Source organism: Falco cherrug, chromosome 8, assembly GCF_023634085.1.
Source record: "Falco cherrug isolate bFalChe1 chromosome 8, bFalChe1.pri, whole genome shotgun sequence".
NCBI lineage: Eukaryota > Metazoa > Chordata > Aves > Falconiformes > Falconidae > Falco > Falco cherrug.
The window spans coordinates 64,140,668-64,248,531 of record NC_073704.1 but is presented as its reverse complement, the minus strand read 5'-3'; the positions used below and the strand labels follow the sequence as shown (position 1 = coordinate 64,248,531).

At 43.4% G+C, this 107,864-nt stretch overlaps 2 protein-coding genes and 1 long non-coding RNA gene across 3 annotated transcripts; 1 reads left to right on the top strand and 2 right to left on the bottom strand.

Annotated features, from left to right (window-relative positions):
• Positions 1–18,206: 18,206 nt before the first annotated feature.
• On the bottom strand, positions 18,207–80,852 carry JAKMIP2 (janus kinase and microtubule interacting protein 2). Its single transcript, XM_055719309.1, has 22 exons — positions 80,723–80,852; positions 53,991–54,260; positions 50,084–50,581; positions 47,911–48,120; positions 46,921–47,019; positions 44,857–45,003; positions 42,969–43,109; positions 42,022–42,078; positions 40,054–40,173; positions 39,519–39,650; positions 38,440–38,523; positions 38,182–38,244; positions 36,533–36,631; positions 33,816–33,914; positions 33,426–33,479; positions 32,510–32,575; positions 31,633–31,701; positions 30,503–30,580; positions 29,422–29,625; positions 27,790–27,855; positions 26,162–26,234; positions 18,207–22,447 (listed from the first exon to the last, which is right to left on the bottom strand). Exons 2-21 carry the CDS (start codon positions 54,117–54,119, stop codon positions 26,184–26,186), a joined length of 2,466 nt encoding a protein of 821 aa, XP_055575284.1. The 5' UTR covers positions 54,120–54,260; positions 80,723–80,852; the 3' UTR covers positions 18,207–22,447; positions 26,162–26,183.
• Positions 80,853–87,421: 6,569 nt separating this feature from the next.
• On the bottom strand, positions 87,422–96,154 carry CDC23 (cell division cycle 23). The gene is made up of 16 exons (XM_055718995.1): positions 95,989–96,154; positions 95,847–95,919; positions 94,810–94,947; positions 94,513–94,555; positions 94,077–94,182; positions 93,855–93,987; positions 92,544–92,721; positions 92,345–92,442; positions 92,028–92,109; positions 91,278–91,431; positions 91,006–91,125; positions 90,566–90,641; positions 90,182–90,243; positions 89,232–89,310; positions 89,012–89,131; positions 87,422–88,254 (listed from the first exon to the last, which is right to left on the bottom strand). The coding sequence occupies exons 1-16, from the start codon at positions 96,108–96,110 to the stop codon at positions 88,084–88,086; spliced, it is 1,755 nt and encodes a 584-aa protein (XP_055574970.1). The 5' UTR covers positions 96,111–96,154; the 3' UTR covers positions 87,422–88,083.
• A 190-nt stretch (positions 96,155–96,344) lies between these two features.
• LOC114016260 (uncharacterized) lies at positions 96,345–107,258 on the top strand. The gene is made up of 4 exons (XR_008733757.1): positions 96,345–96,753; positions 96,796–97,062; positions 105,619–105,707; positions 106,936–107,258. It is a non-coding gene; the product is annotated as an uncharacterized LOC114016260 (long non-coding RNA).
• Positions 107,259–107,864: the final 606 nt, after the last annotated feature.

The window sequence follows — 107,864 nt, the reverse complement described above, 5'->3', positions numbered from 1 at the left end:
GTCATGCTGGGAGCTGATGTTCAGCTGATTTAAAATCAGTTTTCCAGAACAGTTTGCAGTGCTGAAGGTATGTCTTTGTTCCCAGACGTACGGGTCTATGTGGGACCCTGTGAATGTGCCGTTTTGTGGGACTGGCCCCAGCCTTCCGCGGTATAGCCGGTGTGCCGCCCTGCCCAGCTGGATATGCTGTACTGGGTGGGAGAAGTTACAGGTGAGACTGGAAGGACATACCGTGCGTTGTCATAAACTCGAAAGGATGGGAACAGGATGGTTGTCTAACACAGAAGCAATGGTGGGGGGAAACACCCCTTTATACAGGGAAACGTTTCACCACAGGCACAGTCGTCATCTGGCGGACTGCTGTGCAGCGGCGTGGTGTCCTCCCTGAAATCCTTTGGCAAAGTCAAACCACTGCAGAGTTAGAAAGAAAAAACATCTGACCCTGTCAAAAGCCTGCTCAGTATTTCATGTCAAAGCCACAAGGAAAGTGGATTCATACCCTCTTAATTTCTGTTGCAAAATGCTGTTGTATTGTTGGAGGGTATAACTTCCAGCAACACTTACAGACGGCCTTCAGCATGCTGTCAGTCTGTCATGCTATCAAACATCACAACTCTGATGAGCAGTTGGAAGTTATAATCTTCTGTGATGGGTTATTCCAAGAATATTTCTGAAATGGAGTAATGCCTTTTGCTCCCAGATTGACTTAGTGCTGAGCAAAATCTATGGGAAGTTCCAACATTTTAGCATGTGGGTTTTTTCCTCCTGAAATGAGCTGATAGTCAAAATGTTAACAAATAATAATTGTGGAACAGGAGTTCTGAAAAGTTTTCTGTGGGGAATCTGTCCCCTCCTTCCTTCTCCCTTTCCTTGTCCTCCAAGAAGGGACTACTACTTCTCCTTCCATGCCCAAGGACCCTTGTGGTGCTGCAGGCATCACTATCAGGTGCAAACTGAGTCACTGAGTCATGAAGTTGTTGGAGACAAAATGTGCCAGAGATAAAGCTCTCAAAAGGCAACAGAAGTAGCATTTTGAAGAGGTTCAGAAGTACAGGTTTAGCACTAGTACAAAACCCCAAATATTCCAATCTAGGTAGAGTCTACACAGCTAGCTGGACCCACTCAAACTAACGAGGAGGAACATGTTCTGGGTTCATGCTCTGTCTCTCAAAATAATCTCTTTCCAGCCACCCTGTTTGTTCCCTGCTTCCTGGGTGACATCATCCAGCATCTTCTCCCAAGCTGTGAAGCTGGATCAAGATCTCTGTCACAAAGGCCTGCGCTGTGACACCAAATGCTGATTTGCTTCCAAATGTCAGTCTGCTGTTGTGACTCCCTCTCACTCCAGCCAGTCCCAGGGACCACCAGCTGCTCCTCCCTGTGCTTGCTTTTATTCCTGGATGGGACTTTGAGGACTAAGCTGAGATTTCCTTGTTTCCGTGGGGTTGCACTTGACCTAATCAACCACTGCAGACCTAAAGTGGCCTTGCCTTCAGCCTCCCTGCCCACAGCTTCAGCACTGATGCCCTACAGCAAAACCAGGTGGTGTATCTAGAGATAATTACTGATTACATGCCTGTGATTACATGCTTATCACCAGTAATTAGACGTCAACAGGGTAGAATTATAGTGGATTTAAAGGTACTGTGTTTTTTTGTTTATATGGTGCCTTGTGACTGTGAGGAAGCAAGCAGTGAAATGTATTTTGGCCAGGCTGGTGACACAGGCAAGGCTGCTGTGTGTGCACATTTTCCCTCATGGCTGTCTAACCTCTGGTGTAACCCAGGACATAAGCACCTTAGCTGTGTAAATACCGCAGGAGCCAGGCTGCCACCGAAAGCTCCCCCTCTGCTTCCCTGTCAGTCCGTCTGCTAACACTTCAGAGGAAAAACCATATTCTCTGAACTGGAGTGCTGATGTCTTGCAGGAACTAGAACCTGTGCTTGCCATGGCCAGGACTGCTGCTCAATTTTCATTACTTCAGCTGAAAAGAAACTGGGTTGGGAAAAGGTTGTTATCTAATGATGTGTAAAGCTAAACTGTGCTAACCTGGTCCCGCGGTCCTTATCGTTCTGAGAAAGATGAATCCACTGCTCGCTGTCTAGCAGTGGTCCTGGCTCAGCGTTGGCTGCAGGTGAGTCAGGAGCAATAGCTGAGCAAAGTCTTACTATCTAAGAGAAAGGAAAAGTTGGCTCTAGCACTGCTTTAGGACTTGGCTTTTTCCTGGTGAGTCATGAATTCACTAGGATAAACTGTATTTGGAGACACAAATGGCTGCCAGCGATGTGCAGAGCAGGAGCAGGAGGCAGCCTTACCTGGCAGCTCATTCCGGTGTGATCAGCAGCTGAGAACCAGGCACTGATGAGTGGGTGATGGGCTCCTGGATGCTGACACGGCTTCTCCCTCCCATGCTGCAGAAGGAGCTGGTGGCATCAGGGCAGTGCGTGTGACATCGAGGACAGGGATCACCCAGGTGGCGTGGTCCTGCTCGGGGAGTGCCCAGGCAGCAGACTGGGGACTGGGGCGTGCATGGGACATGGCAAGGCAGACCAAGAGCTGAAAGCTCTGTCCTGTCACGGTAGATTAGCTGAAGAGAACTTAAATGTGCTGTGGTGATGGATACAGAGCAAGGACGCAGCTACAAAGGTCAGAACGCTGCTGGTCCAGAAGAAAGTCTGCAAGTACTGGTCTCCTCCCAAGCCAGGCAGCCAGCCCTGTGCTAACCGCTGAGCTTGTGTCTCCCATCTGTTGGAAAGCAAGGGTGGGGGAGGAATCACGGGAGAGAGATTTATCAGTGTTGGCCAGAGGATGAACCTAAGTCCTGGCTGAAATCTCTGTTTGTTGAAGGAAGACACTGCAGCAGAGAGTTATCTCAATGAAAAGAGATGTTTTGTGGATTTTATTTAAACAAAACCAGTGTCTTTCAAAGTTTTATGCATCAAAGAGAACTCCAAAAAGGCCCAAATGCAAAGATCCTTGTTAGATCCTCAAACATCAGACAAGTCACCTTCTGACCAGCTGAAGGTACTCTAGACATTTTCCAAAGCCTGTTTTTGCAGGTAAACTGACAGCTCTGAGGAATGACAATAAGCTCCATTTGCTTTCAGCTTTAATATACTTATGCAATTCTAACCAGGTTAGTAACAGCCAAAACATATCATGAAAATAATTTGCATTCATTTAATTAGCATAGTTCATCTGACAGTTGCAAAGTTTCAGGAGACCGATAAGTACCACCAGTACAGCCAGGAGTCAGTGACGGCAGCACAAGAAAACCTTGCTGGAGCCTCCTTGCCCTGTGCCCCTGCTGCTCCCTCCTCGGCATGGGGGTCCCAAGGGCACTGCGGTGCAACGCGGGAGCCGTCGATAGGCGACGCTTGGATTAGTCACTCGCCGGTGTGTAGTTTGCATTGGTTTGGTTTTCCAGTGCAGTGTACATCACACGCCTGTGCTGTGCCAGGGCAGAGGTGCGGTGGGGTGGGGGTCTTGGGGCTTTCTGCAGTGGCTCCCAGCCGAGCACTGCAGCCTTTGTCCTGTGGCTGGTGGGCACACTGATGTCAGGGCAGTGACGGTGCATCCGAGAGAGCTGTCGTCCCCCACCGGCACTCAGCCAGCGGTCGGGGTTGTCTGGCAGATGCTGTGCCTGCCATCAGGCACGGGCAGCAAAGGAGAAGTGCCGGGTCTAACTGACCAAACTGTGGCACCACCGTGGCAAAAGGGGCTGTTGGCAAGACCCCCAACAGCCAGTTGGTGTTTTCCTTGTGGCGAAGCCAAGATGAAAGGGGATGCTGACATTTCTGGTAGGGACTGACTTGCCAAGGTCATTTGGACTAAAATTTACCCATCCAAATTTTACTTCCATACCTACTTACTACTGCTTGCTGTCAAAAGTATCCAAAATAATGCTGGTTTCATCTCGCTGTGTTCCGCCTGGCTAGGAGAGTTGGTTTTATCACGTTCTTATTTTAACATTCCTGCTGTAAATCTGGGTTAACTGGAGTGTAGCTCAGTGGAGACACATTTGTGCAAAACTGGCTCACGAGGGAGCAGAATGAGGCTTGCTGTGTTTCGTAACAAAGCTAGACGGTGTTGGCAAATGAAAGATATCTGACTCCAGCAGCCAAGCATAGCAACTGAAGCTCTGAGATGCAGTGGGAAGAGAGAGGAAGGAAATGCATGAGCTCAAGGAACTTCAGGAAACTCCTCAGTGGGCAAAAAATGGTCAGGTTTCATCGGGTATAAAGAGCAAAGGAAGCAGGGCAGTGAAGACAGGCATCTTTCAGCAGACCCAGCGGCAGCAAGCCACACCTCCAGCTTATCTAGTGATATTAGTAATTTTGTTTAGTCTGGATTCACTGTCTCACCAAATTGCCCTTTGAAATCACTGCCAAGTTAGCCCACCCTTAAGGACTGGTGAGCAATCCCTTCAACACAGATGTTAAAATTGATAAACATAGATAACGTCCATCTATGTTGCTTGCTAAATATGTCCTAGGGAAAGGCGAGCACAGCTTATGGACACCCCTTTTCAGGGAACAGTAGAAAAAGGCTTCCGTACTGCTGCGATCTGTCAAATGCATCCTGCCCTTCACTCCTTTGCAAGCAGTCTTGGAAGAGGTTGTTCTGTAAACTCATCTTCAGCTGCTCACACGAAACCCAAGACTCTGTCAGAAGGCCAGAACCCAAGCTCAGATACATCTGAAAAAGGGGGACTTAGCCCAGGGTAAATCCTGCCACATCAAGGTCAGCGTCAGGCCCGTGGTGTACCCAGGAGGTGGGGGAGCAGAGCAGGTTGTGCCAGTTTCAGATCACCCGGTGGATTCCTGTTTCCCAGGGAAATCCTCACCTTCCCGACTGGGTGAGCTCCCTGGCTGGACCGCGATGTGCCCAGCTGCTGAGGGTCTGGGCCATGGGGCTGTAGATGAAGGTCTCTGCAGGAGACCCCAAAACAAGTGGGATGTGCATGGGATACACATGCAGCATTATGTTCCTAGGGCCAAATGTTAAAGTTCTTAGTAACTTTTGCTTTAGGGGGCCAAAAAAGAGGCGATATACTATTCCAAAAAATGCTTTAAATTTTGCTGTTTTCTACATGATGTATTATTGTTCTGTCCTTTCTCTGTGGCAACTGATGGCAACAGGCACTTCAGTATCAAATTGCCCCTGCATGGTTGCACACCCGAGGTTAAATTTGTGACCCCACACCAGGGGCTCGAAGTGGAAGCCACAGGTATCTCCTACTCCTTTCAGGATGCTGTGATGTCTCTGGGCATGGTTCCGCATTGTTTTCCTCTGCAAAAGGGGATGTAAAGTGTTAGCAGGGGAGGAGGACACTCCGTTCCACCCTCAGCCCACGTACCAGTGCCAGCTGAAAGGGTGAGACAATAAAAATGTCGCCACCTAATCCCCAACAGTTTTGGAAGACTAGTTTAGAAGGGGTAGGGATTATCTGTCTTTATGGGATTACCGTGTTGCACAGACACTATATTAACATCAATATTTTGTCTTTATAAAATGAGTTCATACCCACCTTTGCTGAGGCTGAAGGGGCTTTGCCTAACTTCTGGCTTGGTTCTTTCATCTCAGCTGCTTTTATTTCTAGACCAACGGCTTGTCAGTGCCACACCAGAGCAGGCGGCGGTGAGAGCAATTAGACTGACTCATCACACCGCAGGCTGGTTCCTGTTTAATAGGGAACTGTGCACCACAAAATACCATTGTGCTGACTGTCACCACTCCATGAATTTTACCAAGTATGAAAAAACAGAGACCAGAGAGAGAGACACCGATGAACAGATAAAAAGCCAAATGCTTTTGTGCGGGAGAGGCTGGAACCCGGGGTCCAAGCTGCAGCATTTTGGTGTGGGCACTTTGCAGAGCACAGGTGAGTTGTGAATGTCAGTGGCTGTGAACTTTCAAAACACAGTGAAACGTTTTGGACTGGGAAGCTGTGAAAGGCAGCACATTAGTCACTTCCCTAGGAAAGCATATGAATGTTGTATCTGTTCATGATAAACTTCCAGTGTCTGGGTTTGAAATCAGTCTGCACCCCAGATGTGCTAATGCCTTAACTGCAATATAGCTTTCTCATAAAACATACAGTATTTGAAGAATTTCAGACCCATAACCGCCAAATGAACCACTCTCAGTCTGTGAAGCTAAAATCCTTTTCCTTGTCCCTACATTTGCCCATTACTACAGATTTGTCTTCGTAGAAAATGGAGAAGGACATGGCAGGTTATTTTTGCAGTGTGGGCCTTCTGCTTCACTGTGTTCGCCTCCTACCATTGCACTATTTCTGAGGTATTCATCGTGATATGGAAGTGAGGACTTGCCTGTGTCACACACAGATATGTGCAGGTGGTCAAACAGTTTTATGTACAATATCCATGGTATGTTCTTACAGGCTCAGACTAAGTGACTGCCCATCATTAGGGTATTCAAATCCTTCACTCAGTGCCTGGGCTAGCTGATAAAAAACCCAGTAATGGATACCAAGGTGACCTCTGGAAGTTTCTGTGCAGAGAATATACAAACAGAGGCTTGTCTTTCCTGCCAAGCTGGAATGCTGAATTCTTCTCACAGCCCCTATCAGTTAAGCAACTGCAACTGTACCCGCGGGTTTACCTGGGGCTTAAAGGGAGCACTTTGAGGTGCTGGCCATGTTAAAAGTTCCCTGTTTCATATATGAAGGAATCCAAACTGCTGTAGGTTGTTGTCATTTTATTATAATACTCAGTGGATATTGCCACCCTAACCTCATTCAGTGTCTTCATTCTCTGGAGTTACATAACACCAGTGCTTCCAGCTACGCCTAAACCCAGCAGCCTTGCCTGGTTCAGGATGAAGAGCTGTATGCAGGGTGCTTCCTGAGCATCACCTCTGCAACTCGTGACAGCTCAGGGGCACGGGAACTCCAGCTCACATAGCTGCCCATTGCTTTTCTCTGGCTTTCCTTATAAATGTGTAAAATGTTTGCCTTAACCCTGTGAAGGAGTGTGTACTTCTTCTGTCCTTCCCTTTGAAGCTCCAGTTTATTTACTTAGGCTTGCACAGTAACAGTTCCTAACTCATTAGCATTTTTCCTTTGAGGATTGCAAAGCACTTTCAGTGATGATGAGAAAAGGACCAGAGAGGTCCAGATTTTCTCCGCAGAGCTTCAACCAGGAGAAGTGGGGTGCTGGGGGCGGTGCGGGCATCAGCAGGGTATACTGCAGCTGAGGAAACATGTTGTTGGGATCATGGCAAGGAAAGCCCTAAAACATGCTGACTGAGAGAATTACAAGATACTATGGTTCTCATCCTGGAAAAATGTTTCACAGGTTCTACACTATTTATTAATGCTATTTATGTAGTTTAGAATGTTTACATGCTTTTAAGTTAAAGATAGTATCACAGCTTGCAAACTCAGGACCTACAAGACAGTTGCAGCCAGTGCTACCTGTCAGTGCAACCTGTTGCTTGGGTTTCATCCAAAAAAATATTTTTAGGTACCTAATGAAAACAGACTGATTTTCCTGTGTGCCAAGTACTTCCAAATCTGCCTCCATTTGCCCTCCTCCTTTTTCAGTGCTAACACTCTCCTTTAATCCTACAAACCATTCAGTTGTACTCTCTTCATGCCTGAACAGGAGCTCAGGTCCCTGACTTGGAAAATGCTGTTGAAAAACAGCGAAGTTTTTTTGCCAGCAAAATTTCTGGAAGGGCAGTGAATTCCCCACTGAGGGAGAAAGGCAGTGCTTTCAGACCTCCTTTATCTATCTCCAGGAAGTGAAGCTTATTATGTTTCCCCTGGACCATGCAAAGCAGAATAATAATCTTGTTTTGTAAAGTATGTTTTGTGTCAGGTTAATGTTACTGAACTTCTGGGATGGTTGAAAACATACAAAGAACGTACAAACAAAAGGCTGCCAATTCCAGAAGCTTTTCCATTCAAAACTCGGAATGCACATAACCTAATTAGGGCTATTATAAAGAAATAAAAATTAATGAGCCATTATTATGTGACTCTTACTGCATTTATATGGCAGTTTGTTCATAAAGGAAACAGACTGCTCAAGACCTGAGCCTTGAAAGCAACTGGGAGCCAGCAGCCGCTAACAAGCCGACGTGTAGCTCAGCCTCCGAGATGCTCTGACCTGTGAGAGTGTTTTCAGCAGAGCCTGAATCAAGACCACAGCAAGAAAGCACACCAGGAGTTTCTGCTGCGTCTTTAGCAGCGGGGAGAAGCACCTTCCCCTCCAAGCAGTACTGACAGGCAGCCTCAGGCAGCTTTGGGTGTAGCTGCTGGGCACTCAGGCGAAGTTTCAGAGCAAGGTTAGCTCATGAGAAGGATTGCACGTCCTCCCAGCACAGCAACTTCCCTGCAACAGATGTCTCCTGTGGGTGGGTACGGGCTGCGCATCTGCAGCGCAGAGGCATTCTGGAGCCGTGAGATCACCGCTGCGCGGCTGGCTGCGGGGAGGAAGCTGGTGGCCACCGTGGTCATGAACTCGCTCCCGCTGTGCTGGCGGATCCCGATGTCACCCACAGAGCAGACCACAGTTAATGTGCTGCCAGTGCAAAAAGCAGCGAGCAGGCACAGCCCTGCGTGTCACTGCCACGGACCTGGTCTGCCCCCTGCACTGCTCAGGCCCCCACCTTTACCTGGTGTCTTGTTTCTGCTGAACGGAGAGGGCTTTTCTTTAACTGCTTTTACTACTCACAGTGTCTCAGTTCTTTATGATACGAATTGAGCTATACATTCAGACAATTGTTAGGAAACCAATTCCAGAACAATTTTTAGTGGCTTTCTTCCAGTTTCCAACGCAATGTCAGATTCCTAGCACTTCAGTCATTTTACAGTTGCTAAGGCCAAGCAATGCCAAGTTTTGCCTTTCACAGTTTTGGCAGTCAGTCTTTGTTTTTCTGCTATAATTTTCATTAAAAAGTTTTTGGTCTGATTTTTATGAGAGTAGCTCATGATTTCTTTGGGTCTTGTGGTCATATTTTAAAATGGGTACCAGAGGTGAGAATATTTTTTGTCTAAATTTGTAAAACCACAGCTTCCCTGTCACATATTTCACACTCAAATACTAAAATGATGGACACGGACACTTCCCACCCCAGGCTTCACCCCGGCTTCAGGGACCACCAACGTGCCACCGCAGGGTTCCAGCAGGAAGGCTTTGCTGCCAGTTTCCTAACCACCTCCCCTGGACCCTTGGCTGGGCGGTTATCTCTGTGGCACCTCCGTAAATCGGGAGCATCAACTCATCCAAGCTGTTGCTGCTGCTCTCAGCAAGATCAAAGCGCATCCTTGTTGGTGCCTTGTTCTGCTGAAACCCAGCCACAGCGCAGTACTGAGCCAGCGTCCAGCTTCAAACCCGCCCAGGGAGAGGTAAATCGCTGGATAATGGTCTTGTTGTGGGAAATCCTGCAGCGCAGGCTGCCAGTAAGGGCTTGTGCCGGTCCAGTTATGCCCTGCTGGAGCGTATGCCGACACCTCTCACCTGCTCACTGTCTGCCCGGCTCTCGCACCATTCCAGTCTCCTTTCTCCTCCACAGTCCCAGGCTTTCGGGCACTTGAAGACTCGTTGCCCAAGAGCAGCTTAAACTGCCCATGAGTAAGGGGAGGATGCCCCGTGCCGTGGGGGGGCTGGGGAGGGGGTGCCCGGTCGGAACCAGCCGGTCCCTGGAGGTTGCAAGGCTGCTGGTGGCCGTTGCTGTGGCAGTGGGGAAATGGTAACAGTCAGCTGTGCCTCTGCACTTAATAATGCAATTTCATGTCCGACATCAGACAGGAATGCAATAACTCAGCAACTCTGCTTCAGGAAGCTAAAGGAAACCAGATGAAGCTATGCAATTTTTTTACAATATCCAAATTCTTTCTGCAAGTCACCTTGTTTTATAAGAATTAATTCTCCTCGAGTCCTCTGAGGATCAGAATCTAATAAAAGTGCATATTTGTGTGATTTTTATTTTTGGCTTGGCATGAGACCTCTGGACGCTCTTTATTTGCAGAACAACACTGTCTTATGAACCGAGTGAGATTCACTCACTAAGTCTCAGCTTTTAACCCAGCTTGCCAAGATTCTTCCCAGTAGCTATGGCATGCAGTGATCACCCATTTACACAGTGAAACACACACCTCAAACACTGCACTCTTAGAGATCCCAATCTCATGATTGCCGGCCTCCACTCCAGCAGATTAGTTGCTAGACCTCAAAACCCCATTTCGTACAGTCTGGCTAATGCTGTAATACATTTATTTGAATACTTAAATGCTTATCCTAGTTTGTGATTACTTGCTTTTAATACCATGTTCTTTTTTCTTTGCTTTTCTCAAAAATCAGGGAGAATGTGTACTAATATACAGTGAATTATAAGCCTGAATGGCCTAAGATTTTCACCTGAATCATTTTTAGAGTCGATACCCATGTGAATTTTAATCTGTGAACAGATAAGTATAACGTAACAGTCATTTACAGAGTCTGAAATTTGTACATTCTTTTGGCTTGCTATATATGTTCCCATGTAGATAAAAAGTATGTATGATCTATGTAATAGAATTTATAATTACCACGCAGGTTCATATTCTGTTTTTCCATAAATATTTCAGGAGCAAGCTCCAAGTCAGGATTATTTGGTGAAGATACTCATGGACCTATTGAATAGCAAAGACAGGCAGCCGCCTGCAGAAAATCCATCCATAGGAAACATGGTGGCACTTGTCAGTTGAAGTGGTATTTACAAATCACCCTATAGTCACCTGTAGTGAGGGAGGAATACGGCACATCCTTCCAACAGCCAGATGGTTACGCTGTGTATTATCAGTCAGGATGAGATATGCATTCACGTCAGCAGTGAGTACCATTTCATGATTCCTCAGGTGAGAGAATATTTTAAATCTAAACCAAATGCTGCCATCTTGCCAGGGCAGAGTGCAGAGCCCTTCTAACACCAAGCCTGGTGTTGGTCCGGAGACAGAAGGACTCTTCCCCTCCCAGCCCCCTGCAGTATTTGGCGCAGAAGACGCACCCCGCGCATGCTGCCACCCACGAGCCGTGCCAGACCGGCTTCAGGCTGGGCACGGCGCTGCGGGCATCGCGCCTGGCAGGCGGCAGAGCCACTGGCGAGCAGCGGGGCAGAGGTGCCGCAGGTGGCGGCTGAGGGCCGGTGGGTCCTACCTGGCCACCGGTGGTCCTGAGCTGGCAGCGAGTGGCCCCAGCACGTGCGGCCGGGGTTTGGCTGGCAGGGACCAGGACACGGTGGCAGGATGACTGGCGTGCACAGGAGCCACCAGCTTCCCAGCAGTCTGGAGCTCATATAGGCAATTAAGTCAGGCTTATTGTTGAAGTCAGCATTTTTGACTGGAGGCACTGAAAACCTATTTGACAACTGCATCTTGCCACATCCCCGGTTTTTGTTATTAATCTCTGCAATTGCCTTACCTTTACTCCTGTGGGTAAGAGATGTCCCCAAGGCATGAGTATAGATGGTGTACCGGAGTATGAAGTTGAAGAGCTTGAACTACCTGCTCCTACCAGGCTCTTGTGGCTCCAGTATGGGTGTTTCTCCTGTGTCGGAGGCAGCTGAGGAATTCAGACAACATATAGCATTAGGGTCCAGGCTCTGGTTGGTGTTCAGTTCAGTGATGGCTGTGGAGCTCAATCGGTTTCTGCATTTTACCAGATAGACTGGTATAGGATAAGGCTAGAAGTAAACAAATGAATTTTCATTAATTTGGGTAAGATGGGAAGTGGAGCAGATGCCTGCATCTTGGTCAGGACTGCTGATTTAAAGCACTGCTCATTCTAGGTAAGAGCTCCAGTGTCACCTCTGCTGGAGCTGCTTTGTCTCCTGGCCATTATCGTGTGGCTAAACCTGGAAATAAACAGCACAGGGACATGCTGACAGCATGGATTAGGATTGTTCTTAAGGTTAGTGATCTGCAATAAAGAACTGATGGCCTTAGTTAACAGATGACCCTTGTTTGGCCCATGCCAATGGAGTCACCACTTGGTTGCTGATTGCTTTAGTTCAGGGGTCCTCAGACTTTTTAAGCAGGGGGCCGGTGCGCGGATGAAGTGGCAGGCAGCCATCTGCGGCTGCTTGGTTTCCCCCCACAACCCCCAGCAGGGGAGCGGGGGGGGTCTGTAATACCAGGGGCCAGACTGTATCCGGCCCGCAGGCTGTAGTTTGAGGACCCCTGCTATAGTTCTTGTATCCCAGGGCATAGCATATGAAGGCACAGGCCCCAGGTGAGATCCCTCACTGCATACCTAAGTGCTGGTTATATACCATCACTTATCCACCCAAGTTCTGCCCTAGAATGTGCCCATGTGCAGCAAAGCAGCTTTGCAGCCAGCTCACACTCCACCGAGCTGTTTGCTCCCTCCAGGCTCACCTGAGAAGGTCCCTTCTTCCCCGATACTTAAGTGGTGGGAGGCTCTGGGCACACCCCTTGTTGCAGAAAGGTGTGCACAGGGTTGGTTTGAGGTGAGCTCAGAGCATCATCGCTCAGCAGCCTGGCACCCAGACCATGGACAAAGCCTTTCTCAGGAAGGGCCCTTACCACAGGGCTCAAGGAGACCAGCTGAGCGTGGGGCTGGAGTGAATATCAGGGTCCGGCTTTGTGGGATCTGTAGGTCTCAGTGTATGATTTGTTATACGACTGACTGGGACAGAATTAGGCACAAAGCTGCAGGAATAATGAGTTTTCATCTGCTCCAAGACCAGGAGTCGGTAAGATAGGACCATACCGGGATGAGTATTATGGTTCATGTTGAGGTTGGTGTTGGAAGGTGCTGAAGAGCTGACTGTGTTACTGATTCTGACAGGCTTCCCTGTTTGTGTTGAGAAATGTGTGGCTGACTGACAGCTCATCCTTGAGGGAGAGTGCCTGTTGCTGAGGAGCCTGCTTGGGTGAGGCTGTGGTCCACGTCCATGCCAGATTCTTCTGGGCCTTTTCCAGCACTGCTGTCAAGATCTGCAGTGGACCAGAACTCCACGCAGCATTCCGAGACACGAATGAGCGAGAGGTTGGTACAGTTACATTTTCCAAACTCTGTTCCTCCCCTTAGTTACCCCTAACATGGTGCTCGGTTCTCAAGCACTGCTCTGCAAGATCCCTGCCTCCCTCGGCTGGTAGTGCCTCTCAGAAATGGTAAGTGTCAGTCTATAATTAGGGAGTCTGTAATCTGTAGATTAGTGGCTCCATGCTCCAGAGTCTCCATCTGCTGTACACACTGAAATCATTTTATCTCTAGTCTCAGTCCTGTTCCAGGCTTCTGAAATGGTTTTCACAGGATTTTCTTTGTTGTGCAAAGCAGCTTGTTCATGGCTGTCATTGGGTGGCTGGGCACTAGAGCAGACATCGCACAATGGCCTCTTGTCAGCGTGGCACAAGCTGCAGGATGCTCCTCTGTCCAAGCAGGAACAGGGCTTTGGAATGTATTTTTCTGCTGTGTTCAGAGAATCAGCCCCCCTCGACAGAGAGCAGATGGCACGTTGCCAGTTATTAGGGTGTTTACTGTGTTTAGACGATCGCCCAAACAATGGAAATCTACTGCCATCCTAATGGGCTGCAGAGACCGCACATAGGAACCTTCACCGTACAGCCATACAACACACGAACCTTCACTTACAGCCATACAACACACGAACATTCACTGTACAGCCATACCTCCTTCTCACACACCACGAGCCCAGGCCGTGCCTGCCGCTGTGCAGGCGGTAACACAGCTCAGGGCTTCACCCACCAAAGCCCTGTATAATGGTAACAGGCTGGGCAAAACGGGCATGCCCCGAGGTCAGCCCTGAGCTGCAGCCTGGCTCTGGCTGCCATCACACCGGGGTACCCGCACCTAGGGGCGGCTGATGTGCCGCCATGTATCCAGGACAGCCTCACGCCCGGCTTGGCCGCTCACAACCATAGCACGGATGGGACCCCCTTGCATTGTCCCCTCTTTGCTATTGTCTCGTAGCTGGAGATGCCTTGCAGCTGTCCCAGAGAGACACCCAGAGTTCTTGACCCAAAATCTGGTGTCAGAATTCTTGTTATTATCATAAAAATGATCTCCTGGATGGCCGTGCTTCCATGCATAGCAGATGGCAAAATCAGACGTAACAGTTGTTGACACCCAGGCTTACCATTGAGTTGTATCAGTTCAGGATGCTGGCGTCATTGTGCTGTATCTTCATTCCTTCAGCAAAGCACTCCTGCTTTACACCAGCAGAAGTTCAGGCTCAGAGATTACACAGTAGCTTTCCTATACCCTTACTGATCTGGGTCCAATAAGGAGCACCCTGCCTGAAATACATTTCTAATTGTATTGCAGATTTGTAAAAGAGTAAATGAATCTCCTTGTCTGATAGCTGGGTAGCTGCAAGCAATAGCCTTATTGTGCTTTGTTTGGTAGAGGGACTATTCCATACTGGCACACGAGCTGCACTCCACCGCCTTATCTGGAAAGGACCTGCAAAGTCTTTCTGAGCCAGCCACACTGCTTCTGTCACCTCACAGCAGGATGCTGCTGACAGATATCTGGGGGAAATACGGTTTGCAGAATTTCTGCAGCATCCATGACCAGCTAGCACACTTCTGGTATTTTAAATGAAAATGTCCAGTGGAGCAAAGCAGCCTTTCTCAGGCAGGCAGTGTGACACTCATGGAATCTGTGGAAATTCTGGGGTACAGAGCTACCTTCCCAGCCCTCCAACACCACACTTGCTACACTAATGAGTTCCCACTGTGAGCTCAAGGGGCCAATTGAAAAGCTACAAATGAATTCATTTTCTACATAGGTTCAATCACTAACTTATACACAGCTGTCAGAACTGTAGGTGAAGACAGTGGTAGTGATGAGGATCTTTGTCGTACGTGTATACGCATTAGGAACAGCACAGACCGAGTAGCCCATACCCAGGCAACTAGTCGGGACACATCTGCTCTCACTGACATCGGAGCATCTGCGTTCTAGTGGATGAAATGGCGTTCCTCTTGTGCATGAGCAGCAGAACATTGAATATGGCCCATTCTTTCCCAAATGCATCACAGTTCATTTCAGTAACGACATTCTGGGCACAGGAGAGTCTCCAGAGAAGCGACTGCTAGAGCAACACTTGCACCTTAGACAAAGAGTGAGCATTTCCCTGATTTTCAGTCCTACGACTCACAGCACCCCTTGGAAGACTCCCCAGGATCTTACTTCACTAGCTAAAGTAGTGCATTAGAACAGTACAGCCAGGAAATTTTCTCCAATTCCTAACAAACCACAGCTAGCTGGGATGCATTCTTCCTTCTGTCAGCTTTGTCCTTTAGCTAAGAAGTCCCTCTGGCTGTCAGTGTTTAACTACCTTGATATATTTGCAGGGCAGACCCATGCCCTCACTGTGTTGGTTTCACTAGGTAAAACAAGCTAAGCCTATTCCACAAGTCCTGTAGCGCACATCAATTTTATATGCATATATATTCCCTTTGATTTAATTCTGAATTAGTGCATTTTAATATTAAATGCCCCTTCCATTTTTTCTAGCCAAAGGAAATGAGACTGCTTGGCTCAAGTTCTTGGCTTCATTCGTTATTTGAAGATCATTGTGCAAGGGGGATGGAGATGAATATTTTTGAACTCTGTAATAGTACAGATTTAAATTTAGACCCAAATTTCAGTGTCTTGGATGCATTTAATGTGTTTCAGTCTCGTAAGAACACTTTCAAGATATGAGGTGCGGTGGATCTTGGGAAAGATAATGGGTTTGGGTTTTTTTAAATAAAGTATACATTCACATACTGGGCTATTCTGCTGCAATATAATGCTCTTTAGCTTAGATTTTAGCTTAGATTAGCGGGGATTTGAGTGTAAAAAATGGGATAGGCGTAAATACCTGGCTACAACTTTGCACTTCCAAAATGTGCTTTCCATTTCCTCCCTAACATTTTCCTCAGCAATTTCCTTCCAAAAGGGTTGTTGGTTTTTTTGCAGTGCACACAGCTTCCAGGAGCTGTGCTGCCTTTCACCTCTGGGATTATGGGCTCTCCAAGCAGCGCTGCATAATATTTTGTCTCTCTGACAACAAATGCAATAAAAGCACCGCTGTTCACTGCTGCCCCAATTCCGATCATGAAGACTCTTCAAAATGAAAACCCCAGCAGAAGTGGGAAAAGTCCAGTCTGTTCTCCTGAACAAGAGAAGGCTGTGAAAACCCACGAGCGTGCTGCACCCAGGAGTTACCCTTAAATATCCTCCTGCTTATCCCTGCTCCTGGTGTGTGCTGGCATGGCAGCACAGTGCCCAGCTGCAGGACACCTCCAGCACAGCGGTTCAGCCCCTTACCTGCTGGTGGGCCAGCAGCACTTGCAAGAAGGGATGCTTCAGGGGAAGTTAGCCTTGGACACCTTGGGTGGCCTGTGTCCAGAGCAGCTAAATGGCTGCAGTGATGTGTGGCAGGGGCACGCCTGCCCTAAGGCACTGCAGTCTTTACAATGCCCATCTCTGGTGAAGCCAACAGGCTTAGGCACTGAGGTGAAGTCCCCACATGCTGAAAAGGTACCAAGACAGTCGTTCAGAACAGGGCTGCTGTAAAAGTAAGGACCTGGTAGGAGCTGGGAATGGTGGGTGCTAGAGGGGGCCCCAGTGTGGCCATGTAAACCTGGGGTTCCCAGTGCTTGCCGTAGCCTGGGCTCTTACCGCTCCTCTTTTCCTTGATGTTCCTGCTGGCAAAGATGAAGTGAAACTGTCTAGGAATTTTTTTTAATTATTTTTTTTTTTGCTTGCTGAGTTGCCTGGTCTGATTTTGCAGACTGGGTTTTAAAACCAGCAGATGTTTGCCCTGAAGAGGACAACACACTGCTCAGAGATGGCAGCGAAGCTGTCCCTGCTCCTGTTGTGTGAACGTGCAGCCAGGTCAGGCGAGGTTTCGGGAGCTCCCAGGAGTTCAGCAGCTGCAGCTGATTTGTCTCCCCTGGAAGTCAAGTGCTCATGAGAAATCATAAACCTCATTTCCAAAATCATAACCCTTATAAGGGTTAAAATTTAATGAGAAAAAAAATAAATCGTTTTCAGCTCTGCGGTTCTTCTGTCTTCCAAAGAAGGTCGCTTTGCCTGACCGCTAACAACACAGCACAGCTCGGTGTAGACATTTTAGCAGTTTTACTCTATCAGCCAGCCCAGGCCTTTGCAGTGATAACCCACAAGGCAGGGCGCAAACCTGAATTTCGGGGTCGTTACCCCCCCATCCAGACACACCCGGCAGCTGGTCCAAGCACCTGGCCGCCTGGGCCGGGCCGGGCTGCAGCCAACGGGGCCGTTTGAAGTCCGTCCCGGGGTGAGGGCTGGCCCGAGTGAAGGCTTTGGCACAGCGTGGCCCGGAGCGGAGCTCGGCCGCGCCCGGCACCGGCACCGGCACCGGCACTGGCACTCGCTGCTGCTCGCCCCCACGCCCGTTCCTGCGGCGGTTCCGCTTCGCTTGAAATGAACGGGACCCGCCGCAGCGGCGGGTCTGCGTCGGTAACGGCCGGGGCTCCGCGCTGCGGCTGCCCCTGCGGCAGGGGAGGGCCGGGCCGGGAAGGGCCAGGCTGAACAACAGCCCGGGCGCCCGCAGGGCCGGTGGCGGGCCCGGGCCGGCCGGCGGAGGCCCCTGGTGCGGCGCGTTAGCTGCGGGCGGAGCGGCGCGGCGGCCGTGGCAGAGGGCAGCACTGCCCCCTGGCGGCTCCGCCCGGCCGGGGCGCGGGGAGGCGGCTCTGTGGACCCGCCCCGCCCCGGCAGAGCCCGCCCCCGGCCCGGTGCCGGTGCCGGTGCCGCTGCCGGTGCCGGTGCCCCAGCCCGGCGAGACCCGCGCTGCCCCGCACGCCCCGCCGAAGAGCCGGGGAGGCCGCGGGTGCGGCAGGGCAGGCCCGAGCCGGCGGCTGGCTCCGAACCCTTGGCCTCGCTGCGCTGGCCCAAACGGCAAATGGCCCAGGATGGGTTTGCTGGGCAAAACCCCTGTAAGGTCAAATGTGGCGCCATGCTGGGCAAGCTGGCTGCCCCCGCTGCCCACTCCTTGCCTTGGGCTGCCCACTCTGTCCCCCCGCTGCCTGCTCTGTCCCCCCTGCTGCCGGAGGGGCGAGCGGGCAAGGCGGGCATGTGCCTGGCTCAGCCTTAACACCATTCCTTGAACAGATTCCAGACAGATCTTGAATAGCTCCATGAATGCGAGATTATTTTTTAAAAAACACTGCTGTTTTATTTTTATACAAACTAAAACACCAGAGGTCATTGAATCCTATATTAAATACATAAATTAAAAAATAACCATTCATAAAACTTTACATACAATAAGGATTCTCTTCTACACGTTAATACATATAGTACAGATACATGTCCAGTGTTTATCAAAGGGTCATTCTGCCAAGTCATTTACAATGGTGTTCTGCAACAGACACCAAAAAAATTGGGAACAAAAGTGTAAATATACATAAAACCACACAGGTGCTGATGTGAGGGGGGCAGGGGAAAACAAAAAACCCTTTGAATCACCAGCAACCGTGTGGCTGCCCGCTGATCCTCACCCTAGTAAGAAGGATTGCCTGGCATGTTCAGTCCTCGTGGGCTGCCACGGAATGGAGAGTCTTGGGGTTCAGAGGGTGTTTCCTGCTGAGATGAGGGCAGGGAGCTGGAAAATGAAGAACATCTACAAAAAAAAGTCTCCACGGTTCTCCAGGCACATCAGTAAGAGAGGATGGAGCTGTGAGCCAGGCTGATAATACTGCAAGACGCCCTATTTCCTTCTGCAACCCCAACTACCCAAACCTTTCTCACCCAACTAGGCCCCCCACTGAAGAGCTTAAATTGACAGAATAGTCTTCAAAATCTCCCAGCTGGCCAGTGGAGAAAAAGCAGCAAGTCACGTTTTGGTCAAGCTGGCTTGCGCTGCGTCACACGGCTCACCTGCTGCTCTGACAGTACGGGTAGCCTGCAGCGTCATCACTCCTGCCACAGCGGGGACCGACGGAGGGGAGGAATCCAGGGCTACACTGGCTGTCCTCAAAGGCTGTAATAAATAGATTTTTTGCTGGTTCATTTTGGGGAGGTGAGGTTGGCTGCAGTGACTAATTTGAGGGAGGATTCTCAATACTTTGCCTCAGTGAGTGTCAGGAACAGCAGAAAAGCCCTGGATAAACAGCTTAAGCTTCAGGACAGAGAAGGCAGGAGACCCCAGAAAAACAGATCCAAAATCCAGTTGCCCATGAGATGTAAAACCATGAGGAGTGTACCAGCTGCGGCAGCTAAACAAGTCTAGATTTAGTTCCCCGTTCCTAGATTGGAATTTACTTTCATAAGCTATAGCAACAATTTACTATATACAATAGGGAATAGATAGATATATCCATATACATGTATATATATGTACATATACATATATGCTATATATAGATACATGTATATATATATACACAAACATCAAACTCAATTTGATCTGGCTGATAGAAAGTGTGTATTACTCAGCAAGTGTGTTTTAGGCATGGCATATGTTATGCTGCAAGGAGAGCAAAGCGGCTGTCATTCAGCTCTCTGGAGGGAATCCAGCAATCTTTCAAAGACTGCAGACCAAGATAAGCTGTGGACTGTCCACCACCACCACCACCACCCACACCACCACCCCCCTGAGCCCTTGGAAGTGGAGCACCTGCATGCATATGTATACATAAGAGCAAGGGAGGGGAAACTAGGCAAAAAAGAGAAGTGAAGGAAGATGTGTAGAACACGGCTCAGAGGGCCTAAATGATGAAGCCTGCCGCAAGATCAGTCGTATGTTCTGAAGCTAGGGACTTCCATGTGCCATGACCCTTCCCCACGATTGCCTGAAACAAATGTTTCTAGTCCTCCTTTATTTTTTTAACCAACAGTCCTCCTTTTTCTTTTAACCAAAGCGGAGGCGGGAGTTATTGTACCATCACAGAAAATGAGTGCTGCTCATTCTTCTGCAAGAAGAGCTGAGTTTCAGTTGCCGGCCCTAATGCTAGGGTGAACAGTTTCCAGCCTGTAGTTACTTGCAGGACACTGCAGCCAAGTGTCCTTGTGAAATGTGTCCAAGTGAAATGAACTGGTGCTGTAACAGGGGGGGAAAAAGAGAGGAGGAAAAGGGAATAGAGAGGAAAGCCCCCTTTTTGTAGCTAGCAAGATGTGGTAAAGTTGCTTAGTGATCTAAAGGTGTCACAGGTGTGGGATGAGAGTCTCAAAGGGCCTGACTCCAGAACTTCAGGACTTAACTGCTAGCAGCACTCTTGGAAAGCACGTGTACGTTTGGGACAACCTTATCTGCAGATTCTTGTGCAGGGGAAAAGGAATTTGAACAAACAGCATGCAACGTACCTGTATTCATTTAACATACCTGCCTACAAGCCTGTTTTTTTAAAAATGAACCAACAAACATACAGCTGGTGCAGAATTCAGTAAACCCCTTGACTAAAACAGACTGCTTCAAGAAGATGTGGTCATTCTGTAATATAAAGTAATTTTAAAGAGCAGGGGGAAAAATACTTGCTAATAGCTTCTAACCTTTGATGGAAGGCTTAACACAATCTCAGGGCATGCAAGAAATGAGTACATTAGGAGTCTTTGTGGAGAAATGGAGCCCAGCACTGCAATCCAGTTGGGTGAATGGACACTAATTATTAAAAGCTATTCTGGCCAAAAAAAATCCATGAGGGGCAGGCATCGTCGATGCTAGAGGAACTTCATCCCTGCTACGGCTGAGGAACTGCTTTTGACCTGCTGAGCTGCTGTGGTAAGTTACTTCACTGCTTTGTGCCTCAGTTGCTTCATCTGTAAAAAGAAGCACGCAAACAAAAGAGAGACACTTTTAAAGCTTCTGATGGGCAGAGTCTGTGTGCGTAAGATCTTGGTACGTGTGAGCCCCATTTTGAAGGTTTAAGTAATGCACAGGCTGTATTCTGGCCCTTGGTTTTCTATTTTTAATACAGACATCCATTTCTCCCAGTTAAGGCTCCATCGTGAAAGACAGAGCACAAATAAGGAGCCTTGCCACAGGAACCTGAAGTCTAAACAGGCAGGACTCCATTTCCAGGGAAATAAAAGCAGAGGCACGAAGTGCATTATCAAGCCTGGTTCATACAGTACATCAGTGAGAAAAGGGAAAAGATGGGTGCAGCTGGTTGTGTTGCTCCCAGCAGGCACAGGAGAGTCACAACACTTGCTGCAGGTGTGACACTCCCCAGCATTCGTTTCTTGCTGACTACAGGGGGGCACGGACCCGTGAGCCTCAGGAAGACACCAGGACTGGGTTCCAGACTTTGTGATTAGAGATCAGTAATGCTTTGAAATGCAAACTACTTCTAGTTACTCTTAAGTGTGGAAAAATCTAAACAGACTAGTGATATTTCTTACTTCTAATAAGGATGTGTTCACAGATTTTTCCCCCATTTTTGGTTTATGTATCATTGATCAGGAAGCCAGCTAACAAAGTCAGTTTGACAAGCCAAACCAAAACATTTATTCCAAGCTGGGACAAAACAGTTGGAAGCTGACACTTTCTGGATCGTAGTCCATAGACAAGGGGGTTGGCTTTTTTGCCCTCTGTCCTCCAACATACTACTTCTCTTTCTCAGAAGCTACTCTGTAGGTCAAATCCAGTGTTCCTCAGTGTATTATTCAAATAGTAAACCCAAGTATAGTCATTATTATCTCAGTGGCCGTCTTTAAAGATTATGAAAAGTATCTGACAATAGACAGACTGTTCTTCATGGAGGGAGGGTGAAGAGAGATAAGGCTACAACTCCATCAGAAATCCTCCTTACACCAGACACCCTCTTCTTCCCTTCCTTTGCAGAGTAGGGTGGTGCTTCATTATGACCTCAAGCGCAAAAGGTGGTGCCCTGTCCTGCCCATCCTGCAATAAAACAGACCGCATTTTTCCTTTCTTCCCTCCACGTTGCAGCTGTCATTTGTTCCTGAGGTTAAAACCAAAGGAAGGAGAGGAGGAGTCCCCGCAGTGAGAAAGCCAGACAGTTCAAACTGAAAGCTTTGTTGTCAGCATCTGTCCACAGCTCGTGTGTTTCTCCTGCTCTGTCCTGTTAACTTCAGATCCATTCGTGGGATGACAGTGTCACGTTTAAATGACTGCCCTGCACAGCAGGGATAGATTTTTCTGTTGTAACTTTGGTTACACTGACTTGATCAGCTGAAAGTGGTTCCTTCCCTTTAAGTTCTTCCTAAGTGATGTAGGTTCAGAGTTTATTTTTTTTCTCCTTTTGTAATTTCAACATACAGAATTTCATTAGATGCAGCATATACCATAGCTTTAAGTAACAAATCTTGAGTGATGGCTTTAAAATACAAGGTGGTTGCAGTCTTGGCTATAGGTTGCTCATTTTTATACTTTTTAAGATAGGTGTAAACAATGTTCTCTTCATCAGGGGGGTGGAAGCATTTGCCTTTATAAGGATTTATCTGTGTGGTCGGGCACTCTAAAAATAATACAAAAAAAACCCCAAAAACAGCTGTATCAGATAAATGGTAAGTTCCTCTGCCTACCTATCCCAGCTGACAAGATGCAGTCTTATCAGTCAGAAAGTTGATCAGGTCTGTTCTTACAGTTATCAGTATTAAACTGTTCATTTGTATGAAAGACATTTGTGAAAATTCTGGGTATTTTGCTAAGTCTATTCATTTAACCCTACGCAGTACTAGGAGTGGCACCACACACCAGCAGGCTCTCAGGGGTTGTAAACCACATTTCAGCACTCTCTGATGCTCCTTGTCCTCTCTATGAGGAGCAGAGACAAGCCATTTGGACTAGACCCTCACCCCCTCCCCAGGCCAGCCTCTATGCAGCAGTGATTCAACAACTCTTCTTGTGTTGGTACTGTGTTACAGCAGCCTTCCTGGGCTCCATGAAGTCCTACTCGATAAATGTGTGAGTGCATCAAATTAGTGCAGAGCTTGTGCTAGATGTGACCCAGCAGCCACATACAGGTAGAAGAGACTGCAAACAAGTAATAATAAATCTGCTAGAATTTTGGAAGGAATGTAGCAGCCAATATCTGCCCTTAAAATAGGCCAAAAGTAATTGTTATCAGCAAATGTGGAGGTTTTGTTGTATTTTTTTTTGATGGTCCTGATTCTTCTTTTATATGTGTGGTTCTCCCCTTCCTGCTTTGAGAAGAGGGAAGGAATGGCTCCTCTGCAACAAAGAATTCTGTCTGCCTTTAAATACATTGCAGAGCTAATTGTAAGGCTGTTAAAACACACATTTTTTTCTTAGTATGCAGACACAGAAATGTTACAGGCACCTCAGACACAGGCTCCAACACAGAGAGTTAATCAGCACTGCTGGAATTCCAGTGTCAGAATAATAGGGTATTTTTTTTTCTATTTCGGGAAATGCTTATTTCAAAAGATACTGGTATATACCGGCTATTCCTGAAAAGCCAAGTGACTCATTCATGTTATGTCTGTAATTCTCCTCGCCCTCCTTTCTTTTCTGTGCTGGCATACCAAAACCACGCATACAGCCTCAGGAAGCATCCGCTGACATTTTTGCCCTGGCACTCAGGATTTCCTATTCTAAGTTCAATTACAGGTGGATTAAATTTGACATGTGAATGATCTTTTTCTTTCTAATGAAAAACGTCATATCTATGAACAAAAATTGTTATGCACTTTTTGGATATTTTTGGCATTTCCATCTACCACTGAGGGTTTTTTAAAAAACTTCTGAAAAAAAAATATTTTCAAAACTAAAAAGTTTAAAAAAAAAATCAGAAAGACACCATTTCCTCATGAGTTCTAATATTAATGAAAATTTTAATTTGTATTTCTCAGATGTATGCTCTACTGAAAAGACTTCACTGGGTGCATCACCTTAAAAGAGACAGGATTAAAAAAACTGTTCAGTAGTTTAATGTCATAAATGCATTTTTAATCAAGGTGATCTAAACTGAGCAAGGAATGTCTTTTGAAGCATATTTTCAAAGTAGTAAGAACCCCCTTGGCTTCTTATTTTTCTTCTACCATAGCTGATACCAGCATTGGTAAAAACTAGGATGTAGCAGCTTCTTACCAATTCTGTAGCTGTACCAGAAGCAGCAAATAGTCAATAGAAAACCAATTCCACACCCATACAGGTGGAAAATATAGGCGCCAACTGTATATACAGAAAATTCTGAACCTCTTACTGCCCCAGTTTTTCTCATGTGCTTTACAAGGGCTTTATCATAGCTGTGAAAAAACTGAAAAAAGGACAACAGTATAGGCAAATGGGAAAAACTCATGCAAACAGCTTCTTGCAAATATCACTATTGGTTCCTGTGAGTTTTCAGGGTGCACCTTAAATCCAAGATTTTTTTTAGGTTTTTTTTCACTTTCCTTCTAGGCTGGCACTTGTTCTGGACTCATGATTCTGTGGTATAGCAAAGGGACACAGTCATAAAAAATTATTTGCTACTACTGTGTACTGTGAAAACTTTGGCTTCTTAAAATTAGCCTATACATAATTTGGCTGTTTCAGAAGACTCTGATATTTTTCCCCACTAGGAATAAGCAAGAAACTGTAAAATCAAATTTTCACCAGTCATGGCCACTCAAAACATCTCACAGCTGCTGTGCTATGTCATGGTTTCCAGAAATCCTGCAGCAGGAACATTAGTAAGTATGCAGTCATAACTTAGTCTGTTTAATGCTTACAGGATCAAGGCAGTATGTTTTAAATAGCAGCAACTCTATAATGATATTGGCTACTGTTTACAAGAGCCTTGATCACTGATCTGTCCACATTCCTCTGATTCTTTCCCATGGTTCATTCCCCATTCAGTCCAACCTCCGTGTATATTGCTGCCTCAGCCCATGAAAACATTCATTTTGAGGTCTGGCCAGCCAAGGAGGCAGTGGATTGCAGTTGATGTGGCTAATTCCGAAAGTTGTTTCTGCATCAGCACAAAACTGCAAGAAATCATTGATCTAGCTGAAATGAAGCACAAGACTGGGGGCTCTCCCTTAGAGAGAAAGGAAAACCCACCAAACTGGACCCATGCCACTTAGTTATGATCAATACCTTGAATTGCACCTGGAAACAAAGGCTGAGCTAGTACAAATGGTGGGAGGGCATGGCAAAACATCTCATGCAATTGTATTCTCAGCTTGCCTCAAGTGCAGGGCAGAAGAATTTATTCACTAACAAAGCTCAAGCCAGAGCCAAGAGATACAATGAGAAATTTAATGGTATGGGTCTGTCCCCAAATCAGAAAATTTTTATCTGTCATTACATCTCTTATTCTATTATTCTACTTCTGTTATCCTGGATCAGAAGAAAGATCCTCCTAGTCCAGCATCCTGATGGTTCTGAAAGTGGCTAGTCACAGAAAGAAAAATGTGAAGGCCATGTACATTACAGTTCCCTGATTTATTTCCCCATCTTCACATCACTTTTTGAACTCTGAACTTTCAGCTGCTAAGCATGCTGTGGCAAAGACTTCTTTACATCCTACATCATTAACTATCATTTTTTGTTTAAACTTATTACGTGATAATTGCTTGTACTGGAGGAGACAGTGAACGATAGCAAACTATCCGTCCACCCATTCTATAACAAATTTTCTAGACCTCACCTGTACCTCCTTTTAACAGTGTCTCACTTTCTGAGCCAGAAAACCCCTTCCACCTCTCTGCCTCCCTCTTCCTGTCTCTCAGCAGCCGATCATTCTTTCTTGTCCTTTGTATCTCTCCTGCTTCTGGGCAGTGAGCTCTACATGTTATAACCTCCCAAACTATTTCCTGAGTGTCAGTTCAGAGCCCATCACAGTATCTATATGGTTGAGATTTGTAACTGTTTTCCACCTGCATCACTTTGCAAACATTGAGTTTCACCTGCAATTCTCTTAGCTATTTGATACTGTGAAATCCTTGTTAGCTTTCATTTTTACAATTCTGGATAGCTCAGTATCACCAGCAAGCTTTGGCAATTTCCTTACAAGTACACTGGATGGTGTTGGTGTGACTGCAACTCCCTCAACTCCCTGTAGAAACAGCTGTGTGACTACCCTCCTTATGAACTATTACAGACTAACAACGACCTGCTGAATTCTCTGACTCCAGACATACACAAGAACATACAAGGATGTGATGTGATCCTCAGCTCTGTGCAAGAAGCGTTAGCTTTGAGGAAACAAATAAAATAGTCTTACCTTTCCAAGAGGCACATTGACATCAAGGCCAAAGAATAAAGGCAAGAGAGAAGAACAAGAAGAGAAATAGAAACTGCAGAAGAAAAAGAGGATTGTGTAAAAACTAGAGGTCTTAGCAATGTAAGCATCAGAATTATTTTTGCTCTCTGTAGGACAACTAGAATAACTATGCCTTTAGAAAACACTGTATTTCCCTAGCTATTTCTCTATGTACCATACCACCTCCCAGGCTTAGAAAATAGATAGCATTAATTTTGGTGATAATTACAATTGGCACCATATTGAAAGCCTGAGGTATAACTGTCACTATGAACCACCATGGGCTGACTGAAGTCACAAAGCTGGACATCAAAAACAGCACAGGTAATATTTTTAAGTGCATTAAAAAACAGTGCCTGCAATCCATGCTGCAAATAGTCTGGGAATATATATATACACACATACATACACGCAGAGTATCAAACCCTAACCATTAAATGTTTAATAATATGTTCTTGGAGGTCTCATTTTAATCATGAATATATTGTTTTCTGAGATGTAAATTTTTGTGAGTTTAAAGCTCTTCTGAAAACTGACACTAAAAAAAGTCTCCTGTTCAAGGTCTCCAGTTGATCAATAGCATAAGTTTTGCTTTCTTTATTTTCATCACAAATTATCGTCTGTTATTTTCCCAAGTTATATATATTACAAAGAAAGACACTGAGTCCTTGTATCATAAAAATACTGTCAGAAAAGCAGAAAGAATTATGTGTATCAAGTTTTGCATTACGCCCACCTGTTTCACTTTAGGGACATACATATAAACTTGAAAGGGCTCATTAGCACTACTGTCATTATATTAACATAGCCATCATTCCATATTACAGTTTACACATGGATGTTAATATTCACTGGTGTAAGTACACCAGCACGGCTACCACTGGAAATGCACCTTACACTGGGCTGGCATTTCTAGAAAAGACATCATGGGTAGCAGCATGCTGTACCCATGCCATCATCTTTCTTCAACAATCTAACCTATCTGCAAGTAGCAAAACTCAGTGTGACAGAGTTGGCCTTACTCACCAACAAAAATGCAGTGCTTATTTGAGAGAGAGAGAAAGTATGTGTATGTATATATATATAGTATATATAAGAATGTGCACATATAGTTCTTTTGACAGTTCAGTTTAAGGGCAAGATTCTGGTACCATATTTACGTTGCAGTCCATTACAAGCTTCAATAAAGAGGACAGTGTCAGAACCTAAGCTCCCTAGTCCTGCCAGATAAGGACAACCTTCAAATCTTCAATCAATTTCATTCAGTCCTTCCTGCTTGCCAGTCTCACCTTGCCTGTATACCAACATGACATTTAACAGCCAAATAAAGGCTTCATCATTTGGTACAGTTATCATTCACCATAATTAAAAGTGTTTGGCATGTATTTTATAAAATGAAAGGTTGTGGAGGAGACTCTAAGATTAAAGTCTCTATATACTGAAACACAAACTGAAAGGAAAGCATAGTAGGACACCACCAACAGGTCCAACTGATGCAGCTAAACAAAAAGGTTTTGTAGTTCAAGAGAACTAGGTCATTACTTTCAAAAAAGTTGATCAGCATGCTTCAGAAGCATAACAGAACCAACCTTTTCCTCCAGATCCTTAATTTGTCTCTTTTGGATGTCAGTTTTATCTTCTAAATCTCGAATCCTCTGAAAATCAGAAAAGAAAGCATCTAGACTAAATTCTCAGTAAATCTGCTCTGCTGAACAAGTTAGTTAATGTTCCAAGTGCCAAAAGCCTAGAAATTAACAAGTCCGTTTCTTTGGCAGGGATAATCTTGTGTAGTACTGCAACTCCATCCACTAACCCTGCCTAACCACAACTTTACTGTGTGCACAACTGTTCAAAATATGCTACTGCATATATATGTGTCAAATGCTGGAAATCAATATCAATAGTGGAACTGCTTCATATTACCTATTTTATCTTAATTCTGTGTTAAATAGATGGAAAGCATAAGGTCACGTTTATACTCTTTAGAATTATATCATGATTCGTTAAAATTTCTCAGTTTGATGTGTTGGAAGAGGATAAAAGTGTTATTAGATCTGAAATTATTAATGTATACATTTATACATTCATTCTGTGGTAAGTGGGATATATGTAACTTATAGACAAGGTGTATTTTTTTAGTAGAGCTAGGAACTTCTAGAAAAAAACCCACCATGTAACATGAGTTAAACTTTTGGCCCCTTGGGCCAAAACAGAACAGGTAACAGATCTGCTAAGTATGAAAATGATGTCTTGAATCTCAGTATCTATTCAGTCAGGGCCTAAGACAGCTGGACAGCAAAGAGCAGAGATCCAAAGAGGCAAACCTGGAGACACCCAGAGAGCAGATGGCACTCCTGTGACCAGCTTTCTAATTGTCCGGAAGTGAGATGACTAGCTGATGAAACTCTTCCCTTCCTTGCCTTTCAGCCTTTCCCAACCCATCTGCAACTGAGGCTGGCTAAGTTGTTCAGAGAAGCCAGAACTGCTGTGGCAGTATTAATCAGGGCAGCAGTCATGGCTGAAATCAAGAAGCTCCTCACTCTGCGAAGGCCTGGTAAGAAGTAAGGGTGGACCCAGTCCTGAGACTCCGACTCAGGATCTGGCAGCACTGTGAAAACGAAGTCCTGTGAACCAGAAACCCTAACCACTGGGTGTATGTTCTCTCTTACTCTCATAAACATTTCAGTAAGTTTTGTTTCATTGTGCAACTGTCACGTTAATCAGCATGCTGTGACTGCTGTTTTGCTCTGGAATGTCACAGCTTGCAAAGTAGCAAACACTGGTCTTTGAAGGTGAAATGTAGGACTGTATCTCAGCAGTGAAACATAAAAACCGCCCACTTTGCAGGGGACAGAGCAGCAGTGTCTGGAAAAACAGATAGCTCCTCCTGTGTAACACAAGCCAGAAGCATTCATACAGTTCCTCTTGTGCCCAGTCCAGTAACCAGGGATGATCATTCTTATTACAAAGCCAGATTCACGTGGACAGAATTCTGCATGAAAACTTTGGTTTGGAATTTTAAAACTCAAAATACACCAAAACAATCCTCCACAAGCTAATATCACATGTGTTTGTGTACACAGTAAAGACATAAAATATGAAACAAAAAACTAGATGCCAGGTGCTCTCATGACCTGGAGCTTGTCTAAATTTGATCTCAGCTGATGTTCCCATACAGCAAAGCTGAGTAGATATACATGTGTGTGGTTCCTTTTTCTTACCTGATGAGCCTGCTGGAGTAGCTCCATCCTCTCCTGAAGAATCTGGCAATCATATTCTCTGCTTTTCCTCAGCATCTGACGTCTTAGTTTTTCTACTGCTGTTCTCAGCTCTTCCTGCTGTTTTTCAGTGAGTAGCTCCCCAAACTTTATCACCGTTTCTTGCTGCAAAGCATTGTACAAGGTGGCTTCAAGTTCCTGGATCCTCTGGTTGATGCAATACCAAAAGCCAGTTAGAGATGAAACATTGTTTAAAACACAGTGGGAACTGGGGGTTGGTGGCAGATTCAGGCGCCTGCATGAGAGGTGGTCCCTGTGCTCAAGTGCGCAAAAATGTGAAAAACAGAACTCACAAAATAGTTCAGCATTTTGACAAAAGGACACGAACTTTTATTTTTAAAATATTTTAATATTAATTTTCACGGAAATCCCTCACACTTTTTTTAAGCAGTTACAGAGATGATTAGGAGCTGGATAAATTTTCATACCTATTTTATAAGTGTAAAGATGAGTATTTCACCAATTCTAACATATTGACCCATTGTACTAAAAAACAAAAGAGGAAAAGTTGAAGGTCACTGTCAGGCTACTTTACTCTTAAACCTGCTAATCAACGAGCATCCTCATTAACTTGACAAACCAATCATGATGAACTTGCACAGCCAGTTATCAGACCTATGTATCAGAATTTGATATAGCAGTGTTTAGAGCAGGAACTCTTGCTTTTTGTGGCATACTGTCTTCTTGCTATAACATATGCAAAACAGCCAAGATTCCAGATCAGAGTTCCAGTTGGTTGCACTGACTCTAGTTCCACAAGGTGACATTAACGAGTAGGATCTGCCTTTAACTGACAAAAGAGTTTCACACTTCAGGAGACCTGCCTTTTTGTGACATGAAAAAACTAGGTGTCATGTTGAAGCTGTGCAGATTGCATGGTAGTGCATTAAAGGAATGGGGAAAAACCAAATAAATCTAGAAAGATACTACAGAAAAGCAAGAACCTCTCTTCCTGATCCGACAGGAGCCTGTGTCCTGTCACAGTGCTGGCCAATATGTGCTGTAGAACCTCCTTTGTACATACCATGTATGCTTGGTCAAGAGCTTGCTTCCTGTAGTCCAATTCTTCCTCCAAATAACCTTTTATTTTGCAAAATTGCTCCTACAATGAAGGGTCATTTGGACAGAAAAATGAATTAGTTACTCAAAGTATTTCACCAAGTTTTATTAAAGCAACTACAGATATCTGACTCAGGAGTAAAAGTCTTCAACTGACACTCTGCAGAGTTAATATCTGACTCAGCTAGAAAAGGCGGAAGGGAAAATAGCTGCGGATTGCTTTTTATGATAATACATCTGATCTACATGGAAATAAATCTATCATCTCGTTGCTGACTTCAGTGATATCGCCTAGCATTTCAGTAGTGTAATTCAGGGGTTTGTGTGTGATTTTTCTAAAGACACCTCCTCTGGTGTCATGGACAACTCCTTTTATGCTTTCTATTTTAGAAGTGTGGAAGTGCAATAAACAGGAACTAAATGGGCATATTCACATTATTTGGGCAAAGCTGCTGTGCTTTAACTTCTCAGCCTACCTTAAGCTGAACTGACCTAAGCATGGACATATTATAGGAACAGAACGTAAACCACTATAGCTACCCAACTCTTCTAGTTATGCTTGTTCATCTTGTAGGTTACTTCCATTGACTAGCATAAGAATAGGGTAAGGTACTAACTTTACTGGTGCTACAGGAAATTCAGTTCACCTGTGAATGTTCTGCCCTTCTGGATGATATTGGCTTAAAATGTAATGAAAGAAAACAGTGTGATAGTTCATTAGTTTCCCACGTACTGGTACTGAATAAAATGTGATACAACAGCTGATGTTTAGACTGTGAATCTTACAAGGCAAAAAGCGCAGTCATTTGCATCGCTGAAAATCACTGAGCAATGTTTGAGCCCTCTGTACTTATTAATACAGTCATCCTCATGGAAAAAGAAAGTTTTCAAATCTTCAGTATTTCTGTTTCTATGTTAGTCTGCTGTTGCATGTGAACCAAACAAGTAACAATTTTTTAGATCCACCAATAATCAGAGAAAGCCTACATACTTGTTTTGCCAAAAGGCTTTTTCAGTTATCTTTCGGCACACCAAGTAAATGTGACACAGTCAGTGTCTTGCCCCTAAAATGTGTATTAAGGAAAGTTCACTTACCATATCACTTTCCAGTTCCATCATCTTCTGATGCAGAGCAGCTTCAGCTCCCTCAATCTGCTGGATCCACTGGAAGGAAGACAATGAGAGCTGTGACCTGCTGTGTTTTCTAGGCACATGGGCAGTGGCAAGTGGGAGCTCTACAGCATATTGTTAATCTATTTTTAGTAACCTACTTCTGGGCCCATGTTGATTAGGTAGTGCTTCACAGAGAAGCAGTAAGAGGATCACCATTACTGGATCATGGGAAGATGGAAAAGCATACTTTCTTGGATAGACAGGGAACCTATTTCATCCCATGGATAAGGGCCCATGATGGGGCTCTAGCATCTCAAAAACAGCTTAGCTGTGTAGATGGCAATTTACTTTGCAGAGGAGAAATTGCTAAGTAGAATCCTTGGAAGCTGTCATGTTGACAAAATTGTGTGCTGCATTTGAGCCACAGAAAGCAATTTTAATCTGCCCTAATTTTCTTTTTAATTTTCAAAATAAGAAACTTTGACACATTATTTCAGCGGGAATTATGCATACATATTCCTTCAGAAGTTTTGAAAATCTCAGGACCAGAAATCCCACACTCCAGCTAATTATGGTTTAAATGTCTGATGGTTTCTCATTCCATTTACAATAACAAGTTTCATTTGACATTATTTCTGTATTTGCAGTTGTTTTGAGTTCACAGCTTAAGCCAGCTGAGTCTGATATTTTTGCTGCTTTAGCAAGGTGTTTGGGACTGTGCTGGCAGTTGGCTTTACCTGGAGAATCGCTTCCTACACTAGAAAAGTTTGACAATATTGACAACAATAACAGAGCAGAAAATATCCAGTCTTAGATGAGGCCTTAGATAACACACGAGAAAAGCAAGCACACAATTTACCTTCTCTGCCAAGGACAATACAGTGGAAGCCTGAATTATGGCCACTTGTTCTTCATTTCTTAAATTCTGTGAAGAGAGAGAGGGAAGAAGAAAATTGGCAGCACCTTCCTGCATGAATAAAGATAATTCCGGCTACAGACTAGGTCTACAGTTTTCAGGGGATCCCTGTAGTACCAAGTATCCTATTCCCATCAAAACAGCCTGTTAACATATTAAAAAGAACACTGCTTTTGCCTTCCTCCATGATATGGACTATATGTTTTCATCCCATTGCATCTTATGAGAAACAAACTAAAATTAGACCCATGTATCTGTTTTCATGCTAGTTTTACAAAGCTGACTTTCCATTAAAGTTTTTGTAAAAATAATGCTGATTTACACCAGCATGTGAAGAGATAATCACGATCCTTCGTTTTTATTTCTTATACATTTTCTTAAAGCACATCTAACATTGGCCAGATACAGGATGATCTCTTTTACATGACTAAAGTAGGCAGCAATGCCCACTTCGAAAGCCACAGGGAATTTGACAATTCTTGCCTATTAATGAAACTGTTTGCAGAGGAATCCAAGTCCTGATGAAGAGCAGTTGGCTCAGACTGCCAAGTTAATTCATGTGCTTTCCTGAATGACTGGAGTGCAGTCAGGCCCAGTTCCAAATATGAGTGACCTTTGGACACTCTTCCCAGTCTGCTAAACCAGACATTAAGGCTGCTACTTCATTACTAGTTCTCTGACTATTGAAATCTCACAAATCCTTAACTTAGAGAAACAAATACTCCTTAAATTAATTGTTCTGATATTACATAATTTAACAAGTATCTTAGAAAACAGTCATGATATAATTATAGATTTCACTTACTCTACTGTACAAAATGCAGCTTCTAAAGGGAAAACACCTCCCACTTTAACTTACCCCATTATCACCTAGGATGTCTAACTGCTTTATGAGGTCTGGGATGCTGACATCCTGCAAAGACAGAATAAGGTAAAGGCATGGCATGCACATTTTATTACAGCTGCAATATTCATCCCTTCTATGAACCACGTTGAAATCAACCATATTGTTTTATCCCATGGAAATGCACCACACACTGATTTCAGTTGCCTTTGAGCCAGGTTTTATCATTACGTTGAAAATTATGAGTCCAATTCAATTGTGTCAGTCATCACACACCCTTACATTAGACTGAGTTTAAGTGCTTAAAGTTTAGTGTAGTTATTAGCAGAGATGAATGTAATGGGTTATAAGGGCAGCACCATCCACTCCTGTAGTTAGAAGTGCTGCCTTATAAAACTGACCTACCTTAACTCCTTCCTTCATGCAGTAGATCTGTAGAGCACTCACACCATCTGAGAATGGGTGAATCTGGAGATTAAATGGTGGGGAGCGTCTCTCTCTTTCCTGGAAGTAAATTGAAAAGATGCCAGAGAACATATTAGAATGAAGGAGATGCACACAGAACTCATTAAATGCCATAGCTACTGTTTATATCATTCTTCACAAATCCAAGCTCTTCATTTTACAAGTCAAAGAAACAAACATTTAGTCTTAGTCTGAAAAACAGTGTGCCAAGTGGGATAGGATCCTGAACCCAAGCTAACTATTTTACAGGAGACTATTTATTTGATCAGTTATTTTCCTTTGCAAATTGTCTGTGAAAAGGCTAAGAGACTCAAGTGCTTTGCTTAATGAAGTGCTGAACAACTACTTCTTGTAAATACACCCTTTAGAAACAGGTATTTGACTTAAGACTGCTAGGATACTCAGATTACACATTTGCTCATCCTGGTATGCTGCATGTTCTGATATCTGTGAAAGGTAGCAAGTTCAAAAAGGTTGATCAACTTAGCTATTTATACACCTTCATTGCATAAAATCTACAAATATTTGTCCAGTTTTAAAGTACCAAAGACAAAAATAAGAATGTGAAGATGTTATTTCCCTTTCAGGTATTCAGGCAAGCACAGAAGTGAAAATCAAATTTCACTTTCAAATATATTTTTTGTTTATGAACATGTAACTCACTTGATCAGTCCAGTTCCATGTCATATGAAAACACAGCTGTCACATAAAACTGTAGGAAAGTTCTATAAATATGGGACACATCTGTCCCAGCACTGACTCAGGAGAGCCAGGAAAGGCTCTGTGTTACCTACAAGCTCTGAATGACAAGTATATAAGGCCTTGGACAGCAACTGAAAAGAACAACTGAGAAATAAACCAGCTTATACTGGAAAAAAGACCAGGTGGAAGCAGGCACGCCTAAGAATCTATAACTAGGGGCCGTCTGGGAAGAGGGACACTGAGGTTCAACCCAGTCCTCTGGCTGCCTGCAGGGGCTTCTGGAGCTCCTCCATCACCCTACAGTGTCACCTGAGGGACCTTTCTTACCTAACACAGCTCACAAGAGAGCTCCTCAAGAGGGAACATGTCCAGTGCCTGCAAAAGTGACAGTGCTTGCAAGCGGGCAGACAAGCTGTCTCTATTCACTGTGCAAGGGCCTACAGCCTCCAGATGCAAATTAAGACAACTCCAGACCAAGCACTATATGCAACACAGGTGGGTGCTGTTGGCTTTTCACACATGCCAGCACTGTCAAGCATGATGATAAAAGGCTGCAGGAGCAAGACCACATTCACCTATATAAAATGTCTCTTACCCCTACCACAGTGGCAGGAAACTAAGGCACAGAGAGATTACATCTAAAAGGGCCTCAGCAATCAATAGTACAGAAGCTGTTGCAAACCACTGTGCAGGGAGCCTGTGCTCCTTGGGCACCTTGGCTCTGTAGCCCAGCTGTCCTCAGGTGCTCACAGCAGGGCAGAAGCCCCCAGCACAGCACAGCCCACAGCTGCAGCCCCAGGGAGCCCCAGCCATCCCCCAGCAGGGCTGGAGTGCCTGCGGGCTCTCAGAGACCTGGCTTCAGCTCCCTCCACCACACGAGCCGACGTGCACAGTCCTCTTCTGCAACAAGGAGAGCTCTAACCACCCAGTACAGATTGGTTTGAGTAAGACAGCTCCCATCTCCTCTCACAGCCCAGTGCCCACAGAGAAAAGAATTCAAGATTCACTGGCTCAGAGAGGACGAGGTACAACAACCCTTTTACCCCCATGGGTACGGTACTAGAATACAACAGCCCTGGGTCCAATACTTTCTTACAAATGCTTATGCAATTTCATCGATCATTGCTGATTCAAACTTCAAAGAGTTCCAGTCCTTCAAGCACAGGGCTAGAGAGGTGCACTTCTCACAGCAGCACTCTCAATGAAATTTGAACTCTTGTCTCATCACCCTTGCTGAAAGAGGGGAAAAGAACAAAGCCATTGTACATCAGCATTAAGGTTTTCTCAGGGGGAAACAGGGCTTTGAAGACCCTGAAGAGGGAACTGTACCTGCATCTCTGACTTCTTAGAGGAACACTCTACTCTTCAGCTATTAGAGATAAAAGCACGCTCAACATTTCTTTCTCCTCCAAGACCTGTTCAGGTTCATAAAAAAACCAAACAAAACAACAACAAAAAAACCTGGATGCCTATTCTCAGGAGGGATCTTAGCTGTGAACCAGGATGCAGCCCTGAGCAAGGTACATGAGGATGGGGTTTAAGCCTTGCTTATTCAGTTAATTTAAATGTAATTAATTTCTGTCCATTTTAGTAGACTCCAGGCCAGCAATAAGAACAAAGCATGTTCACAACAGACTGCTCCAAAGTACTGGAAAAACCATATCCACAGGTGGGGTAACCAAGAGCCGTACTGACACTAGTCAGTTAAGCTCATTTATGCACACTGGGCACCTAACCCAGAGAGAGGTGAACCAGTCAGGTATGGAACTTAGTATTTCCAGGACTTTGGAGCTGACATACTTCAGCTCACAATCAAAAATTCTGGGCCTTATTAACAAATAACTCTGTTCTATCACTACAATGTTTGCGTAAACATTTGATTAAAGTTGGTGTCCAGTACAAGTGCACTAGTTTAATTTGCTACCAGCTCTACTGTAACTGAGCTCATCCATCACCTCCAGCTCAAGGTTGCGGAACTCCAGCAGCTCATTCTGGTCTCGGGCATCCTGTAGCTCCTGTTGTAGACGGTTGTTTTCTGCTTCCAGTTTCTCTATCTAATAGAAATACGTAAATTCAGGATCTGTGTGACTGTTACAAGAAACACTGAATATCTGGTGAGTAACAGTTGAGGTAGCATAGGCAGAGCGAAATCCAAACTCTAGAGATGGTTCACTACTTGCTGTTTTACCTCAGTGAGTCTTTGGTTTACAGGTGAACTTCTTGTCAAAATCCTAAACTCATAAAATGCTTAGGCTGGAAGTTTTCCTAAAAAAATCCAATACTAGGGGAGATCAGCAGGGAAGTTAACTCTACAGAGGTGTCAGGTTTGCCAACAGATTAGTCTGCACTAACTATTAAACACACTATTCTTACGGAAAAACACTGGAATAGATTGTCTGGGGAGGGATGCGGAGACATCATTGTTGGAACAGTTTGGATAAATGCCTGTCAGGAATGACACAGAAACAGCTGCCCCTGCCTTGGAGAAGAGCTTGGGCTAGGTCAGAGATTCCCAGTACACGAAGCACAGATGCCAATGGAGGGAGAGCTGTCTTTGTGGAGAGTTACCTGAGCAGCCATTCCACCCATGCAAGCACCTGTGTGAACTGCATGTCAAGCATCTCCACATGAGTAGTTCTGTCAGTTAGCAGGTAAGATTTAAATACCACCACAGCTGTCCCTAGCTTGCTTGTTGTGGACAACCCCACCACTAGCTCTTCAGCCTGCTCTCTTCTGCAAGTCTCTAGCCGGTGCCAGGACATGTATTTTGCAGTCAGGTTGTCCAAGGAGGGCCCAGACAAGGACAGCTAAGGAGCATGGTAAGCCTGAGGTCAAATGAGCCCCCATGGGTCAGTCTGTCTGGATGGGGAAGGATGGCACAGGACTGGAGACTTGTTAGGGGCATTTACGGAAGGAGAGAAACACAGACTAAGAAACCTCATCTGGGGAGGTGAAAGACAGCAGGAGACATGGTGCTGGTAGTTATCACCTCTTGCTGATGGCAGTCATATGTATGACCAGTGCTGTTACTGTTGGCAATACACAAGCAATGTTGAAGTCCTTCATATCCTTATATTCCATGATTAAAAATACATACATAAAAATATATATACACACACAAACAGGTGATATTCCTAAATGCATCAAGGGACTGAACAGTGCAAGTTCTGCTGGACCTAGGGATGACTTTAAGCCCTTAACAGAACAGGGACTAGGAGTGTGAAAGGGTTAGAGGGTGACTGCATTTCTACTGCTATTTCATTTCAAGAAGCTAAGCTCAGACACCTTGCCAGTGCAGCAGCAGCAGCAGCAGACCCTTCAGTGCAATTCTACTGGAACACAAAGGTCTGCGCCAGAACGACGAGCAGAGCTTCCAGCTCTACTGGAGCTTATCAGCCAAGCTGCTGCACCAGCAACTGCCAGCAACAACAGTGCCTAATCAGAGCTGGAGAGGGCTTGTCTTTCCGTATGTTATCCTGTCTGTATTAATCTGTGCTGTTCTATCCTTATACTATCCCTATAAGCACCAGACTGCATGTCCAAAAAGTACATTGCAGAATCCAGATTACCCTTCAGAGTGACCATGCAAAACTTGGGAACTTACCTTGTCTAAAAGCTCTTGGTTCCTCTTAATGAATAGCTGTTTGTCTTCCACCCAGTGTGAGTCCTGTTGGATGAACAAGTACTATTACAGAATAATCAAACTCTGTGAGATTGGGCGCATTTATTGAAAATTGGAGCCTGTTTACTGAACAGTGACATTACATCTCATGGAAGTCCATATTGAAATTGTGCTAGGTATTCTGCAAACAGAGCAGATAAGAACCAAAACAGAAAAGGAAAATACACAAAAAGTGCTTACCTGCCCTTTCTGTGCCAAAGTTTTCTCCAGATCTTCTATTTTGGCTTTATATCTCTGGACTTCAGCTTGGAGCTGCTCCTGAGCCTGTTGAAGTCAGGCACAGCATGAAATAGTAAAAAAAGCAGCAATGTGACCAGTATTAAAAGAAAATCAAACACAGCAGAGTCTGGGTTTATGCTGTTGCTTCCAATGAGTGAGTAACCTTTATGAAGACTCTGGCTCAGCGATGTTTTGTGCCACTCCTCAGATTGGCATACAGATGACCCAAGGGAACAGAGAGGTAACAGATCAGTCCCCTCTCCCCACTCAAGCCTATTATTACCATGTATTGCATTAGAGTAGCAAAACACAAGCTCAGGTATTCAGGGTGACAGGCTTTGCTCAAAGATCCTTGTAAGGGGCAGTCTCTGAATTGAAAAAAAAGTCCTTAGTAGATGAGAGTGCCAGAAGCTAGCAGAAAGAAGCAAGTAAAACTGCCTGGGGGGCTCTTCAAGAGCCAACTCAACAAGCTGTGATCTCACAGCTGACACTGTTTTAAGCAGGAATTTGGGCTGGAGACCATTTGAGGTCCCTTCCAGCCTGAACAATTCTACAATTTAATCAGAGGGACAACATTTTTAGCCTTGGAAGATTTACTGTAGTCTGCACCACACTTAAATTTGAATGTAATTTGCATTTCTCTGTTTGACACATCCAGGTGAACATTCCTGAAGCTGGCACATATGTGTGCCTTTGTGAAAACCCACAGGCCTCTATTTTCCTTTAAACCCTAAACTCTCACACCTGGACAAAAGATGAGAAACCCCATGTGATTCTGCACTGAATTGCAGAATTGCCTGCTTTGGCATTCCTGCTCAGCTGTAGTTCTCAGGTTCAGGCAGAGGACAGCCCCTTGTAAACTGAGTGATCGCATCCATTCTTAATTGTCACTCTCTTTAAATGTACCCAGCAAATGAGTGAAGCAGACATCTCTCAGTTGTATGGATGCTGTATGTAACTCCATTACCTTGTACGTCACTTTGAGGGGTTTGTACGTCTTGATAGCAATGAAATGCTTTCACCCTCAAACAAATACTAACCTTGGCTTCTCTTTCAGCATCTATGATGCCTCCTGTCTGCTCCTGCAGCAGTGCATATGCTCTCTGCAGGGCCTGGTACTCCTTTGTCAGCTGTCGAAACCGCAGCTCTGATTCTTCCGCTGCTAAACCGCACTGCCAAAGCAAAGAATGTAAGTGTGATTTGTTAAGCACAACAGTTGGTTTACAGGTCTTGATTTGGTGAGCTTGCTGTGATATGAAGTAACAAGAATGTGGAATTTATACAGCGTTTATAGATCTTGTAGGTTAAAGAAATGTGATGTTTATTTTCTTGAAGGGGGAAAGGAAAAAAATAATCTCAGATTGCGATGACGTCATAGCTGTAGACTCTATAGATTATGTTTTGAAGGAACCTCTCAGCGTTTCAGTAACCAAAATTGAGGCCAAACTTAATGAAGAACTTACCACTCAATATGCACTACAAAAACCTAACTTTTTTTAAGAGTCTGGCCACTTGTTTTGGAACTCAAAGTCTCTTGAAAACCTGTCCATGCCTATGGAAACAGTCAGATCTTACCTCATCCAGATCATCATCTGGAGTTGCTGGTGTTCTGTCTGTTCTGTATGAGGCCACAGAGGATGTTTCAGAGTCCATGGAATCATCATCGTACCCAAAAACTGTATCTACCACATGTCTCTAAAGAAGGGAAAACATGATTTCTGAATCTCCTTGGTAACAGGTAGCATGAGTTTCTGATGCGGGGGAAAGGTTCGTTCAAAATCACACTGCTAGTTACTTAAAAAAGGCAATATGAAAAAAGAGCAACGGGCTACCCCTGCAATTACTATCTCCAAACAAATCCAAAAGGAACTATGTTGAAGATTAGGTCTTGTGCTGGTGACGAATGAGTGTGCCAAGTAATTCTGAGCAGAGGATCTGGCTCAGTCTAAAACTTGGAAAGCATAATGGCAGCAGCAACACGCTGAAGTCTCTGCCATTGCAGGAAGGCAGGAGCATTGTCTGTTAACCCCAAAGCTGTTCAGAAGACATCTACCAACATGCAGACTGGTGGCAAACCATATGGTGTGTAACACCAGAAAGAGCTGGAAATGTGTGCAGACTAGTGAACCCTCCTCCTTCTCTCACAAACACCACTGGTATTTTTAATATCACAGTGCTTTTCTCACCGATATTGCTGTTGGAGTAAGTGAGTGAAAGCTATGCTAATACAAAACCAGCGTGAAGGAACTTTTCTCTCACACATCTTTCCAGTACTATAGTAACTGCCACGTTGTAAGAGATTGCTCGTGCTACACATTTTGGTTGTATGTCTGACACCTCACTATCTCCCATCTCAGTAATGGAATTAAATCAAATTAAAACTGTGAGTCATGTTCTATGAAGGTACAGAAGCTTGACCCTGCAGGCTTGGTTTCAGGGTACAGATCTGGGCATTTAAATACTTAGCTTATGAATAATTCTACAAACTGATTGACAAGCATTTCAGATGCACTTCTGCTTTGCAACACTTTTCACTTTTGCTGACAGGTTACAACCTTCTAAACATGGAATTTAAATCACACAAAAAACATGTACCAAAGATGCCAATAACCTTTTGCATATATTATCTTTTTCTGTTCATTATTTTTTTCAAGTGAAGACAATAGCCATGTTCTCCCATATTATAATCTCTGGCTTTGAAATAAAGTTGACTGATAAAAATACTTTTTAGTCCTTGTCTCCTTACGTCTGCTGTACATTGTTTCAAAACCCATACAGAACAATGTGATGACACATCTAGGATTTACTGGTCTGAAATTCTCTGTGTGTAGGATAGCACTGCATTACTTTCACAGAACATGGCTGACATACTAAAGGATGTCCTCGGAGGACAAAGAACAACCAAGCTCTGTTTTCTACACAGTATTTCCACTTTCTGGATCTGAGACGTGGCTGTTGCAAAATCATTCTTCACACTTAGATGATAAAGGATCTACTTGAACCACTACTGACTACTTGGCTCTAAAATTGTAAATTATACCAGCTTCTGACTTGACCCAATTCCAAGTAATAAAACAGGTAACCAAAGGCCTGTGGATCTGAGCAGGACAGAATAACACTCAATTTCTCAGGGAGAAACCTCCGCTTCAAGAATAAAAATGCACAAGAACTTTGTTTTAGCCCATATGTGCTGTGAAAAATAGACAGCAAAAGATAGATGGGAAGATCTCTGGAAATGTAAATACATCTCAGCATAATAGACCTTGAGAACAATATTTATAGAAACCAGATGGAAGGAAAATTGTTACTATTTCAAGGGGAAAAAAAGTACCATTTTTCTGAAAATAAAATAGCTATGCACCCTTAACTGAATTTCCAAGTGGACTTAAAAAGCTCTCCCAAAGTAACTAAGGTGTTTATAAACCTGATCACTAAAGCAGACTGTTATAATCACAAAGCTCTCTTTAATCAGATTGGTAAAAGTATGCTTTCCTCAGAGCCTACTAGCTCTGTATATAAGCTGAAAACAATTTTTCCTCTTACCTTAATTGGCTTTGAGCTCCTTTTATGTTTTCTGCGACGAATGAGTTTCTCTCTGTCCTAGAAAATAAGATTTAAAAGTTACTCTCTCCTCTTTTGTTTGCAGCTGTAAAAGGACAAATCTACAGAGGAAATAAAACACTTGGCTTCTATCAAGTCTCCATTCATACATTCAAATAGGAATCTGATTCCAGGTGGAACAGAGGATTCATATCCAAATCTGTACATGTGTTGGCCGAAAACTACTTGAAGAAGGGAAGATGGGATATCTGAAAAAAAAAAACCCACCACCCTCTCGTTTGACAAGACACTGATGGATTTCCTGTTAAAATCACTGGGAGGCCTGTTGCAGGCTTGGGCTTTGTGTAAGAGGCTGTCTACCTTCCCTGCAGAAGGGATGCTGCTTCTGTCTCAAAGTCATCAAATGTTGGTAGTGATGATCTCACCAGTCCTAGCAATGATGTCTTAGAAGAGGGAAAAGCCTGTTTTGGAGTCTCTCTCCTTCCTCTCGACATCATAATGCAAAGTCAGGTGAAAAAGAAATTGTCAGTATTAAGTGACAGAAGAACTACTCAATCACCCTCTAGCAGCTCACACTTCTCCAGCACATGATATCGTACTGTGTGCCTGCCTCTTGTTAAGGAAACTTTTTAATGGTAGCTTAGTTATACCCTGCCTTGTGAACATGTAGCTATCTTCCCAAGCTCCACTGTTCTTAGTCTGTGTTCATTTCTAGAGCTCAATTCACACACAAGAGTTATGCTTTTGAGTTGTAGGGGCTGATGCCCCACTAGAAATTCAGTTAAACTGCACCCATGCATACCTACATCTAAAAATTTGCAGGTGTTAAAAATAAGATATTAACCCTCACACCTCTAGTTAGAAGACATACTATCAGTGGTAAACTGTGCACAGGAATCCTCCCTAGTTTCCCAGTGCTCTGGACATACCCTTGTTAACTCATCAATTATGTTCTGTTGTTCTATGACTTGAAGCTTTAAGAATTCAGTTTCTTGTTCCTCATTAGCCTGATCCAGGTCATTGAGAGATCTTAATTTCTTTAGAGGAGGATGTGATGTCATTTTTTCTCTCTGTGGCAAGAAGAAGAAAGAAATAAAGTAAGATCCACCAATCAGAAGACAAAAAGACCACCTTTCAGTCAAAAATCAGGCATTATCTTTCATTTAAGTTGTACAGCCCTTTAAATATACTTCAGCTACGCCATTTTTATAATTTTATTAATACTTGTCAGCACTTCTTAACAATAAAGCAGCACAGAAAGGCTGAGTTCTTCAACCAGAACAACAAAGCTTTATCTATTTACTTATTGCGTGGCATACAACCTCTACAGCAGCACTTAAAGGTCATATACCATAGCTCTTCCTTTGCCATGCATCAAGATGCCTCAACACATGGCAAATACAGTAGAACTCCCTATCTTTCCAGTGGGTATGCAAATAGTATCTACACCCATGACCCCATGCCCTTACTGATACCCATCGTATCACCACATACAGTGAGGAAATGGACATGCTTTAATCATGTGAAATACATGCATCCAGTCAGAACAGGAGAAAAGGCAAAAGATGTGGTACCAGATCTATTTTAACTGGAAGTCCACATCCCGCCTGCTCCTGAGCATATGTGGGAGAAAAGACGACTACAGCCCGTAAGAATCACTCTAGCCACCCACATCTTGCTAACTTACATAATCTGGGCATTTACAGAGTAAAGAGCAGATGTCAGGGACCTAAGATGTGCTATGCCTGCATATATTCACCAGTGGTGCGGCTCACTGATGCCTAATGCATGCAGATCCAAAGTCCCTTCTCTTTGCTGTGGGAGAGCCCAGGGGGCTGTGATCTGTACTACCACAGCTGTGGAAGAAGAATTCTGACCCGTGACACCCACAGTAAGTTTATTGGTCTTCTGGGCATGGGTGAATTGCAGAGTCTTAAAGTGGATTAACCTTGTAACACTAAAGCCTTTTTTCTTTAAGACAAAAAAGTGAATCTGACCATCTCATCCTCACTGGCAGGAAAGCTGCGTTCATTGCAGAACAGTCAGCCTGCTCAAGATGAGAACAGTGGCTACTGCAATCCAGAGACAAGGCATGCAAACACACTTAGCACAGGAAGTCATCTCAGCCTGCCAGCTTACATCAGAACTTCCGCCTCCTTTTTCTATTAATGCCAAAGCAACAACAGCGCCTGCATAGGGACTGCATTCTGACTGATACTCAGGACAATTCCATTTGAAGGATACACTGGCATAACTGCTTTGACCCTGCTTCATGAAAGTGATAACCCTAGCCAAACTTGTAACACCATCACTCTCCCTGTCCCATATCCATCTACCATGCATATGCTTTATGGAAAGATTGTACATGCTCAGTGCCAGAACAGAATGTTACTTTGCCATCATCAGCTCTAAAAAGAACAGGTACATTCAAAGACAAACACCATGCTGGCTGAAAACATCACTCTTAAGCTTCCTTTTTGAGTTCCAGATGCAAAACAGCACGGTGGGATATGACTGAATGATTTGACTTTTTTTTCCTTTTTCTTTTTTAAAAATTTGAAACTCAATATTCTAATTTTTGAGGATTGTTAATTATGCATTCACTTAAATATATTGCACACGTATGCATAATACACAATGCTACACTATGCAAGTCCAGTATATACAGACTTAAGCACGGTTATATCTTATCAATAGTATTACACACTATATACAACACGTTTTCTCTATGTATATATATGCATACACTATGCAGATGTGGCCACCGTAACAGACATAGATCATACAGTGATCCTCATTTTGCTCTTAAGTACCAACCATTTCTATATTTTCTTTAGTGACTGCTTTCAGTTTATCTTCCATGCGCTGCAAAGACTGCATAAGTTCATCATTTCTCTTCGTGAGGCACTTGTTCTTTTCCAGAAGAGGTTTACACTGTTTCTCAGCTTCTCGGACACGCTTCAACTGGGTTGATAATAACAATTAATGATTGTAAATTATCCAAATAAAAGGTATATTTTCCTCCCTCCTTTCTTAAAAGTACTTTCGTTAGTTCCCTGTTGGACTACTGTCCGAGTAAAATGCCAAAGTGATCTAATGGAACTGATGCTTACAGCTTCCATAACTAGTTTTACCTGTAAATCTCAAAGCACAATTCTGCATATCTGTTTCCAAAAGACGGCTTTATCTATAGGAAAATTCAGACATACAGATAAAGCAACCTTTTTTTTTTTTTTTTGGCAGTTTACCTGCAAGAAACTCACTGATTTTCTCATTGAAAGACAGATTTGCAAAGGTACCTACTCAGTCTGGATCACAGCAATACCAACATAGTTTTAAGTGTGGTTCTTAATGCCCCCCAGTGAAATACTTGTGCACATGCACAAGCACAATGAACTTTGGTTTAAATAAACAAATTACATAACATTTAAACAACAGATCCCATAAGATAGGAAGGTATCTTAGGGCATGCTTGGAAGTTCCAGTATTGGTACAACTAGAGTTTTAACCAAGATCTCTTCCTCTGAAAAATTAGTTCCAAGCAGTAATACTGAGCGTTTTATTGATGTTTCTTTTTCTAAGAGCGCCCAAGGAAGATGGCATGTGGCTGTGGAAAGACATCATCTTTGTGTCCAGATCATCTATCAAAGGCACTGTCCCAGTTCTCTATTACTGTTTGTCACTGGGAGGTTGCAGTTCTGCTGAGGAAAAGACCAAGAGTTTTCTGTAGCTATCAAGCACAGTTAACCACATCTGCTTACATCATCGTAGCATCTCACATTAAACTAACCCAATGATTTTGTCTGAAGCAGGTAAGCAAGTACTGGGAGACCCCTCCTGCTAACAGAAAAAGGGGGAGCAGCTAGGAAGCAGTTACATCTTTGACCAGCACAGCTGTGGGCAAAACAGCCATCTGTTCTACCCTAAGAATGAAGTTATCTGTTGCTAGTCTGAATGTTTCTTAAAGTGTATGGTATTTCCAGCAGTACTCCTGGTCACATTTAACAAAATGTGTTCACTGTAGTCACATTGTGCTAGATACAGCTCAGAAGCCTTTTAAAATTATTTTTTTTCCTTGTGAAAAAATAGGCTGAATATTTAATGAAAAGCAACAGGTAATCAAGCTGACTCAGACTCCAAGCTATTCAGTATCACAGAAATTTGGGGATTGAGAGCTTTTCATAACTGAAAAGAGACACATGAATATATGTCTAATTTGCAATCTTGATATGACATTATTTTGCAAATATTACATTAAGAACATTGAGGAGACTGAAGCCAGCTAAAGTGATACGAAAGGAGTGCATTAGGACTCCTAGCTCAGGATAAAAAAAGTAAATTAAAAAAAAAGTAATCAAGAGCTGAATTTCAGCACCGTCATCTTTAATCACAGATGTAGAAACATGGACAAGTTAAAAAGCCAGGGTGCTGACTCCAACACACAGGTACCACCACCTAGGAGTAAATCAGATGAAGGGATCAATTCACCATTGCCCATCCTCCCTTGATCCAATACTTAACTGTTCTCAACCCGGTCAAATACTGGACTACAGACATTATTTAATTTACAAGATAAGTCTCACCATACACTGTTGTATGCTCAAAAGGTCAAGGAGGGAACATAAGTGTTCATAATACAAACCTACAAGCCTCTCTCCTCAACTTTCATTATGATTTTATACCACATAACTTCAGTGAAATTACTGTTTAGTTCTAGGATTAAGAAAAAAAAAAAAAAAAATCACCCTCAGCCTCCTGAGTGACTAGACTGAGAGATGGAAAAGGCATATTCATCACTGGCTATCATCCTTGGATCCTCCCCTCTTTGCCTTTCCCTGTGGCTACCGACCTCCTCTGTCTGATAGTGCAAAGCTCACACACCAGTTCGTTTCGTTCATCAACAAGCAACGTGTTCCTGTCTTCCAGCTTCCGGATTGTGGCATTCAGCTCTGCTATCCTCTTCTGGTTTCTGCGCAAGTCCTGTTCATTGGCAACAACATAATACAGTTACTGATTTTTTTTCAAAATGCATGCTTGGGAAAAAGAATCCTCAAAAACCACACACCGGTCAACTTAAGCTGTCATCAAGAAATTACATTTATGGATTTTTACAGCATTGAACATGCTGGCAAAAATACACATATTTTTGGAAGAATGTATCTGGTTTGGTGGATAATTTAATTGAAAATTTTTACCTCCTTAAAAAAATAAAGAGAAAATAACCAAACAGATATCAATAATTTTTTTTTATGATGGGGAAGAAAAAGCAAAAAGCTAAAAATTCTAATTTTTATTGCCTTTTCCTATACATCTGCTGAGCTGCTATGTCAGGTGAAAAAGTAAGGACATTCCTTTCAGTATCAATTGCATTTACTTTTTTATTCCTCATTTGTATATGTGTATATACATGTATATATACACATCTGTGGTGTAAACATATATTCAGTCACAGAACCAGTGAGTTGCATGCTTTGTGAATGACAGCAAGGGCTGTATATGTGGAGAATAAGACAGAGAAAGAGGAGGACCTCCTAAAAGTCTCCTGGATGCCACCCCCACCCCTTCTCCCTGCCCATCTTCCCAATTCTATCTGTTTTTGAGCATGTATGCTAACGAGGTAGTTATGATCATGGAACAATTCTTTCAAATGGGCACTAATTATTTAAGATGTTTTATATCTGTAAAAAGAGCAACTGAGGGAACAGCCTTACAAAGCTTTGTTGTCCCACTAGCATTCTCTCTGAAGAATCTATAGACACAACAACTCTGTAGTGACTAAGAGTTGGAATGTTTTCCCAGGGCCTGAAAAAATCTGAGCACAAGAAACACAGCCATGTTTCTGTTTTGCAGGGGCCAGTAAAACCTGCGTACAGGGCTGCTGCAGTGCTCTGAACCATCTCCGGCCCTTCCTGGGATCTCTCTCTTGGGACTGCTCATGTTACACTCTGCCTCCTTCACCAAGAAGAGCTGTTCATCCAGAGCTTCCTTCTGCAGCTGCAGCTTCTGCACATAGCCTGTCTGTGTCTCCAGCTCTTTCTCCAAGGAGAAGATGATCCTGTCTTTAGCCTTGATCTCATCCATCTGAATAAGAGAAACACCGGAACGATATTACTGGGTAAAGGCAACAGCATTCTTCAATCTAGCAGTATATAATTTACTTAATAGCAGTGTTCACCACTTAAATCTGCTATATCATACTGCATCAGGCTTGTAAAACAATACACTTTGAGGTTTCAGCCATAACCGTACATTGGCACAGCAGCAGATTCACCAGCCTCACACAGAGTAAAGCCCAGGAACTGAGCATGATACGACGTGTTAACAAAAAGTTGGACGAAGAGTTCAGGCTTTCACTTGGATTTTGGTCAGTTATTTATACTAGTAAAAAATAAGTACAGACTGACAAACTCAAAAAAGTTTAGACTAGCTCCTGCTCATGTAAACAGAGCTACAATAGCTGAGGCAGTAGAAGTTATGGTCCCATTCTCACAAACAAAAGACCTGTGCAGACCCAGTATTTCTTAAATCTGATTGTCATGTTATTAATCTTCTGCTGAGTGCAAACTCAAGGCTATCCATTTTATTGTTACTTCATTTCTGCCTAATAGCCCAGGGCTATCCAATACAAAAAGTAAGTCTAATTTCACCTCATAGCAACTTTTTAGAACAATGGCTTATAGGAAAATTTGAGATTAAAACTTTAGAATAAGATTAGCCCATGCAAGCCTTGCAACCATAAAAATTGATACAAAACCACTAACATCATTGAGCTCAAGAAAATTTGGTGAACCAGAACTTGCGCATGCTCGAGCGAAATAAAGCTGCTGTTGTCTGGAAATTGCATGAATTGCTCCCTGAAAACAAAAATGCTATCTATGCTAAATTTTGCCTGAAGCTGCCAAAGATACTTTCTGGTCTTGCAGCTTTCTAGGCTTGCTGAAATCCTACCCAAAGTATTTTTCAATGACCAGGGCTAAATTCTGATGTCCATTAACTAGATGTCACTCTGAGGTAATCTCCTCCACTCTGATAGCAATACAATGGAGGTGGAAAATATTTGTCTAAGTCAGATAAAAGTAATTCTGGACTTGTTCAAGGCTCTTATGCAAGTAAATAGCCTTCAAAAAGCTTTTCATCAGCTGCTAAAGACAAAATCACACAATACATAGGTGGAACCTGAGTTGATCTTAATGTTACTAAATGGCTCAGTTTTATCCTGAATTTCACTATAGTTTCTTTTTATATTAAAACTCTAAAAATGGATCCTCAATTTCAGATGAGAAAAAAAAGTTACTTGTCCTCATGGTTAGAAGGGTCAAAATTCAGAATACAGATATGAAAAATCCCCCACTATTAGTCTGTACTACATTACTGAGCATTTTGGCAACATACGAACATACCTCCAGTACATGGACTTTGAATTGGGGGTGAGGGGGGAATCAAGGCAGGGGGGAGAATATCTTTCTGGACAGTTTAAATTACCATTTCTTTTACTTAACTGTCAAATCTTGAATCCCAGTTTTCAAGCCAAACTGTCCACCACTGCATGCAGGTCCAGCTCCCCAGATGATAGGGAAACATGGCAACTTGCACCATTGCTGATGTGGGCCTCATGTTGCCCATTTTCCCCAGTAATTACTGAAGACTATGCCAAGACCAAAACAAAAGACATCTCCCCTTCTGCCATGGTTTAATGTGTTCAAGATACCATCACAAGGGCTACAGAAACTAGCAAACTGCAAGTGCAGATGCAAACGCTTTTTCTAACACTTTGCACTGCACATGTATTAGCATCTCAGCAAGCCAAATCCTCATGGACTAGGCCCATCACTCTCTTACTTTAAGGTGTTAGCTACCATCACGGTGGTTGCTCTAGCTGACTCACCATGATCTACTTACTGCTGAGGAATGACAGTGAGAAGTTTGTAATACTTTTGCAAACTAAGGTGCATTGCAATGTTCTGTTTTTCAGAAAAAGTTAAGAGGCACAAGAGGCAAACTCACTACAGCCTAAGAGAACACATGAATTGTTTCGGTTACTGACCAGGCGACGAATATCCCTTTCGCTCTCCCATTTGATCTTGGAAATGGCTTCCTGGTGTGACTGATGCTCACTCCGAAGATCCCCTGCCTTGATCTTATCAGCTTGGATCATATTGTTAAGGGCCTCATCTACCTGCTTTTTGGCAGACTTCAGTTCAGTAATTTCCTGCAGAAGCTTAAGGCGCTCCGAGTCAAACTGTTTTCTGGCCTCTTCACGAGCCTCAATAGTCAGCGCTGTCCTTACTTTATCACTGCTCCCATCCCGCAGCGCGCACAGCGCTGACTTGAGGCGCTGGATTTCGCTGTCTCGGACTTTGACCATCCGCGTCATCTCCTGCTCGTGCTGTTTGATGAGGTTCTCCCTCACAGCCTGCAGCTCCTTCATTTTCTCCTCATGGAGTTTGGCTTTTAGCTCCGTGATCTGCACAGTCTGCTTGCGCTGCTCCACCTCACGGATACGCTTAGTTTCTTGAGTCTTCTCTCTTTCAAGTTTAGCAACCTACATTGAGATAAAATGAAAGTCACCTGCTACCAACGTGTTATCAAAACAAGCCCACCCAGACACAGAGCCATGCCAAACGGAGGAAGACCTTGCTGCAGACCCTAACCAATCCTCCACCCTCCTACATCAAAATATGGGCCAACTCCTAGGGCACTGACCTAGATTTTACACTGTCTTTACTCAAGCCAAAACAAGCCTTCTCCAGGTGTCTTGCCTCATGCAGTGACACTACATGTACTTCCAATAGTTCCTTAGGAAATAAGACTCAATGATATGGGTGCATTTGCCTAACAACTTTTTAACTCATTAGTCAACATCAGTCAAATTCACCAGAAAATTAGAGGGCTCAGAAACAGCAAGGTTCCTACAACTTTCATGACCATGGACAGTCAATCAGATGAGAGAGAAGTGCTTGCCTCTGTATGATCCCAACAGGGGTAAGGTGCAAGTGTGAAAGTCCAGGAAACATTTCATCTTTTACAGATGTTCTTATCCATACAGAGAGCTTTATTGGGCATCTGTAGTCACTTCTTAGACACATATCTACAGAAAAGCATGCTTCATTGTTTATTATGCTTATGGAACAGCTAGCTTTACTTGAAATACGCCCTTTGCTACTCTTCATTAATGACAATTTTTAAAAGTTCTTTGTCCATAGCTTTGGAGTCAAAGTTACAGAGCAACCAACCAGTCCTCAGTACTGAATCTCTAGGTGTAACTTCACACCTCTGAGCAATTCCACAAAAGAAACCTACGCCAAAGAAAAGTAATGGATAAAGAATGATGTCAGTTCAAATCAAACTCGGGTTTGTCATTTACAGTGAAAAAGAATGTGGTTTCAAAGATTGTATGAACTTCCTTGTTAATTCCTTTTTAAATAAAGACCAAAAAGAACAAAGAAGAGTGAGCAAACCTTTCAGAAAGAAAAAACAGTGGAAAACCCATTCAATATGAATAAGCATAGTAGCAGGCCACCTGAAAGCCCTCCAAGAAACACTGGTGGTTTAGCCTGCAGGCCTACTAGATTACTTAAGAGAAGATTTAGCTAAGGTAGGAAGTGCTTTCAGCTATTTGCAGAGCTGATTGACTTTTGGGTTTTTTCTCCCACGCTATCTCCATCTTATTTCAGATACACCTTTCCCAAAATAAGCCACTAGAAGAGTTTGAAAGCATAGTTTTCAGTTTCAATCACCAAAGTCATCCTGACAAGTAACAGACTCTACAAATGAGAGGAATCTTCCTCAGAAGGCTCCTTGGAAAACAAATCTGAAAGATTTTCCTAGAACTCCCTTCACAGGGCTCTGTGAAGGCCCCTTTCCAGTGTTACTCGAGCACATAAAACATATTTCAGATAAACTTGTTTTGATTTTGTTTTCAAGACTTTTCTACTCTTGTAACTCTCATTATTTTGGACCATCCCTGAACTGATGTCTAGTAACAAAAATCTGCACTGGCAGCTTCCATATTGGAATTCCATAGCTGCAGTGATAATAAAAGCAGCAAGACTCAGAACGTAGTGGAAAGCATTACAGAAACTCCCTGGGCCATCAGTTTTCTGGCAGCCAGCCTGTGGCTCCTTAAGAGAGTAAGTTAAGCCTTGCCTGTGTGCACCACATGAAAGCCAAAGCCTGCAAGGCAAATGAAAGAATCAAAAACCATTTTTGCCTTCAAGACTGTCATTGACCATTTGACAAAGAAAAGGATGCAGAATGCGTTTGAAAGAGTGACGATATCCGCTTTGTTGCCATTTTCAAATCTTGTCCATTTTAAAAGGCTGCAAAATAACAGCTATAAATCTGACTGGTAGGTGAAGGGAGAATGCCCCCAGAGATTCTTAGAACATCAGGTAACACAGAACTGGCTATTCTTGCTTTCATTTAGCTTCTCCTAAACTACAGAAACCAACTTCCGCTATACTGGCTAACACGTGTCAGAGATTACCAGTATGATTAACCTTGATATATTGGCATGAACATCTGTTCCTAAAAGAAATAAATTATCAAAAAGACCTTACAGGCTGAAGGATTTGTGGTTATTCAGGTTTGGAAGCTAGAGGCAAGTCATTCTGGGTTTATTTGCCCAACATATATGCTTATCTGTGAAGGAATCAAAGAGGCAGGTTGATGGATTTCAATTATATTCCATTTGGAAAAACAATATATCACTAGGCATCATCCTTTGATAATGTGGCTGCCACCAGGCTGCAGGTGGGGGTTGCCCAGGTGCAGTTAGTACTGCTTCCAGTCCCCTTCATGAAAACTCACTAGGAGTAATTAAGCAGAGATTTGTTATCTTTACTGCTTATAAAGAACACACTACTAAACCTGAAGACTGCCTTAATCACCACCCATGTGCAGGGAACTTTAGCACTTACCGCAAAAGGGTTTATTGCACAAAAGCCATACTCTGACTATAAAACATACAGTGCTTGCCACTAGAAGCATCTCTAAATGAAGAGGGAGAAACACTGTGGAGAGCAAAAAGTACACTTCCTTGCAAAGCCACTTTGGCATCAGCTGCGGGAAAATTGGTGCCACTTGCAAGGATTTTAACAGAATGCGGGCAGGGTATGTGCAGAGTAGGTGTAAAACAACAGCTAGTATTTTATACTTGGATAACACCCAGCCCATTACCTTTTCACAGTTTACAAAACTAGTAGTGTAAACAGGTGATATGTGTTTCGCAAGGGTGGCCCCAGCACAGACAACGTAGGAAAAGAGAGTGAAAAGTTAAGCAGAAGATGAAGGCAAGAGCTGAAGCCACAGCACACAGCCCTGAGGTGGTACCAAAGGCTTCTGAAGTATATGGGAGGCACCTCAAACCTTCACAGGAACATCTGTCCCCTGCATGCATTATACTCAGCTGGCTTTAGCCTAACTCTACACATCTGAGACTGTAACTCCAGCATACTGTTAGCACCTGAACAAGCTTTAAATAATGCATACATATGCTAGCATATACAATACAGTTTGGCTGCACTGGAGATGGATTGCAAGGGTTGACATGGATTGTCATGCTATACACTTAGGGAATACTTAACTTCAAAATAAGGGCATGCCTTGCTGAAATATCAGCCATTCAAAAAACAGCAACAGTACCCAGTTTCTAAACACCAAGAGGGCAGGATGAAACCCACTAACTGGAATATGGCCAAAGATGTTACAAAAGACATATCACTCCCATTTGAGGGCCAAAGATTCTTAATCTTGTACCTCAGTAAAAAAGAGGCTGTTCCACAGAAGCAACAGGACATCCACCAAAGAAAATGTTATATGGGGGGAAATTATCATACCACTGTTCTAGGAAAGAGTTGCATTGCATATGTTAATTTCTGTGATATTATTTTTTCCATGTGTTTCCCTCTTTCAGTGCAGACACTGTTATTTAAAACCAAACCCTCACTCACCTTGGATTTCTCCTGATGCAGCTCAATTTGAATGTCTGTTAGCTTGGTCCTGAGTTCCTCATTGGCAGCCTGTAGGGCAACAATCAGCGCCTCAGGCTTTTCGCCCTTGCTACGTCCTTTCTTTGACATGGTTTCTTATCAGCAGAAGTCCACGTGTTTAATTATTTCAAATATGGTCTGCCATCTTTTTCTGTTCCTTTCAGTGCCAGTTAGTTCAGCACCTACTGCGTGACATTCCTTAAGGTCCTGGACTCAGCTGCTTTGGAAGCCCTGCGAGAAGTAAGACATACTATTATTTGTCAGTGGACACTGCAGCATGACAGCTCACATGGTTACAGAACACAAGAGATAGCTCACTTCTCCAAACACTGCAATCTCTGTCTGAAAACCTGCAAGGGAGATCCCACACAATCAGGCTTCTGTATGCAAGTTTGGCATACTAGTGGAGATTCCACATATGTCCTTTTTCTGTTCTCAGAAGGGACGCCATGCAAGGAAGATAGGAGTTTGTTTACCATAAAGATTAGTGCTGTTAAGAGTACAGGACTGGAAAGGGCTGGCCACTTAATCCAAGACTTGCAGTCAGAGGTAACCACAAAGCAGGCACTTCAGTCTCAAGCATCTACCAACAGTATCTTCCTCTTACCCTTCCCAACCCTTGATCCCCCACAAGACCCCGTGCCAAACTCAGACTTCCCACAAGACACCTACAATCTCCCACAGGAAGAAAAGGAAAGTGCTGAAGTACTCACCAGTGTTCTGGATCTCCATAGAATCAGAGAACTAATAGCATGCAAAAGCCTGTATCAGACTAGAAAATGTCCCCTTTGCCATTTCCAAGAGAAATTTAAAAAAAAATAAAAATCCACCAACGGTTTCCATTTTTGGGGTAAAACTCTGTCCTAAGCCAAAGTGATGCAGTAAGCTTAAACCCATCAGCAAGGTATGCAGATCAGGAAGCCAAGGGTTTTTTCCACATCACTATGAATATGGGTATCCCTCTGTCCCGTATACCTATTAGGGTTTTGGTTGGTTTGATTTTGTGGGTTTTTTTTGGGAGGGGGACAGGTAGCATTTGTCTTGGTTACTGGCATTGACTGACAGCTTTGGATAAAGAGGTATTCTGTTGATATGGAGAAATAGTGTGAAATGGGGACAATGGACACCGACTGATTGTATATGTCTGCTCAAGGAATGTGGGTACGGTGACTAGTCATGGGTGCGGTTGAGGAGACGCCTGCCCTTCTTCCTCTAACAAAGGGGAGACGGGGAGACGCTGCCCTTCTTCCTCTAACAAAGGGGATATTTAAAAAAGAATGAGAAAAGGATGAGAGACATTCCAAGGCTATCTAGAGGGAGGGAGTGCTAAGTCTCCTTGCTGGAGAAGATCGGATGGTCACAAGGACATGAATCACCGCTCCTTGCTGGAAGACCGGATGGTCACGGATGGTCACAAGAACATGAATCACCTACAAACATGCAAGACCACCGCATTCCAGGCAAAGGACTGATAAGCTAATTAACATACGAAGCGGGGTTTAGGTAACGAATATGTACAGGCGTCAATTGAATATTCATTTGTTTTATTGTATAAATGTGAGATGGTTCGTCACTTCGGGCATGCACGCTTGTGGAGGAGCGATCCCCCGTGTATCTGCGCGCAATAAACATACCTACTTTATAACTTTCGAGTTATAGAGTCTAATTCTGCACGTCACTAATTGTGGATTTAATAAGCTCCCTAGAAAGTTCTGTGCCCATGTGTCTCAGCACTAAACAGGAACTGAGACAGTGCCATGCTCATGTTCAGTCACACTGACATTCCTATCACATCAACAAAACCTGCAGAAATGACACATAGCCTTTGAGACAACAGCAGAATCCTCAGTAAAGAATGTCATTGTAAACTGAACAAAGCAGATTCACTTCTTGCCACACTGATCCTGCTACCCTGAAAACACTGTCCTGTATCACCCAGGGCTTCCCACGCTGCTCCCAGTTACAGTAACTCTGAAATCCTGACATTGCATTGCACATGTACAACTACAAATGAGAGCAGGATCTGATCCATATTTCCCACAGTGCCTCATATTCAATACTGGTAATAAAGGATCTAATCATGCTAGTTACACGAAGACTTTTTCACCAGGAGAGCTGAAACAATAGAGATTTCAGTACAGCTGAAACAGAGCTGAGCCTGCTGTAGGTGCAGACGATTGAGAAAGAAAATGGGCTTTAGAAAGCAGTTAATAAATATGGCTTGTTCTTGTCACGTATCATATGACACAGCACATACAGATCTGATTTAGTGCTGGCTTGGAAAACAACCAGGTCAGATGGGACAGAAATAGTCAAGAAAGCAGAAATCTTTGGCTGTCAATACCAAATGAATAATAATAATACATGAAGACTTGTTGGGTTTGAGCAATGGATGACACTTTAGCCAGATTAGGCATGCAAAGGATGGCTTTCAATAAAGAAAACAGTACATAAACAAAGCAGTAAGGATAATAGATTTGAAAAATCACAGAAGATTATCTCCTGCATAGGGGAAATGCTTCTTTGCTGTGTCGTTTATGATCCTCAACCACCCTGAAAGCAGAAAGCACTTTCAGATGCTCCTCCAGCCCAGAGGCCTCTTCAGCAGACAGCACGAGAGACTGTGAGTACACGTGGCAGCTCCTGCTGGCTGAGGCTGCCCCCACAACGGGCACATTTCAATAACTGCTGCCACACAACACCAAGGGCAGTCCTACAGTCGCAGGCACCACACCACGTCATGCAACGAGCTGCTGGCAGGTCTGCCTCCCAGAGACCAGCAGCAGTTCATACCAGATGAATGTTTCCATGCAGGGATAAGATACCTTGTAAGTTTACGCTTGACAGAATAAAGACATGCAATTACAGATACCATCACCCTGCAGATGGAACGCTGCGGTGCTACCCAGTCACTGCATATGGACAGTACAGACTGGAACAGCAGCAAAAAAGCTCAAGTCAAACAGCAACAGAGCATACACACTTCAGTTCGGAAAAGAACACAATAAAGAGAAAATCCAGAATGAGGTGCAAAAACCACAATCTCAGTCTTCTACAAAAGGGTAATTTACTCTCTAACAGCTAATCAAACAGGCTTTGATATTTTTTTCTCTGCAGATGTAAAACACAAGTTTAGCATTTGTAGAGAAAGCCATTCTAGAGGCAATGGTGACATGCTACAGGCTGAGATAACAGAAACTTCTACTAATGTACCAGGGCCACACAGCCCAAATGTGGCTTGGATGGTGTTTACTGGGGAGCTCTTGTGATCACTTCTGCTGCCTCTTTCTAGGCATGGAGTCAGCAGACACAGCTCTAGTGCTGCCAGGCTTTTCCAGTTTTCCCTGAGAGAAATTTAGAAAGGTAATCAATTAGAGATGGATTAGGGGGAAAAATATCCACTGAAAAAAGAAAAAGAAACTGAGGCAAAATTTGTTACCTGCAAGATGGTCTCCAAGAGACATTCCTGACAGTGGAAAATGCTTTAATAAAAACAGAGAAGTGTTTCAGAGCCTAAGACAGCCAGTACTACAGAGGAAAAAAGAACTGAGAGGGACCTAACTGGTCACTTCCATCTTGCAGTCCTGTTCTTCATTGATTAATGAAATCAAGTAACTACCTCCCAGGATGTCAGAGTGATGCTGTTAGGCCTACAATACATTAACAGAGCTGAGGTTACAGCAGGTACAACATACATATGAAGCTACACTGGAACAGGCTTCCTGGAGAGGCGGTCGATGCCCCGTGCCTATCAGCGTTTAAAAGTCATTTGGACAATGCCCTCAGCACGCTTTAGCTTTTGGCCAGCCATGATGGGTCAGCAGTTGGACTAGGTGATTGTTGGAAGGGACCTACAACTAAAATATTCTGTTTTAACAGACCAGATCAACCTTACAAATTTAGTCTATTGATCTGGCTAAGTATCCCATTGAAGACACGGGGAGATCCATAATTGTGAAGCTATGTTATTACTCTATGTGGAGCAGCTCTAAATAGGTAAAGGTCAGTCAAAAAATGTACCCCAAAACTGCTTTTTCACTGAAACTTCCATTTGAGTAAATTAATATTTTTGGCAAGAATTATCTTCTTTCTGTGGAATTATTTTTCCCTGAAAGAGCACTACAATATTCAGATGCCTACAGTTGTATCTTTTCACTTGTCAGGGCGGCCTACCATTCCTTCAGAGGGAAGGCCCAATGAGTTTGTCAGTTCTCCATCATACTGCTTTTAATGCATAAAGCTTGAATTCTATGCCAAAGCATTTCTAAATATCTGCTTTACCAGTGCTGGCTCACAGACCTTCGCAGACTGCACTGAGGGAATAGCCCTTCATAAAAAACCCTGGTATCTTGCAATACCACACACTCCGCACAGGGTGCTAATTATATTACTGAAGAGCACTGCACCTGCAGTCTGCTGTGGTAATCTAGGCAAGTTAGGAGGCTAATTTCACTGACTGCCATGTCCTTGCTACACTGAGCACTCTCAGTTCCAAAGGAGGTAAGGCAGCCAACAAGATGTACTGGTTCTCAGCAGTACACATTACCAAATCTTTGATTTGAAGAAGAAACAGGTTAGTTCCTTAGATAAATTCCCTTGTTTTCAATGGGACACAGCCTTCAGTATATAGACCTCTATGAAGTACACAGGGCACTGTGTGGACACCATTAGATACATCAACTCAACAAAATTACACCACAATAGTATTCCCAGATTGTGGGAATAACACGACCCTAATAACTGTTTCAAAACCTGGTAGTCTATTTGGCAATGCAACTATTCAGAGATTGCAAGAAGCATCTGTCAGATGTCTCTAAGCAAAAAGACTGGCAGAATTATTTACGATGAATGACTGCCAAGTACAATAGCAGCTGGAGTGTCTCCTATCAGCTTTGCCCTCTACCAGCATGTGTCAGTATAATCTGTAGGAATTATTGTTGGAGCCCTTGGAGCCATGAAGACCTCTGGTTATGCAAAAGAGGGCTTAAAAAAAAAATTAAGAAATCCTATGTACAAATTTCCATCCAAGATGGCAGGATAAAACCCATTCCTAAAACATAATAAATTCAGTCAGGAGCTCATCAGGAAAGATTCCATTTTGCCCCTCAGAAAATCCACCCAGTAAATTCTGAAGTAACCGCTGCACACATTTCTTTTGTGACGCATCTTGAATGAGAATCTAAATGAAGTAATGAATAATTTGCCACCTTTTTTTTTTATGAGAAACAGCAACACATTGCTACAGGCTGTGAAGCGTTTATCAGCAAGAGATATTGGCTACACTTGAACTTAATTGGAATTGGTACAGCATGAAACAGCACATTTGAACCGCAAGGTTTGCTTGTTGGTTGGTTTGGGGTTTTGTTGTGGAGTTGTTTGGTTTAAGATCAGTTCAAGCTTAGCTGCATGATATAAGCAGGGAGAAAAAGTATTCACACTCCCAGAGGTCTGAAGCAAATATTAGTCTCATAGTTGGGACTTTGAATGTGTGGATACCGGTGTACTGCTTCCCATGGCAGAACGAGCCATTAAAAAAAAGGGGGAAAAAAAAAAAAAGTCTCAAAGAAAGCACTCCATAATCTTTAAGACTGAATGTAAACAGGCAAGTACAACTAGTGGGATAAGCAATCCCACTAGAAGCGTTTTTCTACCTAGTCTCTTTAATCTTCCATTTTCCTTCCTACAAATCTCACCCATTCCTATTACTATTCTTTTGGCTTACATGCTTTTAAAATTATTTTTCTCCTTTATTTGCTGTTTGCTCTCTAGTCCTTTCTTTTCCATGGCAGTCTAGGTTACGTTCTTGTTAATACCTGGGTTTGGTAATATGCTAGCAAAAGCACAGAGGAAAACTATACCTATGCATACTCCCAGATAACACTATTAGCCTTTACCTGAAGTGGCCAGGGGATCTACTCTGAACATTGCTTCTACTGATAATCTATGGTTAGTCCATTTTACTTCCTTTCTTTGCTAGTCATTGGTCACTTTGTTTTCCCTAAGACAATTAACAGCTTATTTACAAAAACAGGCTTTGCATATTATAGAAGTGCCTTTACAAGGGACACCTAGGGATAGAAACACCTCAGAAAGAAGAAATGAGCAATTTGCCACCACAGCCTCTACCCTACTGAATCACAGTGTTCTGAGCCCTCAGGCTGGTGCAGATACAAGCATTTCAAAGCCCTGTGCCCCTGCTCCAGGGATGTTTGGGATCATAGAATCATCAGGGTTAGAAGGGACCTTGGAGATCATCTAGTCCAAACCCCTGTTAAAGCAGGTCCCCCTAGAGCAGGCTGAACAGAATTGCATCCAAGTGGGTTTTTTATGTCTCCAGAGCAGGAAATTCCAGAACCTCTCTGGGCAGCCAGAGATCTGACCCCAGACTTGCCTCTGCAAGTCTGAGCAGGACCTGGATATACCCCAGGCTGCTTCCCCCAAGGTCACACTGAAAGGTTAGCATGATCCTAGGCTAAACAGTCTTCAGCCTCTGAGACGGTGAGGCCAACCAGGACATATTAGTAGGGCAGGATTCATCTGTAACATAGGTTTCCTACCTGGGCTTGTCCCCTGAAGCTGCCTTTGCAGTCAGTTCAGAGACATGCTTGCTTGTTCACATTAGGATAAGGTTAAGTCATACCCCTCTCATCTAAAAGGATCCAGGACAAAAGAATCCCACTGAAGATATCTGAAAGTCTGGGGCAGGGTGGAGTTTAGCAGCCTGTATGAAAGCCTTCCCACCATATTTTTCAAGGCTAGAAGCTCATGCAAACTGCACTCAGACACGTTTCACTGGATACCCTTATTAGCATAAGCACCAGGAAGGCTCAGCCCCAAGCAGAAGCGCTGAACAAGTCTTACATCCAAGGCAGTCCAGAGGTGAATGCAGGGGAAGTGCTCCGCGTTTGTATTGTGGTTCTATAGTTATGTGGAAGACGCTTTCTAAAGAAATTATCAGCAGAAAGCCCTCTTGCTGCCTGCCTTCCCTGTAAATATGTAAAAATCACTATTATCATACGGAATGTTAATTTGATAAGTTGGGGTCAGACTTCTTCAAAACAATGTGTCTTTAGGGAAAGCCTTTGTCATGAGAGCTGAAGGTTCAAATTGGCTCTTTTCTCTGTTTTGGTTTGCAATGAACGAGGCAAGTTGCAGAAAATGCCTTCCCAGTCTCACTGGAATAACAGCATAAGCACAAGAGAAACAATACACTCTTTGCAGGGGAAGTTCAGCTGAGTATGAAGAGGCTCAAGCACGTACCAATCAAACAGCCACAGGCATGCTCCAGTTCGCACATCTGACAGGCGAGCCTATATTTATGTTACAGGAATTGCCTGGGGCCTTGTCAGGAAAATAGCCGAGGCCATCGTTCTCTTACAGCATTGCAATAGCTCCCTGTTTGACTCTACCCACTTGTGCTAAGAATCTTAGCCATTTTATCTTGTTTTACTATAATAAAGTGCATTAGTGGAATCTAGCCAGACAATTTTTGTCTTCTGAACCATGGGTTTGCTTTTCCCATGAATTACGTACAAGATCCACTTGAAACGTGATGCCCAAATTGTGCATTGCAAAATGAAATTAACATAGGGGACAAACATACTACACACGGTGGATGTAACTCGACTGTGGGTGCAGAAGGTCAAGGTCACACACTTAGAAAATAATATGCATAAAGTGAATTTTGCTTGTGCCCCAGTAAACACACTATGTTACACATCTTTTATGTGTGGCTAGACATACAGGCCTATGTTCAAGTGCATATACCTAATGACATAACTTCAGACTATGCATGCCTTTTCCACATAGTAGTTACTTGGTAGTTTGTCTATGAATTTCAAAACAGTGCAAACCTACGAAGCCTTTAAAACACAAGTCCCAAGCTCCTTCTAGCCACAGATAAGTGATCCTGGGCACGTTAGGACATATTTTACCCTCTCTTCACCTCAGGTTTAAATTGCCACATCCATGGGTGACACAGGAGGGTTTCACTGGCAAGTAGTGACTCAGAAAAACTGCACCAGCCTGATAAGCCATTAAAAAAAAAAAAAAAAAAAAAAAAAAAATTATGTTGTGCTCCCATCACTCTATCACTCTTGCCTACAGCTGTTGTGAAAAACAAGAGAAAAACAGTCCCCAAAACATGATCCCAGGGAAGCTAAAAATCAGAACAACGGGAGAACACAACGAATCCCAGTTTATTTCTCATCTCAGTTGAAAGAGACTTGCTGTTTTATTTTGGGAGTTCCTTGGGAGGAAAACTTACGTTTTTTCTTATGGGGAATCAGTTTCAAATAACAATTGGAAGAGATACCAGGCCCCCAGAAATCTGCCTGCCCCAACCACTTCTACACCCTCACATGCTCCTCTCCCTCAGTGCTCCGGGGGAGCTGGGGGGGGGGGGGGGCAGGATGATGGGGATGACATACGCAGATAATTAACAGGTAATCACATACACCCAGGCAACATCTAGCCACGAGAACATGGGCTCTGGCATTCAGCATTCCCAAAACAAGACCCATGTAGCCTGCCCACGCAGCCAAGGGAAGGCAGCTATCTGGCCCACACACAGGCCTCTGGGCACCTAGGCCCCTTTGCCTTGTCTCTCTCTCAGCCATCCACATCACTACCTTCTTTAATCGACTCTCCAAAGTACTGGGCCTGGACAGCCATGCAGTGCCCGATGACCCGTGCAGTGAGGGAGCCCTACCTTCTGTCACTGCAGCCTGAGAGAGGCGGCCAGCCATGGCTGTCCCCTAGGCCACCGACAGCACAGGGCTGCAGCACGTGGTTAGAAGTGACCGTGGTGAGCTTGGCCACAAGGGCCAGGTTCCAAAACGTACTTACCAAAGTAACAGGTGATTTTGTCTAAAACTGCTGTCACCTCTCCAGGTGAGCATGCCGGGGCACGGAGGCTCGCAGGCCGCAGCCCTCCTGCGGCCCAGCTGGTTACACAGTGCTGAGGCGAGTTGGCTTCTTGCTGCTGTGTGCACTTCCTAGGGCACCTCCACACACACAGCCAGAGCAGAAACACGGCTTCAGCACACTCAGAAAAAGCCAGCAAATTGGAATTGATCTGGGTGATGGGGGAACAGTCGAAGGCTCTGGATGCAGGAGAGCCGGGCGAGCCCTGCAGGGCGCGTTCCCCAGGCCCCTGTCTTTGCTTTGGTCACTCTGAAGTTCCTGCTTAGAACCAGGACTGTAGCAGCGCACTCCCCTGAAACCCAGCTGGAATTCTTACTGAAAGGTCAACAAGCGCAGGGTTTTACACCTACATTTAGCAAGGGCAGAGAAATCAGCTCATCCCAATGATTCTTTCATCATCTGGCCTTCAAACACATAACAGAAGTGGACCCAAAAAAGAGACTAAGAATGCCTCCTCCTGCGTATTTTGTGCCAAAATACTCAGTGGAATTTGGGCCCATAACTCTTTAAGCTTTGTGAAAATTCCAGCTGTAATATTTTCCTTTAAACAAATAAAATCAACAGTGGTTGAACAAACCTTTTTTCTCTTTAGTGGTGGGAAAATTGAAAGCATTTAAACTCCCATCCATCAGAGCTCGGCTTGCTCTGACAAGCAGCACCTCGGTACAACCCACTGTTCAGTATATATTTTGTTTTCCCCTCTGTGCCTGATCCAGAGAACAGAACTCTCCCAAAGCTACCATCTGTGGGAATGCACGACCAGATTTATAAAGGTAATAAAGCACCAAAACATTCACAAGGGGTTCTCAGCAGTGCCTGGGCTCTAACTTAACTCCCATGTGAAGTGGGGACACTTACCTCATGTCTTTCAAAAATACCACCAGTCTCGTCTTCACTCTTAATGGTCTAAGTAGCTTTAAAATAAATAGTCAGGTCCTGCGTCCTTAGGTTTACACTTTAACATCTCAAGTTTCAGAACCTGAAACCTCCAATTCAGGTCCTAGCAATAACTAAGAGAGCATCCTCTTGTTTGGCAGCTTCTTTTTTTCCAGTCCACACCTGAGCTTTAACAGCTGATGTCTCAGTAATGAGCCAGATGCTCAAGTAACAAAAATTCATTGCTTTTGATGATCTGGTCCCATCCATCCTGCCAGCTTCTGCCCCTGGGAAGGATTATGCCTGACGCCAGCACAAACTGGGAGAGGAGTGGCTGGAGAGCAGCCCTGCAGCAAGGGACCTGTGGGTGCTGGTGGGCAGCAGCTCAAGAGGAGCCAGCAGCGAGCCCTGGCACCAAGAGGGCAAACCGCATCCCGGGGGCATCAGCCACAGCTCAGCCCGCCGGTCAGGAGGGGACTGTCCCACTGTGCCCAGCGCTGCTGCGGCCTCACTTAGAGCGCTGCCTGCGCCGCTGGGCCCCACCATTTGAGAAGGATGTGAAGGTCCTCGAATGTGTCCAGAGAGGGCAACGGAGCTGGTGAGGGGCTGGAAGGCACATCCCGCCAGCAGCCGCCCAGGACTCTGGGTTTGCCTAGTTTGGGGCAGAGGCTGAGGGGCGACCCCGTTGCTCTCTGCAGCTCTGAGGAGGGGACGTGGAGAGGGAGGTGATCTCTGCTCCCTCAGATCCAGGGACAGGATGCGTGGGGACGGGGACGGCTCAAAGCTGTGCCAGGGGAGGTTCAGGCTGGACAAAAGGGAACGGACACATTTCTTTACCGAGAGGGTGGTCAGACACTGCAACAGGCTTCCTGGAGAGGCAGTCGATGCCCCGCGCTTGTCAGTGTTTAAAGAGGCGTTTGGACAATGCCCTTAATAACACGCTTTAGCTTTTGGTCAGCCCTGAAGCGGTCAGCAGTTGGACTAGACTATCATTATAGGTCCCTTCCAACTGAACTATTCTATTTATAATTCCAGAAAGCCTCTGAGCGTGTTGAGCTTCCAAATAATTTGTGCTTTCTAGCTACAGAATAAGGCAAGATACTGGCCACTAAATCTAAGGCACAGGCAATGCAAGATGTTAATCACAAGGATTTATTTTCAGCGTGTAGTATCTTACAATGTGCCACAGGGTGAGAAATGAGTGCCTGTATCTTTAGGAGGATAAGATCCTAGCTTAAAAATGACACAAGGAATGGCAATATCACACCATAATATAACCACAGAAGTTTTAACATCTGGTTGTTAACCACACAAAATAAAATACTGGACATTAGGCAAACATCATCATCATCCCTGTGTTCACTTTCATTTGATAGCATTATTATTCCCACTTGCAGATGCAGACAGGGAACGTTTGGAGATCTGGTTTGCAATGTTGGAAAAGATCGGTTTATCTGTTTGGAGAAGGGCAAAGTGCTGAAAAATGAAGCCTGCAAAGACAGGGTAGTGCATACTGCAGCGACAGTGGTAAAGCTTTGTAGGAGCAACAAATCGGCACTCTGATGCTACATTCCAGGCAAGCTTTCTTGCATTATTGTCAGGCTGCACATTAATTTTCATTTTCTACTTACTTCAAGTACAAAACAAACAGATCATAATCACCTGTATTCAAAAGAAGTAGAGAGGCCTCAAAGTATAAAAGTCTGCTTAGCTCCACAAAAACCTGCATGCACCAGTGGGAGGAAGGGAAAGAAAGTAACTTCATTTCCCTGTGTTTTTAACCCAAGAGGGAATTTTGAGGCTGTTTCAGTGAACCTGATCAAACCCTCATCTGAAGGTACAGCATTTCTTGTGGCTCTTTACTCATCCCTGTTCTTCTCTGGAGTGCTACAATGACAGCATCAGGACATTATGACAGCAGCTTAATACTAAGGCTGATAGGAGAAGGTCACTTGCAAACTGTGGACCACGTTCCCTAGCACGCTGCAGCTATGGAGTGCTGTTTGCAAAACCAAAAGCAACCACAGACCTTGTTTAGCCAGAAAATCAAATGGGATTTACCATCAGTATCAGAAAGCAAAGCAGACAAAATACAGTAACATATCTCCTTTTAATGTACGGAGACTGATATGATGTACAAAATTCGAACCTGTATTTCAGAACAAAGGGTCCCGGTTCAGCAATACTATTTCAGTTAAAACCACAGCAGCAATCTCACACACTAATGAATCCTTAGAATTAAGTCTTCCTCAGTTATTACGTAGCATAGCGACAGACAGAGGAAAAATTAAGATGTAGTCACTGACCCAGTGGTCTTAACAACTTGTTCAAAAATCCTATTGCAATTACTGTGATGAAAGCACTTTCCAAAAGACAGAAAAACCTACCCCTTTTCTAACCCTGGGTGCTGCTGTCCACTTTGTACACCATGCACAGCATGCACCTGTGTAACAGTCATCACAGTCACTTAAGTCTGTCACTACTGCATCTCCCAGTAGGCCTCATTACAGAAGAATATGCATATAGATGTACATTTATAGCAAAAAGGAAGACTCTGCTAATTATGCAACAGCTGCCTAATGAGGGCCACCAAATACAAGGGGTATCTGAAACTGCAGAACTCAGAGAAACACTTGTGTGAAATAACTTCACAGATAAACACTGAAAAACTGTTGTACTGAGCTCTCCGTTTCCCTCCCCCTAACAAGAAGTTCCAATCAAGTATTTATCTACTCGGCTACCAAACTGCAGTTAAAAAAACCCAAACTTACTTGAAATATGAAAAAGTGCCTTCAGTTGAAAACTACTTTACCAGTATGCCTGAACAGTGCTAAAGTAAAAGGGAACTTTGTGACTGACTGCAACAGGAGCATAAAGTAGAAGACCAGGATGTCTCCCAGGGTAAGTGAATTTGTAAGATGTACAGCTGAGCCTGGGGACTTAGGGAAAAAATAATGAAACAGAATTCTATTTACTCTTAGAATCTTAATCAGCCATGCTGCCTTTCATCTTGATGAACGAATAAATTAATGTACTAATATTTTTTCTTGCTCTTTGAAAAATGCCACACGCGTACTAGAGTGCTGTAGTGATGCGTTGGCGGTGAGAGGCTGAGAACTCATAGCTCTGGTTTGACTAACAACACTTCAGCTGCGTTAAACAGAATTCAGATTATTCATAATGACATGTCTTAATTTCCTCTCCCCAATGAGATCCACAGAAGCATCATTTAGCCCAATTAAAGTTTAAATACAAAATAAGGTTTAAAGTAAAACATAATCAAACAGTCCCCTTTGCTGTACAGCTATTGTCTGCCCTAGATGTATATTGAAGATGGGCACAAGTACCCAGCTCGCACCTCCGCTGAGTAACCTCTCCAGTGGATGCTTGGGCTCTTTTCAGTGTCACTCCAGCTTTTCATACCACAAACATGAATGCTAGAAGACATATACTGTAATCATAGATGTGTTTTGACACACCAGATTGAGATTCAAATAAAATAACTTGGAACAAACTACACAAAACTCTGGCAGTGCAAGCTGCAGAGAACAGAAAATATTCACTAACAGGTGTTGCATTCTTGAAGGGAGATGAATATAATGGTACCACAATTCAAAGCAGTGATTTATCCGATCCAGCCACAGGAGTCCTAAAACATCTTGGGTTATTGTGAAAGATAAGTACAGACTCAGCAGTCTCCTCTCAAAATAGAAAATCCTTTTTCCACACAGAAAAAAAAAAAGTATTTTAGCTGAGGGATCTATGAAGTATCTTTGGATTCAAAGCAAAATAAGCAAAATAAATCAACTTATGAAGTTAAGTGTGGCTTTGGCTGAATAGCTAGCATAGGCTATAGCTGGTACACAGTGGCTGAACTCTACTTTTGAGAAATCCAGTTTTGTTTGTGTGATACAAGTTTGTCAAGGAAAAAAATGACAACCAATCATGATTATAATTTTCATTTCAAAGAAGTGTTTGTTTTAAATCCAAGCATATATCTACACATAAAATATATAGTGAAGTATTTTGGATAATTGTATCACCCCAGGTTTCTGTTTTATGAGGCATATCACGCTGCTTTTTAGGCGTATTACTGATTTCTGGAGTTCGATGTGGTACACACAACACTTTGCTTTATCAAGAAGCATCAGGTCAAAACATTGCAGAATACAATAAATTCTGCTCAGGCATAGTTTTACGATCTCATTCCACATGGTGGAATTTCAAACATTTAACACATTTTCTGCCTTTCCAATGCAGGAGGTAAATAATACCAATTATTTTACCACTTCTGTAACAAAATAAAGTGTTAGCTGTATTTCCAACTATGGTATTTGCTCCCAGTTACTAACAGGATAAAACAAAGTGTATGCATAACTGTGAGAAAGTGTTATTCATGGACTTTAAGCCCCACATAGGGATATGCCCCATGTAATTTTATCACATCCCACAACAATAAGATGCAAGTGCAATAATAAGATGGGAAAGGTATATGGTTTTAAACTGAAAGAGGACAGATTTAGATTAGGTAGTAGGAAGGAATTCTTCACTCTGAAGATGATGAGGCACTGCAACAGGTTGCCCAGAGAATCTGTGGATGCTCCATCCCTGGGAGTGTTCATGGTCAGGTAGAATGGAGCTTTAAGCAGCTTGATCTAGTGAAAGATGTCCTAAATGATCTTTAAAGATCCCTTCCAACCAAAACCATCCTATGGTTCTATGACCTGAAGACAGTGATGTTTTCCTGGCTAGGTGTTGAGAGATTTCCTGAACTTCTGTGTTTCCTAGACCGCTCTTCAGTAGTGCTACATTTTCAACTTGTAGAATCACAGTTTGCAGACTTCTAATTTGGGCAGTAGTTTGGCAACTCCCATATAGACATAGGGAATTTGATGCTGTTTTTCTTGAGCACTGCACAGATTATTTCTGTCAAGTCTTAAGTGACAGAGGACAGTGTTTTACTAGAACTGGATCAGATGTTTCAGTTACTTGCTAATACATTGACTGTTCCCTGACATCCATACCTTTTTCCAGGTCCTTGAAAACAGTTATTTTAACAACAAACACATTAAAAACCATTATTCTACTTTCTGTCTCTCCTACCTGCAAAGGAGATGATAGAAGATTCCCCCCACCCTCAAATGGCATCTCCATCTTAAGCCTATGCACATCCCTAACGTATTATTCTGGCATAGCAAAGGTCTGTATAAAAATTTGAAGTTCTTCTTAGTGATCAAAATCTTTACCAAAAAATACGAAACTACACTTCATGGAGGAAATTTTCATTATTAGCCATCTAGGAGACTTACTGGGCATCCCGTATGTACTGTTCATACAGTTGTGAAATAGATATATGGCCTTTTGCCAGTAAACATTCTCTTCAGGCATCCAATTTTAAAGACCCAAAGGAAAATGTATTGCCGTTTTGACAGGCTATGCCCACCAGGAGGTTTAAGTGTATACGGTGTTTTTGAAAACACATTTGCTTGTATAGAAATCAAAAACTAGTAGTTTCAGCAGCCACTAACTGTTATTCCTCGGCATCTCTCAATGGTTAATGTATCTCAAACATGAGCCTTACATAAATTACTTGATGGCAAATGCCCCTCTTCTAGGACTTCTCAGAGGCCCATGTGTCCATGGGAGGGGAGATAGAAATGTATTCCCAATTGATGAGACAGTGCACCCCACTACCACAAGGGCAAAAGAGGATCAGACACCTGTGCATCTTCGCACATACAAAAAAATTGCACAGTTCTTCAATAGATGATAGCTCCTTTTAGACAGGAGGTATCCTTCATCACTTTTGGAAGCAATAGTTTAGATACAGGCAGTGGCACAGATACAATAAACAAAGAGACAAATCATGCTAAACATAGATTAGGCTAGGATTAGGAATACAAAATGTTGACCAAGAGACAAGCATGTATTTATGCATTAAAAAGCCACATGGAAGTCCACTGTCATAACAGTATTTACTAATACGCAGCACAAAAAGCATAATATTTTGTCATATCGCTAAAAGTAATGAGAAACATTAGGCTTGTGGTTTTGTTTCCAAACCTAGCAGTGTTATGCTTTATTTTCTTGGTCAACATCATTTACTTCTTTGTCCCCCCAAAGACCCCAGCATCATCAATAAAGAAAATAATTATCTGCACAACGCATCTTCACAGATCCAAATAAGTTCACAATATGACCCTATTAATCATCTGGCTGCATCTGTCCCTAAAATTGTACTGACCCTGTTGAGTCTGAAGGCATGGAATTCTAGACCAGATCATGATTAATACTGTAAGACAAATCCGCTCTGTGTAATTTCTAAATCTCTTCCCTTCTCAGCATTAAAAAAATTAGAAAGTCCTGCAGGATGAGGGGGAGGGAGGAAAAGGGGTCAAATCTAAGTAGGTTTCAATATAGTCTCAAAATCTAGAGTTGGTTTAAAAAAAAATATCATAATTTATGTAGTGTGGGAAGTCCTGAAAATTAAGAATTTCCCTGCTGAACAGAAAAGAAATGGAAACTTTGATATTTCTTTTTTGGAAATACTGAAACAGTCTTATTAAATTGCCCTGCTATTGTGAAATCAATGCATCATTGTTGAGAATACTACTTTGATTTATAAACTGTCACACTTAAAAATGAAACAGCTGTGTCAAAACCAAGCAACTCCATCAAACCAAGCACTAATTAAATGTTGTTGAAAACTGTAGCAAACGGGATGCTTCAGTTCACACCACCTGTGAGTTCTGTAAAGATTTATTTACCAAATCTGACATCAACTAGTTGGCAGAGCAGTTTTTACAGCATAAAGAAAAAAAATCTTAATAGATAGCAACTACTTTTCACCAGTTTCCACTCTTGCGCTGATCTATAGAGTTGCCAGAAAGACTTGCTTCCTTCATGAATAAGGAAAGCAGACTGAAGAAGCTGTAAACCCTTGTCCGGTTGGATTCCAACGTGCAGTATCACCAAACATACACTTCAAATCAAATCAACATTGCATGCTAACTCTGGAAAAAACTCTGCCTCCATGTAAGTTATTGTCAGGCCAGCCCCTTGCCAAGTTTGGATTTTGTGGTCTCACTGAACCTAGGCTGCAGTTCAGAACCTCATCAGCATTTCTATAAGTGCTAATGCTCCCCTTGTAGCAGCAGAGTAAGGTGTTTAATGCACATATGCTCGCTATCCGTACTAGTATACTTGACTCTGTGAGGCTTACCAAAAAAGAAAACTTATCAATGGACTCACGATCTCCAGAGTGGGAGGTCAGTTTCAGCTCCTCCGTGCATGGGAGGACAGCAGAAATGCAAGTAAACACTGAGCAGTTCAGCACAACTGACACTGACAATCACTACTCAACAGTATTTAAAAGTTAATAGCTCAGTGAACTGTTAGTATTAACCTGTTCCACCAACAATGAGAAACATGGCACATGTGACCAAGTATTCTTCCTTACTCCCAGCAATATTCAGTGATACCCAGTGTGACATTCACCTTTCTCAGAAGTCACCACCACAAAGAAAAAAATACTTCAGAAAGGATGTTGGTGCAAGCATCAGCTCTTATCTTCTGTCCTCAAGAGATCAACTGGTCACCTGTAACAGAGCAGACTAATCTGCTTTTCATTCTCTGACTGAATCCTCCAAAATCTGCAAAGTCCGGGAGGAAGTTTCTGGGGATAACACAGCACCTAAAATATTAGGGAAGGCCTATCACAAATTCTTGAACTGTCTCGTTTGTCTAATCACCTATGTTCTACTAAAGAGGAACCTGTCACGTGGGCAAGTCATTTTATCACCACTGAACAAGTTGCTTGTATCTGAAATTGCACTTAAAGGAAGAAGCTTTTTTTTTTTTCTTGCCCACAGAATGGTCTCATGCCACCTGATCTCATGCTAAGGGTCATATTTCTATTTTACTTATATTTAAATTTTCTGCTTTCTGAGGGCATGAGCAGACAGGGACCACAAGTCATACACATGTGCCTTCCCAAAGCCCTGCTACCAGACACACAGCTCTGCTCAAGGAGAGGGTGACATTCATTCCACTGTGAAGTGGATTTAGCTATGTGAACAAACAGAAACTCTAACCTAAACTTGTTTTCCTCAGGGCCCAGAGCCAGCACTTCAACTCTTGCCATGGTAAGGATTAACATGCTAATTTCAGAACTCCGCTGACCCAACTCTCCTCCAGAAAAGGGTGCTGGGATTCAGGTGAGGTAATCCTAACATCAGGGGATTTTCCAAATAGAGACTGTAGATCCAAGCACCCTGGCTCTAGACCCCAACACTGATTCTAGAACCAGAAGTTCAGAACACAGCAACTCAGAACACCAAATCAAGCTGTTACGCCTTTCCATCAATTACAGAAGCCTGAGGGCAGTTCAGGGATAAACACTAACACCCACCCCTATGTCAGACAAAAAGACAACTTCTTCTGCAAGCTTTAGACAAATAAAACTCTGCGGCCTTTAGTAGTTCTTCCCTGGGTTTGCAGGTTCTTAATGCAAATTAAGAAAACTAATGCAAATACCACTGTGAAGGTTTTTTATCCTCAGCAAATCCTTGTGGCCCTGCTTTATTTCACCATCTCTGCCAATGATCTGGAACAATTTTGAGAGACATTTTCCACTCCCACAAAATGGTGACACTCTCTTGGAACTGGAGTAGTAGTTCCAGTGCTTACCTGCTGGAAATTTCATTCCAGTAGCCAGACTGGATCCATGCTTGTTCATTGATCTGGTCTTAATATTTTAAGGAAATAACATTTCCACGTAAGCCAATTCCCATCACTGCAACAATTCTGTTAGCTACAAGGGGAACACTGGCCATACACAATTCCCTAGCTCCCCAAAACCTGTCTCGTTTTGCTAGTGGGATTCAAACAAATCCAAAATTAAGGTTTTGTTTTGTTTTTTATTTACCAGGTTTCACCTATGCTTTGCGTTATTTCAGAATAAAATTCAAGCCCTAGTTATCGCATTCCACACTGCGTGTGTTATACCACATAACAGAATACATGATTCATGAAAACCATGGTTAAAAACCCAATTATTTCAGTACAAAATTATAATTCAACATCCCAATAACAACCCAAAAACTCAGCTCAGAGTTGCTGCAAATATTTGCAGCATTTACACAATTCTGTTCTGTATTTCATCTTTTATTCCACCAAATGGTGATAAACAGCACTTCAGAACAGATCCTAACCTAACCACCCCCTGCTTTTGACTGCACAAAAATCACAGTACTGTAGTAGATTTTTAATCAATACCACAACAATTTTCAGGAATATTAAAATACCTTCAGAATGGAACTGGCAATATCCCTTAGATTCAGGGCTCTCTCTGCACAAGGAATGCAGGATGAACCTGATGCTGCCAGGCCGCTCACGCTAAAATTGCCATTGGCCCTCACTCTAAAACATGAACCAAAAAACCCTATCCAAGTTGCTGGCAGCTCCATGGAAACAGTCAAAAGGGGACAGAAGCATTATTGTTATCCGCAGCAAAGCTGAGGAGATTTGTTAAACCAATATTCTAGTATTCTGTGGCTAAAATACCATCTGTCTCTTTTTCATACAATTATTTCCCTAGAAGTTCCCATAAACAGGATGCACACTGAGAAGAACACTACCAGTGAAAACACACAATCTTGCCCTGTCCTAAAAGAAAATGGAAATTTTCCGGAATTGATATTTTTCAGCATGAGATGTACATGGACACAGATTAGACACACTTTAAGAATGGTGGGATTGTCCAGAAAAGGATGGACTCTACCAACCTGCCCAGCTCCTTGCTAGACGAGGGCCTAAGAAAACATGTCAGTGGTTTTGTTCTCTGAGCATTATTCAAGGCCTGTTCTTAGTTTACTGAAAAGATGCTTTTGTAAATGTATTTTACGCAAGTAGGGTCGCACAGCCACTGCCAGAGACAACATGTACAGCCAGAAACAGAAACACTGCGGTTCCTGAAGTTTATAGTAGCAGGCTCTCCTTTCTTTGATTTTGATTGTAACAAGCCAGCAAAACCACATTTTAACTGAAATGCATATAAACAAGAAAAAACCAAACAATGACAGAAAGTTCATGTCCCATATCTTTCTCCTGGAAATGCTTCCTTTTCTTTCTAAGGCCATAACCATGATTACCTATTGTCTTACAGGTATCACAGGAGGATATTTTACGTCCAGTACTAAAGATCATCAGATATTAAAGAGGATTAACTTGTGAAAGTTTTTGCCGTTTTATCTCAGGTCTTGCTAAAGCAAATAAAACTAGAGAAATATGTCAAAATAAATCAGAAAAAATCTGCATTCTGGCCTCCTGCATTCACTTGTAACAACTTAGATCTCTACAATGAAGTGTTCTAGACACCTTACTTCCAACCAGATTACTACCATCTCACAGTTTCTTATCAGCTTGCAGTTCAATATAACTTCAAAACATGTATTCTCTTTTCCCACCATATCACCATCAATGCCTTGCAGAACCTTGTGTCCATGTTGCTCTAATTTCCCACGTCCTGTATCCCTCTTGTCCTTTCTGTTTTCTGGGAAAAGAATCTGAACATTCAACCCATCACCTGGGAAGTTTGGCAAAAACTAAGCCAACATGAATTACAGTTTGTGTGTTCACATCAGCTTTTCAGCAGAAACATGCATGTAAACATCCCATTAGCCATTTCTATCCATCTTCCAGAGTCAAAATACCTTTAAAAATATAAACATTACAAGCAACGTTCACTAGAAAGATTCAAGAGTTGTTCTTTTTCATTCTGAATTGTTGTGGTTCTCACCCTTCTATCATATGTTGAAAGGTTGGTTCCTTCAACATCCCTAAGGTCTGTAAGCTCTTTAACAATGGTCCAAAACAAGACTTTCACCAGGTAACATCAGAAATCTTCTTTTTCATCAATGACATTGATCAGCTGAGGGATTATAGTAGTAGTAACTGTCACTCCCTGCTCTCTCAACAAATCAAATCAAAGCATACCAAGTAACACCATACACGCTCACTTAAGTAGCTCTACTTGTAATGGGAAGAACAGGAATCGACAAATAAACAACCAGGAAAAAGTGAAACTCACGTTAAATGTAGAAGTTATCCTTATAGTCTACTATTTGAAAACTACCCATGAAATTTACAGGATGATTTTTACCTGAACTGCACTGCTTTAAAAATGGAAGCATCAGCTAGTATAGATCAGGGGAGCAGCATTCTCCTCCCATGTAAGCTGGGATGGGTCAGATTCTCAACTGGCAAAGGTGTACGCATGAAACAGCACCCATTAAACCCAGCTGAGATGCTGGTTCATACGTGACAAAGTACAAAAAAACCTAAAATATTTCACCTGTAAGACATTCAGGATACTGTCCTGAACACACAGATTTCCATTAAGGCTACATCTGAAACCAGAATTCACGGTAATTTCAGAGAGATTAAGCTATTGTATGTAATTTCAAATCAATTTCCAAGGGCAATTCATTGAGTTCACCTAACAGGCTACCACGCAGATCACTGACTGCATATTCCAAAAAAATGGTAACATGTAGGTCATTCTGTGACCCACAAAAACATGTGACACAATTCAAAAGGGATCTGCTCACACTGAACCTTGCGAACATGGGCTGAACACCACTAGGTCAGTAATACTGCTGGATATGCACGGATGTTTATTAGCTATCAGTTGTGCCTCTGAAACACTTAGGAGACACCCTCTAAACCTACAGGTTTATTCCTGAAAGCACTTCCAAATTAATTAATGCAAACTTTTGCTTAGTTATAAGCCACCAAATAGTCACCAACACAGCTGCTCTTTCAGCTGTAAATAATTCCACATTCTTCAAGTCAACAGTCCACATATACTCTTTCTTCATCTAAAACGGATTATAATTTCCCATCAGAGAGGGAAGATGAGAAGGGGATATCACTAAGGGTTGCATTAAATCAAAGCAGATTCTCCTCGCCAATTCTCAAAACCCGACTACATCTCATTTTGTTCTTTGCCAATGCACAGAGACAGAATACAGAAGTTTGCAGAACCTTAAATATTAAGTACAAATAAATACAGTGTAAAAAACCCCAAGGACTTATCCATGAATAACAGAACTTCAGGAACAAAAATAGCATTCATATTCATGAAAATATAAGTGTCTATTATGTATTAATACAATTTAAGGCTTTATAAAATTCATCACTAACATATCTGTACACCAGGCCTACCCCAAATACATATAAAACAGTACAGTATTGATTCTAATTAATTTTTATCACCGGTACTATTAAGAGTTATAAAGATTTTGCATACACCATAGAAATTAATAAAGAAAAATTTCTGCATCCATTTAAAAAAATAGGAGGGGGGCAGGAAATCAATTTTAGCAAACCAGCACACACACAGGGGGGAAAAAACCCTATATCCAGAAGCCCTGACTCCACCATTTCTCCCAACTTTATTTGCTCATTCATTACTGATTACTCCAAACCACCTGGGACCTCAATGCAATTTCCAACAGCTGTTTCTTCTTCTCAGTTTTAATTTCCATGTTACTTAGACCTTTTGTTTACAGTCTATGCAATGTAAGGTTTAACAAGTCTTTCCCTTAAACACTTAAGAATAATACAATAAACAATTTCAAAAAAATTCAACAACTGTCTTGACAAATGGAGCACAGGTGTTAAACGGTAACTGTGAGGTATTACTGGTGGAGATGGAAGGAATGCATAAAGTGAAAATGGGAGACAACATGCATTTCAGCATCAATTAATTCAAATAATTCATTTTTTTATTTTTTATAAATAAAAAACTCTGAGATAATGTTATGCTTTGCATTATAATTTTTAACATAAAAGATGACCTGGCATGCCATAGCAGATATTCTATCTAAACAATTTTTTCAAGTACATCACTTTGCTTTATTATTCATCATAGAGAGATATTTCATCCAAAGTTAGAAATGGAATTGTGCTCTATCCAGCCTTCATTTGTATTCCTTATTTTTTGGTGTTTGTTAAACTGTTAACTAAGAGGATTTCATTATGCAGCTGTGAAATAAAAGGTTTGCTGCATTCAGTTGCCTCTTTCTCAACTATGCTATGTAGATGGTCACGTACATCAGTTCACTTTGCTTCTCTTCTGACAATAGCTGATTTAGACTATTTAACATAGAAAACTGGCTGTGATGTCTAAATGCAATATTCCAGATAAAACACAGGTCCTAAAGTTTCCAGGATGCCTGACAGTGTCTCAGCTACGCAACAGCGACCCAAACGCATGGCAAGCAAATCGTACAGCACCATCAATTTTGGTGAGATAAGCTGAAAGCCTGCATTCCTGTAAGTGCTTACATGCAATTATTTTTCCTTTAAAGTTCACTGGATGTTTTAGAATCCAGACTGCAGAACATGACCCACGCTGTTTTTCTGTCATTTACAAAGAAGCTGTATTTATGCTCATTTAACTTGACAGCATTCAGTGTGGCTAGACCGTAGAGCTTTTTAATGACATTTCCAACATGCTGTTGAATTTTCTATATAGAGCCCCACCTCCTGAGGCAAAGATTGCTAGTCCTCATATTTTAAAGGAGAAATTCAAATAGATCTATAAAAACTTGAAGTACGACAAAAACTACATTTTTCTGCCCTCATGGATTCTGGATATTGAGTGCTGACAACACAGAGAATTGCGCAGATGCTTTGCACAGATGTAGACAATTACTAAAGAGATAGCAGCAGAGAATCCATCTCTGAGAATGGGAAGCTAAATTTCTTCTCATCTGGTGAAGATCAGATCTTCAAGTGATACAGATTTATAGCGGAACTTTGAAGCAGTTACCTGCGGGGAATCTGAGCAAGCTATTGATTTAGAAACACATTAACACAAACATGTCATTGTAAATTCAAGTAAAATAATTGGGCAAAAACATTTGTTCTGTAGTCTTGTAAATGCAAATATCACATTTCCATGCACAAAGATTAAAAAGAAATCTGATGGAACCCAGAAGATACAAACAATGACTGACTAGAAAGTCACAGGTATCTAGTAAGGACTATTTTGCTGCCTTACAATTTCACAAACCAAACAGAAAGCACAACTATCAACCACAATGAAAACCAATCACGACTCAGTAGTGAAAGTCAAAAAGCATCTTCAGTCTCCCACAGTTTGGTTAAAAAGAAGGGACAGGGGGGAAGATGCTATAATTAACAAACTATTTGGATTTCAGTTGCTCACAGTTACACCTGGGTTATACCAGCCTTATGACAGTAGAATCCATCACCATACCTTTTTTACAGTTGGAGGACTTTTTAAACCACAGTATCAACGGTCTATCAAATGGATGAATAGAAATAAAAATTAAAAATTATTCTGGGATCATTTTGCCAGTTACATTTCACAATATTTTCCTGACTTGAATACCCTGAGGTCACTTATCCTTTGTAATGACAAAGAAACTATGCAGCATCTTTCCAGCTACATTAATTAAGGTCCTGATACTAAAATGTCTACCAGAACCCAGCACACATTTACAAATTACAATAGCCGATCACTTCCTTAACACACAGCCATCCTTTAGCTGTACCTTAGGTTCAATTCCTAATAAGCAGGGTACAAAAGTTCTTATTCAGAAGATTATTTAGCTGGGAATGGCCTCTGGAAGCAGAGGCATTATCAGAAGCCCTCAAAGGTTACAGGGAGGAGGTTTTCAAAAGGGAGGCTGAGGCAATGCATTAGCACTTGCAGTATCACAGAGCCTGAAGTTAGGCTTGGGGGTGGATGCTGTGGAAGTACCTGGCTCGAAAGGGCCATGTTCCTCTACCTTAGACGCTAGTAGTCAGTCCAAGATTAGCAAGTCAAAAAGGCGGCAGCATCTGCCACTGGCAGCCTGGTCCTCTCAGCTAGGAGCTCTGCTGACAACCAGAGAATCCTAGCAGTCTGCCACACTGCCACAGCTCTGGGAAAGGGATAAGGCCAAAGAGGCAATCACATCCACAGCTCCTGGCAGCCAGGCAACTCCGATGGAAATCCCAACAGCAGCTTTCCAGCTTTTCCCCCAAGGCTCCTCCTCGGGACTGTGCTCACTGTGGAAGCAAGGGTGGAACTGGCTGCAACCCAATTAACTTGATTAGAATCACAGGCTATCTCAAGTTGAAAAGTACCCATAAGGATCATTAAGTCCAACTCCCTGCACCTTGCAGGACCAGGTAAAACTAAACCATACAAAACTAAGACTGCCATCCAGACTCTCCTTGAACTCTGACAGATTTGGTGCCATGATGACTTCCCTGGAGAGCCTGTTCCAGCAACCGACCACCCTCTCCACAAAGAGCCTGATGTCCATCCAACCTGAACTTCCCCTGGCACAGCCTCACCCCATTCCCCCATGTCCTGTCACTGCTCACCTCAGAGGAGGTCAGCACCCCCCTCTCGCTGCCCTCCTTGAGGAAGCTGCAGGATGTGATGAAGCCACCCTTCGGTCTTCTCTTCTTCAAGCTGAAGAAGCCAAGTGACCTCAACCACTCCTCGTAAGGCTTGTTCTCAAGGCTTTCACCAGCTTGGCCACCCTCCTCTGGACACACCAGCAGCCTGATGTCCTACTGAGGCACCCATGGTGTCTCTCCATTGCTGCAGAATTACTTATAGACCACTCATGTCTTACGTCCTCCTCGACAATTACCAGCTAACCACTCTCAGACTCCACCAATATTGTAACCATTCCCAGAGAACCTCTTCAAATCACCAGATATCCACCTCACTCAAGCACCAATCTGAAACTGGTTGGGTGCCAGCAAAGCTAGTGTTCACAGTACAGCAGGCCTGGAACAGAAATCTGTATGTCGAGCAGCAGGCCAGATCAACAGAAGCAAAACCTGAGTCAGAGCAGAAGCAATAAATCTTGTATTATTGTTTGAAAAGGGACAAGCCAGTCTCCTGATGGGCTACCCACGCCCGAGATGAGCACTAGTGCAGAATTTGACCCAGTAAACGGGAGACACTGAGAACGGGACTCCAAGTGGCACCTTATAGCGATGCACAGGACAGCATCAGAATGCAAATGTTTGAAAAAAAAAATACATCTCATTCATGTTTTCCTCACAAGAGCTCAAATTAAACTTTTAAAATATATACCTATGTCCTCAGCATCTTTTATATACTTGCATTCACAGCACAAAAAATAGAAGCGGACTGCAAAGGAGTATTCAGCGCCATACGCCAGCCCAAACGCCCATCTCTGGCAGTCCAAAGTAGCCATAAGGAAACCGAGGGATGGCAATCCGGTCATGCAAGGATAAATCGCACACCAGCCCAAGAGGCACGTTTCAGCAGCTAATGGCTGGGGACGAAGGCATGTGCTACACGTACAAAGGGATTCATCTTGCAGGGTCTGCGCTTGCACACACCCGCCGGGGGAAACACCCGCCCGGCACCCCCCGACACGCACGGGCGCGTTGCTAAAAAGACACGCCGGGCACGACCCCCGGGGCGACACCGCGTGTGTAAATGGCACCGGCGAAGATGCGCCGCGAGCCAAGATGCCCGCGGGGCGCGTGCCCCGAGAGCCGCCCCGGCCACGCCGCGCCCAGGCCTGGCCCAGCCGCCCGCCGCCCCCGCCGGGCACGGCCGCTCCTTTGTGGCCGCGGCCCCTCGGCAGCGGCGGGGCCGACAATGCCCGGCCCGCCGCAGTGGTGCGGGGCCGGTAGCGGCTGGGCGGCTTCGTGCGGCGCTGCGGGCTGCGTCCTGCCGCACCTCTCCCTCCGCCCCGTCACCGGCCCCGGCTCCCTCCATCGCCCCCGCACCGCCCCCCCGCTCCCGCCACCGCCCTCGCCCCGGCCCGCCGCTGCCGGCCGGGGTCATTGTTCCGCCGCCGCGGGGCCCGGCCGCCGCTCACCGTGCCGCGGCCAGGAGAGGATGCCGAGCGGCGATGGACGAGCGCGGCGCATCCATCTTCCAGCCGCCGCGGCGGCTCCAGCGCCAAGCACCGGGTCCTCCTGCGCGCCGACGCTGAGGGCGGCAGCCCGCCCGCCCCGCCGCCTCCCCGCGGCGGAGGCCTGCGCTGCCGGGCCGGGGTCTGCGGCAGGCCCCGCCCCGCGCCGCAGCGCGCGCGGCCGCCATGGCAACGCCGCGGCGCTGAGGGGAGCCGCAGGCCCGGCGGATGCAGCGCCCGCCCAGGCCGCCCGCGGCCCCCTCGGGCCGACCCCCGGCGTGGGGCTGACCCGGCTGTCAGGCACCGGGCGGGGCGGCCGGAGACCCGCAGGGGCCGGGCCTGGCGGTGCCCACCCGACGGCGGCTGAGGGCGGCGGCCCCGGCCCTCGGAGGGCAACACGAAGACGCCACAGCCCCCGGGGCCCGCGGCCGTTGTGTAGGCCGGACCGAGGGGGGGTCCCGCCACCCCCCACCCGTGGCCGCGCCTCGGGCCCGGAGACGCCCGCCCGAAGAAGGAGCCGTCGAGGAGACGGGTGCTGGACAGTGCTCCACGGGGCCTCGGTACATGGCATCTCGCAGCACTCTGGGGAGCGCCCCAGCCCGGGCCGAGCGAACCAGAGCTGGAACCTGAATAAACTGCAGCAGCGGCCCTGCGGCCTGCGCGCCACCCAGACACCCGTGAGCAGCAGGCCCAGCGCTGGCCGAGGGGCCCCGCACCTCGAGTTCGTCAGAAGCTGCCTCATCTCCATCCTTCTGAAGGATGACCCTGGAAGAGGTCGGTAGGCAGACAGTAATGAACGCATCAGGAATTCCAATCGTTATCCTTTTGGCACTTTATGGATAAGTACCGCTATCAGACCTGGTCAGATAAGTTCTGCAAAAATAGTCACTTCTTTTGTGGCCAAAGTGAAGACAAACGCAGTATTCTGGTCTTTTTTTTCCTAACCACAGCAACATGCAAGAAAAAACATTTTTGGAAACTAAAGGGTAGTTTGGTTGGGTACTGGGTTTGCAGCTTATCTCCATTCTATAAAGTTGTTCCCTGGTCGGTGGCAAAATCACAACAAAACCAGTGAAAAGCCTGACATTTGAGTCCTCCACCCTGAACACCAAATTCCGTCAGAGTTCCTCTTAACACCTGCTTGTTAGGCCTCACTTTTAAGTGCCAGTGTGTCAAACCTTTGCCATGAAATCTTTCAGAAAAGGAGAAGAAAACCCAGCACTAGAAGCAGAGGTCTCAGAGTAAAGAGTCTGGCACCATATACCTGACTCATGGCTGACCAGCTTCCTCACCTGTAAAGTGGAGGCATTTAGTGTTTCTCAGAGCGATGTAAGAGATTGAGTGAATGGGGTGTTTTGAAATGTTGTTCAGCAGGATCTGTAACATGATACCAAGGGATCCACTTGAGCATTAGATGTATGTAGTACAGTCTAACACTTACCAAGGGGTGCAATAGGTTCGTTCCTCTGTTCAAGCCCATGTGAGCTCTGTCCTTACACACCTGAACTTGCCTAAAAGGAAAAGCACTTGCCATTTGTGTAACAAGCCCCAAAAGCCTGAAGTGGAAGACACTATAAATGGGCTTTATAAAATTACAGTGTTTTCATAATAAATATCCCACGAAAAGTTAACACATTCAGTGATTGAAAAAAGCTTCAATGCCCAAAATAAACCCAAGTTCTGTATTTTAAAAGTTGCTGTCTGTACATGTCTAGCTTTATTTTTCATGTCTTGGCTGATTGCACAGCTCTGGAAATGGCCTTATGAAAGACCAGTGCAGTGGCTGTACAAGACAAATGGAAGGTCTGAAGTATATAAAAAAGGGAAAGAACAACTGTAAAGAGCATGATTCCTCTGGAACTGCAGGTACAAAGAGACTGTAAAATTAGCCTAGCAGGTTCTGGCAGTCAGTTCAGTGTCGTAGGGGATCCTATGGCAAAGAGTCAGCAAAATACCTTGTAGGCCCCTTCCTCTGTCTGCAGGCTCCTTGGGAGGCAAGACTGCAGTGTCATAGAATCATCAAATGGTTTGGTTGGAAGGGACCTTAAAGATCACATAGCCCAGCATGCTGCCACAGGCAAGGACACCAGCCACCAGCCCAGGTTGCCCCCAGCCCCATCCAGCCTGGCCTTGGGCCCTGCCAGGGATGGGGCACCCACAGCTGCTCTGGGCAGCCCGTGCCAGCGCCTCACCGCCCTCACAGGGAAGGATTTCTTCCTAATATCTAATATAAGTTTACCCTCTTTCAATTTAAAACTGTTACCCCTCATCCTATCACGGATGCTAATGTCCCTGACACGTGTGAGCCCTATGGAGTTCATGAGATAGTGCGCGCCTGCACTTAGCTTAAACTTAAAAGTTTACATACACTAAGGTGCATAAACTATTTTTGTTTTTCACCGAGTATAAAGGCAGGCAAGCTTTGGGACTGGGCAGAAGCTTCACCCACAGGCGGACACACTGCGCAGGAATTTCCCAGTTCCCAGAGACTCCTGGCACTGGCTGCAATGGGGCTCCCAGCCCAAGTGCGGGCCTGGGTGATGTTAAGGCAGTAATTGGTGATGGATCCTTTCCCTAGTCTCTAAAGCTTTGCAGGAATTATTTGCTGCTTCACTCCTATTGCTCTTTTATCATATTGTGCATAATATCTAGTGCTGTTTCCTTTTATCATATTGCATGCTATTTTCCTTTATTATATTGTAATATAATAATCTGGATTTATTCTTATATTTGGAATTCATTTTTGCTTGGTAACCAGTCAATCAGGAAAACCCTATCTCTACCTGCAAGTAAGAGCACTTGCAGCCTCTAGTAAGAGGGGCAAAACTCCATGGTCTCTATAATGACTGAATTATCCAGTTAGTTGACCAGAGTGTGTCAGGGAGCAGCAAGGGTTTGCTGCTGTGCGAGGGAAGGTGAGCCAGGAGCAAAGTGTGACAACAATTTTACAGTCTCATTCATATCCTCAGGCTTGCGTGGAGTAAGAGTGCTTGCAAAATACATCCAGATCCAGTTTTGCTGCTTAAACCTATCTGATGTAGAAATGCTGGTTCAGTAAGTGCTAAGGAACATAAAACAAGACATAGTAATTTCTAGGGATGCCTAGAACTAGGAAAAGGGATCCCTCTGTTATATGCACACAGTGTAAATGCATTGTATGGAGAACAATGGTGTGATGGTGCTGCTTTACCTTGCCTGCAGGTTTCCTGGTATGCCCACCTGTACGATCAGTCTCACAAAGCACAGGAAGCTATGGATAAATAGGAAAGGTCTTATTTAAAAAAAAAAAAAAGGTCTTTTTCCTTGAATAAAATCATGCCACAGCCATAGGGATAAGGCTGTAATAAATTTATAGGGGGGAATCAGGACACTAATTCTGAAACAAGGGCATAGTTACATCTTTGCCTATGCTGCTGCAGCTTTAATTACAAGGCTGACACCAGTGGTACGTCAACTAGTGCTTCCAGCCATCTCTCCCCAGATAAGGAGTCACTGACACCATCTTACAAGAGAATGGTATGGCCAGAGCATGCTATACCACTGTTACCATCATAGCTTGGGGTTCACTCCTGTCCCTCACCCAGGGGATGCTCCCTCCACCAGCTGTGGGAGCATGGTGGGCAGCACTGGTGCAAGAGGGGCCGCACTAGGCAGCACCTGCACATGTAGTTCAGCACATGCAGCCTTCAACCCCTTGTCAACATCCTTCAAACATATTGCATGGTCTTCTGCTCACCACTCTAGTAAGGGAGAACTTCCAGTATTCAGCAGCCTCAGAAGTAAATGTACCTGAGCTGCAAGCACTATACCAGCAGCAAGGATGATAGGGGCCAGGAGGTCTCCCAGGAGGTGGGTCATGTAATGAGAGGTGTGCAAACAGCCCAGCACACTCAGTACTCTGGCCTGTATTAGCAGGTGTGCACAGGAGTCCTGGTGGAAGAAGTGAGGGATCATCCCTCCTCACTGAGAAACATCACAGCATTTCCAAAGAAGGAATGTTTGTGATGCTCCTCCACACTCCCCTGCTGGTTTAGACTGTTGGCAAAAGTTTGTTTTCCACTATACAGGCATTTGCCATAGCACAGGTAATTTTTGCCCCCCTCATTATTACTGGTTAGTTTCAAAGAAAATCTAGCATGTCTTTATTAAGATGTAAATATCAGTGGTTTTACCACACAAAGCTCAGCACCAGAATAATTGTAAAAATACCTCAAGTGCATATGGGTTTTCCCCTGTTATTTTTAAAGATGAAAAGGAAATAAATGCATAGGGGCCACAGTAACACAATGTTACACCAAACATCTGACCTGAATAAGCACAGAGATCTTATACAGTCCCGTAACAAGACAGGAGGCACAGTTAACATACTATATGGCAGGACTCATGTTCATGTCACTGGGATGGGTCTCTGTCTATAACCAGAAAGTAAGTACCCAGAAGCAGCAAAAACAGGGCACTGGCTTACAACCAGGAATATTGGCATGTAGGAAAAAGCGCCTAAATAACTGTCAAATTTTGGTTACTATGGTACTCAAGCAGAAGACAAGAGCGGAGTTGTCAACATAACATTCAAAAGTTGACAGCTGAAAGATCTTGCCCCAGATCCTGCATATTCCAAGGTCATTGTCTGATCTGTTCCTTCATTGCCATCTGTCTCCTCGTGACACTAATCACAGGCTGAGGAACAAGAACACATTAGCAATGGTGGACTGAAACCTGAATGGTAGCAAAAAGTACAAACTGATCACTGGCTACATATGCTAATAAAATAAACATCAGAGATAGCTATCCAACTAGGCCACAACATCAGAACAGTAGAAGATTTAGAAAGCTCCCAAACAGCAAAGAATGGAATGCAGAAAATGACATAATGTATCAAGGTATCAGTGAACCCCCACGTAGATACCTCAGAAAATGGCCAGTTGTAATTCTGGAAACAGAAATACTACAAGAAAGACTAAAACAATCTTGGAATAAGCCATTCCACTAATTGCAGTTAAAGCTTTGGAAGTGTTGCAAAAATGTAATGATCAAATTTTTGTTTTGTTTTACAAGGTGATCGTCCAAAGGGCAGTAACTTGAAGAGAAGTAGCTAGACTTACCAGCATTCTTGATTTCAGTAACATCCTTGTAAGCAAGTGTGGCAAGTACAGAAAGACTCTAGGAAAGATTAACAGTGAACAGCAGAGTACTATGACTGTACCAGGGTGAAAATAGACTGAACCAGCACAGAGGTAAGGCTGTGTCAGTCAGTACCAGAGGACACATATCTGTCTAGGAATCAGTTTGTTTCCAAAATGTGACCCTATAACACACAGTTTTAACTGGTAAATGTGACTGATGTAAAAACCAGTATCTCCTTTACAGAGATCTGTCAATATAGTAATAAAATAGAACATTTGGAAGTTTTTTTCCCCACAAACTCTCACAAAGTATTAAGAAGCCAATGTTAATAGTTCTCTAGAAGACTGATTGCTTCTAGAAAACATGAAGCGTTTGAAAGTTTTCTCCAATGCCTCAGGTATTAAGAGTGCTGTCATAGGTGTAATGATTATTTATCCTATATCTCAAGTTTGTGTTTTACCATAAGGGAAAGACAGAACTAATAGATTTGTTTTGCTGCAAAAATTGTTTCATTTACATTGTAAGAACTTGCTGTTTATATGGCATAAGAATCAATCAAATGTAATCAAAAACTACTGGGTTTTATAGGTCACTGATGTTTGTAACAAGATGTGACACGTTATTTATGTATTGTAAGATATTAGAAAGCCAGTAGACTGGCTTGTTATTTTAAATATACTAATATGCCATATTAAAAAAAACCAGGAGGCGGTCCCATTACATCTTCAGTTGTAAGATAGGTAACCTCTACTTACATGTAGTTTTCTCCTTATTATTTACAAATCCCTCCCACCTTGTGCAACAGATGTCATTACCCACAGGGATTGTCAGTTTCAGAGCAGGCGTGTCAATGAGCATACTTTCATCAAACACAAGTTTCTGAACTTGGCATTCAGTGCCATTATCTAAGCTAAAATACACTTTTATTAATCAAACAGTATTGTTGCCCATTTTCTGTATCGCTGTGCTCCTTACCCTGTTCATGTACATGTTTGTTTATGTTCCAATAGCAACCCCAACTGGGACTAGCCAGCAAACAGAAACCCAAAATCTGTAGTCCAGGGTCAAGCCTCAACAAGATACCCAAGGTCTAGACATGGATACAAAAGACTTTAAGGTCATGCGCAGAAACTGCAGAGACCAGAGAATGTGAACATGTACTTAAGTCACTGAAAGCATATACATATGTTCCACTGGCAAATATAAGCAAGTAGGAACAGGATCAGGCCACTTCTACAGTTTCTGTTTTAAGTAAGTGCATCCAAGGCACTGGCCTCTTGTTTATGTTAGTATGGCCATCTGTGGTCATGGCTGTAGTAGGTGGGCATACACATGCATCTTTGAAATTCACACCGAGCCTTACTATTGGCTGGCAGTGTGAACAGCGACAAGCAGCAGCTCTGCAGGGGAAGAATCCCCTGCACTATACTGTCCATGAGACGCGGCAATCCTTAACAGAACGATCCATTATGGTTCATCCAATTTCCTTTGGTACAGTATGCATGAAAACTGCACCATAAAGAAGCCCAAGGACAGTAATTTAACCATTAAGTTTTTTAATTGTGCTATCCCACTGGCTGCCTTTCTACTGAAAGCCAAAGTATCTGTCAGATCCACAGACAGAATGTCAAACAGCTGTCACCTGCAGCTACCTGGAGTTCCTGTGACACTTCTCAGTCCTTCAACAGAGACATGGCACCTATATGTAACTGTTGGTATCCGCTGCTTTAGTGGAACATCTTCTGTGTAGTTCAAGACAAGCAAAAGTCCTTAAGTAGCCAGGCAGGTAACAGTTTTCGATATAGACAGCAATGATACCACTAAGACGTCATCCAAAGAAGTTCAGTAGAGACCAGAGGTAATGGGGCAGAATTAAATTTCATATGCTTTAACTCAAGCAGACAAGCTCTTCCCAATCCCTCAATTAGGAGTAGTCCTGTGTATTGGAACACATCTGCCCTCTGACTGGAATGACTTGGTGAGAAGTACAACAGGTTCTCACATCTCAGCATAGGCACTTTCGCATAGGCTGCACCTTTGTCTGCTGGGGCACATCCATCTTCAGCTGTGGGCTCTGGTAACGCCTACCCTTCACATGAAGGCAACAACGCATGTAGAAATTTCACTGGAAAGAAGTAAGTGGTTGCAAGCCCCATCCTCAATGTCACATTCAATGCGCAGGCTAGAAGTATTGGCATTATTCATGGTGTTACAGAGGACAGATTGAGTGGGGAGACACGACGTGTAGGAGTGTTGTTGGCTGACAATGATGCAGGGAGGAAAAAGGGAGCAGCAATATCTGTGGATGATGTTTCTCCTTGATTGCGAAGCTGTAAGATCTGCCGCAGCAGGGCCTTTCCTTCTTCCCTAGTCTGAAAACAATTTGGAAAAAACAATACATGAATGGGTGGGTGGCTCCTGGGTCAAATTCAGTATGTCAGCAGCATAAGTTATGGTGGTTCATAATTTTGTAAGGCTGCAAGCTATAAAGAACATCCTCATTTCTTTTTTCTTCTGCTATTTACAAATGTTAAGGTATGTCACTTTTTTCTGTATTTTATCTTCCCTCCTTTTATTCACCTGATTTGCACCTTACCTGGGTATTTCAGAAAGTGGTACCATCAACCACTGAGTCTAAATATTCCAGAAAAAAGTACATAGGAGAAGCTTCAAATAAGCACCCACTTGACATCTCAGAATACAGTGTCACATACAAACGCCAAGTACTGTTACATCCCCTGCACTGTCTACACACAGAAGATGAGAAAAAATGCAGTTATGTGAGTACCATCACTACACACACAGTGTGCGAGTCTGTGACCATTTAACCACATCCACACCTCCAAGATTTTCAGCCTTCCTAAGGCTGCTATGTGGAGCCCCAGATTCTTTCATTTAGTGAACACCAATGAGACACGGTTCAGTTTTACTATCTACACCATATTCCATGCTTTCAGTCAATCAGCAGCAGCATTAGTGATCAGATATACAGCACCACCACTCAGGATGTGGCCTGCATAGCAGACAGCCTTCATTCCTCCAATAAAGGATTCCTTCTGTTCCAAAGGGAGCTAAGATCAAGGTCATAGATCCCCTAAGAAAGAAACACCAGACTGTGCAACTACTCACATCATTGAACGTACAGCACTTCTGAGCACATGCTGAGGCTTCATCCCAGAGCTTGCACTTGAAGTAGTACTGGGCCAAGTAACGGAAGGCAGTGCTGACTTCTAGGTGCTCCACTATCTCCTACAGAGAGAGCGGTAAAAACCATGATCATCTGTGAGCACCTTCCAAGATCATTCTACACCATGCTTACTTCTCCTTTTATTCCCGAGATTCATCTTACCCCACAGGAATAGATATCCTGGATGTATTTGATATAGCACTGAGCTGCCTGTTCAGATTCATTCAGCTGTTCGTGCAGCCTAGAAAAGCAGAAAAATGCCACTGGAACAAGACTACACTGTTGAAGACCTTCTGGGTCTACGAGAAAGTACCTACTCGGCCTCACCCAGACTAAAGCCAGGTCTTTTCCTTCAGAATTTGCAAGACATGCACCATGTACTGCCCCTCATGGAAAGACCAGGAAGGGAGCCAGTCAGATACTAACTGCTAGAAGCCATGACAACCAAAGCAGGGACCTTTGCTTATTCTGTTACATTTTAAAGCTTTTAACAGACCTTTGCCATCCTATTTACTGGCTATTTCCTCCAGTGCTCCTTGCTCTTCCGCTACATCCCAAAAGTCTTTGTACAGCAGCTTCACCTTTGACTTGCCCTTTTCCTTCCACTTCACTTATTCCACTTTAAATTACTTTATCCCCGCCAAAATTAGTGCTGATGTGACAGTGTTCACAGTTACTTCACATTAGACCCTTTCCCAGTGTCATAATCTATATACTGGGAGGGGGGAAGCAGAAAAAAAAATTTAAAAAAGTAATAAATCAATCTACAATTTTGTACAACATCCTTCATCATGGATTTCTCTGAGTTTCAATACAATAAACATAATTGCTAGCACTGCCTGCTCAAATCACCTCTGGATTCAGAGGTCCCGTGCAACTCACATTATGGTATGATTCCCCTCTAGTTGTCCTGAGGGAAACCTAAAGCTAAAACTGGACACGAGAATTTGCAGTCACTACAGACCTAAAGATACCAGTTATTACACAGCTCCAAAAGTAATACTACCTAACAGCAATTCCACTTGTTCTACATTTAGTATTTTATCATTAGGTATTACAGTGCTAGTTGCATTCAACACAACATTTACTGTTCAGTGGTAATACATACTCACTTTGCTAGTTTCACCAGTGCCATTTTCTCCACATCTCCCACTGCATAAGCTCTCCAATAGCACTGTCAAGGAAGAAAAGTCAGTCAAGTACACCACAGAAACAACGCCAGCTCATGACTCATGCAAGCAAGTCAGAAACAGAAAACTACAAGGCTTTCTAGCAAAGGGGCACGTATCATCTGCAGACTACTCTTTGTCAGCTGCTCTAATTACATGGCAGCAGAACTTTCACAATTGTAATAATCACAGAAATGGTTTCAGTTAGCTCCTAACAACATGCCATATGCACTTCCAGTAGTGCTAGCTACACAATTTTGCTGCAACTCCACCCAGTGCCCAGGGAGACATCCCAATGTCCCATTCTGCACATCAGGTCTCACCTACCTTTTTAGCTTCCACCAACTGATTGAGTTTCTCATAGCATTCTCCTAGAGCAACCAGCATACGAGAATCATTTGGTCTGTAAAAGAACAATTCCTAAATGTAGTTTAATGGACAGCCAGCTGATCTTAGGGTGGGGTAAAAAAAATAGGGAGGAAGGTGGGGGGCAGAGGGGGAAGATAAAAAAAAAAATCTACACCTGGCAGCGTCTATCATTCTCTCTTACATAAAAGATCACTTATAGTCCTGATCAGTGTTCCTCAGCATTTAACTGACAAAGCTCTTGTTAACTAATACAACTAAAAGGATCTGGAAGAGAGACACTGTACAAGTCACATAGCACTGATGCTCTCCCTTCCCCAACTTAGTTCCTGCATGTAAATTCCTTAGCTAGTAGCAACCACATCAGACTGAACACCAATAAACACAGCTCTCAACTCTACCTGAGCTGGTGGGCCCGTCGATAGTAATAGAGACAGTAAAATGGCATTTTGAGGATTTCATAGGTTTGCCCCAAGCCATACCACGCTCTGTAGTCCCTTTTGTTCACCTCTATTGCATGTCTGTCAAAGGAAAGAAGATTAAATAGACAGAAAGCCGTCAGGATCAAAACCAAGACAGAGTTCAACAAAAGAGTAACAAAAAATAGAGGATACTCCTTCAATCCTTATGCATGCAGACTCAAACACCATTTTGTGCAGTACACGAGTGATACCTGTAAGCCTGGATAGCTGCAGATGTGTTCTTCATTTCCATATACTCATGTCCCATGAGTGTCCAGGCTCCCAAATAACGAGGATTCAGTTTCAAGGCCCTCTGGAAATAGAGTGCTGCTTTTTCATGCTGGGAACGCAAGCTATAATAATTCCCTAAAGCAAAAGTCGCAATATTTAAATAAATTAAAAAAAACCCACAAACAACAACAAACCAGCAGAGAAACAGAAAAGAGGTAGAGGAAGTATTATCTACTACCTCCTAACTTAAATTATAAGAAAAGTCCTATTAAAGGCAGCTCCAATTCAAACCTCAAGAGACCTAATAGCAGTCTGTTCTCAGTGTTCTGGTCAATCCTTTTTCAGTTGTACCAATCAATTAAGACCCCACCCCTTTGGCCCTAAAACTTGTATCATGATCTAATAAATTAATTTCCTGGTTATGACACACAATTATTTCCATTGGTGTTCTATACACCAGCAATATACCATTGTTGGTATAAAGGGATTATCAGCTACATGGCTCTTCATAATCATTTCTTCAACTCCTTTTTGCAGTGATAGTATCACAGCAGCTCTTTCAGAGAGAAATGAGTACTCTCATATGGTCTGCCTTTCAGGCCACCTGCATTCACATTCACCAAGCAGTTTTGATAGCCTTGCTAGCTGATCACTGTCACAAGCATTCCCAAGATTTCCTCCCACAGCCTGCAGACAGCATAGTAAGAGTATGTAGAAGAGCTGGCTCTCACCAATTACACAGCAGGTCTCAACACGATACTTGTCTATTTCACAGAGATTGTGAGCCAGGTAGCTCAACTCAGGCTTCATGCTCTAGTGAAACAAAGAAATAAAAGTGATGAGAAAAGGAGCATGTTACCGTTTCAAAGAAAACCCTGGCAGTCAGCAATGCATACGTTGCATCTGTTTCATGGAGCTGTGAAGCAGAATGCAGAAGCTGAACACCTATATCCAGAGAGGCTAGACAGCACCAGCTGCTTTGCTAGTGTTTAACATTACCTCTGATAAATACCGTCATTATGGACAGGCAACAGAAAAGAGTGCTTACCCTTACATACAGCAAGTTGGAGAAAGTGTCCATGTTTTCTATCCTGTAAGGATCTTGTTTCCTTAGCTCATTAAAGATGGATAAAGCTTTGTCAATATCTGAAGAAAGAACAGCAGACAGGAGAACAAGAACTATAAATGCCAAGTTTGCATTAAGAGTTTGCACTGCTCATTCCTACTAGTTAGGAAGTGTCACTGACCTCTGATATTGTGGTAGGCAACTGCAATCTGAGAGATGATGTAAGTGCTTTTGGAAAATCCTGCGTCAATGAGACTCTGATACTTCTGCAGAGCCTCCTCTATCAGCTGCAGCTCTGTATAAATGTGTGCAAGAAAGAACTCTTTCATCCATGTATCCGGCAAGGACAGGAACTTCAACTAGCAAGAACCAAAGAAGAGGAGGAAGAGATGACAATCAGTATTCTAAGAGCCACCTCTGGCAAATAATCCATTAGCTTCCCTCCCACGGTCTTGAGGTAGAAGGATTTTCTGCAATCGCTTTCTTAAACCACAACACCAGCTACAAAAGATCAGTATGAGGACCAAGAATTAACATCAGGTTCTTCCACAGGAGAAACTAAATAATGCCTACAAATTGAGAATATTGAAACAGGAAAAGGAGCATTAAGACATCCAGCCTAAAAAGCAGTACAACATGGACCTCATAATTCTGTTTACTTGCTCCCAATCTATTCCCACAATGGCTGAAACTGCAGAATTGAAACCATTTCACTTGGTCAATCATCAAAGCAACTGTCTTCAAATCTGACAGCACCTGGCTTCCGTTTCAGCCACTGGCCTTAATTCTCCATTAAACTCTGAAGTCCTTCAAAAGACTGTATTTTCTTCTTATGTTAGCTCATCAAAAACAGTGGTAAAATACTGATGTTCAAAGTGAACAGACTCCAAATAATCTCATCAAAAATGCGATTTTTTTTCCACAAATCAGTAAGTCTCTCTTCTGTGCCACCTCTAGTTTTTTAAATATTCCACCAGTCAGACCCGACTGAAGAATTTCAGGAGTGGTCTCATAAAATCCCTTGCATAAAGAAAAATAATCTCTTTTGGTTTTGTATCTAAGTTCAGGAGATGAACTGTGTCAAAGAATTATGTGTGGCTTCATATTTGACAAAGGGAACACCTACATTACTGTTTTAAAAGCAGTGATTCTACATATCCTTTCAGGCCACCAAAAGTCCTCAATGACTGTGTAACTCCTTCACATGACAAGGCAATAACCCTGCTAACAACTACTTCAGAATATACGAATTAGCCATTTCTTAAACCACTTTGTGAGTGAATGATAAGAAATTGGTCCTGCCTGTATAAAGATGCTAAAGCTACAGCATGGCAAGCAATGGAAGAAGAGGCTTTAACCACATAATTTACAATCCTGGATTGGCTTGCCTGATAAAGTCTCACAGAATAAGGCAGTAGGCGACATCAGTCTTGTGGCACCTCAATCTTTTGTTACTGAATCAGGTTAAACTCTGCAATCTCCCAAGTTTTACCATCTCTTTATCTGTAATCAAGTTGCAAAGTTCCAGCCAGGCTCCCCAGTGCAAAGGTAAGACATGAGCAGCTTCCACGAACACATCTATTGCTTCTTTCACCAGGTCCAGCTTCCGCAGCACAACCCCATATCTGTAGGGAAAGTTATCAAGTTAATCATGAAACTCTGCATATCCACGCAAATGCACACAAATATATTAGAAATACGTGCAGACACCTACAGATAAAGGCCAAATCCATCCAGTTCCCGTGCCTTGTGTTTCTTGCTAAGCTCAACTCTCAATTCACGTAAAGCTTCATTTTTCACCTGTCCTTTTTCCAGAGGTCCTGCATGAAGAGAAGTCAAACAGCTAGCTTTCAACCAAGAGTCTTACCACAGCAATTGTGAAGCCTAGGGTATATTCAGAGTCATCTCTGACATGACCTGAAGGCTTCCCAGCCTGTGATTATTTTCCTCTTTTTAAATCACTTTGCCTGATCAACTGCTTTAACAGAGGAACTAACACATGGAAATCTGTAACCTGTATTAAGCCAATGAGTTGAGAGAGAATGAAAGATGAGGGGAAAGCCATAAAACCATGATTATTAACATGAAGAGGCGTTACTGAAGCTTTGTGTTAATAATATATTAACATATATCAATAATAAGAGACTTACCCAAACTATCCACTGTCTCATCATCCTTCTTCTTTTCCCCTGACTGTGAAAAAGGGGAAAACCACGGTTACATTACAGTAACATATTCCTTATGTTTGCTGCAATGCTAGCAGCAGCATGTAAACTGAGTTTTCACAAACATCACAGTTTAAAAGGAACACCCCTTCCCCCCCAGATATCTAATTTGGACTTTGAGGTGATCATTTGGAACAGAACAGGTAAAAAATAAGGTATGCCAGGGAGGGGTGGGAAGCAGAGAAGCTCAGTGCTAAAAGGCAACTTTTCCTTCTGTCTTACCAGGTATCTAGAGTACATATACAAGAAGTAAGCTTTCTGACTCTTGCAGCCCCGCAGAAAATAGGCAGCCCTGTCATACTCCTTTAGATCAAAGTAAGACTTGGCTAATGTATAGGCATCCAGATCACGAGCATCCTCCTGCAGGGACACAGAAGAGTTTTAAGACTTCAAAAGCTCTGATATGTTTTAGGAAAATCACCTAGTTACAAATGCACCAATGACATTGCTCTAAAAGCTACAGATGTAGTTTATTCATCCCCAAAGACGGTTTGAGTGCAATTAGAAAAGCCTCTCCCTCCTCTGACGTGATCAGATTCTTAGTTTTCACATAATAAGTACAGACTAGTTAGAAACATTTAAATAGTGAGGTTCCAGAAAACATATTGTGGCAAGCTGCCAAAAGGCATGAATTAGCTGTTCAGTGAGTAAAAATGACCATAAATAAGAAACATATTCAGGAATTCCCTGTGAAACCATATTAAACCGCTAACATAAATGTGAACATTTCCTTGGTAAATATGTCTCAAAATGCACTTATGACATGTTACACTGCTGTAATTTAAAAAACCAGGCATATACCTAAACACCTACGGAGGTGGGGATGGAGACACTGCTTGTTTCTGTTGTGTCTGAAGGAGCACAAGTTTAATGGTGCAACATAACTTGTATTATAACAAATACTGGCCTTAGTGAAGATGAATTAAAAAAAATTAAGTAGCACAATTTCAAATTTTGTTTACAGAGCATCTCACTTAGGGCACAGCAACACATAAAATGGAATGCTTTCATCTGCGAAAGCATATCCAGCTCTGTCCACCCTATTAAATATGTAACGGGGCGGAACTCCACGGCCCTGTCAGACAAGCAGGGCCCAGAACCGCCTCCCGCACGGTTTAAAAGGACCGCCATCACATCTTCCCCGATAGCTGCAGGCAGGAACACAAGCCAGCCCTGCCAGCAAGAGCTCCAGCGCTTTCTCTTCGAGCTCACAAGCACTGTCCGGGCGCAGCCCCCCGCCCCGGGCCCCCAGGCCGTACCTCCGTGAGCGCGGGGGGCGGCGGCAGCTCGCTCAGCGGCAGCGGGTCCAAGGCGAAGGCCAGCTCGGAGGCCCTGCGGGGAGAGACCCGTCAGCACCCGGCCCGCTGCCCCGCCCCGGGCCCCTCCGCCCACCGCGCTCACCACTTGCCGCTGTGCTGCAGGCCGCGCTCGCGGCTGCGCTCCGCCACGCTCAGCAGCTGCTTCTTGATCTCCCGCAGGTCCGAGAAGTCGCTGCCGCCGCCCAGCCCTGCCGCCGCCGCCATCCCGCCGCCGCGCCTCCCGGCCAATGGCAGCCCCGCGTCCTGCGGCGCCCTTCCGCTCTGCGGACGCAGCTTCCGCTTGGGCGAGGCGGGGCGCCTCGCTCCCAGTCAGAGGAGCCTTGGCGCCTGATTGGCCAGCGGCCGCGGAGGCGCGTTCTCGCTGCGTAGCGCTCCGCAGCGACCGCGGCACCGGCAGCGCGGCGGGGCCCCGGCACGGCCCCGCTCTATTCGGCCTGGCCCTGCCCTGCCGTACTCGGGCTGGATCGCGCGCTCGCGGCGGTGCCAGGGCTGTTCTGCCCTACGGCCGCCGCCTCTTGTCGCCCGGCCTGGTGCGGCCTTCCCTGGGGCTGAGGCGGGCTGGCCCTGCCGGGCCCTGCGGCCTGGCCCGGGGGCTCCGCGTTGCCCTCGTGGCCCGTGCTGCCGTTCACGGCGCTGCCAGTCGAGCGCAGGTGACGGCCTGGGTAACGGGGAGCGGGCCCCGGGGCCCGGCCTGCAGGCGACCGGGCCGGGAGCAGGGTCCGGGGCGGCGTCTCTTTGAGGAGCGGGGAGGGGGAATTAGAGCAACACAAAGTGCCCTGAGAAAGGCCAAATACACGGGTCCTAAATGCTCCTTTACTTTTTGGAGGTGTGCGATTACTTTTTGGAGGTGTGCGATTACTTTTTGGAGGTGTGCGATTACTTTTTGGAGGTGTGAGACTGTTTATCTTTGTGCCACCCTCCCCTTTTTTCTGAGTTTTGCGCTTTTTTTTTTTTTTTTTATTTTATTCTTAAGTAGCCTGCACCTGCTGTTTGTATGCTGTCTGAATGGTTTGGGGCTTTGGGCCTTTCCGCTAAAGTAGATAGCTTTCTTTACCAGGTGTCTGCACTGAGGTGCAGAAGCTGAGGCTACAGAGTGAAGCGAAACAAGGACTGGAAAAAGCTAGAAGAAAGACCCTTCAGAGGAGCCTGAGAAAGTGTTAGTATTGTAAGGAGACATTTTGGAGGGCCTTCCCCCACTTGGCAGCAGCTGAAAAACTCATTCACTGCTGACTCAGTGTTTCATTTATTTCTAATTTTTCCTCTCCTTTACATAATTCAGCTCGTTTGAGTCTTGGACTGGTGATGCTGGGATCACAAGTCCAGTAACACTGGAGCTTCATAATCCTTCTGAGATCAAGAAACTCCAGTCTGTCTTGTTTCTTAGTTGATTAGTTCCTAGCTGATAGCAGAAACACTTGTTACATTGCTGTGTGGTCAAGGTCATCTGATTGTTTCTTAATGGGGTATTTCAATTTGCCTTTGTATTGATAACACCTCCTAACTTAGCATAATTAGAAAATTTTTATTCATACACTGCTACTTCCTGTGCTAAAAACCATGAAGAACAATCAGTCCTAATACTGGTCTCAAGCCTGTACTTTTAAGCCAGTATTATTTTTATTTTAGCCTCTGATTATTTTTCTGTTGCGTTTTTTTCCCTGTGATGCTCTGGGAACTTCACTGGAATTACACTAGGTTGTAATAAAACTGCATATTTTTTTTATGGTGTTTGGTTCTACCTACAGAAGTTTAAGCACTTTTTTGGGGATCATTGTGCCCCACAACTTTTTTAAACTTTTTTCCAGAAAAGTAATAATGCACCGTTGTGTCATTCCAGTATCAGAATGTCAGCTTTAACTCTGTCTTTTAAATAAATTAAGAAACCATACTGTGAAAATTCATTTTGTCTGTCATTTGTAGGTTACACTTTTTTTTTTCCTCTTTTTCTGATGTTAAGGGCAGTATATAGTCTGTATCGTGAAAGTGTCCTTCGCTTTTTTTATTACAGAAGTGATTTGAAGCAGAGGACCCAGTGTTTGAACTGTCCACAAGTTCACTGGTAATGAAAGAAGTGTAATTGATTAGCATGATGTCACCATACTTGATTCATTATTATCATAAGGAAAGCTACTTTTTTTGTGAGCCACTGAATGTCACTGTGTCTTACAGTGAATTCCATTTAGATTCTAAGGTTACCACTGGCTTTCTGTTTGTTGATGATTACTATGACAGTTTCTAGGTTGTGTCTCTGCTGATATGGAGGAGCAGCCTGCTGAAATCAAGGTTGTTCTGCAAAGATTGACAAAAATAGGAATAGCCCAGTTTATTGTTTAATGATGGGTTATTTATAGTTTTTCTGGGTCTTTCAAACAGACAAAGCAAATTAGTCCATTGTTTGAAGTGTGATTTTAGTATTGCATGGTTTTTTTCCTTTCTTAATCTTAGCCAAATATGTTGTAAGTGCCGTTGTAGCTTTGACAGAAAATACTGCTATTACTCTGCCAGCCCATATATCCAAGATGTAATAAAAACTTCTTTGTTATTCCTGTTGTTACAAAGATGGGTCTTGGTTAACACACAAAATGCCTGAGTCATTTCTCACTCCCTCTCTCCTTGCCCCACCCCAAAACACAGATGGAAAGAGATTCAGTGTTTTTTCTGAAGATAAATTTTTTTTGTCCTTACAGTCTTTTTTGTGTTCTCCATATCTGGGGATCAGCTGTTAGTGGGCTGGTTTGTACTTCTAAATTTTGTATTTTATAGTGGTTTGATAATTACATTGTTTTGATTTAAGGATGTTCAGTTTTTACAAGAATCCAATTAGTGATTTATTTTTTATGTGTGAGGTCTGTGAAGTAATTTTATCAGCGTCTGTTTATCTTCAGCTTTGGGCCCACTGTGTGTTACATGCCGTTTTCTTGGCTGGAGGCAGTAACAACGAGCTTGAGGTGTGCTATGAGATTTCATTAAGAGTTACGAAACCACAAAACGCACAAGTGCTGCTTGTTTGGATGCTTGCTGAAATCTAGGCAAAATATCCTTTGTCAAGTTCCTGGTGTGTGTCACTTGGGCAGCTATGCTCTGGCTGTTCATATGATCGCTTTTGTAGAAGAGCAGCAGTTCTGACCGCTGTGACATACTGAGCTGTTTAGAGAGAAAACATACTTGGTTTTTGGTACCCAACCAGATGGATTTGTTACTTGCGGTTCCAGCTATTCAGCAGAAGGTGTCGCTTTGGACTCGTTCTTGAAAGCAGGAAGAAAAAGGATGAGAGGGTACTTAATGATGGCTACGAGTTCAATAATTCAATTGCTTAATATGTGCTTCATAATGAGAACTCATAATTCTTCCTGTCATTCCATTGTGTAATAGATGCGTCTTTTAAGTGACACCCAGGGCTGGCTTTTAGAGCACGGGACTAATTAAATCCTCTGTGCATGAAAGCTGATAATATCTTAGGGAGATACAGATTAACTTAGCTGTACTAATTGGGTGATGTTGGAAGAGCAGTTTGTTTACCATGTCATTGCAGGGCTACCTGGGTGAAACTGTCTCTAGTCCCTCACAGAAATGTTGTCACAAACCCAATGAAATCAGCATGTGTGTGTGGAATGGTGTCCATCATGCAAATGGGTGTGTAGGTAGTTACTTTAAAAGGACTTCTATTTTTCCAAAGTTAAAATCTTCAAATCACAGCTGATGCTCATTGAGATCCAATCTAAGTGGCCTTTACCAAGCCAAATGTCTTGCTAATACAGGGAGTTTAATCTGTTGACAGCATTGGAGAAAATCCAGACTTCTGCATTATCTGAATTCAGCTTTTTTATTATGATGCTATCAGACTGTGCTTTTTAACTTGTTTAAAAATCAGCTATGGTTACAGGTTCTTGTAAAATTGTATACTGAGAAATTTGATGTAATAACTTCTTTTCTACTGTTGGTTGCATTCTCTATTGAGCACAGTTAATGCAACTCCTACTTTTGCTTGCTGTACAGTCTGCCAGGACATCATTAAGGTTCGAGCCTGGAAACCATGTGACCCTAAGATGTGAGGGAAACCATTTATACTTGATTTACATTGTGACTGATGAATAAATTCTCACAAACTGTGGAAAGTTTCAAAAGGCGGGAGATAGCCTGTCAGAAGGGGAAAAGGTTACCCAGAAATTTGTGTCAGCTCCATGGTACAGTTATTGAGCTCCTCAGGGTGGAATTACTATTTATTAAAAAGAGGACTTTTGACAAACTTCTAAGCCCATGGGGACAAGCTTTTCTTTCCAATATCCTTTATATTTCTCTTTAATAATGTTCTCCCTTCCAGAAATGAGAGTTATATTTCTGCCTGGAGAGCATGTGTATACTGTGTTAGACCTCTTTAAGTGACCTTTGGTTTAAAAAAACCCACAAAACAAAATTAAAAAAACAGTAGTATGAATCTTCTTAAACTGGCTATCCTATAATTGATTTTTGGATACTTGAATTGTACTATTTCAAGTGAAATTTGAAGGTAACTTCTTTAACTTAAGTACGTATGCATACATATATACATATATAAATATTCTGTCCATGTAGCAATCAAGATGTTTCTCATTCTTCAGGTCCAGGATGTAGGTTACCAGGTGATAGCCTTTCAAAGACTGCCACTAACGCTGATGGAAGATCTTTGAACAGTTTCTGCCTCTTGAAAAATTATACCTCAGAATGTCTTAGTGTGACAACAGCATGTTTTTAAAGAAAATTCTTTGCTAGAAAAGTATGAACTTGGTAGGTACTTGGCATACTTTTGTAACTGTTTTGAGCAGAGTTCAGAAGCAATGAACTGCATCATCCTCGTGTGAGATGGCACAAATGTGTACCTACAGCATCTAGATTGTACTTTATTAATATATAGATTCCTGCAAGAATCAGCTAGTTGGAGCAATAAATTGATGTGTGTATGTAGCGTCTTTCACTCATTGCATTTGTAAAAGGTTCTTAATTGCAAATACGCCTCTGGCCCGTAAAGCAGATGTATTTAACCTTTGGTGTTAGTGGGCAGCCTTTTATTGTGATTTAACTGTAGCCAAATAATCAGTTACAAAACTGCCAGATACTTGTCACAAAGCTGCATTTGAGTTTTCCTTTGTGTTTTTTCTAAATTGCAAGACTTAAGTCCACAGGTAGGGAGCCAAATATTTATCCCTTTATAATGCTGGTTTCCCCCCCCCTCCCCAAATCAAAGGCAGAGTGATATGGGAATATCTAAGAGCAAAATAAGTTCACTGGGAATCAAACTTGGCCCCTTTTCCTTCTTTCCTTTTTTTTTTTTTTTTTTTAAAGGCACAGCCTTATCAGGCATGTAGTGCAGCTTGAGAAGTAGAAGTGTTTTAACTTATGTGTATCAAAGTCAAAGCCATTACCAAATAAAACTGTAGTTCAGTTCCAAAATAATCATGTAATTGCACAGCTGATAACAATCAGCCCTCTTGCTTGCTCTTGTTATTAAGGAGAACAAAGATGCAATTGATGTATGTTTAAATAGTTAATGTGCTTATTCTGCAGAAGTGTGAAATGGATGTATAAAAAAAGTCTCATTTTAAAGATGAGGTATCACACAGGTGCAGCATCATCTCTGCTAACAAAGACATTAATTCTATGAGCTTTTTCTCATCTGTGCCAAATTATCTGTCTTTAGTTTTAGGGACTTTGATATATAGAAATTATCAATAGTCAGTGTGGATAGAGGCTTTAGCCTGTCTAGTTCCTCTGCATAGTACTGCTAATACTTGGAATTCCTGGTATAGGTGCTTAGAGGTAGTATGGTACTGGGGAGAAATGGCAGAGCCATTCCTGGAATGTGAGCGGGAAAACTGATGACGAGAGGAAAGCTGCTAGGGAATTGGGAAATGAAAAGGTTGGTTAAGAGCAACACTAGCAGGACTGGTATCTCTTGGATCTCAGCAAACAGTGCCCATAAGGGAGGGAGTACCACAGCAAAGAATGCTGCAGCTGTAGGGGCGAGGGCGTGCCAATGCTACCAATTCAGCTATATCTTAATTTCAGCAGCAGGTAGGGTTTGGCTGCACTTGTCCTGGTTAGATACTTCTCAAGAAATTCTGGTTTCAATAACCTCTTTGCAGTTCTCCTCGCCGCACCAACTTTTCCTTCAGACTGGATGTTAATATGGAGAAGGGGAGGGGCATGAGAAATACAGAAGGTACAGAAATGTTTCAACAACTCACAGGTTTACAGATGCTATCAGACTACAGGACTAGAGGGACCCAAGCAGCTGAGATGGGTACTCTGCAAGGTGTGGAGAGCAGTAGGAAGTAGGGAGAGGACGTTTGATGCATATGGAAGTCACATCATCTGCCATCCTTTGGGGTCCTGTGTCAGTAAGGTCAGTATGAGCTACTGGGTGTGTTGAAACAGGTAGCTCTACTGTGTATATCTGCTATGAGGAAGTTCTCAACACAGGATTTTCTGCACTGAGAACCTTGTCAGAACCGACTAGCAGAGGCTGGGCTACAGGGACCGTTGAGCTGGCACCTTTTGTGTTCTTGGTGAAGTTTATGTGTTTGGCTTTTCTGACAGGAACTCTTCATGCTGGTTCTGACCTGGTTATTACAGCAGTGGAAGTGGCAATCTGACACTGGTCCCAGTAGTTCTGGAGGTGATTACTGGCAGGGTCATTAACAACTGTTTCAGGCAGCGTAAATCTTTTAAGACCAAGACAGATCTGTGAGTGGGCAAAGTGGGAATGCTGTGAATAAACACAAAAAGAATGCAAACGCACAGGAGGAGGTAGTTTAAACTGGAGGTCTGACAAGTGATACGAAATTAAGAATTTTATGAAAGGAGCAAAGCTTCCTAGTGAGGTGCATTGGTGTGGACAGTGGTTGTCTTGGGACAGAAGTAGACACTCCATGCTGTGAAATGACACTTGAAATACACTGAAAAATGGGAAGTTAGGGTTTGCAATCTGTGGGCAGAAAGGAAGGGGTAGATTTTAATATAACTTTTCCATCTTAAATTTGTGCTTTCTCCCCTCCCCCTCCTTTATTTCTTTATGTATATGCCAGTTGTTAATTTTGTAAATAATATATGCTGCATAACAAAAACAGGGAGCCATTTATTACTTATGAGGAATGTACTGCAGGATATCTCATGTGACAAAGTTGCATTATAGTCCACAGTCAGACCGTCGGCCAGTACAAGCTAAAATGTCTGTTGTCCAGAGAGCATGTAAATGTGAGTCATGAGCACAGAAGCATCTTTTTTCCCAGCTGTTTGATGCAGTGCGATGTATCCTTTGCCCTTAGGTGACAAACGGTGATAGAATACACTGCAGGGAAAGTAAAACTGCCCTGATTGAAAACAGACGCGTCTTCATTGCAGACATGATGGAGTAATATAATTCACTGCAACAGTTGTTTACTCTTTTTAATCAGAATTTAAATGGCAGGTAGAGTGCAGATAGTTCTGGAAAGAATGTAGTCCTTGTCCACAAAATTGTAACATCCATAGCAAGTCAGCAAGCTTTCATACCTCGCTTGTATATCCGTAGTTTTACAGGGATTACCTTTGTGTCCAAGAGAACTTGTGACTGTGATAGCCAGTGGCTTTAATGTGAATGTGGTAAAACCTGCTCTGCCCTCTTGAGATGCTTCCACTGGTGGTAGGCTAATCAGCTAGATTTCATATTGCAGAAGGTGAGTTGTGGGTGTGTGTTCTGCTCTACTTGTCTGTGCTGCAAGGGCAAAATAAGTACTTAAACTGGGCAGAAATCTTGAAATGTTAAAAATGTCTGAACACCTTTAGTTTCCTTTGCCACATTGCTCAGATTGCAGTTTCCTGATCTTTACCTGCTGCAGGCTGGTTTATCCTAATGCCTCTGTCATGCTGGTAGCAATTACGCAGCCATAGAATCAACTGAATTGGGAAATTGATCTGGCTTTAAACAAATTTTGGGTGAAAGAGTGAATTCAGCTCAATCACCTTGTCCAGCTTGTGGGGAGACTATAGACTGCTCGCTTGGATGGCAAAAAGGCTACAAGAGTGCATGGGAAGATGGGACTGTCCCATGCAGCAACAGTTTGAGCTTAGTTTGCCATCAATTGGTTTGGAACCCATGTGTTTTGTCTGCTAGTGAGAAGGTAGTGCTAGTTGTGAAGAGGTACCGGATGGCAGTCAGACTGAAATGGCTCCCTGCTGGAGCTGACCTATAGGTTTGATGTGAAAAAGGGTATTTTTCCTCCTACAATTATTATTTGTAAAGATCTGTATAAGAACTGCAGAAATGTATGTGCTCTTGTATCCTTATCACGTTAGGGTTATTTTAATTTTATTTGAGGGCACTGGTGCATAATGCTGGATTGCTATGGACATTTTGAGCATCTGGTCCAAATACCATTAAGGCCTGGTTTTTTTAAGGTTACTTGTTTTATGATTAATGTATTTTGTGTTTCAGGTAGTCTCTCTAGTAACAAGAACAACTCAGTGTTGCTAGAACCCTGCAGGTCTTTGCATGCAGCTACAACAATCCTTCTGGTTTGTCCTTTTGACCCATTATCACAGACTGCTAGCTTCACGCAGCCACAAAGTATTCCTGCTCCAAAGAAAGTACTAAATTTTCTTGTGTGGAATGCAGCGTAGCATAATGGAAAAAAATCTTAAAATAATGTAGCAGAGGACTGACAGTGATTTCTGTCAGTGCTGCTACGTAAAGGGTGGTGCTAGAACAACAGTGGCAGAACAGGTAGTGGCAGCTGAGTTTACCGTAAATTGTCTTTTTTGGAAGTAAGGAGATAGAAAACCATCTTGTGACTCAAACTACTGTGAGAGAGTTAGAACTATTGTATTCTTCATTTGCAGTATGTGGAAAATTGATATGGGGAGTATTTTGAAGCTGAATAATGTATCAAGGGGCAGTTTGGGAAGCTGCTTTAGTTTTGAGCAGTAATAATAACTTCATCAGCATCTGAAATAATTTCTCTGACTCACAGCAGGTAGCTGCTCTTCTTTCTATACTCTTCATCATTGCTTTCCTGCTTCAAAACTGAATTCCAGGAAATCTGCCTATGACTCAAGTAATACAGCATTATGACATCAGAGTAGGCTTTTGTGTGTTGTCAGTAATGTCTTTTTTTCCTCTCTCTTGCTCAGATCCGAATTGCTTTCTTGGAAGGGTAATTGAGATGAAGTGACATAAAATGCCTCTGAGGACCCTGGAGTCATGTAGAAAAAGTGTTTACTGTGCCTGAATCACTTCTTTATATCTGAAAAATCCATTGACTCATGCCGTATATTTTCCGTTTTGAAGAGGTTTTAATTGCAGCTTCTGATGAGTTCAAATGTAGTATCAGCTATGCATGCATAACTAGCCAAAGTGCTCTGAGGAAACCAGCATACATCATTTGCTTAGCATATTGCCCACTGAGACCAGTAGATATCACGGTGAAACTGTAAAGAACCGTGCAGGTTCTTAAAGATCCAGTTATTCAAAGGCCTTCAAATTGTTGCTAAACTGACTTAATGGAGAATGGATTTGCTTCCTTTTCAAGAGACCGAGACAATTGTTTTAACTATCCTTCAAAAATTATGGTTAAGCTGAACTGTCAGAACTAGATTAGTTTGATTTGATTGCATTTAGTGTGCTGCTATGCATCCTAGAAGTCATTGAGGAGAAGAGAGGTTGGGGACAGTATATTGACTGGTGGTCTTGGTCTTGCAGGTGAGCAGCAGGAGTCTGTGACTGATGAGCAGCCCCATCAGTAGTAGGATGCTGCACCTTCCATCCTCGCTTGATGCTAGGCCTAGAAGGTAATGAAAGAACCAATTGGGCTGAAAAACCTTTGCTGTTTTTTTCATGAGGCCACTGGAGTTAACACGAGTGAGAGAAGTGAGTGTGGGAAGGCAAGACTGCCCCTTTCATTATTGGTGAAAGTTTATGTTGGAAGAAGTAAAAGTTATTGATATGCAGTGATTTTTTTTTTCCTCCCCTCCCTCTAGGAACTATTGAGCATGGAAACAAAATAGTGGTCACAGCTGCTGATAGTTCCCTGATATGTCAGAACTTTGTTACTGAACAAGTCAGTGCAGATTCCTAAAGTCAGGAAACTTTTACATGTTCTTTCTGCAAATCCTTATTTACATTTGGTCTGTCCAGGAATTCACACACCCACCCCACCCCACCCCCTTTTTCACTATACTTACTCTCCACTTGAGAAAAGAGAGGGTGTTTCATGGTGATCAGCAATCTGTTACTATGTTTTAAGGCAGCAGCATGCTATACAAATTGGAGCAGTAATTTTGACCTTAGAAAATAAATAAATGACCAGTACCCACAGCTGCTGCTGGTTGTAAGAGGGACTTGAGGTTGCTCAGTGCATCACAAAATAAGAATGCTTAGTAGCATTTCCATTTTGCATCTGTGGTACTGAGAGGGTATATTTAATAGGAAGGATGTCATTGTCAACTTGATCTTTTAAAATAAAATACAGTTTTTCTCTAATATTCTTTTGAAACTTAGTGTTACTAATGGTTTTTGTGTACTTCATTATGAAAAAACCAGTTCTTTACACAGCTGCTATAAAACCAATTTCTCTCCAGCAAAAGAACATTGTGACTAGTTTCTGTGGGGCTAATAAAGCCATAGTGCCAAGTTGAGCTGTATGTATTAGAGAACAAAACCAAAACAGATAGTTGTCAAAACAGTATGATAGTTCCTAAGATGCTGAAGATACTCTGGATACACTTGTAAAATTTACCTTGAAAAAATAGCTTGTCTTGGCAGTTATGGACAGCTTGTGAGAGTTGATGAGCATAATCGCTGCTCAAGAGCAGAAGTCTTAACTGTAGTGTCTGAGCAAGACAATAGAATGAAAAGACTCACCTAGGTTTGTTTTGGGTTTGGGTTTTGGGGTTTTTTTTTTTGGTTTTGGGTTTTGTATAGCCAGAGTAAATAAAAGTTCAGCAGGTAAGAAAATGGAGAATAGTTGAGTTTGTAAAGTGGAACTTCTGGGTTGTGTGTTCTCCTTTACCCCTACAGGAAAAGAATGGAGAGAATGTGACAACAAGAATCTTGTATAAAGCAGCATACCTTAGAAGGCTCTTCAGACTGCTGTGAAAACCTTCTTGATAATGTAAAGTATTTCTGGTTCAGAGAAGGTCAAACAACAGGCTTGATGAGCACAGCAGGAGTTGAGCAAGACATATCACAGTGTGGTATTTTAGTAGTCCATGATGTTTTTCCAGTACACAAATCTTTGTAGTTGGAAGCAGTAAAGCTGTGTGATCCCTTAGGGCTCACACACTGGACTGGAACACAGGGCATGAGCTTGGGTACTGACTCTGTGCATAGTCTTGTTTGGATTTGGGTGCGTTGCTCAACTTATGCTGTGGCTGTAGATGCGCAAAATTCACAGGATCACATGGAATGGTTGAGGTTGGAAGGGGCCTCTGGAGGTCATCTGATCTAACCTCCCTGCTCAAGTAAGTCCACCTAGAGTCACTTTCCCAGGACCATGTCCTGAAGGCTTTTGAGTATCTCTGGGGTGGGAGACTCCACCACTTCTCTGGGCAGCCTGTGCCAGCGCTTGGTCACCCTCATAGTAAGAAAGTGTTTCCTGATGTTCAGAGGGAACCTCCTGTGTTCCAGTTTGTGCCCATTGTCTCTGGTATTGTCACTGGGCTCTGATGAGAAGAGTCTGGCTCCATCCTCTTTGCACCCTCCCTTTGGGTATTTGCATGCATTAATCAGATCCCCGTTTGAGTCTTCTCTTCTCCAGGCTAAACAGTCCCAGCTCTCTCAACCTTTCCTTGTAGGAAGGATGCTCTAGTCCCTTCATCATCCTCATGGCCCTTTGTGAGACTCTCTCCGGTATGTCCATGTCTCTGGATATGACACTCCAGGTGTGGCCCCCCCTGTGCTGAGTAGAGGGGAAGGGTCCCCTCCCTCAACCTGCTGACAGTGCTGTT

What these genes read in the sequence shown, in the direction of transcription:
- JAKMIP2 (XM_055719309.1), bottom strand. Translation starts at nt 54,119, where the DNA reads ATGTCAAAGAAAGGACGTAGCAAGGGCGAAAAGCCTGAGGCGCTGATT. An exon ending in TAATTGATGAGTTAACAAGG is followed by an intron (nt 42,079 to 42,968) that starts GTATGTCCAGAG and finishes CTTATTTTCTAG; the next exon opens with GACAGAGAGAAACTCATTCG. An exon ending in CTTTGGCACAGAAAGGGCAG is followed by an intron (nt 38,245 to 38,439) that starts GTAAGCACTTTT and finishes TTCATCCAACAG; the next exon opens with GACTCACACTGGGTGGAAGA.
- CDC23 (XM_055718995.1), bottom strand. Translation starts at nt 96,110, where the DNA reads ATGGCGGCGGCGGCAGGGCTGGGCGGCGGCAGCGACTTCTCGGACCTG. An exon ending in CGCCCCCCGCGCTCACGGAG is followed by an intron (nt 94,948 to 95,846) that starts GTACGGCCTGGG and finishes GTGTCCCTGCAG; the next exon opens with GAGGATGCTCGTGATCTGGA. An exon ending in TGAGACAGTGGATAGTTTGG is followed by an intron (nt 94,183 to 94,512) that starts GTAAGTCTCTTA and finishes CTCTTCATGCAG; the next exon opens with GACCTCTGGAAAAAGGACAG.